At 40.9% G+C, this 144,179-nt stretch overlaps 3 protein-coding genes across 3 annotated transcripts; 2 read left to right on the forward strand and 1 right to left on the reverse strand.

Annotated features, from left to right (window-relative positions):
* Positions 1–31,129: 31,129 nt before the first annotated feature.
* Positions 31,130–49,638, forward strand: pcbp2 (poly(rC) binding protein 2). The gene is made up of 12 exons (XM_081369083.1): positions 31,130–31,371; positions 32,027–32,166; positions 35,680–35,712; positions 39,307–39,423; positions 39,495–39,626; positions 44,465–44,593; positions 45,251–45,325; positions 45,402–45,443; positions 45,522–45,594; positions 45,776–45,831; positions 46,581–46,750; positions 48,453–49,638. Exons 2-12 carry the CDS (start codon positions 32,074–32,076, stop codon positions 48,487–48,489), a joined length of 957 nt encoding a protein of 318 aa, XP_081225209.1. The 5' UTR covers positions 31,130–31,371; positions 32,027–32,073; the 3' UTR covers positions 48,490–49,638.
* Positions 49,639–66,203: 16,565 nt separating this feature from the next.
* Positions 66,204–86,913, forward strand: LOC308692749 (tripartite motif-containing protein 16-like; the record flags this gene model as incomplete). The annotated part of the gene is made up of 6 exons (XM_081369082.1): positions 66,204–66,794; positions 81,340–81,435; positions 81,523–81,756; positions 85,340–85,499; positions 85,650–85,697; positions 86,393–86,913. Exons 1-6 carry the CDS (start codon positions 66,216–66,218, stop codon positions 86,911–86,913), a joined length of 1,638 nt encoding a protein of 545 aa, XP_081225208.1. The 5' UTR covers positions 66,204–66,215.
* Positions 86,914–100,755: 13,842 nt separating this feature from the next.
* On the reverse strand, positions 100,756–120,876 carry map3k12 (mitogen-activated protein kinase kinase kinase 12; the record flags this gene model as incomplete). Its single annotated transcript, XM_081369041.1, has 13 exons — positions 100,756–101,934; positions 105,280–105,565; positions 108,006–108,073; positions 108,609–109,266; positions 110,328–110,447; positions 111,514–111,630; positions 112,969–113,078; positions 113,304–113,412; positions 114,409–114,567; positions 116,134–116,292; positions 116,371–116,562; positions 119,629–119,812; positions 120,459–120,876. 13 exons carry the CDS (start codon positions 120,874–120,876, stop codon positions 101,818–101,820), a joined length of 2,697 nt encoding a protein of 898 aa, XP_081225167.1. The 3' UTR covers positions 100,756–101,817.
* Between the last annotated feature and the right edge of the window lie 23,303 nt (positions 120,877–144,179).

A 144,179-nucleotide genomic window follows, 5' to 3' on the forward strand; every position in this document is an offset into this window, starting at 1 on the left:
TTGTGCCTGATGTCTGGGTCACGTGGTGTGCTGGCGGAATGAAAGTCTTTGTTTGAAGCTGGCTTTGCAGAAGAAACGGGGCTCGAAATCTTGTCGCAAACTTAACTTAGAACCGAGACTCACAACGGAAAAGAAAGTAAACTAAGAAAGAAAGGAAATTGAGAAGAGTAGATGATGGCTTGAATGAAGCTGTTTAACCCATGTTCTTCAGATCTTGATTTGGGTTATTTCGTCTGCGCGTTTACATGGTTACTGGTCTATCTTAGATCTTCATCTCCCGCTGCATTTTTGGTTCTGCACTGAAAACTCTAAACTTTGTTCTGGTGTTAAGATTTTAAACTCAAATGTCCGCCCAGCCTCCTGGATCAGTTCTAACCAATTAGACACTGTCTTTGTTTAGGAGGTGGCGTTCTCTTCACTTCTTATCATAAATCAAGCTTATCTGTGCTCTCCTTACTCTCTAAGCTCTAGCAAAGAGTACAGAGGCCACAGCTAAGACATTATTACTATTATAAGAATCCGAAACATTTTCCACAGATTTCAATCAAGCCATCCTTTGAATTAAGAACATACGATCATATCGATATGAAACACAACACATTTTCATTCAAAAATCTAACAATTATAACAATTACATGAATTGTATGGCATCTAAGCATATCAGATACACCCATCTATTGTAGGAACAATATAGAATCATGTCGTTGTATGATGCTTGATCTATAAGTCCATTGAAAATTGTTCTTGAATGATTTTATTTATGTTATAGGTAAAATCTCAGCTCTGTGGTTTGAAACGATTTTACACCCTGAGGTCTATCAGAGGGGGGAGTCTGGAATGTTGTGGGCTCGAGCAGCTTCTGCTGTTATCTTGATCGGGCTGAATTATGCTATCTCTGAGCCAATCATTCTTTTCCAAGCTATCTTACATTGACCAGTTCTTTCTTTAGTTGGGCTCATCTTCTTTGAAGCTTGCATGGCCATAAAGTTCTTAGCTGGGGGTTTTCGTTGGTCAACGGAGACTGGCTGGCTGGAGCCTTCTTTTATGGCTCTGGGGTTGGTGATTTGGTGTCTGGAATGTTCAGTTCTGTGAGAAATTATGTTTGAACAATTCACCTGGAAGATTCATTTGTGTTTGTTTCGCACTCAATCCTACATATCCCCTCTTCGTACGGCGATGTGTTAAGATGAAGACATCGGTGAATGCTGGAGAAACACGGGTAGAAGAAACAGACACATACAAAGCAAACAACAAGACAACACCTCCATGACTGGTCACTGTACTGGTGCAGGGCATTAGATTACTTAAGTATTAAAAGTTCAAGTTCATTCTCTCAATATGGTCTATTATATTGAGTAGAGTTTAAATTTTGGGATTGTTATTCTAATTTGTTTCGGTACGGTGATTCTTTGATCAAATTCTGTGATTACGTTTGTTTGTTATCTTCTCTTCTAAGTTGTTTTACGTTAAGACGTTTTACCTTTTATTTTCTGGTGACATAATTTGTGGTAACAATTATGTGACCCATCATGCATGGAGCTCTCTGGCTCACATTCGTTTTAAGGCGGCTTACAAGTGTCAGGCGTGGTGCGTCAATCCTACTACCATGACCTTGACCCTTAAGGGGGTAGACATGCATTTTACCTAATACAAGAAGAAGGAAAGTTAAGGAAGAGGTAAAACAAAACAATTGAGTGTTCCTAGTATGGCTTATAACTACTGTTGTGCAGCTAAGGTGTCAGGTATCACAGGGTAATGAGAGGTGTTCTACTTGTTGGATGGATAGCTAGTATGTTTCCTATGGTAAGTGTAGCTAAGTCGTTAAGCTAGTTTCTGAAGTTAGTTTTCTACCTGTGGAGAAAACATGTTTGTTGAATGTTTTCCATGGTAGATGTGGTTAACCTCTACGTGTTAGTGAGCATGTTAGTGGCGTAGGGTAATGCATGTATGTATGTATGTATGTATGGTCAGATCTGTCTCAGTCTGTTTGGCTCCCCCCTTTTCTTGAAGGCTTGCCCACGTGCTTCTTGGCTTAGCTTTGATGAGCTTAGATGAAGGTTGGCTTGTTGCATCATTGCCTTAGGAAAGGGATCTTCTATGATCTGCTGGGGGTCAGTCCAGTAAGGCAGGAAGTTCTCTGGCAGACATTGGGAGGCAGTTTGGCATGGATGCGTGAAGCTGTGGTGCAAAACTTTGTCTCCGTTGTTGCATTCCTCTTGTGATGCCTTCTGGTTGTGACAGACTTTCTGACCTTCTGTGCTTACTGTGGTTACTGTAGCACACACGTGGTTCTTGAGTTTGGAGCTTGTGTGATGGTTTCTTTGTGAGTAATGGGAAGCCAGTGTGGTGTTTTCTGGTACCTCTGGGTGTTTGTCAGTGGTTGGCTGTGAGAGACCCCTCTGTTCTGTGTTGTTGTAGAACAGGTGGTCGTCATCTTCATTATGAAGGTGTACCAGATGATCATTGGTCCTTCCATTCCATCGCTAGTCATAGCGAATTTGAGTCATCTTGTTGGTCATTCGTGTTCAGCTTGTTGTCTATGAACACTTTCATTTGCCTCATTAGTTGCTCCATGTCTTCTGAGGGTAAACTGTTTTGTTCTTGGGCACACTCAGTGTTGTGTTTGACTGAGTGGTGCCGAGGTGAGTTTTGTCGTCGATTACTCACATTGAATGCTTTTGGATGCGTTGGATGACAGCCTTTGGATGTCCAGCTAGGATTCCAGTTGTTTCCTTCTTGTGGGTTCATTGAGAAGCGTGGCTGGTCCCATGGCTTTTCCATGCGGTTGGTGTGGTAGCTGTCATTGGCCTGGGGGTCACGTTCTCTGTGCACCTTGCGAAAGACTGTGGTGTTGTCCTGCCACTGGGTGTCTTCCAGTGCAAGGCTTGTGTCTTGGCTGAAGGAGTTTGACACTGTGGATGTTTTCAAACCTTTCTTTGAGGACATCTTTTGTTTGATGTAGGCTTTGTGCGTCAGGTCACGTAGCTGTTGAATTGTCATTGTGTCTGGGCTGGCCATGAGATAAAGATGATGACTCAATCCAGGGTGCAGGTTTCTCAGGAAGAGGGTTTTGAAATTCACATCCTCTTCATGTTCAGGTGAGTTATGTGCACCAAAGAAGGCTTGTCGAAAACGGTGGTAGTAGGCTTGGGGAGTCTCGTGTCGACCTTGTTTGGTTTCCAAGGCGATTAACACACCATGTTCCGACTCTGGGCCTGTGAATTCCTTAATCAGTGTCTCACATAGTAGCTGGTAGTTTGACTTGACATGAGCAGGTTGTCGGTCTAGGAAGCTTCTTACCTCTGGACTGCAGGTGGATCGGAGGAGGTAGAACCTGTCTCTGTCAGTCACATGTGGTCTCACCTCTAGGTGGAAGTTGATATCTCGGATGTAGGCTTCAATGTCTTGGCCCTCCGTGGAGTTCGGGTTGAACTGAGTGATATTCTTAACCAGCTTGTTGAGATCTTTAAAGGTCATCGCCTGTGCAGCTTTGGAGTCTGCCTGGATGAGCTCTCGTTGCTTGTTGGCAGTGAACAGTTCTGTGGTGAAGGCTGGTGATGTTTTGGGTTGCGGCCATTCACCTTTTCTGTTGTATGGCAGTTCTTGGATGGAGGACTCTGTTCTGCTCAGCAGTGGTGATGCTGAGGGAGGTCTCTCCCTTCTTGGCTCTGGTTTCTGTTGGAAAATGTGCTGGAGTTCACCTCTGACCGCGTAGAGCTCGTCGTTGGCGTCATCTCGCTGTTGGGTCAGATGGTCAATGTCAGCACTGCACCTTTCCAGGTGGTCTTTCAGAGCATTCATTTTAGAGTTCTTGTCTTTAATGTCAGCTTTAGCTTTCTCTAGCTGATGTTCAGCAGCCTGGAGTTGGTTTACCAGGTGCATCTGGACAGTCTTTAATTCTTGTTTGTCACGTTCAGTGACTGCAAGGGCTTCTTGGAGCTTGTCAACTTGTTTCTTTGTTTCTTGCTCCACTACATCAGGCATGAGTTTGTCTTGAGCTTTCGTTTTGAGCTGGTCTGTGCAGCGCTGAGTGTGCATCAGCTCTCTCAAGAACTCAGTGGTCTGACGCTTGAAGTCGTCCTGGACTATCACTTCCAGCTTGTCTATGCGGCTCTGAGCACGTGTCAGCTCCTCCTGAAGGTGGGTGATGTGCTTGTCGCTTAGTGTCAGCTGGGCTGTAAAGGCATTGCTTAGGGAACAGATGATCTTGGTTAGTTCCACGTGGTTGTGGTTTTGGCTTGAATCATTTGTCAGGAATCTTCTCAGCGTTATGATTATTATTAAAAATAATAACAGTTCAATTGTCTTTGGTGTGAGGCAGTCTGTGATGCCTCTGAGCCAGACGTCCACGTCGTCAGTGGGGTTTGTCGTCCACGGCATGTTGGCACGCTGGAGTGAAGAGACTGACACAGATCTGTGAGGGGTGTGAGCTACAGTATATGTGGTTGAACACTAAGTGTCGTTTCAGTGACTGTACAACAATAGTGAAGTGTTGTAATGTCTAAGTGTTGGTCTCAGTGTAGACAGGTAGGTTAGTGATGTGGAAACTTTGTCACTCAACTAAGTGAGGGAAAAATAGAGAAAAAGGTTAAAACAAATCTCAATTGAAAAATTTTTTTTTTTCAATGGGAGAAATATTTCTGTAAATATTTTCTATCAATGAAAAGCTGATTTCAACTCGTGATGTGAGGACTTTGTCACTCAACTGAGTAAGGGAAAAAGAGAGAGAGGTTAAAACAATTTCAATAAAAAAAAAAAAGAAAGAAAGTTCTTAACTATGAGAAATATTTTTCTCGTAAACGTTTCCTATCAAAGAGAATCTGTTTCCAGAAAGGTAAACAATATAATTGTTTGTTTTCCAACGAAAAATAATACAATAATAATGCTGATACCTCTTTTCTAAGTTTGACAGGATTGACACACCTTCAGTTTGGACCGCTTACAGCTCTGCTGGGATGCTTTGAAGGCGACGGTTGCTCAACACTTGTCTCTGTTAATTGATCTTGGATAAGATGTCAAATTGTAAATTGCGTTTACAGATGCAGGGAGAGTATGGAGAACAGAGAGGGTTTGATCAAAAATCATATACCTGATAATTGTTTTCTTTGGAAAAATTATCTTTCTCTTTCTTTAGACTCGATTTATGGTTCTTCCAGGTTTGTTCCCTACAAATGTGAAGAATGGGAAAGCAGGACAGAACAGGAAGGATGTAAGAAGGAAAGGAGGGAAGGAGATTGGATCCACAAATGGCTCTGGAGCCTTTGTCGAACTACGAGTGCAGAATTGCTAGTTGCCAACAACTAAACATTCAAAAATAAAACTTTGTAGGAGAGGGTTATCTCTGATTTATTTGACACTTGTAGTGAGATACCAATGTCTCCTATTGAGGCTCAGGTGTGTTACTCCCAAGCTAGAGTAAAAAGAAAAGAAAAAGGTAATAAAAAGATGAAAGAAAGTAATAATGTAATGGACGAAATAAGCAAAAGGGAAATTAAAATAAAGAGGTAAATGAGTAAATCAGATAGAATAGTTAGGTTTACAACCGTAACAAAAAGAAAGGAGAAACGGAGGATACAACGCACTAACAATACATGAGCAAGTATGAGTCTAACAATATTTGTAATAGGGAAATGTTGGTTGAATAAGTTTACTTAACTTTCAAAGTTTAAGACTTATTCACCTGAAGTGATTAAATCTAAAAGATAAATTTAGAAATTATGAGAATTAAGAAATTAGATTTATTAAAAATAAATCCAGAAATCGTTAGAGATTACCTGTTTAGAAAAATAAAACTTCAATCTTGATTTAATATTTCCTTTTTTAAATCAAATTAGAATTTGGCAATTAATAATCATAAACCAGTCTTTTATTTTCAAGTAAAATGCAGGTAAATGAAATTAATAATTGTGAACCGAAGTTTCCTTTTCACAGAAAAATATGGGTAAAGTATGAGACAGGTAAAAGAGGAAAGAAGAAAAGAACCAACAGGTATAAAAGTCAAGGTGTTTAAATGGTTAAATCACTTTAACGTTGTTCAAACAGACACTGTATTTAACCACTGATTTTACTACTGATAACCGCTTAGCCTTAGCTTAGCCACAACTGGGTTTTGTTTCAGTTTGTTTACACTTTGGCGTTGGTCAGAGTTCACCCGGAAGCGTTGGTTAAGACTTCCGTGTCACGATTGTAACTATGGCGACAAAACAACGCTAGTGGGCAAACATGTGAATTGCAACAGTTTGTAAACAGTTACGCATGTTACATGAAATGTCGGCGCATTTCAACAATGTTCAAAGAATATACACGTCGATCATCTTACGTGAAATGTCGGCGCATTTCAAAAATACAAATAAAGGACACCACTCGTAGCTGTTTTTACGACGTGGGGCTTCACTCAGTTTTTTTTTTTTTTTTTTTAGAGTGAGTTTTAACTTTAAAGGAAGCAACAGCAGCTTTTCGCTGTATAATAGATGGAATAACGATCTCAGTGGATCGTCTCTGTGCAATGTTATCTGAGCACACAAAAACAACAGGGTTTTTTAACTGTTGGTTGGGTTTCAACGTCAAGCTTTACTTGAACACAACTTTAAATAACTCCTATTCAACTATACTCGGACATACGCAGTGTTTACACGAGAATTAATTGAACAGACACAGATAGGCTTATAGTTTATCACGGGATTGCCGTGGGACACGCACGGACAACCTGAGAAACAAAGACTAATCTGTGAGGAGAATATTCGTCCCAGTGGAACACGCACTGAGTGACGATCAGATAAATAAGGACTAACGTTCACGTTAGACGAGGGACACGCTCGTCCGTCCTTTACATGGTTATTTTAATTACTGCAGTTTTAATTTAATTCATCTCTCTGACTGATACAAACACACATAACGTTATAGCTATTTGAAAGACTCTGGAACACGCAGATATCTTAAGCTATAATTAAAGTATTTCAGAATCGAGGGACACGCTCAATTGTTACCTTATCGTTGCGTGGGATCTTATATCTTGGGTTATTTTACTGCAGTTTGAATAAAATAACAAATAAAAAGAATAAAATGGGGAGGCAGACTAGACTAGAGTAACAGCTCAAGCAGCAGGTCATTCATTCAAACAGAGCGCGCGGCGCGCGCTGCATACCTCATACACACAGACTCGGAGGTTCGGATCTCTCCGCATAGGCTACTATGAAAATATAATTACTTCGTATATGCTTACAATTTTAGGTTAAACTTCCCGCATTTGTCTCCACCAATAATGTAAGATATTATGTAATCTGTAGTGATTACAATTTAGCTCAAAGGAATTATTAATTAATTTATAGGGAATTCAAAAGAGTCACTTATTACAACCGAGCAAATGACTCGTTCGCGGTTCATTTGAACTGGCTGTAACTATCCACTCTGCAACGGATATAAATATCCGAACTATAGTGAAACACTATATAGTTAGCAAGGTAACTTAGATCAGAAGTTTGACATTAAATTTTGTAAGCACAATAACACAAGTAATATTTCTCTTTAAAATACAAACAAGACTTTATTGATTATTCTAACACATAAAACTAATATCTAACACAAACACACACATACACATTCATACGCGTTGCAGAAAGAAAAGAGTAAGGAAAGATTAAGTTTTAAGAGTGAGAGTAAGAGTGAGATGATGCAATCCCAGTTTTCTATGCACTTAGGCTATAAGACACAACCTGAATGAACCATCAATCATTAGTTTAACCCTTTTATCGTTTCCTAGGTTATTAAATCTGTATCAAATACACCAGTTTAGCTAAGAGTCTGGAGGCAGTACTTGCTTGTCTTTGCTTTTGGGGATTCCCTTTTTGTTGCGTGTAAAGGGGTTTTCCCGATCCGTTCAGTTGGCTTGTCTCCTTGTGCCTGATGTCTGGGTCACGTGGTGTGCTGGCGGAATGAAAGTCTTTGTTTGAAGCTGGCTTTGCAGAAGAAACGGGGCTCGAAATCTTGTCACAAACTTAACTTAGAACCGAGACTCACAACGGAAAAGAAAGTAAACTAAGAAAGAAAGGAAATTGAGAAGAGTAGATGATGGCTTGAATGAAGCTGTTTAACCCATGTTCTTCAGATCTTGATTTGGGTTATTTCGTCTGCGCGTTTACATGGTTACTGGTCTATCTTAGATCTTCATCTCCCGCTGCATTTTTGGTTCTGCACTGAAAACTCTAAACTTTGTTCTGGTGTTAAGATTTTAAACTCAAATGTCCGCCCAGCCTCCTGGATCAGTTCTAACCAATTAGACACTGTCTTTGTTTAGGAGGTGGCGTTCTCTTCACTTCTTATCATAAATCAAGCTTATCTGTGCTCTCCTTACTCTCTAAGCTCTAGCAAAGAGTACAGAGGCCACAGCTAAGACATTATTACTATTATAAGAATCCGAAACATTTTCCACAGATTTCAATCAAGCCATCCTTTGAATTAAGAACATACGATCATATCGATATGAAACACAACACATTTTCATTCAAAAATCTAACAATTATAACAATTACATGAATTGTATGGCATCTAAGCATATCAGATACACCCATCTATTGTAGGAACAATATAGAATCATGTCGTTGTATGATGCTTGATCTATAAGTCCATTGAAAATTGTTCTTGAATGATTTTATTTATGTTATAGGTAAAATCTCAGCTCTGTGGTTTGAAACGATTTTACACCCTGAGGTCTATCAGAGGGGGGAGTCTGGAATGTTGTGGGCTCGAGCAGCTTCTGCTGTTATCTTGATCGGGCTGAATTATGCTATCTCTGAGCCAATCATTCTTTTCCAAGCTATCTTACATTGACCAGTTCTTTCTTTAGTTGGGCTCATCTTCTTTGAAGCTTGCATGGCCATAAAGTTCTTAGCTGGGGGTTTTCGTTGGTCAACGGAGACTGGCTGGCTGGAGCCTTCTTTTATGGCTCTGGGGTTGGTGATTTGGTGTCTGGAATGTTCAGTTCTGTGAGAAATTATGTTTGAACAATTCACCTGGAAGATTCATTTGTGTTTGTTTCGCACTCAATCCTACAATTGAGCTCATTTTTTTGTACATTTGGAGTGCTGTCAATACAGAGAACAACGACAAAAATTGGTGTTGCCTACACCGAGTTATTCTATTTTTAAAATTTGCACCCTGTTGACTTCAATGGGGCAAGTACTAAACCTGCTTTTAGCCTCTTAACATCCTTGATGTGTCATTACAAGTGCACAGCCAATGTGAGTGATTCCTTCTGAGTGAACACGGGTGGATCTGACTGCAGTAGATGTGAAAGAAATGTATAAAAATGATGTTATTTAAGACAACGCAAATACCTGTGTTTACATCCTGTTTTCGGTCGAAGTCCAAAGTAGTCGATTGCCGAGTTCACGCACGTGATCATAGGTAACTAAACCTATGCGCGTGAACTCTGCAATCGATTACTTGAAGTCAACAGGGTGCAAATTTTAAAAAGAGGATAACACGGTGTAGGCAACACCGATTTTTGTCGTTGTTCTCTGTACTGAGCACTCCAAATGTACAAAAAAATGAGCTCAATGTTAAAATTGACCGGAGTTCTCCTTTAACTAATTCAAAAACTTCTTTTCACATTTTTCCAGCTTTATGCTATTGTTGACTACTGAAATTTGATATTGTGCTCTTTATCAACAATCACTTTTATTTTAATTATTATAATAGTCGTTGTTGGAAAAGGCAACTGCTAGATGAACCCATGTAAATGTAAAATAGCACGCTGTGGAATAAAGGCCATACCTGCTGCATTGCAGAGGTCAGTGTCACAGCACCAGGTGGACGCATTCCCTGAATATGGTGGTCCCTTTTCGATCCCTGGTTTACATGGATTTGCACACCCTTTAACTGTGACAGACCACCTAGTGGAACCTGCGAAAGAACCTAAAAAAGATTTACAAAAATCATGTTCCTCTTATACAAATCATTGTAATTATGTGATGAGATTAACAGATAGGAGCTGAACAGAATAGTCTACTTTAATGCTCTGCCATGACGCTTTAAACTTGACGTCGACAAGTTGCTGATCATTCATGGCCTTTAGAGGGCCATGATCAGGATAATACTTTTTTGAAATCCACTTTTACTGTTTCAGTAAAAATGACAAATAAATACATGATCAGAGAGCGCTCCACAAGATATGTGTGATTTTACCATCTGGAATCTGGATGCTCAAAATGGATTGCATGAATGCACGTTTACACAGCTTATTGTACAGGTAAATGAATCTTTCTAAAATGCATTACACACATATACACCTATACCTGCATACGAGTCTCGGTGTTCAGCCTTCTTTGTTCATCAATTATGTCTTCGGCGACTAGTAAGCTAAACGTCGACTCGACTTTCATCGCATAAATGTCGACTTTAAAAAAACCTGATGTCAATCAACCCCTACTACAACAGTCAATGACCTATTCTTCATGACATACCATAGATTGAATGATCCGTTGTAATGCTTGCACATTTAGAAAGTCCATCTGGACAGATCTCCACTTTTGCGTCACAGTAACCTGTCAAAAAAGATGTACACGCGTAACACTTGAGAGAATATCCTGAAAGACAGAGAGAAACAGTGAGTTACCACTCTACAGTATGTGTACCAAATAATACATTCAATACTTGCAGTTTTTTGTACCTCCAGTGAGAAAAAAGAAAAAAATAGCAACAGAGACTCGCAGATCCATCATGTCTCAGGAACAGAGTGAAACAACAATGTTTCCATTCCTCTTATGTCTGTTCAGAAAGGGGTGGACCCTACACACATCTGACAAACTCAGACACCCATGCTAAATGTCTCTCCTCCAGAGTAACTAATGTTCAGCTTTAATTAATAGATTATATTAATGTATGTTAATGATTTGAATTTGAATGATTCGAATGCTGCTCATAGCTGGTTGCCACTGAACTATGTTCTGACTTGTTGCTTGGCATTGTTCTTCGGGCTGGTAAATAGACATTTCGGTTTCTTGCTGGTTGATAGATGTGGACACTTAATAATGTACATAATTTTACATGTGTGGCTATTTCGGAAGTGGGGACTTATTTTAAAGGGATAGTTCACCCAAAAATGAAAGTTAGCCCATGATTTACTCACCCTCAAGTCATCCTAGGTGTATATGTCGAATACAATCTGAGTTAAATGAAAAAAATGTCCTGTCTCCTTTCTCAGCAGTTAACATGTCTAACAGTAATCTATTCTGTATAACAGCATCTCTGATTTTTTTATTTTATTTCAGCATTATTCATTGTCAAAGCATTCTCAGTTCTGTTTGCAGTTTCCAACACAGTCCATTTACACAAATACTCTTAAAACGTATTAATCCAGAGAGTAATTCAGATCAACATCATAAATGACAGAATTAGTCATAATTACCAGTAGCAGACAGAGCTGGATAACTAATCCATTTAAAGCTTGTCCCATGTTCTGCATCATCTTTTCATCAGATCGACTCTGAATTATCAGCTTCTTTAAAGTTTTGTCACTTCTCTTAACCCATCTGTAATGATAAAACACTCATTCCAGAGGTTAATGACACTATATCCACAACATCGGGAAATAATAGTATAGGCCTACCCCTAACTAACACATACAAGACATAAAGTGCCGTCACCATCACACACACTCATACTAGACACACATGACTATAAAATGCCCATAATCAAGTTTTTCGTTTTGTTTTCTTCTTCTTCTTCTTCTTCTTTTAGCAGTTGGCTCTAAAATGATTTACTTCACATTTTCTTTAGGTTTTACCTAGTTTTACATGGTCTCTTAACCAGTTCCAGATAATGTCTGTTCATTATTCATTTGTTTTTAGAATGTAATTTACAAGTCATCAGAGTTGCTTTGGTTCTAAAATCATTTCTTTGTTTTGTTCAATATTTAGCAGATCATAGTCAGACATAGCATCATCTATGACAAGCCGTTTTAACTTTTATTCATTTCCAGGATATGAAGTGTTGATATCTGTAATTATATTTTCACTAGTGAAATGTCACACACTAGGTGTTCAGATGATTGATGACAAGAAACACCTTGTTCAAATGCAACCTAACTAGCTTCATTTTCTTTGCAGTTATGAATACGGTTGGATGCGAGTTCCTGCAGATATTCCATTCTCTGCAAACTCAAAACATGAGATCAGACACATTGAATGAAACAAGAATGGGATAAAAACAGTTTCATCTACTAATTAAAATAAAACCATGTTAACATTTTTAGTATATAGTCAGTAGCAAGATGGAGAGTAGAACCAGAAGCAGAAATAGATTCTTACATTTGAGTCATTAAATGTCTCTAAGTGCAGGTGCCAGCACAGGTACTGTTAGTTTTTTCCTTTTATGCCCTAGCCTAGACAAACTTAATAATAATAAAGAATAGTGCAGAAAAAAATAAGCGAACAAAAAGAGATATTATCAGGATAAACAAAAAATAGAGGACAAAATAAAACATTGGAATGAGAAAAAACCTGTGGAAATGTAATATAAGCAGTCAAGGAACAACAGAAGGCAAATATGTGCAATCATAGGCAAATTTACAAAAACATTGCATGTTTAAGAGGAGCACATGTCTTGCTTGTTTGAAAGGGAAGTATTGTTATGACAAAAAAAAATGGACTTGCATGTCAAACACGGCTTTTCACCAGATATCATGTTCGTGACTTTCCATTAACACAATTTAATTTTTTGTTCTTAGTGTGGTGGACTTGAATAATAATAATAATAATAATAATAATAATAATAATTTCTGTGATCAGTCTTGCTGTCCCATTATTTTAATCATAAAATAATGTATAAAGTTTGGTCACACTTAGGGTCCAAATCTCACTATTAAAGGGATATTCACCATTCATCATTTACTCATCCTCAAGCTGTTCCAAACCTGAATGAGTTTCTTTCTTCTGCTGAACACAAGAGAAGATATCTTGAAGAATGTTGGTAACCAGACAGTCGATGGACCTCATTGACTTATATAGTATTTTTTCCGCACTATGGAAGTCAGTGGCTACCGTCAACTGTCTGGTTACCAACATTCTTCAAGATATCTTATTTTGTGTTCAGCAGAAGAAAGAAACTCATTCAGGTTTGGAACAGCTTGAGTAAATTACAATTTTCATTCTTGGGTGAATGATCCCTTTAACTAACTATTAATTACAACTTTTGCCTCAATAAATTCATAATTACTGCTTATGCCTAGTTCACACTGCACAACTTTAAACGTCGGCCGATCGCTGTGCTGTTTAGACTACATGACTTGCTCTGGAGTCTTGAAGTCGTTGTGGTGTTCACACTATGTGACACTACGTAAATGATCTGCAACAGGGGGTCACACACTACACGAGCTGACAACAACTCTATCACACAACGACTCCAAACCACGTTTTGTCACAAAAACACACACGAGAGGTGGAATGGGAACTATCGCGAAACAGGTGTTAATTACGTCTATTTGAAAATGGACACCGGGATAAAATTGGCGGTGCAAGTTGTTTGCGCAATGATCTGTTCAGAACCACGGGAAAAAAAGGAGAAAAAAAAGAATATGGGTGAAAGACTGGATAAGCGCACGTGGGCAGCAGGGATTGTCCGTGCTACAGAGAGAGTTGGAGGTGAGTAAAACATGTTTATGATGAAAAAGCTGCTGCCTGCTCGTGTTGTGGATTGGCAACAATGGTTACAAATACAAAAGGGTTGTGTATTGTGATAAGCTGATTTCTTTCTTTATTTCTCGTTTAAATAGATGAATGATAAGAGTGGGTTCAGGGAGATGCTGCGAATGTCCGCTGGGGAAAGTCGAACACCTCATAAAAAAGCAGGACACCAAGATGAGACTGGCAATACCACCTAGAGAGCGTCTGTCTTGGAGCCTGCGGTTCTTGGCAACAGGTTGGTGTGACTGCATATCAAAGTAATATGAAAATCGATGTAGTTAGTGTTAATGTTATTGTCTGTGTATGTTTTGTCATCATGCAGGTGAAACATTCAAGTCCCTCAGGTTCCAGTACAGGGTTGGGGCCAGCACCATCTCACAGATAGTTGTGGAGACCTGTGCCGCCCGGTACCAGGTCATGAAGGAAGACTTCCTGAAGGTAGGCTGTTATGGCAAGCTGTGATATGAACATACATTCTGGATATTTACAATATACAGTACAATTGCCTTGAAAATATTATTTTACTAGAAAGTATGACCAGAAACAATGACATTGTCAAATTCTGTGTATTTATTTATATTTGTCACGGTTTTGGTCTGGTTCTGTTTTTGTCATGTTTGCTTCCTTGTCTGTCATGTGATCCCTTGTAGTCATGTGTTCCTGCCATGTGTCTTGTCATGAGTTTATTGTCTGATTGTTTGGTCATTGTTCACAGGTGTCCCTTGTCTAGTCATTAGTCTTGTGTGTATTTAGCCCTCATGTTTGCCGTGTGTCAGTGTCTTGTATTGCTGATGTAACCACTTAGTAAGTTCATGTTCCTGAGTTTGTGTTTGCCATGCCTTGCCATGTTTTTTGTTTCTATGTCTGATTCTGATTTTCATTAAACTGCATATGGGTTCTACTTAAACTTGCTTCCAGTGGACCTCTTATTACATAATACAAGACCTCAAACTATGAACCCAGCAGTTGACCTCCTTCGTCTTCGTCAGGACAACCGGACCGTAGAGGATTATGTCAAGGACTTTTGCGAACTCTGTCACAAGGTAGATTTTAATGATGTAGCACTCAAGGACATTTTTAGACATGGTTTAGACGAACCTTTGCGCTGTGGACTGCCTGGGGGAAAAATTCATTTCTCACTTGAACAATACATAGATTATGCTCTATTATTGAGCGGTTCCTCATTTACTGTGGGTTTTGAGGAGAAGCCCCACAAATCTACAGTATCCGCCTTGCCTGAGTCTCTCCACGCCTTGCCTGAGTCTCTCCACGCCTTGCCTGAGTCTCTCCACGCCATGCCTGAGTCTCTCCACGCCATGCCTGAGTCTCTCCACGCCATGCCTGAGTCTCTCCACGCCATGCCTGAGTCTCTCCACGCCTTGCCTGAGTCTCTCCACGCCATGCCTGAGTCTCTCCACGCCATGCCTTCATGCCTCCTACAAAATGGCTGCCGCTACATCTGAGCCTTCTATGACAGCCACACTCACCATTTTTGCCACAGCCATTTGGTGTGTGTGGTCGGTTTATACTGTACCTGATCTCACCACGTCTGCCCAGCCAGCGCCTGATCTCGCCACGTCTGCCAAGCCAGCGCCTGATCTCGCCACGTCTGCCCAGCCAGCGCCTGATCTCGCCACGTCTGCCCAGCCAGCGCCTGATCTCGCCACGTCTGCCCAGCCAGCGCCTGATCTCGCCACGTCTGCCCAGCCAGCGCCTGATCTCGCCACGTCTGCCCAGCCAGCGCCTGATCTCGCCACGTCTGCCCAGCCAGCGCCTGATCTCGCCACGTCTGCCAAGCCAGCGCCTGATCTCGCCACGTCTGCCCAGCCAGCGCCTGATCTCGCCACGTCTGCCCAGCCAGCGCCTGATCTCGCCACGTCTGCCCAGTCTGAGCCAGTCCTATACCCCCTGGCTCTCCCCAAGAAAATTTTGGGAGGGGGTAATAGGATCATGGATAGGACCATGGAGGCGGCGATGCCATGGTCTCCCACACATCCAGATCCACCCTGGCCACCGGAGCTGTCTGGTCCACCCTGGCCACCGGAGATGTCTGGTCCACCCTGGCCACCGGAGATGTCTGGTCCACCCTGGCCACCGGAGATGTCTGGTCCACCCTGGCCACCGGAGATGTCTGGTCCACCCTGGCCACCGGAGATGTCTGGTCCACCCTGGCCACCTGAACTGTCAGGTCCGCCCTGGCCGCCGGAGCTGTTTGGTCCGCCCAAGCTTCGTCACGGCCCTGGTCCGCCCAAGCTTCGTCACGGCCCTGGTCCGCCCAAGCTTCGTCACGGCCCAGGCCCGCCCACGTCTCGTCACGACCCAGGTCCGTCCACGTCATGCCACGTCCCTAGCCCTGTCCCCCTGCACGGGCCTGGCCCACCATCCCTCCCCCAAGACCGCCTCCGCTCCACCACCCACCTGGACTTTTGTGTTGCTGGGCGTCGGGAGACGCCCTTAGAGGGGGAGATTCTGTCACGGTTTTGGTCTGGTTCTGTTTTTGTCATGTTTGCTTCCTTGTCTGTCATGTGATCCCTTGTAGTCATGTGTTCCTGCCATGTGTCTTGTCATGAGTTTATTGTCTGATTGTTTGATCATTGTTCACAGGTGTCCCTTGTCTAGTCATTAGTCTTGTGTGTATTTAGCCCTCATGTTTGCCGTGTGTCAGTGTCTTGTATTGCTGATGTAACCACTTAGTAAGTTCATGTTCCTGAGTTTGTGTTCGCCATGCCTTGCCATGTTTTTTGTTTCTATGTCTGATTCTGATTTTCATTAAACTGCATATGGGTTCTACATACGCTTGCTTCAGTGGACTAAGTTACAATATTATTATGTTTTTTTTATTTGTACTTGTATAGATAATTTTTTATTGCGTCTGTATATCTGTACTTTTTATATTTGTATGCAATGCTATTTTTATCTTTATTAGAAATGATTTTATCTACCTATTTTTATGTTGTATTTATATGCTGTGTGTTATTTTATACCTAGTTTATCTTTATACCTTTTTATGTTTTTTATTATTTAATTGTTCTTTGAACCACAAAAGGATGGCTATCCAGTTTTGTTGTACTTGTGACTATGATAATAAAGGCATTCTGATTCTTAAATAAACTCCCAACCACTGTTTTTTCCCCCATTGTTGTAGACACCATCAACAGAGGCAGAATGGCGGTCAATAGCGCAGGATTTAGCAAGGAATTGCCTTGGGGCACTCGATGGAAAGCATATTCACCTACAGCCTCCAACAAAAAGTGGCAGTCTTTACCACAACTACAAGGGCAAGTTCTCTATTCTAATGATGGCGGCAGTAGATGCAAACTACAAGTTCATCTATGCAAGTGTGGGTACCCAAGGTAGGGTGTCAGATGCTGGACTGTTTGCACACTCTGACCTGCGCAAAGCAATGGACCAGGGCCTGCTGAACTTTCCTCCACCTGAGCCTTTGCCCAGCTCTGACATACTGATGCCCTATATGTTTGTGGGTGATGACCTCATGAAGCCCTATCCATTCAGACAGATGGAGCACAGTCAAAGAGTACTGAACTACCGGCTCTCTAGGGCACGACGAGTGGTAGAGAATGTGTTTGGCATTCTTGCCAACAGGTTGAGTGTTTTCAGATCGACCATATGCTTGGAGCCAGACAAGGTGGTGAAGATAGCAATGGCCTCCCTGTGCATCCACAACTTCCCCTGCGAGCGGAGGTCCGAGGCATATACACCTCCAGCCTTTGCAGACTGGGAGAATGCTGACCATAACATGGTTGATGGAGTCTGGAGGAATCATGGGATGGGGGTTTTTCAGCCGGTGGAGCATAGAAGAGCACGCAATGCAGCAGTAACAGCAAAAATGCAGCGAAATCTTTTGCGGGACTATTTTGTCTCACCAGCAGGTAGCGTTTCTTGGCAGGAGCAACACATTTAGAAAAGTACAGATGTCGAGGTATCTTGTCAGCCTTTTTATTGTGTGTGTGTTCTGCATTGCCTTTTGTTGTTAAAAGTTCTAAATCTATAAAGATCTTTAATTTACCTGTTATAAATTTGACATCTTCAGTCTTTAAATGGATACTTCAAACAGTAGATTAACAGTATATATTTTGCACATAACTGCAGCTTCCAAACGTTTTTTTTTTTAATGTGTTTGTGTTTAAAAGGCCAACAGACAATTACACATAAATACTGTAAAAATGTAATGTATTGACAGGCTTTAAAGACACTATGACACTTGTGATGCAATGGCTTTCAAAAATGTACAGACATGCCGTTTTTGCAAATTGGTTTTCAAACATTTATTGAAAAAATAGTTTATTAAAGTAAAAAACACACACACAAAAAAAACACTGCATATTACTGTGCAAAACCCAACCAGTGCTTGTACTTAATGATGAGACTGTGCCGGTGGCGGAGCTGAAATGACAGGTTGTGCATGTGAAGACAAGGATCTGTTCCTTTCAGTCTCCTGAGCGTCATAGATCATTACCATTATGTTCATTTTCAGTCTTTCTAAATATCCAGGGTCTTGAATTTGCCTCATTTCCAGTACAACCTGGTTCCCAAATGCTGTTAATGCATCTGGAGTTGGTTGTACATCCACTTTAGCAGCCATCCTCTTTAGGACTTCAAGCTTCTGCAGCTCTACATCAGTTTCTGGCATCCTCTTGCGTTTCCTTCCCCTGGTGCTAAAAACATTTTGCGCCGCCATGCTATCAGTTGAGGCAGTCGAAGGAGTTTCCTCAACAGCTGTGGGTGAAGCTCCTTCATGTGATGATTCAGCTGAGGCTGTATATGATGCCTTGCTGCTAAAGCTGAGTCAGGTACTGATTCAGAAAGACACCCAGCTCGCTGAATGAAGCACCAAGCTGGAAGAGAGATGATTATGAAAGAGTTACTGGTAACACTTTATTTTACAGTGTCATTGTATATGTTAAATGTACTTACCATAGTAATAACAGTAAATTATGTCCAATTACATAACCCTTCACCAAAACCTAATCCTACCCTAACCCTATATTAAGTATACTAAGTACATGTGGTTAATATTACTTAAATATCTAATTACACAGTAACAATGACACCTTAAAATAAAGTGTAACCAAGTTACTTTAATAATCTGCACTTACATTTTGTGGAACTTTTTTCAGCACTGTGTAACTTACAGTGGTTTCACATGGACGGTGAACAATGTAGCTTTTAATGAAATCCATGACTCTGAGGAGCCCCCTTTGCCTTGGTGTCATGAGTTTGCTGCCACTCCCACTCGGTTTTGGTTTCAGCAACCTTCAGTACTGCGTTCGCAGGGATATATTTTGTAAATTTGGAGTGCTCTCAGATTCACTCGTATTCACTCTGAAGGAATCACTCACATTAGCTGTGCACTTGTAATGACACATCAAGGATGTTAAGAGCCTAAAAGCAGGTTTAGTACTTGCCCTATTGAAGTCAACAGGGTGCAAATTTTAAAAATAGAATAACTCGGTGTAGGCAACACCGATTTTTGTCGTTGTTCTCTGTATTGACAGCACTCCAAATTTACAAAAACATGAGCTCAATGTTAAAACTGACCGGAGTTCTCCTTTAACATCCTCAACTGAAGGAGGAAAAAAGAAATACATTTTATTGTTGTCAGTTGTGATGCAGTCCAGAAATTATTTGTCTGTATCAAACTGCTTTGAACAATGTGGCCACAAAAATCCAGCAATATGAATCAGGTACCATTAGGCCTAGATGCATATTTCTGGTTTCCATCAGAAGCTAATTTGTGTTTTATTTTAACATTTTAATTTTATTGAACCTATATTTATGTTACCATTACAGAGTACAACAGAGATGCAATAAAGGAATATATGAGATTTTCATCTTCGCCTGATATAAAATCTCAATTTCAAAGACAACATCACCATTACAACCACAATCTAATGAAAATGAATATCTTCTACTACACCTTGACTACAACTGTAACTGTACATTTGATGCAAATAAACTTAAAGGTATAGCGGAGGATTTTCCCGAATTTTAGAAAAGAACTGGCCTCTCCACTTTTTGAAAAAAATGCACATGCGCAACATTCTACCTGCTCCCGAGAGGGAACGCCTATTAAACGTGTGCACGAGAGAGCGTGCACGAGCCTAGTTCTCCTCGTGCAAGTTGCATGTTACACGTTACAAGTTGCTGTCGGCATGGCTCATACAAGCCTACTTTCCTTTACCTGTCGAGTAGAAACTTGGCGACTGAGGCATCAGTGGGAAGCCCAACCTGTGCTTTTAGCGCACGCCAGCGTGTGAAATATTCTCCCAAAAACACTCTGGTCTTGTTTCTTTCTTCAAACAAGGAGGATGTCCTCCTCAGCCTCGCTGCCGGCACAGCCACAGCAGCCAGTATACATGGAGAGGATGTCTTGCTGATTTTCACTTAATTCCTGCAATCTCTGAAGGACTTTTGTGCGACAGTCTATGGAGAAATAATAAACATGACAAATTTCGTTCCTTAAATGTCTATGCAGTGTTTGCCATTAATTATCTAGACATGGCCGCATGACTGTACACTTCCATTAATATCTAATCACCTCCACGTTGTGCCGGCTGGGCAAGGTCTTCTTGGACTGGACCTTGCCCCCAGACCCAGAGGGGTCCACTCCTCCTGCAGCAATTTTACACACACGCAAAATTGTGTAAAAATGCCGGTCATGGTTAGTATATTCATAAACAGTCGGTTATGTCTGAAATAAGCATAAAACGCGTGTGACAGTGAGTATCATGAAAACAGTAATGGATCCGGGCACTAGCTCTAAAAGTGACAGCAGCCATATGTGTCTGTCATTGTTGTCGTCAAAACAACAAAAGATAGCTTTCATTGTAAGGAATCAGAATTAGAATTAATATCCTATGCATTTAATTTAGTCAGGACTATCAGTGTTATTTTACATTTGATTACCTTATACAGTTTCTGTAGCATTTCTGTGTTAGACCTACCCAAAAACTTTTCTCTTTATTTGTATCTTTATTATTTTGTATACATTTTTTGCTACTTTTTTCAATTTAATTCAAAGATTGAAATCAAGCTTCCTTGTGTTGTGTAAAATCTTAAAAACAAAATTACCCAATTGTAAAAACACAATGAGTGAGCAAACATTTAGGTGAGATAAATGTAATAAAAAAAATTGTCAACTTTTTTTTCTATATCGTCATAAATATCATTATCGCAAATATTCTTGAAATATCGTGATATAATTTTGAGGCTATATCGCCCACCCCTACAAAGAATAATCTTCTTTTCATTTACATTTAACATTAACCAACAAGATCCCTGCAATATCTATCCAGAGTTCAAAAGGCATGCAGTTAATGCTGTAAAGTATAACATTTCCAAATGTTAAAAAGTATAATTACTTAATGCTATAAAATGTCCTTATGCTCCACTGGAGCACTCCTGTGACTTTCTGCAGACAGCCCTTACGATATAAATAAACTGAGCTTTCACATGCAGGGTTAGGTCAAACTGTAGAGTATATAGGGCTACTGAGCTGTGGTTGCTGGTAGAGCACAGAACTCAGGTGCTAGGTTTCTACAATCTACCTAAGTGATTAAAACACTGTAAATGTAAAAAAGAAAACAAAAAAGTCAAAAAATCATTTTGTTGTGTGATTTAAACATTTACCATCTGAGGAGATATTAGTTTCAGACTTTTTGTGCTGCCGGAGGTGTCCTCCGTTTCCAGATTGGACGTCTCTGCAACAAGCCGGCATTTCTGGGAGGCTTTTGTATATGAGTCTGGAAAATATAGATTGTTGCCAGAATATTACATTTCATAAAGTAATTTTAGAGATAAACCAAAAAATAATAATTAAACAACACTGTAAGGCTATTGTTTGGCAAATAGGTGGTCCTTACAACAACATATTCATGAGTTACAGTCAATACCGGTTTTAATCCTGTTTTACATGTTCTTAGCCAAATGTTTTTAATACGGAACCGTTTCCATTTTTGTTTGTCAGGTTTGGCACTTTTTTGAACCAGCTGCCGTCAGTTCAGGAATGTCCAGTAACAGAATATTCCCTGTAAAAAAAAAGAAAATGCTTTTTTTTTTTCATTTATTTATTAAGCACTTTTACACAACTGGTCATTGAACAAAGTGCTGTACAAAACACATAAAAACACACAACATTAACACCACAGTTAAATAACAGCGATATAAACCCCTCAGTTTAATAGCCTACAAGAACAACTACTATACCCCATTAAATGCGAATGCTAGGAGGTATTTTTTAAGCTTATGTTTAAAAACAGTTAATGTAGGTTCCAATCTGATAGAAAGGGGTAGATCTTCCCAGAGTTGTGGAGCTATTGCTACAAAAGCTCGATCTCCACTTCTCCGTTTTTTTCTGGGAGTCGTTAAAACCAGCTGGTTAGCTGACCTCAAAGACCGGTTCATGTTTCTTAATCAGATTTGCCAAATACAATGGAGCCATACCATGCAATGATTTATAAACAAAAAAATACGATCGGTAGCCATTTTAAAGAGCTCAAAACTGGGGTAATGTGGTCTCTCTTACGAGTATTTTATTAATCTGATTGTAATATTGTAAGTTAATGTTACTTTAAAGTTAACTGAATACAAAAGCATACTTCAGTGGTCTCCTCCATCTGTTAAGAGATTAAAATAATAATAATACAATTAAGCAATTAATAAAGGTGTACACATAACCAGCTCTGTGCAATTACAGTCATTCAACAGCTTGCAAATGCTTGAATTATATTATTTTCCTTTTTGGCCTACCTGTTTGCAATAGGTGATTCTGTGCGCTGTAAAATAACGGTAATCTACTGGCAGCAATGTACTGGTAATTCACAGCTCTCCTGTTTTACAGCATGGAGGTTACTTGTGTCATTTGGGAAACCGATTGCTTCAAACAGTTCGAGTTTAAAAACTAGGATTTATACTTATAGTGCTGTGAACTTAATTCGAGTCCAGTGAAAATTAATATCTCTTAATATAAAACTGCAAACACCTAATGTGTAATAGTGAATTAATTAAAAACATGACTTTAACTCAAATCAAAGAAAAACTAACATTAAAGTCAAGGGTCAAGAGCCCAACTAAAGCAAACACTAATCACCATCATGGTGACTTAAAGTGAAAATAAAATGACACATCATGTTTTAATAAGAACTTCTGTAGACGTCTGACAGAAGTAAAGTCAGTCTGGTTGGTCATAAGTAGAGCTGGTAATGCTGTTTGTGGAGGTGTTTAATACTCCTCTGCTGAGATCTTCACAGATTTAATGTCTATTATCTCCAGTTGATTTAAAAAAAAAATTATGTTCTTCATGTTCCTCTTTCCTTCAGTGATTCTGCTTGTTAACAGCAGGTGTTCATCAGTGTCTGAATTAACTTAGAAAATTAACTGAATCAACTATGTAATTATTTACCCAGTCAAGTGGACTCTATTAGTGCACTAGTGTAGGTTATAGTGAATGAGGGTATAGGGCAGGGGTGGGCAAACTTTTTGGCTCAAGGGCCACACTTGGTTTTAAAATTTGACAGAGGGCCGGCCCAGTAGCAGATTATGAAACACGATCTCATGAAAGTGCGTATCTATGCCACGAATTTTATTTCTCGTGCCATTTATACACCAAAAAAGTTTTTTTTTGCGTGCATATGCTACGCACTGTAAACCCCTTGGTTAGGATTAGGGGTGCGGAGTGCGTGCCTATTATACGCCATAAAGTGCGTATCATATGCACGCGAAAACTGCGTATCATAAGCACTACAAATAGCCTACAATTCGTGGTATTCGCATTTTAATTGAGATCGGGCTGAGCAAACACATTTACGTTGTGGCAACGTCTGCGCGAAATTCAACAACTAAACTAAAACGCAGTAGTGTGGACGGGCCTGAGAGACGACATTCTGACAATACATTTTTTATGCTAGACATCCCCCATTTAGCATGTTATGTTTTGAGGTTAATTTTTAATTACTCAGATGTTATTTAATTATAACCTATACTTTTTAAATATTGTTTATCCTTATTATTATTTAATGGGCCAAACAGTAGATTAGAAACAAAACACCTGCAAGTGTACACTTAGAAGAGTAAAAATGACAGAAGGTTACGTTAATTCAACTTTATTAAAACTGCATATGGCAATCAATTTGCACTTCCAAAAGTCATACATTTGTGGAAAAAAACGAAATAAACGAATATACAAATTTATTTTAAGAATAATAAAATAAAACATAAAAAGCAAAGGCAGATCAGAACATTAAATGAACAAAACCGGGTTCTGCAACGTTAACATGGCAGACAGGGGAGCGTAGTCGAAAGCCGGACGATAAAGGTCGGTAAACGGAATCAGTCAGGATACATCCACAAATCCAGAGGAGCAGAGAAACTATAGCAGACAAATCAAAGGAAAAACTAAACAGGTGTGCAAGCGGTTACTAAACATTTTTTTTTTCTCTGTGAGTTTCCAAAAAAGGAAAAAAAAATTAACTTGCAACAAGTCTATGCGCTTAAGTTGCTGTCTGTTTGGTTTCCATGGTGACGCGTCATTGCTTGTTACGTGACACACCGCAGCCACAACAGCGCTGAATGAATGATGATCTGCTTTTATGTCATTTTTCCTTTTTTACATTTGTTAGCTATGGCATGAAATATCTGATATTCCGATTGTCAAATATGCAACGCAATATATATATATATATATATATATATAAAACGCAAAGTATTGCAAGAAAAAGGCCAAATGAACGCGATCTTAAGACAATTTTTTAAATACTCGACGGGCCGGATTAAACAGCCTAACGGGCCGTATGTGGCCCGCGGGCCGTAGTTTGCCCACCCCTGGTATAGGGTGTATTTGGGAACACAGCCTCTGAGTGTCGACTTTGAGCGCTGTTAATTCACAGTATATTCCTGTAGGCTACTTTCTCGAAAACAACAGATATCACCCAGAATGCATCTTTTCTACGGTATATCATGTTTTAATGGAAAAAAGCATGTTACTGTCAAAATGTGGCCATTTTTTACAGCGATTTTTTACAGTGTAGGACAATACAGGATTTGTTGTTAGGCTGTGGGCTATGATAAATGTTTGTGTGTGTGTGTGTGTGTGTGTGTGTGTGTGTGTTAGAGAGGGTGAGGGTGAGAAAGAGAGTTAAAGTTCATGCAGGATGGCCAAAAACATTATTTTCTTTTTCTTTTCTTTTTTTTCACCATTATTGCAGTTCTTGTTCAGTTCTGGCACAAGTGTCATTGTGGATTGCCTTGACTGCACTTTGAAACAGCCAATCATTCGTGAGTCACACGGTTCCCTGAAAAGTGATTCCAATATTATTATTTTTTTCTCTTAAAATAGCCTTTTTTAGCGGCTGTTGAGACAAGCAGAGGTGAGAAAAAGAAGAAACATGACAGAATGTAAGCGAGGTATTGCAAGTGTCTGTACAAGTTAAAAATGCATTGAGTTTTCAGTGATCGTATTGACTGATCAGTATGGCAAATCAGAAATGCAGGATGATGACTGATAGATTGATCACTTACAAAAATCAGACGGAATAGACACTGAAAAAAAGAGAAGAGAAATATTTTCATGGTATCAATTCCCAAAGTTAAAAAAAGCTCTGATTAATGAATATGTGCAAAAATAGCCTATACAGAATAGAACAATGCTTTTGATGAGACCTACAACCCCCCTAACAACCAAGAAGCCTTTAAATCACAGTAAGATGTATTTTTATTATTGAAAATTATTATTGGTGTTGTATTATTTTATTATAAGATGACGGGCGAGTGTTTTCTGTCTTAAGTGCACGCGTCAGATGGGCCACTGTCAGGCTTGCAGAGGGGGCTTACTTCACTTTAATTTCCAAACAAAGACGTGAAGATATTATTGATAATTTTATTAATAATTAAGTTCAAGTTCAAGTCTTTATTTTGCCAGAACGACCCACATCGCCTGGAATTCATTTTGGTGAATTGGCTCACACAAGACAATGCAACATAACATATACAATAAAAACATGGAATCTAAACAGAGAACAGACAAATAAATAGCAATAAAACTGATCAGACAAAGTGCTAGTGCGTTTAGTGACCCTGAGAAGGAGGGCGTAGCTGTGTCTGTATAAGTAAAGTAGATAGAGATTGTTGTTGTGAGTTGAGAGCCCTCACAGTAAGTGCTATTAGAAAAGCGGATGGTTCAGGATCTTATGCTTCCTAACCTTCTGCCTGATGGTAGAGGGATGAAACGGGAATTAGCAGGGTGCGATGAATCCTTGAGTATTTTCAGACCAGTTTTGAGTAGACGGGTGTTATAAATGTCACAGATCTTAGGAAGGTCCAACCCAATTATTCTTGCCTCAGTGCTAACTACCCTGTTCAGTGCAGACTCATCCTCCGCCGAGCAGCTACCCCACCATACAGTGATATCTCTATCACAGCCCTGTAGAAGTGGAGCATTCCAGCCTTGGACACTTTACATTTCCTGAGTTGTCTCAAAAAGAAAAGTCACTGATGAGCTTTTTTAACGATCTGGCTGACATTGAGGTTCCATTTGAGACTGGAGGATATGATGGTCCCAAGGAACCTGAAACTTTCCACCCACTCTACAGTTTTGTCCTTGATGGCCAGGGGCTGGAGCAACTTCATATTTTTGCTCCTAAAATCAACAACCATCTCCTTGGTTTTGGGGATGTTAAGAGACAAGTTGTTAATTGTGCACCACTCAGCCAGCAAGGACACTTCTGTTCATCGTTAGTGATGAGGCCTACCACTGTAGTATCATCTGCAAATTTAAAAATCTTGACTGAGCCATGGTGAGAGAAACAGTCTAAAAGGGGAGACAGAACACACCCCTGGGGGGCGCCAATGCTGGTGGACTTTGATTTTGACAAAAGGTTACTAACCCTAACCACTTGAGATCTATCAGTTAAAAAGTCAAGGATCCACTTACATATGGACTCCTTAACCCCCAACCCCAGGAGTTTGTCACACAATCTCTTTGGTAAAATATTATTAAAAGCAGAACTAAAATCAATAAACAAAACCCGTGCATATGTAGCTGGCCCCTCCAAATGTTGAAGAATATTATGGGTGCAAAGAGAGACTGCATCTTCAACAGACCTGTTCTCCCTATATGCGAATTGGTGAGGATCAAGTGACGTAGCTGAGAGATGATTAGCCACTAATCGCTCAGAAACTTTCATGATAACAGAGGTTAGGGCCACTGGTCTGTAGTCATTCAAACAACTCACATCCGACTTCTTGGGCATGATTACAGCTGATTTAAAACATGCTGGGACTTTACATACTCTAAGGGACCAATTAAAAATGTCAGTGAAGACATACGACAGCTCATTGGCACACCATTTAATAGTGGCCGCAGAGACCTGGTCGGGGCCTGATGCCTTCCTGCAGTTTTGTTTCCTCAACAGAGATCTGACCTCTGTTTCTTCTATCAGAAAAGGTGGTTCGAGAGGAGCTATGCCATTGAGGAAATCAGAGATGACTGAACATTCAGAGTTGCATTCAAATCTACAGTAAAATTCATTTAGTTTATTAGGTAGCGAGGGATCATCATTAGAAACTGTGTGATTGTTTTTATAGTTAATAATCTGTTGAAGGCTTTGCCAAACACCCCTGTTGTCTTAGCTTCAAGCTTGGCCCTATAGTTAGCTTTAGCCTTTTTAACAGCCCCTTCAAATGCATATTTAGCCATAGAATACTGACAGATTCAAATACAATTTAAATCTATCTTTAAGTATTGTTAACATGACAGACATAACCCTAAAAAACAAAGGAGATTCTCTGAATAGGATTGATACTCCTTTAGCTCAAATGACGTCACACAGACATAACGGCGTTCAACAGTGCAGACGAGTGGTTAGTTAGCACAAAAAAGACGGAAAACTAGTCTGTGTGAGAAGTAAATGTGGTATATTAACTGGAAAAGGCAGTATGTCAGTTTTATGACCATTGATTGAGTTTGGTGTGAAAGCGGCCGTTTTTACCCTGAGAGAAACGAACTGATCCGCTCAGACGGTCCTTGTGGTTCAATTTCATTATTATCCTGTCATTTAATGTTATTTTGTTTCGTTGTGGGCTTATGTTTTAAATAACTGAATTGATATAAAACGGTTAAGTACAAAGACCTTTAACCTTAGCTAAAGAAACTGGCGGCAGGGGATGTCCTCTGCAGAAGCGAGTCAGTGTGCACGCGAGTGTCACACACCCCAGCTTTATGCTTGGCACGCGAGTAAGGAGTTATTACACAAATTAAAGTTTATATATTTTATTTTTGGAAAGTGTAATTTACATTTATATAATGATACCTAGTGTTATATTACTAATAATTGCGTTAAAAATAAACAAACAAACATATTTTACCCTGTGGTGCTCCTCATTTGTGTTCTTCGTGACCGGACACCTGAAGATGAAACTTAAGCAAAATCAGTGTAATATACTTTAGTTCAATAATAGATTTGTTTTGTATTTTGAGAGCATTTTATGATACCAATTCATATTTATGGTCCATCTTTACCATTGAAAATAATAATATATTTTTTTAAATCTAATTTAAAAAAAATTTTCAATTATTGCAGTATTTCAGATTAACATAGAGACTGGGCCTTTTAAATCCACTGTTTTTGAAGGCAGACTAGCGCCATCTGTTGAGAGAGAATAAAATAAAGCATGTAATTTCATTAGATCCCTGTGCATACCATTACTATGAAGCTAAGTTTATCAAAAGTGACCAAAGACCACCAGAGGGTTAATGTGGTCTTTCATTCACCGCTATACAAGTTTACAAGTATGACGTCCTGCTTTTCAGAAACCTGGAAATGTGAAGTCAAATATATATCAAACTTTGTTAGATTTACAAAGTTAATTCATTTTTGAGATTATCATTATTATGTATTGAATAAAACGGTTTTCTTTTTCTTAAAATTAAATATAACTCCTGCAAAATGGTTAATTATTTTAAATGTGAGATTGTAAATGTTTTGCCTGTTTCTTCATCTTGTTTTCTAGTAGATGTGCATACGAAACACACTTTGTGGCCACCACAGATTGAGTCCGTCAAGACTTTGAAATCTCCATCAACTTGAACAAGTGGCTGCTGTCCTGACCTTATGAGTCGCTTGAGCTTTGCAAGATAGTTCTCAAATTATTCCCAAAAAATAACCAAATGGGTTCTGTGTTTACTGGACCTCGGGTTGCTGAGGCTCATCGTGTGCACGGTGTCTTCACTGGCACTGCTTGATTCTTCAGCAGAGCTAACATTTGTGTTACCGTAGTGCTGCGAGCTTTCTGCTCATTCTCGGTGGCGGCGCCGGCGCGACTAAAGAGACTACATATTTGTGGATTTTTTTTGTAAAGTAGCTAAATGTATTCTTTCTTTGTCTTGTTTTAATTTTCGTTTGGCGCTGCCACTTAGTTGCTGCCGCTTCTCCATTATATCATTGTTTTTTGGCGCTTTTTGCTGTCTGCAGACGAATTCATGGTGTAACCAAGCGGCAACATTCTAATCTGAAAAATGAAGCCTACCCGGAAGTGCGAAAAACTGCAATACATCGAAAATCCGCTAGGGGCAGGTCCCAAAAGGGAGCAAATGTCCATAGACCCCCATGTTAAAATGTCCGTTTTCACAGCATAAGTTCATGTTTTTACAGGTTGGTCCCACGGACTTTTATTGTATTTTTCGATAGGCTCCGAGTGCCTGACAACTGTGAGGGGGTGAATTTTTTTCTAACTTGTTAGTTTAGATCGTATTCAGATATAAAATGTATGACAAATAAGGGCGTGGTTAACTTTGATTGACAGCTTGATTGACAGCTGATAAGGAGCATAGGCTGCGCCAAGTGGAATTCCTGAAATTTGAGTCTCAGCCATGATCTGACACATCACATCATACCACCTCTGTTGGTAGGATTTCCCAAGATTTTCCAAGATGGCGCCCCCCATAAACGGCCTCAAAACCGTTCTTCAGAAAGTCTATGGGTGACGTCACAGACGCTTTGTCCATATGTTTTTACAGTCTATGGGTGTAACCGTTGTGCGTGTCACGCCCACTCAGCGCAGATGCTTACGTAAAGTTATAGAATTGGAATTTTGGATTGCTTGTTAGTTGGTCAAGCATTTGATTTAATAATAATACAATTAATAAGAAGAAACGAAATATTCACCAGATGACAAAATAAAAAACGCTGGTTAGTTGGTGCCCCCAGTTGCCCATATGGTCATCAAATGCAAAAAAGATGCAACATTTTATTTGTGTATATTTAACTTTTTTAAATGGTCTATAGCTCAACAGATTCCTTTTGGATTCAACCCGCTTTATTTTCCTAATTTGTTTGAGATCAAATTATATTACATATTAACAAATTGTATTTATAAAGTGTCATATTTGTGCTTTTCATTCGTCAAGTAGCCAGCTTCTTACTATAAAATAATAGATTATTTATTTTTGACGAGCTGCAGAGATTTTCAAGGCCCTATATTTTCCTCAAACTTTACTCTATATTATGAAATATATTATTAATCAGCTACATCAGTAAACATTTTGATGCACTAAAGCTTTTTTGGATCTGGTTAATAAACCGGGAAGATCTGTGTGATAACAATCAAACTGACACAAAATTATAAAATAGCATGATTGATTTCCTCTACATTATGCCAAACCAGTTCCAGAGAATAACGCATAGTGGGATCTTAGAAGTGCACCAATTTCCTTGCATTTTTATTTTATGTGAAGCTATTGAACCATTTACATTGATGCCAAAACCATTAACGTTAGAATTACTGTCATTCTCTTTTAATGTGCTTATGAACATGTTATTTAGGGCACTGAATTATTCATTTTAATTCTGGCCATCAGTTAGCAAAAGCGCTTATAGTTCTGTAAAATTTCATGACAATCAGTCAATTACAATGCAGGTTAGCTGCTGAAATGTGATTGGCTTCTGGTGGACTTTTGTTTGTTTTGTACTGTTTTATAGGTTTAAAAAAAAAACTATGTTTTGCACTTGCCCTCAAGACCATACGCATATTGCATTTTCCTTGACCAAACAGTTGACAGTAGCAATTAACTTCCAGAGTATAAAAAAATAATACTATTGTCCCCATCAACTGTCTGGTTACCAACATTCTTCAAAATATCTTCTTTTGTGTTCAACAGAAGAAAGAAACTCGTACAGGTTTGGTACAACTTGAGGGCGAGTAAATGATGACACAATTTTCATTTGTGAGTGAACTGTCCCTTTAAGAAGCGCAACCCTTACATCTGAGGGGGAAAAGTATTTGTAGTGGTATCAGAAACCACAGTGATTTTGCGAGGTGTATGTAAACGTATGATCTCACCTGTAAGTCTACTTGGAAAACGAACAAGAACTGAGCAAAACTATTCCACATTTCACTAAAAAAACAACACGTCGGTGTGTGTTGTCGCAGTGTGTACTGCGCGCAGTGAGCAGTGCGCGTGCGCGAGGGGCGTGGCCGAGCGCGCTGACGTCAGAAAGGTCGTGGGTGAGAGGTTGATCGGGACACATCTTGTTGTCTTTGTAAGAGTGGAGCTCGATCACGCAGCCGTGTCTTCCCTCTTCCCCGAATCCTCTCAAAACTCCCCCCGAACCTCCCGAACCTTCCCCTCTCACCCTCCGGACCCTCGGACCCTCTCCCCATCCCGGAGCGCGCGCGTCAGGTGAGGCTTTACCGCGCTCCGTGCGCGCCACGGGCCTGCAGGCCGCGCGCTAGCCTTAGCACTCGAGCTAGCCAGCCTGCGCACTTCTCACGCGACGTCTGGTGGCATTCCCACACTGAGCACAGCAGTGTGTAGTGTAAATCTCCAAATAAACGCTGTGAATGCAGATGAAGCGGGTGTATTTCGCGTGAGGGGTCGTGTGGGGCTGTTCTCGCGCTGGTGCGCAGCTAGTAAACACACTCGAGCTAATGCTAACGCAGCTCCAGCACTGATTCATTACCACACGCCATACACGGCGTGTTTATAGCAATGATCCGCGGACTTACATCATTATTTACACGAATACTCGGAATATCTTCATGTTTTCACCAATAGTCATAGGGCTCAGTTGAGTTTTAACGTAAATACGAGTTCATGTTTCTCGGAATAAGCTTCATATGAAGATAAACCTGCAGATCAGCGCCTTATAATGGTGTGTTTACTCTCGAGTGTGTGTTTCCTCTGATCCACTGAGCCCTAGCCGGTGCTGTGGTGTTCTGGGAAGCTCAGTGTAGATGATCTGCAGTGTGAATATGCCTCCATACACTGACATTGAGCTGATGAGATGAAGTGTGTGTTTTAATGAGTGTGTGTGTGTGTGTGTGTTTTCCGACAGGTTTCTCATCCGTGACCAAAGACCCCGAGCTCGCCTCACAGATCATCATGGACTCTGGTGTGATCGAAGGAGGACTCAACGTCACGCTCACCATTAGACTGCTCATGCATGGCAAAGAAGTGGGCAGCATCATCGGCAAGGTGTGTTCTCTCTCACACACAGCACACCACAGCCCTGAGCACACACACCACAGCCCTGAGCACACACACTCAGCCTGGGTTCGGCGTTGAGCTCATCACGGCCTGTAGCTTCACACAGCTCGATCTCCGCACGCGTGTGTGTCTGAACTCGTCCTCCGCTGGCATCTCGTGTTCTCAGTGCTTCTGTGAGGCGTCAGGTGTGTGTGTCGTGTCTGATGCTTTATATTAGGGATGGGGGAATAATAGATTCACACATGAATACCGATTCACAAATTTTAAAAAATCTATTTTCTAAATGTTTAATAATGTGATGTTTCAGTGGCGGCGGCGGTGTAGAGACGCGCAGCGGAGGAGCTTTATGAGTAAAGCCGCTCATATCAATGTCTGAGCTAATAGAAATTAGCCTGAAGTGATGTTAGTTTGGTTAGTCGAGCACGTCAAGCTCTTCGAGTGGGCTTTCCGTGTACAGGTACTTTAGTTTTACACACAAGAAGCTCGTTCAACATGGACACACGCACACACACACACGGTTTTCTGTGTTAATGAACAAAGACCCGCCTATAAAGAGAATGAACATGTGCTGTGTCTGAGGATAAAGTAATGAATGTTGAGAATGCAGCGAGGTGTGTGTGTGTGTGTGTGTGTGTGTGTGTGTGTGTGTGTGTGTGTGTGTGTGTGTGTGTAACTCAGACTAATACCCCCACTGGATTGGGACTAACAGCTGATGTTCGATTCTCCATTTTAAATTAAATTTAGAATTTTTCGTTTTGATCACAGATTTTAAATCATTCAGATATGGTCTTGTAATGAGTGTAGTGTGTGTGTGCGGAGCAGAGCTTCAGCGGTCAGTGTGTGTGAGGCTGCTGATGAGCGCGTGAGTGTCGCACCGCAGACCCTCTCTCTCGTCACTGCTGCTCGTCTTCATCCTGATCTCTTTAATACGTCGAGTCAGAGCAGTCTCAATCTCCACTGAGGAACACTACTGACACTCTTCATTGCGGTCCTATAACACACACGTCATGTGTACGGTGGCCTGAGTGCCAACACGACCCAAGCGCTCCTCGTTGAAGCTGAGGACTGTATGCCGTCAGTGAGATCCACATTGTGGATGTTTACCGTTAGCCAATGCATTTATAAAGCTGTGTGAATGTACACAGTGTGGGTCAGTCAAGCGGTGTAAGATGAGTGATGCCGTCAGACCATTAGCTTCAGCATAAAGCCCAAACTTTAGCGTTTAAGCATCATTTATGTGGCTGTGAGAAACAGCGCTGTGAGATTAGTTCAACAGTAATATGTGCACAGGTCCATGAGAAACACTGGTGTGATAAAACTGTTAAAATAGCTTCATTAGTGTAATCCTGCGTGTGAACCGTAACGCGCGTGCTTCAGGACCGACTGATCGAGCAACACACGGCTCTATTAAGGGTTCATACAAATATATTGATGGCAAAATTTGGATTTAAATTGAATCCTTCGGCTCATTGAACTCTAACAGCGCTGGGTAAATACCCAGAATCACCGCTTCTATTAAAGAGGAGCTCCATAAGAAACGAATGAATGAATAAAAATGTGTGTTGTGCACTACTGGGCCACTATACATATGATGCTAGTTTAAAGGGGTCATATAATGCCATTTTTGTACAAGCTAATATGATTCTTTAGGGTCTAAATGAAAAGTTTGTTATATATGAGAATTTTTTATTAAAATTAGTATTGTAAGAAAACACTAATTTTACCAGGTCAAAAACAGCTCTGTTTTCAGCACGCCGTTTGAGTGCATGTGTCTTTAAATGATAATGAGCTTTGCTCACCCCGCCCCTCTGTTCTGTGCATACACCGTTTTAAACACAATAACACAATAACCATAACGTGTTGTTCATTATAAGCGTGGGATTATGAATTACATTGAGAACATCGTACATAGAAAACATGCCGTAATGTACCCTGAGTGTAAACCTTAGACGCATTCATCGTGAAGCGTGCAGCAAGCGATTTGCAAAGATTAATATAAAGATTAATATAAAGATTAATATAAAGGTTAATATAAAGGTTAATATAAAGGTTAATATAAAGGTTAATATAAAGATTAATATAAAGATTAATATAAAGATTAATATAAAGGTTAATATAAAGGTTAATATAAAGATTAATATAAAGATTAATATAAAGGTTAATAAAACGTTACACTCACTTCAGTTCTTCTGGAGGTGCAGCAGGAACACGAATAGTTGGTACTGATCCTTTTTTCAGGAGCAGCTTCTTAGCAAAACCAGCTTTACTGACCCTCCTTTGTAAAGCAGTCTGGTGTGTGAAATGATTCGCGCAAACATGAAAGCATTGACGTTGATCGTGGGGAATATTCCCTTCGAAAACAAACTCAGCCACTGCGTCTTCAGCGGTCCGGATTTAGTAACATCATCAACATGACTGCTGTGTTCGTTATTACACCCAAGAACAGAACGCCATTCTGCTCATAGACAGCGCTCCAGTGAGTATCAGCAATGACGCGCGGACTATGATTGACAGCTCGCTCACGAGCGAGGGCGGGACTTTGTTGAAACGCTGCTGTCAATCAACAATCGTGGGAGGGGCGTCGACCGTGTGACGTCACTAGGTCGAACGGCTTGATTTTAGAGATTGGAAAACGTATAAGGAGATTAAAAAAACACTGGATGGATTTGTATCATTTTATGATGGTTGTGTACAGGCACTGCCAACACACATTTCAGTACAATCAACTTGTAAAAGTGCATGCACCATGATCAAGAATCATGATAAAGAATCGGTTGACGAGCTTTAATGTAAAGAACACTCTTTCACACATGCACCTGCTCCGCTCCGTGCTCTGATGATGACATCTCTCCAGGACTATACTCTATTTTCATCATTGGCAAAAAATAATCTGTTAAATCTGATTCTGTTGCATAGTACTGAATAAAGAGTAATATACTGATATTAAATATTATTTTATTATGAGCTTATTTTTTGTCTGTCACTTTAAATAATAGTGTGGTTATTTTATTGGCTTGATTTTTTTTTTTTTTTTTTTTTTTTTTTTTTTCATTAACAAGCCTAATAATACAATTATACAAAAAATAATTTCAAATAAGATTAATAATTATAAAAAAAATAATAAAGTGATCAGTTTTTGGCCAAGTGCATGTCAGGATAGGCCGTCTGATGGGCTTTCATGATGAGCGTGTTCATCAGTCATAGACGTGTGGAGAACGATAACTATCCTGCATCTCAGGCTATGAGAAGAGGTTTAGATCGCGTGTGTGTGTGCTGTTGCTGTGATTACAGGTCACTTACACACACCACAGGAACACACACACTCATGTTTGCTGTCATGCCTAATATTTTGATGTTCAGTTAAACAATATAATTCCAAGTTTAGAATCAAACTGCCTTGCTTTATTGTGTTGGCACAGCGCCACCTAGTGGCCAACCAGAGCTAGTACTACTGTACTGGTTTAACCTGTTTATCATTGTGTGTGTGTGTGTGTGTTGCAGAAAGGTGAATCGGTGAAGAAGATGCGAGAGGAGGTGAGATCTGCTGCTGTGTGCTGATGTGCTGATAGAGCGGTCACCGTTCCTCCACTGAAGTCCACTTCTCCGTTAGAGCAACTCCTCGAGTGCAGAGCAACCGCTCCACAGACGCATTACTACACCCATTACTGAGACTACGCCACATACACAACACCATTTACAATCGTAATACAGCATAGTGCTATTGTGAAGGTAGTCTCGCGTAGCCAGACCTTCAGACTGACGGCTGAAGGTCTGGAATTCATAGCAGCTTTCTTTGGCCAAGCCCGCTCATAAGGCCGTTTGACCGACATGTCAAACAACCAATTACAGTTCGTTTCGTTCAGCGTCACGTTTCGGGGCGTGGAAATGTCCCCACAACAACAGACCGGCTAGCAACAAGTCAGTCAGCATAGAAAATCAAAGAAGGAGAAGAAAACAAGCAGTAAGTCATTGATCTGTTCGTGCACGTATAACAATAATGGCGTCTGCATTACCACATCTTTTAGCTGATCTTGATAAATGCTCATTGTCACTCATGTAAACATCTGCGCTTTGTTTCCCGGCGGACCGAAAATAAACGCGACACTCGCGCCCCCCGGAAATCCGATAAAATTCAACCAATCAGATGACGACTTCGACATTCCTGAAGTGTTTCCAGTTAAGTGTACCATATGCATCAGACGTTTAGCCAACGTTCCGTGGGCGTGACGTCTGAGGCTGAGACTATGGTGAAGGCACAAAGGCTGCGATACAGTTAAATAAATATATGCACTGTTTTGTGAATTACAGCGGCTGATGCATTTCTGTCGTACAGAAGTGACCGAATATTAAAGATTACGTGTACATTTGAATAAATGTAGTTTGGCCAATATTAAACAAGGATTTGATCATGCGGTAGTGTAACGACTAACACGTCTGCAGGCATTGGTTATTATATCCTTTATTTTACATGCTGTATTTTAACAGTGTTGTTCAGTAAAGCACGTGATTGTGTGGCGCCCTCTGCTGGTGTTCAGTAAAGCACATGATTGTGGCGCCCTCTGCTGGTGTTCAGTAAAGCACATGATTGTGTGGCGCCCTCTGCTGGTGTCCAGTAAAGCACATGATGGTGTGGCGCCCTCTGCTGGTGTCCAGTAAAGCACATGATTGTGTGGCGCCCTCTGCTGGTGTTCAGTAAAGCACATGATTGTGTGGCGCCCTCTGCTGGTGTTCAGTAAAGCACATGATTGTGTGGCGCCCTCTGCTGGTGTTCAGTAAAGCACATGATTGTGTGGCGCCCTCTGCTGGTGTTCAGTAAAGCACATGATTGTGGCGCCCTCTGCTGGTGTTCAGTAAAGCACATGATTGTGGCGCCCTCTGCTGGTGTTCAGTAAAGCACATGATTGTGTGGCGCCCTCTGCTGGTGTTCAGTAAAGCACATGATTGTGGCGCCCTCTGCTGGTGTTCAGTAAAGCACATGATTGTGGCGCCCTCTGCTGGTGTTCAGTAAAGCACATGATTGTGTGGCGCCCTCTGCTGGTGTTCAGTAAAGCACATGATTGTGGCGCCCTCTGCTGGTGTTCAGTAAAGCACATGATTGTGGCGCCCTCTGCTGGTGTTCAGTAAAGCACATGATTGTGGCACCCTCTGCTGGTGTTCAGTAAAGCACATGATTGTGTGGCGCCCTCTGCTGGTGTTCAGTAAAGCACATGATTGTGGCGCCCTCTGCTGGTGTTCAGTAAAGCACATGATTGTGGCGCCCTCTGCTGGTGTTCAGTAAAGCACATGATTGTGGCGCCCTCTGCTGGTGTTCAGTAAAGCACATGATTGTGGCGCCCTCTGCTGGTGTTCAGTAAAGCACATGATTGTGGCGCCCTCTGCTGGTGTTCAGTAAAGCACATGATTGTGGCGCCCTCTGCTGGTGTTCAGTAAAGCACATGATTGTGTGGCGCCCTCTGCTGGTGTTCAGTAAAGCACATGATTGTGGCGCCCTCTGCTGGTGTTCAGTAAAGCACATGATTGTGGCGCCCTCTGCTGGTGTTCAGTAAAGCACATGATTGTGGCGCCCTCTGCTGGTGTTCAGTAAAGCACATGATTGTGGCGCCCTCTGCTGGTGTTCAGTAAAGCACATGATTGTGGCGCCCTCTGCTGGTGTTCAGTAAAGCACATGATTGTGTGGCGCCCTCTGCTGGTGTTCAGTAAAGCACATGATTGTGGCGCCCTCTGCTGGTGTTCAGTAAAGCACATGATTGTGGCGCCCTCTGCTGGTGTTCAGTAAAGCACATGATTGTGGCGCCCTCTGCTGGTGTTCAGTAAAGCACATGATTGTGGCACCCTCTGCTGGTGTTCAGTAAAGCACATGATTGTGGCGCCCTCTGCTGGTGTTCAGTAAAGCACATGATTGTGGCGCCCTCTGCTGGTGTTCAGTAAAGCACATGATTGTGTGGCGCCCTCTGCTGGTGTTCAGTAAAGCACATGATTGTGTGGCGCCCTCTGCTGGTGTTCAGTAAAGCACATGATTGTGGCGCCCTCTGCTGGTGTTCAGTAAAGCACATGATTGTGGCGCCCTCTGCTGGTGTTCAGTAAAGCACATGATTGTGTGGCGCCCTCTGCTGGTGTTCAGTAAAGCACATGATTGTGTGGCGCCCTCTGCTGGTGTTCAGTAAAGCACATGATTGTGGCGCCCTCTGCTGGTGTTCAGTAAAGCACATGATTGTGGCGCCCTCTGCTGGTGTTCAGTAAAGCACATGATTGTGGCGCCCTCTGCTGGTGTTCAGTAAAGCACATGATTGTGGCGCCCTCTGCTGGTGTTCAGTAAAGCACATGATTGTGGCGCCCTCTGCTGGTGTTCAGTAAAGCACATGATTGTGGCACCCTCTGCTGGTGTTCAGTAAAGCACATGATTGTGGCGCCCTCTGCTGGTGTTCAGTAAAGCACATGATTGTGGCGCCCTCTGCTGGTGTTCAGTAAAGCACATGATTGTGGCGCCCTCTGCTGGTGTTCAGTAAAGCACATGATTGTGGCGCCCTCTGCTGGTGTTCAGTAAAGCACATGATTGTGGCGCCCTCTGCTGGTGTTCAGTAAAGCACATGATTGTGTGGCGCCCTCTGCTGGTGTTCAGTAAAGCACATGATTGTGGCACCCTCTGCTGGTGTTCAGTAAAGCACATGATTGTGTGGCGCCCTCTGCTGGTGTTCAGTAAAGCACATGATTGTGTGGCGCCCTCTGCTGGTGTTCAGTAAAGCACATGATTGTGTGGCGCCCTCTGCTGGACCCTGAATCTGCAGGTCCTCAGCCTTAGGGGTTATTCTTCACTGTGGCGTAAAGGGCTCTCGCAGAAGTGACGTAACGCATTACTTTTCTAAAAAAGTAACTAAGGAACACAATTAGTTACTTTTTAAGGGAGTAACGCAATCTTGTAATGCACTACTGTTTCTGTTACGCAGAACCCATATTACTTTATTTGAACCAATTGTTATTGCTTATTATATATTTGTATTTTAAGTCATTTTTACGGCTGTTGTTCACTTGGATCTATTTTTATTACCACTTTTTTTTAATCCGATTACTCAATCTCTAAAATGGCCGTTAGCGTTAGCCCTAGATCTTGATATGTGTGTGTGTGTGCAGAGCGGTGCGCGGATCAACATCTCTGAGGGGAACTGTCCCGAACGCATCATCACGCTCGCCGGTCCCACCACCGCCATCTTCAAGGCCTTCTCCATGATCATCGAGAAGCTGGAGGAGGTACGGCTCACTTCACACCTGTGTGTGTGTGTGAGAGAGAGTCTGTGCTGATGTGTGTGTGTGTGTTCCAGGACATCAGCAGCTCCATGTCCAACAGCACGGCCACCTCCAAGCCCCCGGTGACGCTGCGGATCGTGGTGCCGGCCAGCCAGTGCGGCTCGCTCATCGGCAAGGGCGGCTGCAAGATCAAGGAGATCAGGGAGGTGAGCAGACACCCCATAATATCATGATACCCATAATGCCCATAATGATCAAGGAGATCAGGGAGGTGAGCAGACACCCCATAATATCATGATACCCATAATGCCCATAATGATCAGGGAGGTGAGCAGACACCCCATAATACACATGATACCCACAATGCCCATAATGATCAAGTAGATCAGGGAGGTGAGCAGACACCCCATAAATTCATGATACCCATAATGCCCATAATGATCAAGGAGATCAGGGAGGTGAGCAGACACCCCATAATATCATGATACCCATAATGCCCATAATGATCAAGGAGATCAGGGAGGTGAGCAGACACCCCATAATATCATAATACCCATAATGATCAAGGAGATCAGGGAGGTGAGCAGACACCCCATAATATCATGATACCCATAATGCCCATAATGATCAAGGAGATCAGGGAGGTGAGCAGACACCCCATAATATCATAATACCCATAATGATCAAGGAGATCAGGGAGGTGAGCAGACACCCCATAATATCATAATACCCATAATGATCAAGGAGATCAGGGAGGTGAGCAGACACCCCATAATATCATGATACCCATAATGCCCATAATGATCAAGGAGATCAGGGAGGTGAGCAGACACCCCATAATATCATGATACCCATAATGCCCATAATGATCAGGGAGGTGAGCAGACACCCCATAATACACATGATACCCATAATGCCCATAATGATCAAGTAGATCAGGGAGGTGAGCTGACACCCCATAATATCATGATACCCATAATGCCCATAATGATCAAGTAGATCAGGGAGGTGAGCAGACACCCCATAATATCATGATACCCATAATGCCCATAATGATCAAGTAGATCAGGGAGGTGAGCAGACACCCCATAATATCATGATACCCATAATGCCCATAATGATCAAGGAGATCAGGGAGGTGAGCAGACACCCCATAATATCATGATACCCATAATGCCCATAATGATCAAGGAGATCAGGGAGGTGAGCAGACACCCCATAATATCATGATACCCATAATGCCCATAATGATCAAGGAGATCAGGGAGGTGAGCAGACACCCCATAATATCATGATACCCATAATGCCCATAATGATCAAGGAGATCAGGGAGGTGAGCAGACACCCCATAATATCATGATACCCATAATGCCCATAATGATCAAGGAGATCAGGGAGGTGAGCAGACACCCCGTAATACACATGATACCCATAATGCCCATAATGATCAAGGAGATCAGGGAGGTGAGCAGACACCCCATAATATCATGATACCCATAATGCCCATAATGATCAAGGAGATCAGGGAGGTGAGCAGACACCCCATAATATCATGATACCCATAATGCCCATAATGATCAAGGAGATCAGGGAGGTGAGCAGACACCCCATAATATCATGATACCCATAATGCCCATAATGATCAAGTAGATCAGGGAGGTGAGCAGACACCCCATAATATCATGATACCCATAATGCCCATAATGATCAAGGAGATCAGGGAGGTGAGCAGACACCCCATAATATCATGATACCCATAATGCCCATAATGATCAAGGAGATCAGGGAGGTGAGCAGACACCCCATAATATCATGATACCCATAATGCCCATAATGATCAAGGAGATCAGGGAGGTGAGCAGACACCCCATAATATCATGATACCCATAATGCCCATAATGATCAAGGAGATCAGGGAGGTGAGCAGACACCCCATAATATCATAATGCCCATAATGATCAAGGAGATCAGGGAGGTGAGCAGACACCCCATAATATCATAATGCCCATAATGATCAAGGAGATCAGGGAGGTGAGCAGACACCCCATAATATCATGATACCCATAATGCCCATAATGATCAAGGAGATCAGGGAGGTGAGCAGACACCCCATAATATCATGATACCCATAATGCCCATAATGATCAAGGAGATCAGGGAGGTGAGCAGACACCCCATAATATCATGATACCCATAATGCCCATAATGATCAAGGAGATCAGGGAGGTGAGCAGACACCCCATAATATCATGATACCCATAATGCCCATAATGATCAAGGAGATCAGGGAGGTGAGGAGACACCCCATAATATCATGATACCCATAATGCCCATAATGATCAAGGAGATCAGGGAGGTGAGCAGACACCCCATAATATCATGATACCCATAATGCCCATAATGATCAAGGAGATCAGGGAGGTGAGCAGACACCCCATAATATCATGATACCCATAATGCCCATAATGATCAAGGAGATCAGGGAGGTGAGGAGACACCCCATAATATCATGATACCCATAATGCCCATAATGATCAAGGAGATCAGGGAGGTGAGCAGACACCCCATAATATCATGATACCCATAATGCCCATAATGATCAAGGAGATCAGGGAGGTGAGGAGACACCCCATAATATCATGATACCCATAATGCCCATAATGATCAAGGAGATCAGGGAGGTGAGCAGACACCCCATAATATCATGATACCCATAATGCCCATAATGATCAAGGAGATCAGGGAGGTGAGGAGACACCCCATAATATCATAATGCCCATAATGATCAAGGAGATCAGGGAGGTGAGCAGACACCCCATAATATCATGATACCCATAATGCCCATAATGATCAAGGAGATCAGGGAGGTGAGGAGACACCCCATAATATCATGATACCCATAATGCCCATAATGATCAAGGAGATCAGGGAGGTGAGCAGACACCCCATAATATCATGATACCCATAATGCCCATAATGATCAAGGAGATCAGGGAGGTGAGGAGACACCCCATAATATCATAATGCCCATAATGATCAAGGAGATCAGGGAGGTGAGCAGACACCCCATAATATCATGATACCCATAATGCCCATAATGATCAGGGAGATCAGGGAGGTGAGGAGACACCCCATAATATCATGATACCCATAATGCCCATAATGATCAAGGAGATCAGGGAGGTGAGCAGACACCCCATAATATCATGATACCCATAATGCCCATAATGATCAAGGAGATCAGGGAGGTGAGGAGACACCCCATAATATCATGATACCCATAATGCCCATAATGATCAAGGAGATCAGGGAGGTGAGCAGACACCCCATAATATCATGATACCCATAATGCCCATAATGATCAAGGAGATCAGGGAGGTGAGGAGACACCCCATAATATCATAATGCCCATAATGATCAAGGAGATCAGGGAGGTGAGCAGACACCCCATAATATCATGATACCCATAATGCCCATAATGATCAGGGAGATCAGGGAGGTGAGGAGACACCCCATAATATCATGATACCCATAATGCCCATAATGATCAAGGAGATCAGGGAGGTGAGCAGACACCCCATAATATCATGATACCCATAATGCCCATAATGAGTGTGTTCTAACAGGGTTCACAGAAGCTGCTTAATGCGTGAGGAACTTGAATTGGACTCTTTGAAACCCTTGAGAACAGCCATATTTATGAAGAAGGACTTGAATTATTGATATCAATATATGGGAAATGTATTTTTTATTTTATTGATTAAAACAATCTCTTCATGTAAGATTAAAGCTGCAGTCCGTCTGATATAGATATAGAGCCGTTCTTCATGGCTATGAGTGTGATATTGCTCATAAATATGCAAGTATATGAGACAGCTTTCATTCCTCAGCTCAGTCACATGTTCATGGGGGAATCAGCTTGAATAAGGAGAGCGATATCTCTATCATAGAGTCCTTCAGTGGTTAGGGTTTACACAGCCATCGCTTTATCTGTACTGGTTTGTTTTTATCCATTTACCCTTTTTAGAGTTTGAAAGATAATAAAGATATGGTTTGGTAAGTGAGATCTCTGAAGTCCTTAAACCTAAAACAAGCTTTAAAGTCCTCGTAAAGTCTGTACGAACCCTGTTTTATGACTGTCCCTCACTTTACACACACACGTAGAGCACACACACACCACGTGATGTAGTCTAGTAAGTTAGACTAGTGCGCTTTCATTGCATGATTCAGTTTATTAAAATGCGTTTTCTAATGCCCTCAATATTCAAGAATTTAGGAAATACCTCTATTCATGTACTTTATTATAGTCAATCAATATCACACGAGTGTTTCTTTCTCCAGATATCAGCATGATTACAAACGTGACTTTGATTTTATACCACAGTTCAACAAGCAAGAAGTTAATATTCAGTGACTTACATTTTAGACACAATATCGGCTGTTTTTGCTCCACTTCGCCAACGGAAATAGTTCCAACAAAGAGACGGGACTATTGAGTCTCTGAACGACACATGACGGTGTCATTACTGAATGATCGAATCGGTTGAGGGAATGATTCAATGACTCGCTCATTAAGACAAACGTTTGAATGAATCGGTTGAACGAATGATTCAATGACTCGTTCATTAAGACAAAACGTTTGAATGAATCGGTTGAACGAATGATTCAATGACTCACTCATTAAGACAAACATTTGAATTAATCGGTTGAACGAATGATTCAATGACTTGCTCATTAAGACAAACGTTTGAATGAATCAGTTGAACGAATGATTCAATGACTTGCTCATTAAGACAAACGTTTGAATGAATCAGTTGAACGAATGATTCAATGACTTGCTCATTAAGACAAACGTTTGAATGAATCAGTTGAACGAATGATTCAATGACTTGCTCATTAAGACAAACGTTTACGCTAAACCTGCAACGACACCAACACAGTAAAAGCACTCAGCCAAATATCATCTAATTATCTTTATCAATAAAATCCCAGAAAATCTAGATCTGTGTATGTATACAGTGACGGTGTGTGTGTATGTGTTCAGTCGACAGGAGCTCAGGTACAGGTGGCTGGAGACATGCTGCCCAACTCCACCGAGAGAGCCATCACCATCGCCGGGACCCCGCTGTCCATCATCGAGTGTGTGAAGCAGATCTGTGTGGTCATGCTGGAGGTACATCTCTTTAGTGTGCATGCAAGGAACATTAGGTTACAGTAGTGCTTAAAACTGTGCATCAGTAACTGAGAAAACACACTTCAACACACAGCAGCAAACACTCACTACATCTAGATCATCATAAACACCAGACGCTGATCTGAGCGAGTGCTGAGCGCTCTCTGTGGACCGTGTTTCAGCTGATGCGCACACACACACACACACACACACACACACTCAGCTCTGGCCGATGTGCAGGTTTGGTCATGTGTGTCGTTGCACGATCATTGCCTCCGACTGAGAGTGTTCATCATTTCCCCACATTAGCAACACCGCCGCACGTGCTGCACTGGATCCGCTAGCAGAAACACACCGTGTCAGTGACGTCATGTCTCGCGCGCCTCTTCACACACCAAACATTTTAATGCATGTTGTTGTTTTTTTAATTTGACGAATATTCTAAATGTTAATTTTGCCAGCCCTAGTCCTTGTAATGTTTAATCAACGTGTCATAGCTGGGTCTTCCAGTGGCGTGTGGGTCTGTGGACTTCTCCAGTCATGTGTGTGTTTAAACCCCGCCCACATCTCAGCATCCAATCAACAGCCCATGCACAGAACCCACATGTTTTGATCGTTCTTTAACGTATTTTCCATCTCTGCTCCTTCTCATTGCAGTCGCCTCCCAAAGGCGTGACCATCCCGTACCGACCCAAACCCTCAGGATCGCCTGTCATCTTTGCAGGAGGACAGGTGAGCGTCGTGATGTCATTGCAGCATGTGTGTGTGTGTGTGTGTGTGTGTTTGATCTGAAACCCGTGTTTTGCAGGCATACGCGGTGCAGGGACAACATGCCATTCCTCAGCCTGATGTAAGAGGCGCTCTTTGCTTCCCCACAATCCTCTGCTCAGAGTTGGGCCTGTTGTGATGCTGTTCTCTGTGTTCACAGCTCACCAAACTCCACCAGTTGGCCATGCAGCAGAGCCCGTTCCCTCTGGCCCCCAGCAGCCAGGGCTTCACAGGTACACACACACACACACACACACACACACACACCTCCTCTGGCCCCCAGCAGCCAGGGCTTCACAGGTACACACACACACACACACACACCTCCTCTGGCCCCCAGCAGCCAGGGCTTCACAGGTACACACACACACACACGTGTAAGCCGGTCACTGAGTGTGTGTTTCTCTCCTGCAGCCGGTATGGACGCGTCTGCGCAGACAGGCTCTCATGAACTGACCATTCCAAACGATGTGAGTTCACTGACACTGTTGACACACACACACCTGAAAGATTAGACGAGATTACGCGACTAGGGTTGGGTATCGTTTGGAATGTAATGATTTCTATTCTGCTTATCGATTCTGATTCTTGTCGATTCCTGATTTCAGTCTGGATAAGGTGAATAAACCGCAGATATTCGCTGCTATTAAATGTTTTAAGCAGTAAGACACTGTGAATATGATGAACAGAAACCATCAGGCTAAAGAACACTTACAGAACGTTAGCCTGCGGTTTAAAGACACCACAGAAGAACAACTAGCCAAACTAATATAAACTTCAAGCATTATTAAAGACAAGTAAACGCTCAGTTATTAAACAACAACAAATAAAATATTTGCAATCGCAACAAATACACACAACTGAACAAAGATACGATTAAAACAGTGTTTTAATATTTTCAAGTTCAGAAACTAATCAAATGTAAAATAACACCGCACTTTATTAATAAAATATACATTATATTATAAGTTTGATTAGTGTTATAGAGACGGCAGGAATATCAGCGCTGTCACTTTGAGAGCTGACCCAATATACTGATACACGTGAACACAGTCTCTCGCGCTTCTATGGTTTAAAGTCATATTGAAATGCACACATTAATCGATAAGTATTCGATTCCCAACCCTAGACGCGACTCCAGTGGTGTAAGACATGAGCACGCATCATTAAGCACTGCTTTGTGAACGGTTAGTGTTAATGTCTTGGTTGATTGTGACAGTTGATTGGCTGCATCATCGGCCGTCAAGGTGCCAAGATCAACGAGATTCGCCAGATGTCCGGGGCACAGATCAAGATCGCCAACCCCGTGGAGGGTTCGACGGACCGTCAGGTGACCATCACCGGCTCGCCCGCCAGCATCAGCCTGGCCGAGTACCTGATCAACGCACGGTAACGCATCACCCTCACCTGTGTGCTCCACATCAGTAGCTTTACCGTACTCCACATCGCCAGCTTTACCGTACTCCACATCGCCAGCTCTACCGTACTCCACATCGCCAGCTCTACCGTACTCCACATCGCCAGCTCTACCGTACTCCACATCGCCAGCTCTACCGTACTCCCCGTCGCCAGCTTTACCGTACTCCACATCGCCAGCTCTACCGTACTCCCCATCGCCAGCTCTACCGTACTCCACATCGCCAGCTTTACCGTACTCCACATCGCCAGCTCTACCGTACTCCCCGTCGCCAGCTTTACCGTACTCCCCGTCGCCAGCTTTACCGTACTCCACATCAGCAGCTTTACCGTACTCCACATCAGCAGCTCTACCGTACTCCACGTCGCCAGCTTTACCGTACTCCACGTCGCCAGCTTTACCGTACTCCACGTCGCCAGCTTTACCGTACTCCACGTCGCCAGCTCTACCGTATTCCATGTCGCCAGCTCTACCGTACTCCACGTCGCCAGCTCTACCGTACTCCACGTCGCCAGCTCTACCGTACTCCACGTCGCCAGCTCTACCGTACTCCACATCGTCAGCTCTACCGTACTCCACATCGTCAGCTTTACCGTACTCCACATCGCCAGCTCTACCGTACTCCACGTCGCCAGCTCTACCGTACTCCACGTCGCCAGCTCTACCGTACTCCACGTCGCCAGCTCTACCGTACTCCACATCGCCAGCTTTACCGTACTCCACGTCGCCAGCTCTACCGTACTCCACGTCGCCAGCTCTACCGTACTCCACGTCGCCAGCTCTACCGTACTCCACATCGCCAGCTCTACCGTACTCCACATCGTCAGCTTTACCGTAGTCCACATCGCCAGCTCTACCGTACTCCACATCGCCAGCTCTACCGTACTCCACATCGCCAGCTCTACCGTACTCCACATCGTCAGCTTTACCGTACTCCACATCGCCAGCTCTACCGTACTCCACATCGCCAGCTTTACCGTACTCCACATTACCCTTCACACAGCGGGAACTGAAATTGCGAGTGTAAAATACGCCCAATGGAAACGCGTCAATTTCACAAAAACTCCCATTTATCGCAAAAAAGTTTAATCACACATGAGGAGGTTTTTCGGGCAATTCGAAAAAGTAATATTTCGCAAAACTGCAATGGAAACAGTTTTAGCGCACTTACAGTCAGCTGACGTAGATGACGCGGTGTGTTTGGACAGAATACGAGACAGAGTTCTTTATTAAACTCATAAAAGACAAAAGAATTACAGGAATACTGGATTCTGAACCACAAGGAAACGCCACAATCACGAGCTAGAAGCAGAAATGAGGAAGAAACACCCAGAAACTCCTCATATGAGCCGCTCCCAGTGTAAGAGTCTGTCCTGTCCATTGATGTGGAATCACACGCATGCGTCTCCTTCATCACTAGTAATGGCCAGTGCGGCGGCTGAGATATGTGCACCTGGCAGCATCTGTCGCCATGATGTTTGGAATGACTGAGTACGCAGAAAAACATTTACGTTTCAGTCGCGTAACATCGGCTAATGGAAACGCCGTCATTTCACAATAGTTTATCGACATTTAGAAAATATCGCTAAAGTTTAGCTCAAATCTGTAATGGAAACGCGGCTAGTGGTGTTCATCTGACAAGTGATTGACATCTGTGTTCTCTCGCTCTTGCAGACTCTCGTCCGAGGCGACAGGGATGGCTGCGAACTGATGTCTCTCTCTCTCTCTCTCTCTCTCTCTCTCTCTCTCTCTCTCTCTCTCTCTCTCTCTCTCTCTCTCTCTCTCTCTCTCTCTCTCTCTCTCTCTCTCTCTCTCTCTCTCTCTCTCTCTCTCTCTCTCTCTCTCTCTCTCTCTCTCTCTGACCCTTTTCTCCTCCTCCATCACATTTACGCTCTCTAAGTGCAAAAAGGAAACCAAGTATTTTCAACCCATCCTTTCCTTTCACCCACCCCAGCTATGCTTCATGGATATATACACACACACAAGTGTTTTATTTATTTATTTCATGAAAATGTTTTTAAAAATCCCTTTGCGTACAGTTTTTAATGTCTCTTTTCTTTGCGTATTTTTGTCAGTTGAACATTACCATACGGAAGCGACAGAGGAGAAAGTGGGAAAAATCTGAAAAACGCATTAATATGTTTTTGTTATCTCAGATTTTTCTTATAAAAACAGAAAAAATAAAAAAGAGAGCAACTACAAAATGATAGATTGACCGTTTTTCCCTGTATCGGACATTTATTTATTTTAATTTAACTCTAGGAAGTTACGGATTTTAAAGTCCTAGACGCGAGTGTCAGAGGATAAGCTCTGTTTTCTGCATCAGGTTTCAGGTGACTTCTGTTTTTCTTTTTTTTTTTCTTTTTTTTTGACATTGAATATTTGTCATTCCTCAATATTTGTGTTTTTTTTCTTCTTTATCCTGAAGTTGGAGGTTTTGTTCGAGGGAGGGTTGGGAGATGCTGCAGTTTCTGCACACATGACATTTACTGCTATAATAATGAGTTGAGAATATTTCTTTTAGAGAGAATATTTTTTTTAACCCTGTGGTTTGGAGCCCAGACTGGAGGATTCCCAATTGACCTTTATATGATGATGATGATGATGCGACTGAGTTACTGATCAATTACATGACTAGAAGGAACTTTCTAGATTTAACACTAGTTTCCTCTCTACTCTGCTTGAGTAATAGTTATGTTTTCTATTTTATTTTATTTTTTTCTATTTTATTTTATTTTCTCGCAGGAGGAAGGAAAACCTAAAACCTTTTTGTGCACGTTTTCTGAATATTGTAGATTTTGGAGTGCAGCTGGAATGAAGAATTAAACATGCAAAATTAAAACATGAAATGCTGAAACTATGTAATGGTGTCCTTTGGTTTTTACGTCTTGTATTGTGTTGTGATGCACATCTGAGTGTAATGAATGTTTGACTGAGAAGAACATGTAAGCTCAGTGTTTCTGAACTCCTGAAACGCCTCCATTGTAGTCTTGAGTTTCTTCCGGGAACGAACAAGTCACAATATTCCTCATAATAATTCATACGCAGCATAAAGGGGTGGGGCCTGGTTGAGTTAGTTGTGTGTTAAACTGGCGGTTATGGTAAGAGGGGGGACATTTCCCAAACACTCGAAGCGCTCGACCAATCACAACACACGAGCACTGTGTGCTTTTCAGAGGGAGGGGCTTCATAGAGACAGGAACTAAACAGAGCGTTACTGACAGACTGGGAAGAGAGGAGCCGCAACAATGGAGAACATGAGGAAAATCAACATTCAAGCAGGAAAACCTGTTCTAGTAGAGCACAAAAACAACATCAAGACTTTGTACAAGAGCATGATAGGTCGTCAAGCCGGTTTTAGGGCGTTTTCACAGCTGAGAGACAGCACCAAAGGTCTGAACCAAAGTTCACGTTTTGATACATTGTATACATTCGGTTAGTTTTGGTTTGGTTTCACATTGCAATTATGCAAGCGCATTAAAGAACTTTACATGACGTACTTCTGTCCTGTCGTCATCGTCTATGTGGGCTGCATTTTGACATTGGTTTGTAAACGGACGTGCGTCTGACGTCAGCGTGTTGTCAATTCTGTGGGTAACTTTGACAAGAATGAATGAACAGACGCAAATCGTTGCCACTAAACTGTTATTATTACGGCATTACTCCCTGCAGCACCAGCTATACTCAAGGCTAGTTCATATTCGCCAAATGAACGTCCTTGTGCAAACATTTTATCGTCGCTGGCAGGACGCAGGACAAATGTGTGTGTGTGTGTGTGTGTGTTTGAATCAGCTGGAAGAAACACTGTGGGCAGGACTGACAGATCTGCACATAAATATTCTTCTTCAGGCTACGCGGGAACCACCGGAACTTCCTGTAAATGGTCTGAAAGTCCGAACCATACAGAAAATGCTTTCACACTAGAAACGAACCAAACCTTTGTTCAGTCTGATCCGGGCCGAGACTACCTCTTTTCGTCGGACCAAATTTCATCTGTTTGGTCCAGACTCCGGACCGTTAACTCGAGTTGAAATGCAGAAATGCAAAGTAACATTTGTCATCCGTCACCGTGACATCAAGTGGACTTTTGAAGCTGAAATAATGAGTGGAGAGGAATAACATGGATAGAACTTTCTTGTCGGAGGATTGTAATGCATCACAGTCAGTCAGGTACAAGGAAGGGAGACGATGGCTATTAATTAAGTGAGACATAAAGTTTTATTTTTCGCAACTTGTGTGGAATATCTTCAAATAGCTTTCAAATAATAAACGGGTCCAGGCTGAGCCCGGGTAGCACATTTTTGGCATTTCTCGGCTCTACATGGGTCTGGGTCCAGCTTTTGAAATAATAGACGGGTGCGGGTGCATTACGGGTCTCTTCGGGTTCGGGCACAAATTTTTGGACCCATGTAGACCTCTAGCTTGGGGTCCATGGTGCATGACTTTCTGTTAATTTATTTAGATGATGTGGTTGTGCTTTCCCCTGACTTTGACAGCCATCTTCACCACTTGGAACAGGTGTTTCAGAAGTTGTTTGAGCATGGCCTGAAATTGCAACCAAGGAAGTGTAAGTTGTTTCAGCAACAGGTAACCCTAACCGGTAAATTACGTGGGGAATGGCCTGTCCCACAAACCATCAAACAGGTTAGGGTTAACCCACTTGTACATCTAGCCACTGCCAACCTGGGAGCTGTGGAGCAACGTTGGGTGAACCAGCTAAACCAACTACCAGTATACCATCAAGTTTCGCCCTGGTAGAACTAACAAAAATGCCTTTTCCGGGTTGCCAGGCGAGTGTGTTGACACTGTGGTAAGGGCGGTGGCTGAACCAGCTGATTCGGCCAATCCTGCAGAGGACATCTGTCAGACTCCGGACCGGTGGTATAACTACCAGTTTCAGAACCCAGGGCTACAGCTCCTGTGGACCTGGAAGGCTGCGGACATGCTTCCACCACCTCAGGAATGGAAAGGGGCTCCTAGACAGGTAAAGCGACTCCTGCTCGAGTGGGAACGTATTGTAATTTGTGGCAATCAACTGCAACGCCGATGCACCGACCCAAGGACTGGCGAGATAAACTGGCAAGTGTTGGTCCCGGAGCAGGAAGCGCGAGAGCTATGGCTACAGTATCACGAAAGCTTGGGTCATCAAGGAGCAGAGATGGTCTGGTCAGTTTTGAGGAGACAGTTCTTTTGGCCCACCATGTTGAAGAGCGTGGAGACCTGGACGGCGGCCTGTCCTTGTTGTCTTCCTGTCAGAAGTAATGGAACAACTGTGCCAGTTGTATGGATGCAAACAGTCCCAAACCACCCCTTACCACCCTCAAAGTAATGGTGCGTGCTAGAGGTTTAATCAAACCTTGCTGTCTCTCCAGAAGTTCTCTTTCAGAAGCTGATCAGAACCACTGGCCACAGAGTCTCCCTGCATTACTACAGCCTTATAATAACACCACACATGGTTCCACTGGTATGACCCCACATTTTCATTGTCTTCGGCCTTCCAGTGGACTGGGTCGTAACCTCATCCCCTCTCGTACTAAGATATTCCCTGTTGAGTTGGGTGAAGCAACACTATAGAACTCTGACACAAGCCTACACCATGGTAAAGGCAAATGCTCAGAGGCGGCAACAGAAGGACCAGCAAAGGTATGATCGATGGGCCAAGGTGGATTCGCTTCTGCCAGGGGAACGAGTCCTCCCAAGGAATTTTCGCAGACGTGCAAAAAGCAAGCTGGCACCGCGTTGGGGCCCGGATGTCTGGGTGGTGGTAGCCCGACCTCGAGCGGATCGACCGGTCTATGTAATTCGTCCAGAGGGCCATCAAGGCCCCACCAAGACCATCCACTGCAATAATCTGCGCTGTTGCCCCGTGAACGTATCAAGAGAGGAGCCTTTAGAAGGGGAACCATCTACAAACCAAACACAGGCCATGTCCTGGTATCGGTCATAGACACTCCACTCGTCCACCAGCACCAGCTCACTGGCCATACGCCCGCCAACACTTCAGTCGTACCAAACCCAGAGAGAGGTCTGCTGATTGCAGCCTTTGGAGTGGACCCAATGGCACAGACCCCAAGCCCGTTGACCGAAGAGCTGACAGGTGAACCGAAGCACAGAATACAGCCTGAAACCGTGCCCTCTCCGCCAAGCCACCCTATGATGAGTCCAACAGGTGAGACAGTAAGGCGGTCAGAAAGATCCACCAGGGGCCAGCCCCCAACCAGGTACGGGCAGATATAGACAGCGGTCGGCACGACCACTAGAAAAGTGGGGGGGAAATGTCACAGGTTGACCCCGTCCTCTTTTTTTTTTTTTTGCCTAATTAGCAGAGACATTAGGGCATTATGGTGTGCGGTGTATTATGTGTAATGGTCTTTACTGTGTGTGAACATATTTGCACTCTGAATTATAGTGGTTATAATTACCACTAACGATTGGCCTTGCCCTGGTTGAAGGATATGTAACACTGTAAAAGTTTTCAATATAACACCATAAGTGTTGTATCACTCTGAATATGTATACGTATAGGACTAGGTTCGACTCTTAGGAGGATAAAATTAAAGTTTAGGCCAAAGAGTGTGAATCAGCTAACAGCCAGCACATTTATTGTACATGGAACATTTAATAACCAAATGCTACAAGAGCTAAATATATTGATGTCTCGTTCCAACACAACCCTATCTGAAATGGAGAAAAGCAATATTTAGTCCAGGTTGTGCATGAAAGGTCCAAGAATCCCAAAAATTTAAATAAATAAAATAAAATGTCCAAAAGTCCTTGTTCCTTCGCAAGTTGATGTGTGTGTGTGTAGTGTAAAGTTAATGTATATGTAAGGCCTTTTTTCTACTACCTTGGTAGTGTGTGTATAAAGTAACAGCTTAGCTGCAATTGAAAAGAATCCCACGACGCAAACAAGTCCGGGTTGAACGTCAGTAGAACGCACAGTAGGCCCTTCACCAAATCACGGTCTGGCTCGCCATAGCTCACATAAGCTCACAGTTGATCATGTCAAAGGATGGAATCAGGCAAAACAATTAAAAATCTACACAGAACACAATTCACAGTTAACATCTCTCAAAATTCACATATGCTTTTCATTCAATAAACTCACAAGTAAATTAAATCGCAAAAGCATCACTCACATGTTCATACCAAGCGTGCCGCACAAGCCCTGAAAAGTGAAGCCAAAACGTCTCGATCGCCCCCCGGTGACTGGTCCTAGTATAGGTCATAAGCCCCGCCTCCCCATGTTATTCAACGGGACGTGAGACCAACTAAACAATTAAATTACACTTCAAATATCTTTTTTCCAAAGGTGGTTTCTTTCATTTGCTGTCGTTTTTATCACGCTGATGTAAATTCAAGTGTCTGTTTCAAAAATAAGTTGTTTTTTAGTTAGTTACGTGATGCGGTGGTGTAACGTCATGATTGACAGCTGTGATTCACAGGTTCTCTGAGCGAAGTAGTCACTGAAGCACCAACGGACATTTTTTCGGGATCTTCGGAGGACTGAGGAGATTGTATTTACTTTATTTTAACAAGCCTCTTGTCGTACTGCAATAAATTTTTTAAAAAGTGTGCAGAATCCACTCTCCCTGAGTGTGAGTTCTGCGAGAGTGAGGGCGGAGCGTTGATTTCGCGGCTTTACTTCCTGCTCACGACTGCGCAGGTCTGTACCCCAGATCGCTACTGCGCAGACTCAAGTTCCAATATGTCAGCGCCATATCTGGACACTGGCGGCTTCAGTTCTCATCAATGGAAGAGAGCGAAGGGGCGTCGTCCATCTTTTTTTTACAGTTTTTTTACTTTTATTTACAGGGAACATCAATAAAATAAATTTATCAAGAATTAAATCTATCAATTTCCCCGATCTCCATTTGTATAACGTGTATTGAAATACAAAAATACTTTCAATTAACATCATCTTTTAACTTTAACACGTTTTTTTCATTCAAAGCACATCGACTAAACATTTCTTTGAACACAGAAACTCACCAGAGTTCGCAGAAGTTTCTCAATAAACATCAAAGGGAATTCCTTTTTAAACCCATGAACGTACTTCAACAATTTTAAGTTTAAACAATTTGTCAAAAAAATCATGCAGTTGTAATACTTCAAAAGTAGCGCTTGATCACCTTGTGCGTATCAGCTATAAAGTCGTCTTCTCCCAATATCTACGTCTCAGTCAACCAGTTCATATAGGGGCCCATACAGGGAAACTATGGTACTGCATATAACTAACAAAAGTGTAGAACAGTGTTAAACTCTAGGGGGTTACAGATATAAAAGCCGTTTTTTTGGAGAAGAAGGGGTTGTTCGAGAGCACCCCTCGCCCTGCTGCCATCGTGTTCAACGCACTCCACTCCTCTGCAAAGGAATTCCAGGTTCCCAGACCACTTTGTCTGAATGCCGGTGTACTGCATCTGACTTTCCTCAACGCTCGCTATTGCTGTCTAAAGGGCCGTAACTATATTTTATTATAACACATTGTGAGTGTGTGTGCCCTCTGTTATCTGTGGTGCCGATGTTCATTTTGGTTGCTCTCTTTTAGCCTCTGCTATACCCATCCTGTGCTCCCAGTGTCTGGTGCTGTCCTGAAGACTGTGTAGCTACCCTCGAACCTTCCTCAATGCTCGCTATTGTTACCTGAAGGGCCGTAACTATATTTTATTGTATTACAGTGTGCGTGTGTCCTCTGTTATCTATGGTGCTAGTGGTTATTCTTGGTGCTCTTTTCTTGCCTCTGGCTTATCCATCTTGTGGTCCCTGAGCCCAGTGATGACACGAAGACTGCCTTGGTTCCACTTGACTCTCCCTCAACACTCACTGCTTGCTGCCTAGAGTGCCGTAACTATCTCCTGTGGGTCTGATGACTGTCGTGACACTCTGGACGTGTCCGCTTGACCGCTCTTGAGGGATGACAGTCGAAGCGAACTACCGAGAAGCCACGCAACCACTGAACCTTGGCCATTAGGTGACATTTGCTTAATTTTACCATGTTCATGTACAGAGATTTGTGTGAATTTTTAAGTCAGCAGGGCTCATCAGTGTCATCTGGTCTCTGTATAAATTTTTTTTTTTTAAAAAGACAACTGTGAACATGCTGATATCAGGAGAACCTATAGGGCTGCGCGATTTGGGAAAGAAAATCAAATTGTGATTTTTCTGGTTAAAATTGCAATTTAAAATTTTTTTGCAAATAATTTTTTTCAATGAAAATAAAGATGGCGGACAAGACGTTCAGCCAAATAAGGTAAACTTGGTATCTATGTTCTCTTCATCACCCAAGGAATGGTGTTTTGCTTTTCAAACGCACAGCACGAGTGACCCAAAATCAGCTCGGGCAGAGAAAATTTACTGAAGCGATTGAAAAATGATTGTTACCACATTATAAACATTTGAACAGATATCCACGAACACAGTGTTTAACAGGAAACACAGGTCTAAAAATTACAATATTCATCATTTTAGTGTAAACGCTCATACTACTTTTATATTATGCTGTGTTATACATTATAGAGTATAAAAACATTCTTGTGTTGGACGCGTATATTTATTTAGCATTGAAAGGTTGCCTACCTGTCTATAGTTCATATTTCGACGTTTCTGTCGATTTCATACATTTTAGTCTAGTTCAACTAGTACAATGTGAAGTTTATGCAACATTAACATGCTAACTTATATAAGTGGGAAATGTCTTACTTTAAAAATCTTTCTTATCTTCAAATCGTGAGGTAAATCCAAGGTAAACTCGCAGTGTGTCTTCCATACTCGATAAAAAGCGGTGGAATGATGAAGTTGTATGCTTTGTTTTGAGGTGATGAGGGCGTGTATAGGTTCGCATTCCTCGTGCACGTGTGGGTGTGGTCACATTAGAGGTAATGAGCAAGCGCTTGAGAAACTACCTCTTGTTGCTTTCATACGTATTACTTAAACAGAGAATATTTGTTTTTTATATGATTTACAAAATTTAAAAATAGACACATAAAGCTTTGTAAAGACTTATCTCATGTATGTGTAGCAAGTATTCGCTGAGTTACAGTTCATTTTCTGTTCAACTTCACACTGAGAGAGACAGCAGAACACGCATCATGTTTATGTCTATTCTTCATTTTGTGTACACAAATAAAAGTTGTCATTTAAGAGTTTTGAATGATGTATAACACTTGCCTGTATGACAAAAATTTACGGGGTTATTTGAGTCTCTTTCACACTGATATGAAAAAAAGCAAGGTGATCTCGCCGGCCCAATCGCCGACCCTAGAGGGTTAACTTTCGTGGCAAATCGAGTTTTCGAGAATCGAGAATTCATCACTGTACAACTCCTCAACAGTGGTGATACATTCCAACGGATGAAAATCCAGCTGACTATGCATCACGAGGTATGAGTGTTAATGATCTTGTCACTTCTAGCTGGTTCAGGGGACCGAACATCTTGTGGGAAAGGCAAATACCCCCCCCCCCCCTGTGGATGTTAACACATAACTTCCAATTGGAGACCCAGAGGTCAATAAGTCTCAGTCACTGAACACGCAAACGGTACAGTATTCCTGCTTATCCAACAATCTCACAAGGTCGTCCTCATGGTCCAGACTTATCCAAGGAGTTGCACGTCTACTTCGTCGATTCAGGAAGGATAAGTCAAGTGGCAGAATGTGAGGATGCTAAGTGCATCATCATCAAGGATTTACAGAGTCAGATGTATCAGAAGAGATAGCCTTACTCCATAAGGGCAAGCAACTCCCACGCAGCAAGCGTGGGCAAGGCTTTTAACGGGGGCAAGGCTTTTAACGGGGGTGCGAAAGAGAGAACATATTACTCCGGTACTGCAATCTCTACATTGGCTTCCGGTCAAATTTAGGATTGATTTTAAAATTCTCTTGTTTGTTTACAAGGCATTGTCAGGCCTTGCCCCCCAGTACATCAGTGATCTTATAGTTCCTTACTCTCCTTTTAGAGTTCTCAAGTCCTCCGGTCAACGACTTTTAAAGGTACCTCGTTGTAATTTAAAATCAAAAGGAGATCGTGCTTTTTCCGTGGTAGGTCCCAAACTCTGGAATAGTCTCCCATTCCATGTGAGGTCAGCTCCATCGATTACAACTTTTAAGTCTTATTTAAAAACGTATTTATTTTCTTTAGCTTTTGAATAAAGTACGCTTGTTTTGTTGTATTACTTTCTTGTTATTATTTTGTAAAGCACTTTTGGGCAACGTCTGTTGTTTAAAAAATGTGCTATATATATAAATAAATAAAGCTGCAGGCTATACAATCTATGCCTTTGTTGACCACGATGGATTGCTTAAGGTGGGAGGAAGGCTTTGAGATTATTCTGTCCCTAACCCCATTAAACATCCAGTGATAAAATCCAAAGGAACACCATCTTACAAAACTTCTGATCGCTGATTGTCATGAAAAAACTGAACATCAAGGAAAAGGCTTAATTATAAATGAGTTCAGATCAAGAGGATTTTGTATAACAGTACTAAATAGGAATGTAGCCTCCTTTTTACGAGAGTGTGTGAGGTATCGCAAGCTTCGCAGACCCACAGAATCGTCGTAAATCATGTGTTGAAACTGAAAAAGGGCACCCCTCTCCCTTTTTTTTATATATATATTTTTTTATATTAAGATTATTTAATAACCCTACATAAAAGGAAAAAATGGTCACATCTTCATGACAAATTCAATAACACAAAATAATAGTCTCAAAAGCTCACTATTCACTATTACGCTATTCACTAATAACCATAATAATAATAATTCAGGGCTTCAGGGCTAAAGCCCTAAAAAAACAAACATGTTTTACTACATTTATACATGTGAAGACAAGCGGAGAGTATAGAATACCATAGATTCAAAAATGAGCTTGATAGCGAATATGTGCATATTAACAGCCTTGAATTAATCATAATTTAATATTATTACCATAACATGATTAAATGTTAATAAATTAAGTATCAGCAATCATAAATAATTTCTTAAAAAAATATGTTACCTAGGTGACGAGGATCACTCAGTCACTTTGTGTAAGTTCCAGTACGAAAAGGCGAGGAGGCTCACGTGTGTTTATGATTTCCCGATGGTAAAAACAAATTATAGGTTATGTTGTTGTATTACTTATAACATTTTACAAAAGTCAAACTCAAATGCAGTTACGGGGTTTTTGACCAGCGAATGTGTGCAAATGTGCATTTTGTCCGTCATTAAAACGGTGCAAGCGGCATCACATTACATCAACAGGTTACGTTGTAGCTACATGGGCGCTCAGTTTTTCCTGTTGTAAAATGCATTTTGGCCAAAATCTCATTTTATAAAAGATGAAATGCTACTGTATGCACAGGCTATTTAAGTGTAGGCTATGTATTGGCTATGACTAGATGGCAAATGCTAGACCTCTCTCTCAGGTCCCACATGTCTCAGTCAGACATCAAATAAATAAAATATGAGCCTTTATAGACATAGTGTTTAGTACTCATTCAAACAACAAGATCTTTATTTACCCTTCGCAAAACTTCGTTCAGCTGCTGTCTGCTGTGCGGCTGGCTGCTATGGAAGTTCAGTTGATTCAGTCAAGATAGAGGGGGCGGAGTTGTCAGATAGAGGGGGCGGAGTTATCAGGTTTACTGACAGTTTGAGAATCGAACAAGATTTACACAAGCTCTTTTTAAGAACTTTCATTGGCTAAATATTTGTAAAACAGACAGACAGACGTAAAGGGTGACCAATAGCATTGATTTATTAAAAATATGCTACCTGTGAGCCCTACCTGTGCACGTGCCTGCATACAAGAGGTGTGGACTTCTCTTTATGCATTGTTTCATCACTATCAGAGGAGCAGTTTGTCAAACAAAGCGCGACCAAGGCAGTATTTTCATTGGAGCCAAGAATGAGTTTGCTAAGGCCATGAAAAGAGATTGACACCAATCGTCTGGTAACATTCATAGCAGAAAAACAATGTGACTTTGTCGTCAACGCACCCCATTCAAGTCACACATGTCTTCTACGAAGCTATGGCAATTGTAAATAGCTGACTGCTCACAATAGACAATCTGAATGATCCTAAAAAGCCCGGAACCCTTTACCTTAAATCACTTGCTCACTATGAAAACTACCCAAGCTCTACCACCCTCTGGCAAGATTGTCAGAGAAGATATATATATGCTCACAAGAGATGGCCCAATGTCCAATACTAAGAGGAGCAATTTTGGGGACGTTGACAGAAGGAGTATGTGTCTAACATTGCAACAAGACAATGCTGGCTTACACCAAGAAGGAACATGCAAGTTGGAGATATAGTCTTGGAGAATTAGTGGGACTTGGCAGAAGTTATTGAGACTGTGTTTGACAAGGATGGTTTGGTGAGGAGAGTGAAGATACGTTTTGGAGACAGAAAACTGGGTAGGATGGTAAACGTCTGAACAAACCTTCAATAGTTGAGCACCCTGATCCTGCTGGAGGCAGCCTGAACTTCCTGACATATCCTTTGATTTATGGAGTTCATAGTAGAATATGTTTTTCTTTTACATCTAGCCTTAAACATGGCAACAACAGCGTTTGATCATAATAATAACATACAAACACAAACATGTTCATGATCATATTAATAACTCCTCACTTTATACCGTTTTAGAGCACATGTTCTGGCCGGCGCAAAATAAGTTTGTTGCATGTATGAATTAGATTATGAAGAATGTTGAAGATCATGCTTTTCCTTTAATGCATCCTTTCCGCAAGTTATTTTAATTACTTTAAATATCGACCCTGGCAAATATATTCCACCCGCAAGCCTCTGTACCTTAGTAGTAAATTTACATTTTATGTAAAAATTAAGAAATGCCAAAAACAAAGAAATTATGCATTATGTACATCCGTACAAACGTGCGTATTTATTTTAGAACTTCCGTCAATGAAACAACACAATACAGCCTATAAATAATATAGGCTAGTTAAATAAGCCTTTTAAATAATACATTTTACTGCTTGTTACAGTATAATAACTAGATGTACCGCATCGCGGTACAAAATATGACTGCCGCTCAGGCCTGCACTGGCTTTCCACAAAAATAAATGACGTGGAGTAATTTGGCTGTATTGCGTGTTTATGTATATACCTAAAAAAAGTAATAGTATGTGCATGTCTGTCTGTGTGTCTGTGTGTGTGTGTGTGTGTGTGTGTGTATGTGTGTGTGTTTGTGTATGTGTGTGTGTGTGTGTGTGTGTGTGTGTGTGTGTGTGTGTGTGTGTGTGTGTGTGTGTGTGTGTCTGTGCGTGTATGTATGTGTGCGTACATGTGTGCGCGTGTGTGTGTTTGTGTGTGTGTCTGTGCATGTGGATTTGTATGTGTGTGTATGGGTGTGTGTCTGTGCGTGTGGATGTCAGTGTGTGTGCATGCTTGCGTTTGTTTGTATTCCTGCATGTGTGTGTGTGTGACAGTATCATCCTAAACCAGCAACCCTTCGCTCAACAGCACCATCTACAGGCCGATGAGTGTACAGTCACTAAATGTGCACATAAATGAATTTATTTTATACCCCCCCATGGATGAAATTCTACAAAACTTAGCAGAGGATACCCCCAGAGGATATCAAGTTAATCATACACATGAAATATGGTGCAGTTCTGAACATCTCCACTGAAGATAGGGGCGATTAAAGCAGAATAATATTGCATTTTCATTTTTTATGGGAGGGGCGCAAATCACAAATGAGTGATTATGGGCTAGGTTGATGTGGGCCCTTAAGAGCAACATACCATAAAAATTTCTTCATCCTCGGTGCCACGGTTCAGGTAGTTATTTAGGAAAAACTGCATTTTTTTGGGTTTGGGGGGGCCCAGCGCGGGGGGGGGAGTGGCCCCCGGGGACCAAACAAAATTTTTCCGTAGAAGTCTAGTGGGGCTACATGCCCACCAAATTTCATGTTCCCCGGTGTTTTGGTGTCCCTGGTATCGTTGACGGAAAATTTACGGGGGCCCCAGCGCAGGGGGGGGAAGTGGCCCCCGGGGGCCAAACGAAATTTTTCCGTAAAAGTCTAGTAGACCAACATACCATAAAAATTTCTTCATCCTCGGTGCCACGGTTCAGGTAGTTATTTAGGAAAAACTGCATTTTTTTGGGTTTGGGGGGGCCCAGCGCGGGGGGGGGGGAGTGGCCCCCGGGGACCAAACGAAATTTTTCCGTAGAAGTGTAGTGGGGCTACATGCCCAGTTGCCCACCAAATTTCATGTTCCCCGGTGCTTCGGTGTCCCTGGTATCGTTGACGAAAAATTTACGGGGGCCCCAGCGCGGGGGGGGGGAAGTGGCCCCCGGGGACCAAACGAAATTTTTCCGTAAAAGTCTAGTAGACCAACATACCATAAAAATTTCTTCATCCTCGGTGCCACGGTTCAGGTAGTTATTTAGGAAAAACTGCATTTTTTTGGGTTTGGGGGGGCCCAGCGCGGGGGGGGAGTGGCCCCCGGGGACCAAACGAAATTTTTCCGTAGAAGTCTAGTGGGGCTACATGCCCACCAAATTTCATGTTCCCCGGTGCTTCGGTGTCCCTGGTATCGTTGACGAAAAATTCAGTAAGGTGACAAAAAAAAAAAAAAAAAAAGCGGCGGTCATAATAATTAAACGTTAAATATTGAAGAACTTCACAAATTGTAACAGTGGGCCTAAGTCACATGCTGTATGTACAAAGGCTGCAACCTTTAAATAATAAACATTAAAGAACTTTACTAATCAGTAGCCTAGGCAATATAGCTAAGAAGAACAACTAATAATAATACTAGCAACAATATAACTATTAAAGGTTTAAGTCCACCTTGGTTTTCTATTCTGATTTTAAATTCTTTGCCAGAAAAACTAGCATGTTGACGTTGTCCGGTTTAAGCGGGGTCATCGCTGGTATCGATTGTCTCTTCTTGCAAATAGCGCGTTAACTCCTCACCAGCATGCGGTGAGGAGTTACAATTCTTCTCTTGGGAAGAATTGTGACCTTCGCTTTTCTTTTACAGAGTAGCTGTGCGAGATTCGTTTTCTTTAAAGCAGGTGTTGCGCTGCTTCCTTCCCCTGCATCCAGTGACTCCTCAGTTTGAGTGTTTTCTGGTTGATCTTTAGTAATGTGCATTATTTCTTAGATGAATTTGTCTCTAATATCTTCCTCTTCAATATTATTCCTGTATCGAGGATCCAATGTAGTTGCTTTTGATAGCATTTTTTGCCCTTCTAAATCTTTGTATTTCTCCTCCAAGACAGTGATCATCTTTGCTTTGATGTTTTTTGTTAACTCGCTGTCTGGTGAAGGTGAAGGGTCGAGGAGTGAAGGTTCTGGTGAAGGGTCGAGGAGATCATTGGTCAGCAGTCTCAGCACAGGTCTAACCGATGATGCAGTAACAACCTTCTCGTTCGATAAAACATCGGTAAATTCTGCAACTGGTTTAAGTGCTGCGTTTATCGACTCAAGCACTGCAATGTCCTGCCATGTCAGGTTCAGGTGTTGATGCTTTCGGTCATCCAGCGCTCTTTTATTTGCGTGGGCTTGCTCCAATACTCTCTCTATCATTTTTTGTTTGCTTCCACCTCATGTGGGACAATCCTGTTGGCATAGCGAAAGAACAAGATAATACAAAATTATTATATAAATTGTTCTTAGATGTTATTTCGGTAATTTTTCCTTACAGACAATCGACGCTTGTTAATCCTTAATTTCAAAATCAGAATGTTAAATTACATTGGATAAGTGTGTGTGAATGTGACCCCTTTAAAAATAGGCCCTACCACAATTGTTTTCTATATTTTTTCAGTGGTTTAATTTTACATTAATTATCATAAAATGAATAAAATAAATAGGCCGACAGAAAATACATTTTACTTAATAATTGACATATTAACAAAACCAAAGAAAAAAATGAGGGACAAGTATTTTCATTCTTGTGACCATAAAAATGATGGATCATTTACATGTTTTTTTTCGTATAAACAATTTAAAATTTAAAATAATTTAAAATAAGAACAAAATGTTATATTGTTATTTGTTATATATATATATATATATATATATATATATATATATATATATATACACACACAGTGGGGAGAACAAGTATTTGATACACTGCTGATTTTGCAGGTTTTCCCACTTACAAAGCATGTAGAAGTCTGTAATTTTTATCATAGGTACTCTTCAGCTGTGAGAGATGGAATCTAAAACAAAAATCCATAAAATGATTTTTAAATAATTAATTAGCATTTTATTGCATGACATAAGTATTTGATCACCAACCAACCAGTAAGAATTCCGGCTCTCACAGACCTGTTAGTTTTTCTTTAAGAAGCCCTCCTGTTCTCCACTCATTACCTGTATTAACTGCACCTGTTTGAACTCGTTACCTGAAAAAAGACACCTGTCCACACACTCAATCAAACAGACTCCAACCTCTCCACAATGGCCAAGACCAGAGAGCTGCGTAAGGACATCAGGGATAAAATTGTAGACCTGCACAAGGCTGGGATGGGCTACAGGACAATAGGCACGCAGCTTGGTGAGAAGGCAACAACTGTTGGGGCAATTATTAGAAAATGGAAGAAGTTCAAGATGACGGTCAATCTCCCTCGGTCTGGGGCACCATGCAAGATCTCACCTCGTGGGGCATCAATGATCATGAGGAAGATGAGGGATCAGCCCAGAACTACACGGCTGGACCTGGTCAATGACCTGAAGAGAGCTGCGACCACAGTCTCAAAGAAAACCATTAGTAGCACACTATGCCGTCATGGATTAAAATCCTGCAGCGCACACAAGGTCCCCCTGCTCAAGCCAGCACATGTCCAGGCCCGTCCGAAGTTTGCCAATGACCATCTGGATGATCCAGAGGAGGAATGGGAGAAGGTCATGTGGTCTGATGAGACAAAAATAGAGCTTTTTGGTCTAAACTCCACTCGCCGTGTTTGGAGGAAGAAGAAGGATGAGTACAACCCCAAGAACACCATCCCAACCGTGAAGCATGGAGGTGGAAACATCATTCTTTGGGCATGCTTTTCCACAAAGGGTACAGGATGACTGCACCGTATTGAGGGGAGGGTGGATGTGGACCTCCTTCCCTCAGTAAGAGCATTGAAGATGTGTCTTGACTGGGTCTTCCAGACTTCTGCATGCTTTGTAAGAGGGAAAACCAGCAAAATCGGCAGTATATCAAATACTTGTTCTCCCCACTGTATATATATATATATATATATATATATATATATATATATATATATATCCTAACAAGAAATTAAATATAACTACTTTAATTATTGCAACTCACCAGTATCAAACTGTGCGTTGGAAGGTTTAAGGCCTCTTGCTCTTCACGAAGTTTCTTATTTCTCAACCAGCTGTGGGCGAATGCAGTCACCATATTTCGGCACAACCCCATGGCCCTGGATGTCCTCTCCTTCTCGGCTGACATTGAGTTTGTGACTGCCAGGTTAGGATTGTGGCCGAAACATTTCAACCATGGCCATTCTAATTTCCTAACAGCAGCCATGATGTTGGCCCCATTATCTGTCGTGATGCATGCAAGATTTTTTTCATTTAACCCCCACTCTTTGAATGCGCTGCAGAGAGATTCTGCTAAATTATCCGCCGTATGACTTTCTGATGTGAACACAGTCTGCAAGCACCTGCTCTTCAGCTCCCAATTTTTGTTGATGAAATGTACAGTCAGACTCATAAACGGAGTCATATTAAAGGAGAACTCCAATTTTAACATTGAGCTCATTTTTTTGTACATTTGGAGTGCTGTCAATACAGAGAACAACGACAAAAATCGGTGTTGCCTACACCGAGTTATTCTATTTTTAAAATTTGCACCCTGTTGACTTCAATGGGGCAATGTTTAAACCGGCTTTTAGCCTCTTAACATCCTTGATGTGTCATTAAAAGTGCACAGAAAATGTGAGTGATTCCTTCAGAGTGAACACGAGTGAATCTGACTGCAGTAGATGTGAAAGAAATGTATAAAAATGATGTTATTTCAGCCAGCGCAAATACCTGTGTTTACATCCTGTTTTCGGGTGAAGACCAAAGTAGTCGATTGCCGAGTTCACGCGCATAGGTTTAGTACCTATGATCACCAATTGAACGCCAAAGTGTGGTTTGAACACCCCACCCCCAGCTACTCCTGGAGAGACACAACAGAGTTTTGTTCCAGCTGTTACTGAACACAACTGAATCCATTAAGAAAGGTTTTTGCATTTAAAATAACATCCAGGTGTGTGGGAGTACGGTTGAAACTGAACTCTTCAGGAATAAGGCTGTCCAGGACCAGGAATGAGGAACCTGCATTACAGACTTGCTGATAAACCTGTTTTGCACACGTCATTCAAACACAGAACCAGGGAACAGGAATCACATGAGTTCAGAAAAACTCAAGTGCAGTTGAGCTGTTGTGTGTTTGTGTGTCTCATGCAGTAAAATGGCAGAAGCCAGAATTTCCGTGGATCAGGATGAGTTCCTGTGTCCAGTGTGTCTGGATCTCCTGAAGGATCCAGTGGCCATTCCCTGTGGACACAGTTACTGTAAGATCTGTATTACAGGCTGCTGGGATCAGGAGGATCAGATGAGAGTCTACAGCTGCCCTCAGTGCAGACAGACCTTCAGGCCAAGACCTGCTTTAGCTAAAAACACCATGCTGGCTGAACCGGTGGAGAAACTGAAGAAGACTAAACTTCCTGCTGACTGTTACGCTGGAGCTGGAGATGTGCAGTGTGACGTCTGTACTGGAAGAAAACACAAAGCCGTCAAGTCCTGTCTGGTGTGTCTGGAGTCTTACTGTCAAACTCATTTTGACCGTCATGAGGATTTTCACTCCCGTAAGCCACATAAAGTGACTGATGCCACTGGACGACTGCAGGAGATGATCTGCCAAACACATGATAAACTCCTTGAGGTTTTCTGTCGCACTGACCAGAAGTTTATATGTGTGCTGTGTACGATGGACGAACATAAAAACCACGACACTGTATCAGCTGCAGCACAGAGGACAGAGAAACAGGTATGAAACTACACACTGATGAAATAATGTTGACACTATTTATATTGGCACCATATGATCAGGAAACATCATTCACACTGCAGACGTCACAGAAGTGAACAGCAGCTGTAAGTGGACTTTCACTGCTGAGCGTATTTGTGCTTCACATTTAACTTAATAGAAAATATGGTGAAAATACACTGTAAGCATTTATCAACTAAAATTTTTGTTAAACAGGCTTTAAAGGGGTCATGAACTGAGAAATAAAATTTTCACCTATAAGACGTCATCAGAATGTCCTGTAAGTTTTAGAACTGAAAACGTGTTAGTCTAAAAACAGCTTTTATTGTAACCAACAGCTGGTTGTGAAATGTGCCTCTTTACGTAATACTGCAACTAAAGCCTCTGCCGCCCTGCAGAATAAAATCAAAGCCTACTTCATCATGGCAACGTTGGCCCCACTGGCATGTTAGTGAGATTAGGGCCCATATTTATCATCTTTGTCAGTGCTGGTTAATGTTGGTCTGAACCTTTTATAACATGTTTCCGCTGTTCGACTAATTCAACAAGTAGTAGCACTTTTTCCCGCCAGTTCGGTTTTCTTTCGGAATCCATGGTGGCTGAATATATCATAAAATCTAGTCTGCATATACAGTGGGGGGAACACTGCCGATTTTACAGGTTTTCCCACTCACAAAGCATGTAGAGGTCTGTAATGTTTATCATAGGTACTCTTCAACTGTGAGTGACGGTATCTAAAACAAAAATCCAGAAAATCACATTGTATGATTTTTAAGTAATTAATTTGCATTTTATTGCATGACATAAGTATTTGATACATCAGAAAAGCAGAACTTAATATTTGGTACAGAAACCTTTGTTTGCAATTACAGAGATCATACGTTTCCTGTAGTTCTTGACTAGGTTTGCACAGGGATTTTGGCCCACTCCTCCATACAGACCTTCTCCAGATCCTTCAGGTTTCGGGGCTGTCGCTGGGCAATATGGACTTTCAGCTCCCTCCAAAGATTTTCTATCGGGTTCAGGTCTGGAGACTGGCTAGGCCACTCCAGGACCTTGAGATGCTTCTTATAGAGCTACTCCTTAGTTGCCCTGGCTGTGTGTTTCAGGTCATTGTCATGCTGGAAGACCCAGCCACGACCCATCTTCAATGCTCTTACTGAGGGAAGGAGGTTGTTGGCCAAGATCTCGCGATACATGGCCCCATCCTTCCTCCTCTCAATACGGTGCAGTCGTCCTGTCCCCTTTACAGAAGAGCATCCCCAAAGAATGATGTTTCCACCTCCATGCTTCATGGTTGGGATGGTGTTCTTGGGGTTGTACTCATCCTTCTTCTTCCTCCAAACACGGCGAGTGGAGTTTAGACCAAAAAGCTCTATTTTTGTCTCATCAGACCACATGACCTTCTCCCATTCCTCCTCTGGATCATCCAGATGGTCATTGGCAAACTTCAGACGGGCCTTGACAAGCGCTGGCTTGAGCAGGGGGACCTTGCGTGCACTGCAGGATTTTAATCCATGACGACGTAGTGTGTTACTAATGGTTTTCTTTGAGACTGTGGTTCCAGCTCTCTTCAGGTCATTGACCAGGTCCTGCCGTGTAGTTCTGGGCTGATCCCTCATCTTCCTCATGATCATTGATGCCCCACAAGGTGAGATCTTGCATGGTGCCCCAGACTGAGGGAGATTGGCCGTCATCTTGAACGTCTTCCATTTTCTAATAATTGCGCCAACAGTTGTTGCCTTCTCACACTGCAAAAAATGCTTTTCTTACTTAGTATTTTTGTCTTGTTTCCAGTCCAAATATCAAAAAAAATCTTAAATCAAGATGCATTTACTAAAGTAGTAGAATACCATAAGATATTTTGGTAACACTTTACTTGAAGGGGTGTGCATAAGACTGACATGACACCTTCATAATCATGACATGACACATGCCATGAATATGAAGGAGGTTTTATGCATGTTAATGACAACTGTCATTAAGTGTCATTCTCTCAATCATGACGTTTTTTATGCAAATATGACATTGTTTCAGATATCTTTGTTATGACAACTTGACATTACCAAGACAGCATAACCTGTTATAAATATGTCATAAACAAGCAGATTAGTCATCAAACTTAAGAAACTACTTAGTTTTATGGGTTTATATACAGATATATAACAGCTACAAGTCGGAAGTGTATGCACTACCTGCTTTATGCAAGCATATAGGATAAATCACTATACAGGATTTACCCTATTATACTTTATCGACCCGAATTGATAGGTCAAACAGCAAACATCCACCAACAAATAGTCTATAAATAGGCCGTCTTTGAGTTGAACAACGGTTAAATTATTCGTCGGGCTACAGAAGAATACCATAATTCCTCCGTTCAATTAGGCCTAAGACATCGAGAGTCACGCAAACCTATAACAACCCAGCCACAACACATTTTGGGAATAACATGCCTTACCTTAACACAGAATGGATTTCAAGGACTTCGCGCGCAGATCAATGGGCTCGTTTATATTTTTATTGACGAATCTGTGAGTTAACATGAGTGGAATTTGCCCCATAGCGCCACCACACCTTGATGCTCATGACAAGAATAGCATGCATAGTTATCTTTATTGAAGTGAATTACCGGTAGGTTTAAATCGCCGTCCTGCATGAATGAATGATATTTTTGCTATTTTACAAATAATAATTCACGATGATCACAAATTGCATGTCAAAATAACACATTGTCATATTTTTTGAGACCCCCCAAAATTTCACAAATCACATTTTCAGGGGAGCCCATGTCTTATTAAGGGGAGCCGAGCTCCCCCTAGCTCCCCCGTAGTTCGCACCCTGATGATACTGTCCGCTCTTGTGTGTCTAAGGCTGTAGGGTTTGTGTCTGGGCCTCAGTAGTGAGTGAGCTGGGTGATGAATGTCACTAAGTATGGACTGAGCTTTCTTCTTACAGTGCTCTATGTACAGTGTGGTCATTGCTGGGAGGTTAGTCCCAACGATTCTCTCTGCAGTCTTTATAACTCTTTGGAGAGACTTCTTCTCTGCCTGTGTTACATTTCCAAACCACACAGTGATGCCATTTTGTCAAGACACTCTCTATGAGTCCTCTATAGGCATGAGTAAGAGGGCACATCCCAAGCCCAGCCTTCTTTAGAAGCCTGATAAAAATACAGGCGTTTTTGAGCTTTCTTCACTGTGGTAACAGTGTTTGTAGTCCAGCTCAAGTTAGATGTGCAATGCAGGCTAAGGAATTTGTGGCTTTTGGCCCTTTCCACCACAGTGCCCTAGATGGTGAGAGGCTGCAGAGGAGGGCTTTTCTTCCTGAAGTCTATGAAGAGCTCACTGGTCTTATCTACATTGAGGACCAGGTAATTTTCCTCTCCATAGACAATGATGTCTTTGACCAGCTCCCTGTACCCTGTCTCAACCCCACCCTTAATAAGGCCCAAGATGGTCGTATCATCTGCATATTTGATGATGAGTGAGCTGTCCTGAGTGGAGATGCAGTCATGTGCGTACAGTGTATTGAGCTGTGGGCTGAGGCAAAAGCCTTGGGGGGGTGCCTGTGCTAACTGTAAGATTTTCTGATATTATCCCTCCCATCTTTACCACCTGCGCTCTGTTTAGAAGACAGTCCAAAATCCAATTGCAGGTAGTGGCTGGCAGTCCGAGGTCTGTTAACTTTACAATGAGTTTTGCAGGGCGGATGGTATTAATGGCGGAGCTATAGTCTAAAAATAGCATCCTAACATATATTTTGTTATAATCCAGATGTTGAAGTGTGTGGTGTAAAATAAAGGCTACTGCATCGTCCACTGATCCGTTCGGGCGATAGGCAAACTGAAATGAATCTGCAGTGTCTGGAATGTATTCGCATATTTAGGGACCGTCTCAAAATTACATGCGACATCGGTATAAACGTTTCTAACTTCAATAGATTTTGAAGACAATGACTTACAGTCATAAAACACACTGTACACTGTTCACCCAGGTCTCATGTATGATGCACACCTTTTAGATTTTTGATATTTATGACAATAAACGGCTAAATCATATGAAAATATTGTTATGTATTTCATTACTGTATGGCATCATATACAAAATATGACAATATTTAAAGCTCAATAGCTTTTGAAGACAATGACTTACAGTCATACAACACACTGTACACTGTTCATATAGGTGTCAGGTATGATGCACACCTTTTAGATTTTTGATATTTATGACAATAAACGGCTAAATCATATGCAAATATTGTTATGTATTTCACTACTGTATGGGGTCATATACAAAATATGACAATATTTAAAGCTCAATAGCTTTTGAAGACAATGACTTACAGTCATACAACCAACTGTACACTGTTCATATAGGTGTCAGGTATGATGCACACCTTTTAGATTTTTGATATTTATGACAATAAACGGCTAAATCATATGCAAATATCGCTATGTATTTCACTACTGTATGGGGTCATATACAAAATATGACAATATTTAAAGCTCAATAGCTTTTGAAGACAATGACTTACAGTCATACAACCAACTGTACACTGTTCATATAGGTGTCAGGTATGATGCACACCTTTTAGATTTTTGATATTTATGACAATAAACGGCTAAATCATATGCAAATATTGTTATGTATTTCACTACTGTATGGGGTCATATACAAAATATGACAATATTTAAAGCTCAATAGCTTTTGAAGACAATGACTTACAGTCATACAACACACTGTACACTGTTCATATAGGTGTCAGGTATGATGCACACCTTTTAGATTTTTGATATTTATGACAATAAACGGCTAAATCATATGCAAATATTGTTATGTATTTCACTACTGTATGGGGTCATATACAAAATATGACAATATTTAAAGCTCAATAGCTTTTGAAGACAATGACTTACAGTCATACAACCAACTGTACACTGTTCATATAGGTGTCAGGTATGATGCACACCTTTTAGATTTTTGATATTTATGACAATAAACGGCTAAATCATATGCAAATATTGTTATGTATTTCACTACTGTATGGGGTCATATACAAAATATGACAATATTTAAAGCTCAATAGCTTTTGAAGACAATGACTTACAGTCATACAACCAACTGTACACTGTTCATATAGGTGTCAGGTATGATGCACACCTTTTAGATTTTTGATATTTATGACAATAAACGGCTAAATCATATGCAAATATCACTATGTATTTCATTACTGTATGGGGTCATGTACAAAATATGACAATATTTAAAGCTCAATAGCTTTTGAAGACAATGACTTACAGTCATACAACCAACTGTACACTGTTCATATAGGTGTCAGGTATGATGCACACCTTTTAGATTTTTGATATTTATGACAATAAACGGCTAAATCATATGCAAATATTGTTATGTATTTCACTACTGTATGGGGTCATATACAAAATATGACAATATTTAAAGCTCAATAGCTTTTGAAGACAATGACTTACAGTCATACAACCAACTGTACACTGTTCATATAGGTGTCAGGTATGATGCACACCTTTTAGATTTTTGATATTTATGACAATAAACGGCTAAATCATATGCAAATATTGTTATGTATTTCACTACTGTATGGGGTCATATACAAAATATGACAATATTTAAAGCTCAATAGCTTTTGAAGACAATGACTTACAGTCATACAACACACTGTACACTGTTCATATAGGTGTCAGGTATGATGCACACCTTTTAGATTTTTGATATGTATGACAATAAACGGCTAAATCATATGCAAATATCACTATGTATTTCACTACTGTATGGGATCATGTACAAAATATGACAATATTTAAAGCTCAATAGCTTTTGAAGACAATGACTTACAGTCATACAACACACTGTACACTGTTCATATAGGTGTCATGTATGATGCACACCTTTTAGATTTTTGATATTTATGACAATAAACGGCTAAATCATATGCAAATATTGTTATGTATTTCACTACTGTATGGGGTCATATACAAAATATGACAATATTTAAAGCTCAATAGCTTTTGAAGACAATGACTTACAGTCATACAACCAACTGTACACTGTTCATATAGGTGTCAGGTATGATGCACACCTTTTCGATTTTTGATATGTATGACAATAAACGGCTAAATCATATGCAAATATCACTATGTATTTCATTACTGTATGGGATCATGTACAAAATATGACAATATTTAAAGCTCAATAGCTTTTGAAGACAATGACTTACAGTCATACAACACACTGTACACTGTTCATATAGGTGTCAGGTATGATGCACACCTTTTAGATTTTTGATATTTATGACAATAAACGGCTAAATCATATGCAAATATTGTTATGTATTTCACTACTGTATGGGGTCATATACAAAATATGACAATATTTAAAGCTCAATAGCTTTTGAAGACAATGACTTACAGTCATACAACCAACTGTACACTGTTCATATAGGTGTCAGGTATGATGCACACCTTTTCGATTTTTGATATTTATGACAATAAACGGCTAAATCATATGCAAATATTGTTATGTATTTTACTACTGTATGGGATCATATACAAAATATGACAATATTTAAAGCTCAATAGCTTTTGAAGACAATGACTTACAGTCATACAACCAACTGTACACTGTTCATATAGGTGTCAGGTATGATGCACACCTTTTAGATTTTTGATATTTATGACAATAAACGGCTAAATCATATGCAAATATTGTTATGTATTTCACTACTGTATGGCATCATATACAAAATATGACAATATTTAAAGCTCAATAGCTTTTGAAGACAATGACTTACAGTCATACAACCAACTGTACACTGTTCATATAGGTGTCAGGTATGATGCACACCTTTTAGATTTTTGATATTTATGACAATAAACGGCTAAATCATATGCAAATATCACTATGTATTTCACTACTGTATGGGGTCATGTACAAAATATGACAATATTTAAAGCTCAATAGCTTTTGAAGACAATGACTTACAGTCATACAACACACTGTACACTGTTCATATAGGTGTCAGGTATGATGCACACCTTTTAGATTTTTGATATTTATGACAATAAACGGCTAAATCATATGAAAATATTGTTATGTATTTCATGTCATTGTCTTCAAAAGCTATTGAGCTTTAAATATTGTCATATTATCATACCTGACACCTATATGAACAGTGTACAGTGTGTTGTATGACTGTAAGTCATTGTCTTAAAAAGCTATTGAGCTTTAAATATTGTCATATTTTGTACATGATCCCATACAGTAATGAAATACATAGTGATATTTGCATATGATTTAGCCGTTTATTGTCATAAATATCAAAAATCTAAAAGGTGTGCATCATACCTGACACCTATATGAACAGTGTACAGTTGGTTGTATGACTGTAAGTCATTGTCTTCAAAAGCTATTGAGCTTTAAATATTGTCATATTTTGTATATGACCCCATACAGTAGTGAAATACATAACAATATTTGCATATGATTTAGCCGTTTATTGTCATAAATATCAAAAATCTAAAAGGTGTGCATCATACCTGACACCTATATGAACAGTGTACAGTTGGTTGTATGACTGTAAGTCATTGTCTTCAAAAGCTATTGAGCTTTAAATATTGTCATATTTTGTATATGATCCCATACAGTAGTAAAATACATAACAATATTTGCATATGATTTAGCCGTTTATTGTCATAAATATCAAAAATCTAAAAGGTGTGCATCATACCTGACACCTATATGAACAGTGTACAGTTGGTTGTATGACTGTAAGTCATTGTCTTCAAAAGCTATTGAGCTTTAAATATTGTCATATTTTGTATATGACCCCATACAGTAGTGAAATACATAACAATATTTGCATATGATTTAGCCGTTTATTGTCATAAATATCAAAAATCTAAAAGGTGTGCATCATACCTGACACCTATATGAACAGTGTACAGTGTGTTGTATGACTGTAAGTCATTGTCTTCAAAAGCTATTGAGCTTTAAATATTGTCATATTTTGTATATGATCCCATACAGTAGTAAAATACATAACAATATTTGCATATGATTTAGCCGTTTATTGTCATAAATATCAAAAATCTAAAAGGTGTGCATCATACCTGACACCTATATGAACAGTGTACAGTTGGTTGTATGACTGTAAGTCATTGTCTTCAAAAGCTATTGAGCTTTAAATATTGTCATATTTTGTACATGACCCCATACAGTAGTGAAATACATAGCGATATTTGCATATGATTTAGCCGTTTATTGTCATAAATATCAAAAATCTAAAAGGTGTGCATCATACCTGACACCTATATGAACAGTGTACAGTTGGTTGTATGACTGTAAGTCATTGTCTTCAAAAGCTATTGAGCTTTAAATATTGTCATATTTTGTATATGACCCCATACAGTAGTGAAATACATAACAATATTTGCATATGATTTAGCCGTTTATTGTCATACATATCAAAAATCTAAAAGGTGTGCATCATACCTGACACCTATATGAACAGTGTACAGTTGGTTGTATGACTGTAAGTCATTGTCTTCAAAAGCTATTGAGCTTTAAATATTGTCATATTTTGTATATGATCCCATACAGTAGTAAAATACATAACAATATTTGCATATGATTTAGCCGTTTATTGTCATAAATATCAAAAATCTAAAAGGTGTGCATCATACCTGACACCTATATGAACAGTGTACAGTTGGTTGTATGACTGTAAGTCATTGTCTTCAAAAGCTATTGAGCTTTAAATATTGTCATATTTTGTATATGACCCCATACAGTAGTGAAATACATAACAATATTTGCATATGATTTAGCCGTTTATTGTCATACATATCAAAAATCTAAAAGGTGTGCATCATACCTGACACCTATATGAACAGTGTACAGTTGGTTGTATGACTGTAAGTCATTGTCTTCAAAAGCTATTGAGCTTTAAATATTGTCATATTTTGTATATGACCCCATACAGTAGTGAAATACATAACAATATTTGCATATGATTTAGCCGTTTATTGTCATACATATCAAAAATCTAAAAGGTGTGCATCATACCTGACACCTATATGAACAGTGTACAGTGTGTTGTATGACTGTAAGTCATTGTCTTCAAAAGCTATTGAGCTTTAAATATTGTCATATTTTGTATATGACCCCATACAGTAGTGAAATACATAACAATATTTGCATATGATTTAGCCGTTTATTGTCATAAATATCAAAAATCTAAAAGGTGTGCATCATACCTGACACCTATATGAACAGTGTACAGTTGGTTGTATGACTGTAAGTCATTGTCTTCAAAAGCTATTGAGCTTTAAATATTGTCATATTTTGTATATGACCCCATACAGTAGTGAAATACATAGTGATATTTGCATATGATTTAGCCGTTTATTGTCATAAATATCAAAAATCTAAAAGGTGTGCATCATACCTGACACCTATATGAACAGTGTACAGTTGGTTGTATGACTGTAAGTCATTGTCTTCAAAAGCTATTGAGCTTTAAATATTGTCATATTTTGTACATGATCCCATACAGTAATGAAATACATAGTGATATTTGCATATGATTTAGCCGTTTATTGTCATAAATATCAAAAATCTAAAAGGTGTGCATCATACCTGACACCTATATGAACAGTGTACAGTGTGTTGTATGACTGTAAGTCATTGTCTTCAAAAGCTATTGAGCTTTAAATATTGTCATATTTTGTATATGATCCCATACAGTAGTAAAATACATAACAATATTTGCATATGATTTAGCCGTTTATTGTCATAAATATCAAAAATCTAAAAGGTGTGCATCATACCTGACACCTATATGAACAGTGTACAGTTGGTTGTATGACTGTAAGTCATTGTCTTCAAAAGCTATTGAGCTTTAAATATTGTCATATTTTGTATATGACCCCATACAGTAGTGAAATACATAACAATATTTGCATATGATTTAGCCGTTTATTGTCATAAATATCAAAAATCTAAAAGGTGTGCATCATACCTGACACCTATATGAACAGTGTACAGTTGGTTGTATGACTGTAAGTCATTGTCTTCAAAAGCTATTGAGCTTTAAATATTGTCATATTTTGTATATGATCCCATACAGTAGTAAAATACATAACAATATTTGCATATGATTTAGCCGTTTATTGTCATAAATATCAAAAATCTAAAAGGTGTGCATCATACCTGACACCTATATGAACAGTGTACAGTTGGTTGTATGACTGTAAGTCACTGTCTTCAAAAGCTATTGAGCTTTAAATATTGTCATATTTTGTACATGATCCCATACAGTAATGAAATACATAGTGATATTTGCATATGATTTAGCCGTTTATTGTCATAAATATCAAAAATCTAAAAGGTGTGCATCATACCTGACACCTATATGAACAGTGTACAGTGTGTTGTATGACTGTAAGTCATTGTCTTCAAAAGCTATTGAGCTTTAAATATTGTCATATTTTGTATATGACCCCATACAGTAGTGAAATACATAACAATATTTGCATATGATTTAGCCGTTTATTGTCATAAATATCAAAAATCTAAAAGGTGTGCATCATACCTGACACCTATATGAACAGTGTACAGTGTGTTGTATGACTGTAAGTCATTGTCTTCAAAAGCTATTGAGCTTTAAATATTGTCATATTTTGTACATGATCCCATACAGTAATGAAATACATAGTGATATTTGCATATGATTTAGCCGTTTATTGTCATACATATCAAAAATCTAAAAGGTGTGCATCATACCTGACACCTATATGAACAGTGTACAGTTGGTTGTATGACTGTAAGTCATTGTCTTCAAAAGCTATTGAGCTTTAAATATTGTCATATTTTGTATATGACCCCATACAGTAGTGAAATACATAACAATATTTGCATATGATTTAGCAGTTTATTGTCATAAATATCAAAAATCTAAAAGGTGTGCATCATACATGAGACCTGGGTGAACAGTGTACAGTGTGTTTTATGACTGTAAGTCATTGTCTTCAAAATCTATTGAAGTTAGAAACGTTTATACCGATGTCGCATGTAATTTTGAGACGGTCCCTAAATATGCGAATATCGAACGTCCAACGTCAAACCAACTTCATGCCAGTAGAATACTTGTGTGTTAAAACGAATCTGCAGTAGAAGTTTGTCACGGTTTAGAGAGAGAGAACCCAGGCGCAGAATGAACGGTGAGCAAACAGTTAATTATGGACAATTCGTACAGATGAGGATACTCAGAACACCACATTTAGCAGGCGGGCGACCAGGACATCAAACAACGGAGAGGATGAGTGATGTGAATAATGTTGAGTGGAAGCCAAACGGGAACCAGAATGAAGATAACTCCAAACGATCTCAGAGGTTGTCAATTTCTGTGGAAACTTAATGCACACATGTAACACAGACAACACACCAAAACAAACCAGCAAAGACAAGAGGAAAAGCACAATATAAAGGGACTACAACACATAAGGATCAGGTGAGCACAATTAATGAAAGGGACCAAAGCACATGAGGATCAGGTGAGCACAATTAGTGAAATGAGGGCAAGACGAGAACTAAACAATGGGGCGTGGTAACAGAAAACAAGGAGGCAGGACAAGAGGAGCACATGGCAAACACAAACAAAGACAGAGCCATGTGCTCAGACACAAAACCAACAAGGAAACATTAAACAATGACAAAACAGACAAGACAGTAAGAGCAGAATCCTGACAAAGTTAAGGCAGTCCGGCAGGGTGCCCTCTGCGATTTTGGTGCTCCTATTGTAGTTTGTAATAGATTGGATTTCCTTCCACATGATGTGTGTGTTGTTCTGTAGATGGAGGCTTTCAAGTTTTTGGGAGCATGCCCTTTTTGCTGCTTTGATGGACTTTCACAGTTCGTGTTTGGCACTTTTATACTCCTCTTTCCTTCCAGACTTGTAAGCCTCACGTCTTTCCTTGATCTTTTTTTCATATATCAGCATTAAACCAAGGCTTTTGGTTTGGAAAACCATGGACAGTACGTACTGGAACACGTATGGAGGTACACCAGCTGATATAGTCACTGACTGTCTCTGTATAATCATGAATATTGTATTCAGCCTCCTTGAAGATGTTCATATCCATGGCTTCCAGACAACCCTGAAGGCTGGCCATAGAACTGTCAGTCCAAACATTAACAGTGCGAGTGGTGGCAGGGGTAGCCTTTAACCTGTTTATGTATATGGAAGTAGAATAGCAACGTGATCAGACTTCCCAAAATTCACATTTTTTTAGGTTACAGTAGCAGTGATCCAGTGTTTTATTATCTCTAGTAGGAAAAGTCACATATTGATACGGTTTGGGAATGTCTTTACGGAGACTGCAATGATTAAAATCTCTTAAAATTATAAAAGCAGAAGTTATAACACACTTCCTGTGTCCCATTATTCAACACAGTTGATTCTAAGGGCGACGTCGCACACAGGGGCGCGCCATCTAATGACATTCCCAGCTCAAGTCAATCTAAAAAAAACAACATTACCTTCCAAAGGATCCTAATGCTAGGAATATGTTTATTTATTTTGAACAATGTGAATGTCTCAGTTGAGCATTATTTATTTGTATTTGCTACATTTTACTGTGGATTCTTTAGTAAATTATTTGCAATTTCGGCACAGGCTTTGCAAACAGACTTCTAAGATATGGACTCGATAGTAATGCCACAACATGTGAGTAACTGTTAATTCTAATGCCTGATCTGTGACCAGTGATTTCTGATGTAATGATTCATGTACAGTCAGATGTTCTTTGTCTATGTGTCAGTCAATCAAACCAGTGACAAAACGATCAACTTCACATAGTTTCTCTTAGTTGGATTAAAATATTCCGTTATTTAAACTGTGATTAAATTATATATAGAAAGTGATCAAAGTACGCTCCCTTCAATCGCTGGAACTGTCAATCAAACAGCGCGAGTTCATCAAGTGCTATTGGAATTAACGTATACTAGTTTCCTAATTAAAAACTTAGACATGAATGCCCTCTCAAGTCAAAATGTTAATGCGATGAGCTCGTAATCATGACTTCAAAAGTGGGAAGTAGGAAATTTCCGATAGCATGTGAAGGCAGCGTGAGTTTTGGACTCTTCCCAAAACTCCCTTTATAATAAACTAATCTCTTACTTACATTATGTTTGCACTGTTAGTAATGATGAAAGCATTTGTTAGTGTGCAGAAATCGAGTTACAATGATGAGATGCATGCTACGATGCTCATCATTGCAACCTCTCATGCCATGATCTAAATATAATGCTATTATCAACACATTTCTAGATTAGTTAACATTGAGAGCTGTAATAGTAAAAATGTGCTAAAAGTTTTTGAGAGAGTTCCACATGTAATTGTAATCTAGCCATTTCATATGCAAAAAATGTTAGTCAATCACAGCAGTGGGCATTTACACTGAAGTCTCACAGCAGCCAATCACAGCAGTGGGCGTTTACACTGAAGTTTCACAGCAGCCAATCACAGCAGTGGGCGTTTACACTGAAGTCTCACAGCAGGCAATCACAGCAGTGGGCGTTTACACTGAAGTCTCACAGCAGCCAATCACAGCAGTGGGCGTTTACATGGAAGTCTCACAACAGCCAATCACAGCAGTGGGTGTTTACACTGAAGTCTCACAACAGCCGATTACAGCAGTGGGCGTTTACATTGAAGTCTCACAGCAGCCAATCACAGCAGTGGGTGTTTACATTGAAGTCTCACAGCAGCCAATCACAGCAGTGGGCGTTTACACTGAAGTCTCACAACAGCCAATCACAGCAGTGGGTGTTTACATTGAAGTCTAAGAGCAGCCAATCACAGCAGTGGGCGTTTACGCTGAAGTCTCACAGCAGCCAATCACAGCAGTGGGCGTTTACACCGAAGTCTCAGAGCAGACATGCCCCTTCAAACAGAAGTCAAATCAGAGGCTAAAATCAGGGTAGCAAAAATGCATTTTATTTCTAAATTATGACAATTTTTTTATGTCAAATTCATACTAACATTATAAGTGCACACCCCAGGAAACATTATAAAACAATAAAACAATGCAGTTCATGACCCCTTTAATAAAGCAACATAAAATAATGGAAAATATTCACCCATTGTTTGACAAAATATATCTCTATCAAGAATAATGCGAGTTAAATGCAGCGACAGACGCAAAGAGTTTCTGAGTCCATTTAAACTATATAGAGCCGCAGGTCTGTTATTCAGCAGAAACACTGTCATTGTGAAGCTTTACATCTGAGTCAGTTTCACTTTTATGATACTTATGCTTGCTGTGTTAATCAGGCCTTATGCTTCATGTAAATTTGTGTACAATGGTGGTAAAACTGATCAATCATCCCTTCAGGAGTTTGAATCTCCAGCCATTGGTTATTATTTCTACTGTTACTGGATTCAACTCTTCACATGCTGATATAGTGACAGTATAAAGTGCCATCTGTGTTACTGGTTTGTGCTGCAGAAGCAGCTGAAGGAGACGCAGAGGTCGTTCCAGCAGAGGATCCAGCAGAGAGAGAAAGATCTTCAGCAGCTGAGAGAGGCTGTAGAGTCTCATAAGGTGAGTCTGGAGAAGAAGAGAAGTTTGAGAAGTCTCAGTCAGGACTCACTGAAGCTCACTGTGTGATTGTGATGTGTGTCCTAACAGCGCTCTGCACACACAGCAGTGGAGGACAGTGAGCGGATCTTCACTGAGCTCATCCGCTCCATTGAGAGAAGCCGCTCTGAGGCGACACAGCGGATCAGAGATCAGGAAAAGACTGCAGTGAGTCGAGCTGAAGAACGACTGGAGCGACTGGAGCAGGAGATCAATGATCTGAGGAGGAGAGACGCTGAGCTGGAGCAGCTTTCACACACACAGGATCACATACATTTCCTGCAGGTAACAGAGATCCAGAAGAACAGGATCATAGTGGACTTGAGCAAGAGACTCTCAGAGAAACATTTCATGAGAGCAGAATGAGCCGCTGACTGAAGTGTTGATCTGTGTGTTCGGTTATTATATAATCATCAGTCAGACTCTCATCTGATCATCTTCACTCACAGTTCAACTTTTTTACCTCATTTTCCTTCTGATTTCTTATAGAATGGTGAAATCCGTGAACTTGATGGTAGCAATTTGAGTAATGTTCATCAAAGTTGGATCAGATGATCTTCAAACTTGACAGAATTGACAGTATTTTCATAATTGTTTGCCTTTAAAGGAGAACTCCGGTCAGTTTTAACATTGAGCTCATTTTTTTGTACATTTGGAGTGCTGTCAATACAGAGAACAACGACAAAAATCGGTGTTGCCTACACCGAGTTATTCTATTTTTAATATTTGCACCCTGTTCACTTCAATGGGGCAAGTACTAAACCTGCTTTTAGCCTCTTAACATCCTTGATGTGTCATTACAAGTGCACAGAAAATGTGAGTGATTCCTTCAGAGTGAACACGAGTGGATCTGACTGCAGTAGATGTGAAAGAAATGTATAAAAATGATGTTATTTAAGCCAGCGCAAATACCTGTTTACATCCTGTTTTTTGGTTGAAGTCCAAAGTAATCGATTGCCGAGTTCACGCGCGTGATCATAGGTAACTAAACCTATGCGCGTGAACTCGGCAATCGACTACTTTGGACTTCAACCGAAAAACAGGATGTAAACAGGTATTTGCGCTGGCTTAAATAACATCATTTTTATACATTTCTTTCACATCTACTGCAGTCAGATCCACTCGTGTTCACTCTGAAGGAATCACTCACATTTTCTGTGCACTTGTAATGACACATCAAGGATGTTAAGAGGCTAAAAGCAGGTTTAGTACTTGCCCCATTGAAGTCAACAGGGTGCAAATATTAAAAATAGAATAACTCGGTGTAGGCAACACCGATTTTTGTCGTTGTTCTCTGTATTGACAGCACTCCAAATGTACAAAAAAATGAGCTCAATGTTAAAATTGACCGGAGTTCTCCTTTAACCACTCCCCTCAAACCATTAGTCTGCTATGAGCAGAGATGGAGAGGAGGAGCGCTAGAGTAAAACCCTGCCCTCTGTTCAATATTCCTTCTCACTGGGAAATACGTCACAACACTGGAGAAAAGTCGTTTGCAACTTCCGGTACACGAAGACTTTAAAAGTTAAATTACCCCAAATCCAAGCATTTATAAAATAATTGTTAAGTACCTCACATTTCATAGAAAATTAAATTAACGGAAAAAAAAATCACATACAGTGGGGAGAACAAGTATTTGATACACTGCCGATTTTGCAGGTTTTCCCACTTACAAAGCATGTGGAAGTCTGTAATTTTTATCATAGGTACTCTTCAGCTGTGAGAGACGGAATCTAAAACAAAAATCCATAAAATCACATTGTATGATTTTTAAATAATTAATTTGCATTTTATTGCATGACATTAGTATTTGATCACCTACCAACCAGTAAGAATTCCGGCTCTCACAGACCTGTTAGTTTTTCTTTAAGAAGCCCTCCTGTTCTCCACTCATTACCTGTATTAACTGCACCTGTTTGAACTCGTTACCTGTATAAAAGACACCTGTCCACACACTCTATCAAACAGACTCCAACCTCTCCACAATGGCCAAGACCAGAGAGCTGCGTAAGGACATCAGGGATAAAATTGTAGACCTGCACAAGGCTGGGATGGGCTACAGGACAATAGGCAAGCAGCTTGGTGAGAAGGCAACAACTGTTGGGGCAATTATTAGAAAATGGAAGAAGTTCAAGATGACGGTCAATCTCCCTCGGTCTGGGGCACCATGCAAGATCTCACCTCGTGGGGCATCAATGATCATGAGGAAGATGAGGGATCAGCCCAGAACTACACGGCAGGACCTCGTCAATGACCTGAAGAGAGCTGGGACCACAGTCTCAAAGAGAACCATTAGTAACACACTACGTCGTCATGGATTAAAATCCTGCAGCGCACGCAAGGTCCCCCTGCTCAAGCCAGCGCATGTCCAGGCCCGTCCGAAGTTTGCCAATGACCATCTGTATGATCCAGAGGAGGAATGGGAGAAGGTCATGTGGTCTGATGAGACAAAAATAGAGCTTTTTGGTCTAAACTCCACTCGCCGTGTTTGGAGGAAGAAGAAGGATGAGTACAACCCCAAGAACACCATCCCAACCGTGAAGCATGGAGGTGGAAACATCATTCTTTGGGCATGCTTTTCTGCAAAGGGGACATGACGACTGCACCGTATTGAGGGGAGGAAGGATGGGGCCATGTATCCTCGAGAACTTGGCCAACAACCTCCTTCCCTCAGTAAGAGCATTGAAGATGGGTCGTGGCTGGGTCTTCCAGCATGACAATGACCTGAAACACACAGCCAGGGCAACTAAGGAGTAGCTCTGTAAGAAGCATCTCAAGGTCCTGGAGTGGCCTAGCCAGTCTCCAGACCTGAACCCAATAGAAAATATTTGGAGGGAGCTGAAAGTCCATATTGCCCAGCGACAGCCCCGAAACCTGAAGGATCTGGAGAAGGTCTGTATGGAGGAGTCGGCCAGAATCCCTGTGCAAACCTAGTCAAGAACTACAGGAAACGTATGATCTCTGTAATTGCAAACAAAGGTTTCTGTACCAAATATTAAGTTTTGCTTTTCTGATGTATCAAATACTTATGTCATGCAATAAAATGCAAATTAATTACTTAAAAATCATGCAATGTGATTTTCTGGATTTTTGTTTTAGATTCCGTCACTCACAGTTGAAGAGTACCTATGATAAACATTACAGACTTCTACATGCTTTGTGAGTGGGAAAACCTGTAAAATCGGCAGTGTATCAAATACTTGTTCTCCCCACTGTATTAATGCCTTTTCATCACACAAATATGAATTTAGTAAACTTTGTCCTTTAATTCTGTGAATTAAACAAATGCTTTAATTCCCAGTGTATTAAAGTTGTTTAGAGTTACATTTACACAATATAATACAGCTAAGTTGGAGATTGATGCATTTGATAAGGATAATGATCTTGATCTTGTTGATTTTATTTAAAATATTTAATGTGAGAGAGATGTTAGTATATTACTGACCTCTAGATTTTATTTCCACATGTGAATGAATCACTTTCATGTTTCCTGGAGAAATGTTTTTGTTTTGTTGTGGTTGTTGTTGCTTTATTTCACTGCTGCTGTCATTATTTTTTTTTAAATATATAATTTCAAAACACACTAAATATTTGGATTTTGCAGTATTTCTAATAAAATCATGCATTTCTTAAACTAAAATTAGCTCAAACTGATCCCTTAGGAAGGTCACATATAGTGTAAATGACAAACGCTAGAACTTGCATCTCTAATGTCACATAATGAATATGAGAAGAATGAAGCTGATGCTGTGAAAGTGCTGGATTGAGGAGAGTTACTAAAGATCAACAAGAGCCGCACAAATCTGACAGTAGAGCAGGTTATTGATGAAGTGTGGAGGTGATGAGCTTTGATTTCTGTTTTCTCTAGAGTTTCCAGTCTCTCTCAGCTCCTCCTGAATCTACAGACGTAAATGACAATCCCTTCAGTTCTCTCTCCTCTTTTGATGGCGTGAGAGAATCTGTCCGTCAGCTGAGAGACAAACTGGAGGATTTCTGCAAAGAGGAGCTGAAGAAGATCTATGACAGAGGTAAAGTCCTGGAGATTCTGTTCTCAGAAATGATCCTCCATCATCTCAGATCATGTAGAAGATCATATTAGAAATGTCTTAGGAACGGATGCAGGGATCATTTTCTCTTGACATGATAATCACACTCTTCATGTCTGTTGATTTCCACAGTCACTTTCTCCAACATTGTTCCCAGGACCAGGAACGACTTCCTACAATGTAAGTCACTGAGAAAACAAGCAGAAAAACTCACTGAGTGTGTTCATGTTCTTCCTGGAGAAGTGAAAGAAAACATGACAGAAGAGTTTTAGAGTTGATCATGTAAATGATGTTCAGTCAGGACCACTACCGTCAAATATGATTAACAATTAGCATACCGTTTGGATTGGCGGCATGGTTCCGTTCTGGGCGAGAACTCCCTGCGCATCCATGCAGCCTAGCATGAATAAGAGCCTGGAGAGCAGCAATAACCCCCCTTGTGGTAAACAGACCAGAACCAACATGAATGTTTGCAAATATATTTAATTCAAGATTTTTTAAAGTACAACATAATTCAACAATTTATTCTAATTCAAGGGGAATCAGAATGCCAAATCCTGACTGGGCGAGAGGAGGAGCTGGGGAGGGAGGAGGGTAATTAGCTCCTGAGAAACACGATAGCTGCTGATAATACTGAATGAGCTTATATATGTATACGGTGATAGGCGTCGTATTCCTATAGGTAGATGTGGATCAGCTGATGCGAGCTTGACTAACGTAACCTGCCAGAACTGACGCTACGCTTGATATTTGCACAGCATATCTGGTAAACTGCACTGAGACACTGATGATATATTGAACATGAAGAGTTCAGATACATTAAAAGATCAGACAGATTCATAATTCCTGATTCTGATGTGTTTTATCTCCATCAGATTCCCATCAGCTCAATCTGGATCTGAACACAGTGAATAAATACGTCCGTCTGTCTGAGAGGAACAGAGTGATTGCTTACACTCAAACAGTCCAGTCATATCCTAATCATCCAGATAGATTTGATGATGTGTGTCAGGTGTTGTGTAGAGAGAGTGTGTGTGGACGCTGTTACTGGGAGATTGAGTGGAGTGGGTATAATGTGTTTATATCAGTGTCATACAAGAGCATCAGCAGGAAGGGATCGGGTAAAGAGTGTGTGTTTGGACGTAATGATCAGTCCTGGAGTTTGATCTGCTCTTCCTCCAGTTACTCATTCAGACACAATAACATAGAGACTAAACTCCCTGTAAAGTCCATCAGGCGTAGAATAGGAGTGTATGTGGATCACAGTGCAGGAACGCTGTCCTTCTACAGCGTCTCTGACATGATGAGCCTCATCCACACAGTCCAGACCACATTCACTCAACCGCTCTATCCTGGGTTTTGGGTTGGTATCGAATCATCAGTGAAACTGTGTTGATGAATCAGAATAGACTGTAGAGAGTTTCTACCCATAATGCTTTGAGCTGCATGATAAATCAGTGACTGTCACACTGGCTTGACTAGATAATCCAAGATAAGAGGCTTGACGCAGAAAGACGACAAACACTTACATTTAATAAACAATACATTTCAATTTCAATTTATTTATAAAGCACAATTAAAAACAACTGCCGTTGACCAATTTGCTATACAAAATGAATAACCATTCAATAAAATACAAACAAAGACAAAAGTAAACAACAAAGCATAGAAAGTAGTGATGTGTCGTTCGCGAACGAGCCGGCTCTAAGAGCCGATTCTTTGTAGTGAACACAGATCAATGGGGGAGACGGATTTAAGACTTTTGCCTTTAGTTATTTGATTTGTTTGCTGTGGTTCTGTGTTCAGTTGTTAAATTAAAGTTTTTTTTTATGTTAAATAATAGTAACTGTATTTTTTTTGTAACGAAAACATGCATACAAAAAATGAGACTTTTATGGAAACACTGAATATAAAATTGCTCACCAAAACAAATCATTCACATCTGCTAAATTGGGATAAAATAGCTCATAGTATCTCCGAGTGATTCGAACGGAGCCAAGCCAAAAGAGCCGAATCTTTGAAAAGTCCGGACTTCCCATCTCTAATAAAAAGACAACTCATGAATTACAAGACAGATCAAATAAAAAAGATTTTAACTTATATTTAAAAATAGATATTGTGGGAGCAGTTCTGATTTGAACAGGACATGAATATCAGATGACTGAGGGTTTAAATACACAAGATAACAATGGACTAAATGAAGGACAGGTGATGGTGATAAGTTGTTATGGAATAATAATACTACAGCTGGCCAGGTTCTCTCACCAGCCAATCACAGCGCACTCCCTCACCTGAGTTCTGATCACAAACACCTCATTATCACCCTCATCACAGCCACTACATAAACACACACTTCACCACAGTTCACTGTCCGGTCTCGTTCGTATGAAGAGGACTACTTACCTTTCAACGACCTACCTGACTTCTCCAGCGTTCTTTCTTCAATCTAGTGTCTTTCTCCAGCATCTTGTCTCCATTCTCCTCGGTGTGATTCCCTCCCTTTCTCTAAAGTCTACATCAATCCTGCATTCCACCCATCCACGTCTCCATTGATCCATCAACATTCCTGTGAGAAGATACATTCCATTCACTGCCAGCATCTCACTCTCCAATCCTTCATTGCACTCCCCACTCACCTGCTACTAGTTCACCAGCTCAGTTGTTGTCTCAATAAACTTCCTATTTGCTTCATTCCTGTCTTTTGAGTCTGATTCCGTAACAGGAAACCGAACCGATTACCAACAGACAACATCATGAGCTCGCCAGATCCAACGAATTGCAATGGATTTCTCCTGCAATGTTCATTGACCCTGGAGATGCAGCCGCATCTCTTTTCCAGCGACCGGGCTAAGATCGCATTCATCATTTCCCTGCTGCGGGGGCGAGAGCTCCAATCAGCTGATACCCTCTGGACACAATCCAACCCTGTAACTCAATCACTAAATGATTTTGGCAACCCTGTTGAAGATTCATCAATAGGTGAGCAACTTTATAATCTCTGTCAAGGGAATATGTCAATTAATGATTATGCTCTCAAGTTCAGAACCCTCGCAGCCACCAACGGTTGGAATGAGCGCTCGCTCCTCACCACCTACCGGCAGGGATTGGATCCCCGAGTGCAGCTGCATCTTGCTGCATATGACGATGCCATCGGCTTAGAATGTTTCATCCAACTGTCCATCCAGTTGGTGACTGGACAACCACTGAGCCGCAAGTATGTCCAATATAGTGCCAGTCCCATCAAGATACTAGCCGGTCAGCTCCATGTAGAGTCCCTCCATCTCCTGTTTCTGGAGAATTCCACCGCTGATGTGATCCTAGGGCACCCGTGGCTAGTGCAGCATGACCCCATCATCTCGTGGAAGCCCGGCGAAGTCCTGAAGTGGGGCAGTTTCCATCTAAAGCCCTGTCGAAAAACAGTCGGACGACATCCCAGCCTGTAATGCCTCCTTCAGCGACGTTTTCTGCCCACATCGAGCCTCTCAGCTGCCTCCTCACCGGCCATGGGACTGCACCATCGACCTGATTTCGGGTGAGCCAGTGCCCCACAAGAAGATCTATTCCCTCTCACTTCCTGAGCAGAAGGCCATGGAGGAGTATGTAGAAGAGGCCCTCCAACAAGGCTACATCCGCCCTTTTACATCCCCTGCTGCTTCAAACTACTTCTTCATGGCCAAGAAGGACGGAGGCTTGCGACCTTGTATTGACTACCGTGCCCTCAACAAAATCAAATTCCGATATCCTCTTCCGCTCATACCAGCGGTGCTCGAACACCTCCGCAGAGCCACGGTGTTTACCAAGTTGGACCTCTGCAGCGCGTATATCCTCACCCGGATACTTGAGGGGGACGAATGGAAGACCGCCTTTGTGACCCCTACTGGACACTATGAGTACTTGGTCATGCCATATGGTCTAGTAAACGCCCCCTCCGTATTCCAGGACTTCCTGCATGTCTACATAGATGACATCCTCATTTACTCCCGGAGCCTGGCCGACCATTGCCATCACGTTGCGGAGGTCCTGAAACTCCTGAGGGAATTTAATCTCTTCCTTAAAGCCGAGAAGTGTTCCTTCCACAAACCCTCAGTGCAGTTCCTTGGCTATTCATCATCAGTGACAAAGGTATCCAGATAGACGAAGGGAAGGTGGAAGCCATCCAGAACTAGCCCACACCATCCACCATTAAAGAACTCCAACATTTCCTTGGCTTCTCAAATTTTACAGACGATTCATCTTCAGCTACAGCTCCTTCACCAGTCCACTCACCAGCCTCCTGCAGAAAAAAAGCCCATGTCTCTGTCCTGGCCACCAGCTGCCGACGATCCCTTCCAACGTCTAAAGAAGACCTTCACCAGCGCACCGCCCCTCATCCATCCAGACCCCGAGCAACCGTTTGTCGCGGAAGTTGATGCATCCACTACTGGGGTAGGAGTGGTGCTGTCTCAGTCAAGTCAAGTCACCTTCATTTATATAGCGATTTTAACAATAAGGACTGTTTCAAAGCAGTATTACAGTGATAATAGGAAATTAAAGTAACAGAGATTGTTTTGGCTTTACAGCAGCTCTAGAATAAAGTTATTGTCCATCTAAAGTTAGTTTTGATCAATTCACTTCCGTTGCAAAGATTAGTTATTAACTCAGGGGCTGCTAACACGACACAGTTCTTACAGAAAAGCCTTAACACGATCCGGCCCGCTCATTCGCACAACAACAGTGCCTGGTGGCTCGAGAACGCAAACCTTGAAATAGGTTCCAAGGTACAAGCCTTGAAAAAAACAACATATATATATATATATATATATATTTTTTTTTTTTTTTTTATGTCTGCGCAACCTTTAAAAACGCAAACCTGTGAAAACACTGATGCCGTGCACATGTGTATTATGTGTTTAGTCTATAGGTATGCACGTTTGAATATATATGTGCACAGGAGGCCTGTAGTATTTCTTTACACATTGACCTCAACAAATTACTTGTCTGGCCTTAAAAATAATAAATGTATTATAATACAGAATTATTTATCGCTTCCGAGTAGCCATGTGAACCGGAATTATTTTGACAACGTTTTATCTGTACAGAGGTAAAGGGAAGGAGATGGGGGCCTTCACAGGGGAGAGTCTAGTTGACACTTCAAGACTGCGTTGTTGTTGTGTCCAGGTGCAGGTCCTTCATCAGATCTGGATACGGCCTGGATCCGGCGGACTGCGGTAAACCACGAGATAAACAGAGAGACTAATATTAGCGTAGACACCATTCTTCTTATGATGTAACGAGTACATCAGGATTTATGGGGAGTGTTCCCAGTTCCGGCTGACCTAATCTATGCAGCCTAACATTGAATTATAAAAGTTTATTATGTGTTAAGTGTATGCTAGGTCAAAGAGATGTGTTTTTAGTCTAGATTTTAACTGACAAAGTGTGTCTGCTTCCTGGAAAATGTTAGGAAGATTGTTCCAGAGTTTTGGTGCTAAATAGGAGAGGGATCTACCGCCAGCAGGTGATTTTGATATTCTAGGTATTATCAACTGGTCGGAATTTTGAGATGGCAATAGACGTGAAGGACTATAATGCGTTAAGAGCTCGCTCAAGTACTGGGGTGCTAAACCATTTAGTTCTTTGTAAGTAATCAGCAATATTTTCAAATTTATACAATGTTTAATAGGGAGCCAATGCAGTGTTGATAGAACCAGGCTAATGTGGTCATACTTCCTGGTTCTAGTAAGAACTCGAGCAGCTGCATTTTGGACCAGCTGTAGTTTATTTACTCCGCAGCAGGGGACTCCAGCCAAACTCCATCCATGAGTCTTGTACTCCAAAAAACTCAGCCCGGCAGAGAGGAACTACAATGTCGGCAACCGAGAGCTCCTCGCCATCAAACTAGCTTTAGAGGAGTGGAGGCATTGGTTGGAGGATGCTCAACACCCCTTCACAGTCATCACTGATCATAAGATCCTCCAGTATTTGAAAAAAGCCAAAAGACTCAATCCCCATCAGGCCCATTGGGCCTTGTTCTTTCCCCGATTTAATTTATCCATTTCCTATCGTCCAGGTTCAAAGAATGTGAAGGCTGACGCTCTTTCCCGTCTGTACGCTCCAGAAGAGGTCAGCAAAGAACCCGAGCCTATCCTGCCACTCAAACTGATTGTGAGTCCCATCCAGTGGTCCCCAGACTCCATCACCTCCTCCGATGCCTCTAACGCCACTCCGCCGGGCTGTCCCCCCGGACACTATTATGCCACCAGAGCACAACGCACACCCCTGATTCATTCTGCACATACATCCTTGGGCACTGGCCACCCTGTGACGGGGCGCATAGCTACCGTCACGGCAGCGATGCACTACCTATTCCAGTTCACAAAGACTGAGTGCAAATGTTGCCTGTATTTGTTTGTCTAGCGTGTCAGTGTGTTTTGTTAATCCTCATACTGTTTCAAATCATCGGTTAACCTAGCCTTTCATCAAAACCCCCACAGTAATCCCGTAGCTTTCGTGTGCACACTTTTAACATCCAATACTACGGTGATTTATATGCTATAGCTACAACCATCAATACATATCTTACTGTTTAAAACCATGCCATTTACTTCACAATCATAACCGGTTACAATAAGCATGCAACACATGTCTTCGTTAATTATGTATCTGTTTATTTAGTTTAAAAGGAACATAGTTTTGACATACCATCTTTGTGTCTTACTGGCGTCTCCTGTTTGTTCTCCTGTAGTTTGTTGTTCCATCCGCGATGTCGCAGAAAACTAGAAACCGTTTCTAAAATAGAATCGTCACGTGTAAGGATGAGTGAGAGAAACAAGGTGAAGAGCAAGAGAAACGGAGAAAAAACAGGCCAGGATACTAAGAGAGAAGAGAGAGGAAATATGATACAGAAGAAGATGGAGACACAAAGAGACTCACTACAAACATGTCTGGATGATACAAGCAAATCCAAGACTTTCAACTCAAAACTGAATTTAGGACATTCAAAGATGATCTCAAAAGACAAAGACGTTAATATAGAAGCAAGAAGGAAAGAAATACAGGAACAGAATATCAAAGTTGAGGGAATTAAGACGCAGATTCAAGAGAATGAATCAGTCACAGTTTGTTGATCAATTCCTGTTTAATTGAAGGATCTGAGGATCTCAAACCTGTGTGTGTGTGTGTGTGTGTGTGTGTGTGTGTGCGTGTTACTTCAACCATACATCTGTGTTGTGCTTTAGTTTCTTTGATTTTGATTTGAAAATTATTTATAATCATTAGCCATGTATGTAGATGTCATTTGATTTACACGCTTTATCATTTATTCATTTTCTTATTATTCATGTCATTTTATGTTTTTTATATGTAATATTACTTATTGTTTCCTGAATCTTCTGATTGTGGGGTGTCACATGTTTGTCTTCATGAATAAGAGATCAGAGTCTGAAACACACACTTCACCACAAAATGGTGAAATCTCAGTTTCAGGGTTTTATGGGATGTTGTTGTGAATCAGTCTGGAATAAACACACTTGTTGTATTTGTGCTGGTCAGATAGTGATGGAGAGTCGACTACAAAAGAGTGAAACAAGCACCACTTTAATTTACAGCCCGCACTGACCCTGTAACTACATGAACAAGAGTGTATTTCCCCAGTAGTATTTAAGCAAAAGTTGCAATAAGTTTAGTTTTACTTGCCTTGAAACAGAAGCCCAAACTTAATCAGTGCACTTTTGCTATAAAAAAAAGAATTACTATATAAATGCACTGATATGTACCCCGTATTTTTACATAAGCCTTTAATTATTGGTACACTATTATAACAAATTGCTCCCAAATGTAAGAGTGTTGTATCATAATAGAAGAATAAGTGCCCCTTTATTTCAAAAATACTTACAGTATAAATAATTTGTTAATTTTCCTGGTTGTTACCCCTTTATTCCCCAAACTTTACATATTATTCCTACACATACATAATGTACATTACTCTCCGGGCTGTAATCTAAAGCGTTTCTCTTTTGTCTACTACTCAGTGTTTTGATTATATCCTTACGTAACTTTTAGTAGATGATTACATGTATAACATTCTGATTAATCTTAAGTAATAAATTGGTTGTGGTTACATAATTTACTAAATTATTTAATTTGTTGGATCAATGACTGCTAAAGTATACATACTATTAACTGTAATTAATATACTGATAATATACTGTATATTAATATCAGTGATACTGGCCTTCATTCATAAAAAGATGCCATTAAACAATTATTTAAAATATACTGTATTTATGTTGTTTCTACATTACAGTGGAAATTGAGACTCACATTATTTAAATCACTGATAAAAACTATTTACTGTAAGTTTACATCTAATAAAAAAATGTTTTGGTGCTCTGGTCCCTGAAAGCACCCTCTCCTTGACCATCATAATCCAGGACGATTACACTTCTCTTCTCACGGTCAAACCTGTTCATAACCCAGTTCATAACATCAGACCTGCAGATGTTCATCATGTTGACGGTCAGCGTTGATTCAAAGTCACAGTGGGACACGAGTTCTTGAAGAAGAAGTGAGACCTCTGCCCTGTAGCGAAGTTCAGGAAAACTTGATTGTTTTTTATATACAGTATATATTTAAAATGTATAATTTTAAAGTAATGATCTTAAAAGCTTTCATAAAATCAACAGTAGCAAGACTGACACTGTTCTAATGAACCCAAGCATTAAATTTACTACTGTAGGTTATTTGAAGTGCTTCAGTTTTCTCGTTGCTCCTCATTCATATCAATAGCAGAACAAACTACAAATAATGAAAATGATTCAAGAAAAAATCATAACAGAAGCTATCAAAACAGAAGACATCATAGTAATTAAGCCTATTCAGACATTTTTAATTGGACGATTCGTAGCTCACATTCGTAGCCCACCTAAACTAATGAGATGGGTCAGCCTCTCTCTCACAACACTTTTTGTTTATTTGTGGAGTGTTGGACGCGAGACAGACTCTCAGATCATTCTCCACATTCAAACGAACCCTGAACTTTATTGCAGCCAAAGTGGAGAATGAGGACTCCCAGAGATAAGTGGTAGGAAATGGGAGCAATATTGTCATGGGCTTGGCAGTGAGTTCAGGACACTCATGTGAGAGGGAGGTCTAAAAGCCTGCATGAGGCCTTCTGTGTCCCATCACAGGATAAGTCCAACAGCTCTTCTTCTGTGTTACCAGCAAGGCCACTTGTTGCAGCTGGGACAAAAGGATCCCGCACCCATTCCCAGATACCCATGTTCACATCCCAGAAGTATGAGCTGAAACTGCCTCTCTCACTATAGCCACAGACAGACTGTTTGTGTGGAGAAACTCTGTCAGTTGGGGAACATGTCTATAACTCTATCTTGTAACCTCCTTCTCCATACAGTAGCTCTGTTTTCTCCATGAAAGCAGTGGTTTTGTCACAAAATGAACAGCACTGTGTTCAAAAGAACAGAAAGTCCTCCAAAATCTTCCCTTCCCAAGGATAGTGGACCACAACAACGAATTGAGCCACACTGGCGATTGTCTGAGCCCGTGTCTTTCCCTCGACAGAGTCCGCTCTGTCGTCTCTGCTGGTGTTCTTTCCCCCCTAGAACTAGGCTGGACCCACCCCAGAGATGGCCATATGTTGCACTACCCTGCTTGGCTAGTCCATATGTGTATATGGACATATATGGACATCCTACCCAGAGGGTCCCCTTCTCCAGGGCACACTTTCCCAGTGTAATCCAATACGTCACACTGAGTGGGTCTTGTGGAACAGCAGTGACTAACCTTCTCTGCTCAGAGCTCCTACTTTCTGCCCAACACTGCGGGCGCGCCAGGGGACTCAGCGGAGCGCTGGAAGGGCCAGCAGCAGTGGCGTGTTGGTAGATATCCCCGTTCAGTCGGATCATCTCTGACGTACATAGAGAGTGAGCGACTGAAGGGAAATGTCTTGGTTACGTATGGTAACCCTCGGGAATGGAGACGTACATCCTGTCGCTATGGTTGCTGAACCTCCGCTGTACGGCCGAGTCACATGGTCGAGTCACTGTTGCAAATTATCGCATGCCAATGTGCATTTGCTCATTTAGTTAACACTCGAAGTGGATTGGTCTCTCAAGCAAGATCCCCGTTCTGTTGGATCATCTCTGACGTACGTCTCCGTTCTCTCCTTCGGGGAACGAGGGATACCAACCGTAACCGAGACGTTTTTTTTACAATTGCTATTGTTGCGAAACACGGAGGGATTAAAGATTGACAAGTAGCGACTACACCACCCTGGTATCTCGCCAGGGACAATACTAAATGAATTTCCTCTTAAGGCCACCCAGGTTAGCTCACAGTAAGTTGGCAGGAGACATGGATATAAAAGAAAAATATAAATTTTATTAAAGGGGACATATCATGAAAATCTGACTTTTTCCGTGTTTAGGTGCTATAATCGGGTTGCCGGTGCTTCTACCAACCCAGAAAATGTGAACAATTACAACCCAGTAACTTTGTGTGGTGAGCCTTTCTCTGCAAGCATGTAAAAAAATAAGTCGATCAGATTTCGCTCTCCTTCTGATGTAGGAAGGGGATCTTATTATAATATTACCGGCCCTTAATCTGCACGTTTACACACACCAGCCGCCATTTGGTTTTCGTAAAAGACAACAGAGACCAGTTCTAACACAATCGCAAAAGTTCGAGCAAAGCATGAAACTGTTCTGTTGTTGAACACAGACGAGCACTGAACACTATTGACCAAAACATTTCCCAGCTATCTTATAAAGGAACTGTTAATTTATGTAAAAGTTAAACATTACGGTACATGCAAGTCGATGAGATAAATCAATGCAACTCCACAACAACTAGGCTAAATGTATCCACTAACCATTCAGAAACGTCCAGGTGTGTCTAAAAGTTGTGGCCTCTTCCTGAGTCTCTCCGTAAGGCTGCACTCGCTACTGGTTATTTCTGAGAATTTAGATAACTGAGATTTGCATGTTTGTTATTGCCGGAGTATCCGAAGCTCGTGTAAAGGATCAGCCCTCTTCTGAACAGAGGCGAGGAGCCGATCTCCGGGAACTAATTCAGTCAAGCAGACAACATGCATACTTGGAAGCTGAGGGATCGTCCCGTCTATCATACTGTAATGCAAACACCCGCACTGGCCGTGCCTGAATCAGTCTCACCCAAACTTTTGACTATACACAAACAAAGATGGCGCTACAATACGAGTGGATACTTGGACAAAAACACAATCATGGATGACTTCCACCTGCCAGAAGAGGGGCAATCTTGACCAAATGTCAGCCACAGGACTTCATCCACCGTGCCGCTCTGAAAATAAGCTAACAATAGCTTCAGTATGCCATTGACAACCCAGCCAACATCACCCAACATACCTGAAAGAACACCGATCTGAAAAAACACACACCGATATATACTGTATATTTATTACATGTTTTTTGACTCGAGTAGGGTGCCTTGTCTTCAAATGTCTGTATTTTTCCAGGCTTCATTCTGCCATGGACAAGCACTTCTGAACAGATTACACACTGAGGATGGTCCACGTCGCTGGCAGCACAGCAGGGGAATCCATACTTTATGAGTTCTTCTTGATATTTCCCAGGTTTCCTACAGTGGTCAACGGGGTCTGGTTCTTGTGTTTAGGAGAGGAACACAGGGGACTCAGGAAGACTGTTCACAATATCCTCAACATTTTTAGACTTGCGAATTACAAATGCATCCATGTTTGCAGTTGCGGTTTCCACGCACAAATGCGTGCTGTAGTGATAACTAGCAAGCAGTCAAAAAACCCAGTCGGGCTTGGTGTGTCCCCGGCTGAAACGTTGCTTTAAGTGCAAACTTCAACTAGGAACATCTTCTCAGATGAGCCATTAGCTACAGTTCGGTCATGTTTATGAGTCAGTTTAGTGTGTAAAACCTGCCATTCATGACTAGTAACTAAGCAGTTTTTTTTAAAATAATTGAATTAAAAATATGTAAATGAACTGTTCAATATTAAAATGCATTTACTGTGAATAGTAAATGAATGTTCTATATTATTCACTTTTGTTACGGGCTGTGTAGAGTAGCACTGGTAAACCAAAACACATTATTGTGCCCGTGAATGCTGTTTTACAAGGATATCAGTGCAACGCTTTATTCACTAAAGAAAAGATAGGTTAGCAACCAAATGTTACATCACGACCATGGAAACATTTGGATTTGTGCCGAATGAGAGAGGTATGTGTGAGCCCAAAAATTATAACTGAGCCATATGTCGGTTGCGATTTTCCACAAATTTACCAATACCCTATTCCATGAATTAGCCTGTTCCTCTGGACTTGGAATCTCTTATTTCTTTTCCCAAATCCTCACTTACACATTAAAAGCTAAATTTATAAACAGTGTTCATTGCTTTGGACCATTGGGAGAAAACACACAGCTATTAGACAAGAGAGAGTCCTCTCAACGCACAGAGCGGGATATACGACCAAACATTTGTCTCTGTGGGGAAATATAATTAAACTTAGCTTACTTCCAAAATGTAGTGTAATTTCTATTGCTTTCCATGTTCAAGAACTTTACTTACTGCTTTTATTTTTGATGCACTCTAAAAGTTTGAATCACATTAAAAGCATAATTTCGGCATTGCTCATTTCTGCATATACACTCACCTAAAGGATTATTAGGAACACCTGTTCAATTTCTCCAAACTCCAAACTGAATGTCAGAATGGGAAAGAAAGGTGATTTAAGCAATTTTGAGCGTGGCATGGTTGTTGGTGCCAGACGGGCCGGTCTGAGAATTTCACAATCTGCTCAGTTACTGGGATTTTCATGCACAGCCATTTCTAGGGTTTACAAAGAATGGTGTGAAAAGGGAAAAACATCCAGTATGCAGCAGTCCTGTGGGCGAAAATGCCATGTTGATGCTAGAGGTCAGAGGAGAATGGGCCGACTGATTCAAGCTGATAGAAGAGCAACTTTGACTGAAATAACCACTCGTTACAACCGAGGTATGCAGCAAAGCATTTGTGAAGCCACAACACGCACAACCTTGAGGCGGATGGGCTACAACAGCAGAAGACCCCACCGGGTACCACTCATCTCCACTACAAATAGGAAAAAGAGGCTACAATTTGCACGAGCTCACCAAAATTGGACAGTTGAAGACTGGAAAAATGTTGCCTGGTCTGATGAGTCTCGATTTCTGTTGAGACATTCAGATGGTAGAGTCAGAATCGTAAACAGAATGAGAACATGGATCCATCATGCCTTGTTACCACTGTGCAGGCTGGTGGTGGTGGTGTAATGGTGTGGGGGATGTTTTCTTGGCACACTTTAGGCCCCTTAGTGCCAATTGGGCATCGTTTAAATGCCACGGCCTACCTGAGCATTGTTTCTGACCATGTCCATCCCTTTATGACCACCATGTACCCATCCTCTGATGGCTGCTTCCAGCAGGATAATGCACCATGTCACAAAGCTCGAATCATTTCAAATTGGTAAACATGACAATGAGTTCACTGTACTAAAATGGCCCCCACAGTCACCAGATCTCAACCCAATAGAGCATCTTTGGGATGTGTTGGAACGGGGGCTTCGTGCCCTGGATGTGCATCCCACAAATCTCCATCAACTGCAAGATGCTATCCTATCAATATGGGCCAACATTTCTAAAGAATGCTTTCAGCACCTTGTTGAATCAATGCCACGTAGAATTAAGGCAGTTCTGAAGGCGAACGGGGGTCAAACACAGTATTAGTATGGTGTTCCTAATAATCCTTTAGGTGAGTGTATATTGCCGTCGTTTTGTTGCACTTTTCCAATACTAAAATTTCTGAAACACTCAGTTTCAACGCAATACCATTTCGAACTATCAAAACAGTTTCATGAATAATTGTTCTATTTTATGAACTATAATTTATCATAGATTGTGAAATCAAACATCAGAGAAATAAGTCTACCAACCAACAGAATCATTATTCCAGCATTATATAATTGAATTGCTTTGATTAAAATTGTAAGTTTGAGGCTGTTTTGTGTCATGAATTTCCTTTGGGGGCCCAAAGTGATGCACCTTCACAAAGAGCCTCGCGCTGAAAACGTTTGAGAACCACTGACCCAGACTAAACCAACTACCTTAACAAGTTTGGATATGAATCTTCAGTCTGCATTTAAGCCTGGGAAACACCAACTCGGGCAATGTTGGGTCGTTTTTGAGCGTCGCCGACGTAGTCTTTCAGTGTGTTTCGTTTTTTTGCCCCGTCGCAGGCGACAACACAGTTGGCTTTCATCAGCGCTAGTTCTTTGGCGTCGGTGTGGTGTGTCCCTGCCCTTACTTGTAGTTCTTGATACTAGGGGCTTCATGTCTGGCATTAGTCACATGTATATGGAAGGCAATAGTCTGGTTCAGATTTTCTGTCTCCTCACAAGACAATAATACCATGAGCTGTTTTGATTCAGATTTTAGATACTTGATTCTTGTTTCTAGAGCCTGGTTACTAACCGAAGTTTGCTCAACAGTGGAAAACATTATATCTGAGGCTATTTTGTAGCTTAGCAGTTATTTAATAATTATATATTTTTATTTTTACAAGTTCACAAACATAAAACGTGTCATCAGATGGTTTGCTGTAGGATGATGGATTGAGGTGTTTACATGACTTCAGTAATCTCAGTTCATTCATGCTTTTAGCAAATATGCCAGAAAAATGCATTTTTTCTTTACATAGAAATTTCTTATTCATAGTCAGATTATTGCTGTCTATGTAAATGTAACCAATTTGAGGACTTTTGAGTTTCAGTCAGAGTACAGCTGCCAATGTTCAATTGTCCAATTTCCATTCCTCATCAGAAAAAAAAAAAAAAAAAAGATGTGGTTCGAGGTGGTTATCTTCAAGAACCTTTTAAAAGGTTGTCTTTACATACAGACTCTTGTTACTGGAGGTTTGCATCTATGGAACCATCATTAAATACATTTTCAGTGCAACATGAGAAAGTGATCATGTACTGTATATAAACATCCTACTGTAAAGTGCCTACAAGCAACACAACATTACACATTCAAGGTAAAAAAGGTGCAAACATTTCTTTAGATGTATAAAAACAATCGATTTAAAAATTAAAATACATAAAAATGTATATCATGCATTTTGTTCTTCAGGACGTTACCCTTCTCAGACCTACATCTGGCAAGCTAAAATTCATATTCATTTTTTTTATTGTCATTTATTTGTTTTACTTTATTTTTTACAGTGCAGAAAATAAAAGTGCTTTCTTCAGATTAGTTGAAATGTACATATTGCATGTCCCTACGAAAGAAAAAAGTATTGAAAGATAATCCGAGAGGTCAGAGGAGAGCGGACAGTCGGAACGGATATCTCCGTGTCGTAGATCGTGTACGTTTATATGTGCCGTTCAGTCAGTGTTCATGTATACTTGCATCAAAGGTCCTGCACCTGACTATATAACTGTACATTGACACAGCGATCTGCTGATCTCCAGACCAGTCTGAGCTGCCGTGGTCGAGTGGCACAAGCACAGGAGAGAATAGTCGAAACTGGACCGTCTTCGGGTTAAATTACGTTAACAAATAGTTTTCTTTTTGTATTCTTAGACTTAGATTACTAAATATATATTTACATAAACTCCGGGCATTATAGTCGTAATAGATCACATTTGTATATGCACCTTGTAAATGCTTTGGAAAGGAAGCATCTGTACATAGTAGTGAAGTCAGTCCCAATCCGAGAGCAACACACTTCATTTACGTCACGTCTGAACGGATTATTGGCGAAACTACTTTATCCAGGCCGAAGGAGGAAGATTCCTGCAATCAGGAGTTTCATTCGGCTCTACACATTCAAAATCGCTCAACACTCTTCGTCCTGCTGACCACAAGCCTTCCACACACTAACGGAGATGATCTGGCGCTCTCGTGGTCAATAGCACAAACCTAACGAAAGCATCACTGCTGCTTATTGGGAATGCCCTGAAGTTTTTAATTGCATTGATCTTTTCACATAGTTCGTCTCGTCTAGTTAACTGCACTACTTGTCTTCCTATGTTTTCCGTGGCTATGTCCTGGACATGAGGCAGTTTGTGATCCCAAATTTGTTATGACCAGTGTCAGTGTATTTGTTCTTTGTGTGGCTAGACGTTTTGTGTTTGTATCGTTGCCTTTCTTAGATGATGTGTACACACACGTGTTTCACGAAAATCAGTTTTGCTTTGGTGCAACCTAAAGTGAAAGTGTGTGCTGGTGTGATGCCTGTGTTTGCTTGATTGCACGGGTGTGTGTGTGTGTGTGTGTTTCAGTTTTGTGGCCCCTGGCCCCAGCCTCCTGCACTCGGGGGACGGCTCGGCTCTCCGCTCCCTGATTGGTCAAGCTCAGCGCTGTCACAGTCCGAGTCCTCACATAATGCGCGAGTCTGCGAACAGAAATAGAGAGCATGATTAAAGTCTTGAACACATTATATATGATGCTCGTAAGATTGACTACTCAGCGGTGGACTGAACAAACACAGCCATTGAGAAAGGTTTTTCAGGTCTGGTCCTGGAGGTTCACCGTCCAGGGGTGTGTTTCACCATCCAGGGGTGTGTTTCACCGCCCAGGGGTGTGTTTCACCATCCAGGGGTGTGTTTCACCGTTCAGGGGTGTGTTTCACCGTCCAGGGGTGTGTTTCACCGTCCAGGGGTGTGTTTCACCGTCCAGGGGTGTGTTTCACCGTCCAGGGGTGTGTTTCACCATCCAGGGGTGTGTTTCACCGTCCAGGGGTGTGTTTCACCGTCCAGGGGTGTGTTTCACCGTCCAGGGGTGTGTTTCACCGTCCAGGGGTGTGTTTCACCATCCAGGGGTGTGTTTCACCATCCAGGGGTGTGTTTCACCGTCCAGGGGTGTGTTTCACCATCCAGGGGTGTGTTTCACCATCCAGGGGTGTGTTTCACCGCCCAGGGGTGTGTTTCACCATCCAGGGGTGTGTTTCACCGTTCAGGGGTGTGTTTCACCGTCCAGGGGTGTGTTTCACCGTCCAGGGGTGTGTTTCACCATCCAGGGGTGTGTTTCACCGTCCAGGGGTGTGTTTCACCGTCCAGGGGTGTGTTTCACCATCCAGGGGTGTGTTTCACCGTCCAGGGGTGTGTTTCACCGTCCAGGGGTGTGTTTCACCGTCCAGGGGTGTGTTTCACCGTCCAGGGGTGTGTTTCACCATCCAGGGGTGTGTTTCACCGTCCAGGGGTGTGTTTCACCATCCAGGGGTGTGTTTCACCATCCAGGGGTGTGTTTCACCGTCCAGGGGTGTGTTTCACCATCCAGGGGTGTGTTTCACCGTCCAGGGGTGTGTTTCACCGTCCAGGGGTGTGTTTCCCGTACAATGCCGTAACTCGCTGCTTAACTACTATAGTACGATGCATCGATGAAGAATCCAACTATAGTGTCCATAGTGTCGCAAATTGGTGGTTCAACCATGTTGGTTAATGATGTCACGCACGTGGTGGAGTAATAACTACTGTTAATGAATCTGTTTGAGATCTAATTAATGCTAGGGGCCCTATCTCTCGCACCAAGAGCAATTGACTTTGTACACCGACGCATGTATCATTCCTATTTTGCACCCGACACACAGCGGTCGGTAAATTAGGGAATGAACTTGCGCTCCCGGGGGCGGTTCAGTGAAAAGAGGAGGCGTGTTCCGGCACAAACGTTCCCTGGTGCTATTTTGCAGTTTCAGAAAACAATTCCGCCACTGACCAGGAGAAACCTCATCTAAAGTCAGTGGAGCGTTGCACATGTTATTCATATTCTTTTTTAAGGGCGCATGCTTGGCCATAATCAATGTAGCGTGTGCACAACGCACACACACTTTGCTTCTCTCATCTACACACAGAAGCAGCAGTTTTCATTTTTAGAAAACCATACATTATTACAAGGAAAAATGTTACCACACGAGGGAAATCATTGTTGTGTCCATGAAGATGTGAAAAATAGTCTTAAATCTAGTTTACACATTTACCCAGATTATCATACGCCTGTTTAACCGAAGCTAATCTGGGTGTGTTTCTCCATCCCCAATGTCACTTCTCTGTGTTTTACGGCCCTGACGAGAACGTCGGTCTCCTCGGCTGTGAACCGCTCCTGGCAAATCCGCCATTATAATAGCAACCCGCCATGGAACAAGTGCGCCTGCTCTTAAAGGGAATGTGAGATGACGCTCTGATTGGTTTATATCATGTTATGCCCAAACCACACCTATGAGTAATGAAGCGACTTCAGACCAACACATTTTAGATTTGCGTCGGCGCAAGAGTCATTTATCCCGCCGGTATAATAGCAACAGCGCCCAAGACCACAAAGTTACTTGTGTTTCACGCTTGATACTGGCGTTTCAGATCGTTAAAATAGAGCCCTTGATGTTTTGCTATAAATTACAGACATGGCATCTGAGGACTTTCTCATATTTTTCTCAGTTATTTCACTTTATTTCCAGATTCAATCATAGTCTCGTTCTTACACTAGAGCTTGTTCACATATGCGCACTCTTCAGAAACAACGCTTTAAATCTCTTGACAAACTAAAAGACATAAATGACATTTGAATGTATTCTAAATAAAAGACACAGGTTGTAATGAATGTCAGCTTGCTTATTTTGCTCAAGATGAGGATTTATTGAGTCTACATGTCATGCAAACTAGAAACTGTGCTTCTAACCACAGGTCGAGATCTGTCAGTCCAAACACACAACTCTGTGATGCTGTTGTTCTGCGAATGTTCGGTTTCGCGAAACACAGACTCGTTGAACTATGCTGATAATGACGGAACTTGCGATCATAGTTGGCAAACAATGTTTTCGGGAAACACACCCCTGATCAAACTCACCTACCTGTAGTTTTCCAGTCATCCTGAAGACCTTGATCAGGAGTGTTTAATCAGCTAAACTGCAGGACAGTGGACGTCCAGAGCCAGATCTGAAAAACCCTGCAATAAAGCAGCATTTGTTTTTCTCACAGCGATGTTATTAGCTGCGTCTACATGGACCCTAATATTTGCAATTGAACTAGTAGCCCAGTTCCAATAAAAAGTCACATGTAACCATGTTAATTGGAATGAATTGGCCCAATCCTGTTCTAACCCATTCGATAGGATATGTAAACACTTGATCGGATAGAAAAGTTGAAAAATCGTGTAGAAATGGCGAAATGACACATGGAACGAGCTGCTGTTGTGTCCAAGCAGTCCTTGCTTTGGATTCTCATCCACAGATGGCTTGTTTTGGGCAGGTACTGCTTGATAAATATACGCAGCGCAGCACAAAGCTTCATGTGCTCGCCATCTCCTAATTAGGACCCAAAATAGATAAATATTAAAAAAATAAGCAATGGTAGGAGGATGGCTAGTATGTGCATTTCTAAACAATGGGAAACTCTGTATATTGGTACACTGTGCACATGTCAAAACATCATACATATAATAGCACACATTAAACCAATCACTTTATTTAGAGTTGATCTAACCCAAGTCTGGCCCTTGAGATCCACCGTCCTCCAGAGTTCATCTCCATCCCTGGTCAGACTCACCTTCTTTCTAGTAATCCAGAAGATCTTGATTAGCTTGTTCAGTTGTTTAATTGAGGTTAGAGCTAAACTCTACAGGAAAGTGGATCTCAAGGGCAAGAGTTAGCCACGCCACGTTCAGATTCATTCATTTCATTCCGATTGAAGCAAAAGGGATCCATGTAAACGTGGCTAGCATGTTAAATGGTTTTACACAATACTAGTACCTCCAGGATATTTTGTTCCAGGTCAAAATTGGCTCTCTCCTGTTCGAGGGCAGCTGCCTCTCTTTCAGACAGAGTGGGGTCTGTAATATCCACAGGGATCTCAGACCCTTGGGAGATGAGGTCATCGCTGCGGTCGTCCAGACGCTCGTCGGTGTTGGTGCTGACCACGTCTGGTGTGCCGCTGTGGGAGTGGTCGGTGGTGTGGCCCTCCTCTCCCTCTGAAACCGACAGGTTCTCTGAGCTGAAAGTGGATACTGATTGGCACTTGGTTATACTGGTTGGCCGTCTGTAAATTGGACATTAGAGAACATACAAACAATTAAACAAGGATATATTCAAATAAAAATTTGGTAACACTTTATTTTGTGGTCCACTTTAGTCATTCTACTAACTATAAGTAACTTATAATGGGTTCCATGTCGGCCCTATGGGTCGTATCTGAATTAGCCCCAGTATGGGCCCTAAATTGGTTTGTCACATGGAATCGATGCTGATGGCGTTGAAATTCTGCAGCAGAGCGATGACATCTCAGATCATTATCTAGTCTCATGTATACAAATATGGTAGAACTATCACATCTACCACTAAAGAATTCTATAGAAATATTCTTCCTGATTAGTTTCAAGTCCTCAGCATACCAGAAGGACTCAATGTTGCAACAGAAACTATTGAGTCTCTTTTCCAGCACTTTAGACACAGTTGCTCCTTTGCACTTCAAAAAGATTAAAGAAAATAGTCCAACGCCGTGGTATAATGAGCACACTCAGGCCCTCAGGAGAGCAGCCAGAAAAACAGAGCGCAGCCGGAAGAAAACAAAACTAGAGGTATTTCGCATTTCGTGGAAGGACAGTGTTACTGCATACACAAAGGCCTTAAAAACTAAATTACCGTGAAATAAAGCTTCAACTTAGGACATTTCCAAACAGCACAGTAGTAATGACTTTATGAATTTATTTAAGATTGATACTATTACAGAAAGAACTATAACTATGCAACCATCCACTATAGTATCCAGTCAGACGTCATAACAATTGCATTCATTGCTATAAGAAAGAAATAATTGTCTAAATTTCTTAAATCATCAAAATCAACAACATGTTAGACCCTATACCGACTAAGCTACTGAAAGAGATGCTTCCAGAAGTCATAGATCCTCTTCTTAATATTATTTATTCATCATTGTCATTAGGATATGTACCAAAACCTTTTAAGCTGGCAATTATTAAACCTCTCATTCAAAAAGAAAACTTGATCCTAAAGAATGTTAATTACAGACCGATCTCGAATCTACCTTTTCTGTCAAAGATACTAGAAAAGACAGTATCCTTACAATCCTATTATTCAAATCCGTTAAAGGACTGTTGGAAATTAGGTTAAAGGATGCTTAAATTAGGTTAACCGGAATACGGGAACACTTCCCATAACACCAGATGTACTTGTTACATCTTAAGAGGAATGGCATCTATGTTAATATTAGTCTGTCTGTCTGTCTCATTCTTATCCTGAGGTTACCGTAGTCAGCCGTATCCGGGCCGTATGCAGATCAGAAGGTGGACCTGCACCTAGACACGACCTCTTTGCAGCCCTGAATGTCAGCAGAGACTGTGTCTACTAGACAATCCCCTGTGAAGACCTCGTTGACATGGCACAGATCCTCAGCAAAGACCACAAGAACCAGACAAGTCTTCTGCACAGACCTATGGTCAGCTTCATCTCCATACCAGCGTGATGAATCTGATCTTCAAGCAGAAGGAACTGGATAAAATATTTTGAATGCTATGATCTGACTTCTGACTTGTGATGCAGCTCGAACCATAATCACACCGTGTTCATTCGTTGGCCAGAGGAGAACTGGCCCCCCGACTGAGCCTGGATTCTCCCAAGGGTTTATTCTCCATTTCTCTCTAATGGAGTTTGGGTTCCTTGCCACTGTCGCCTCTGGCTTGCTTAGTTGGGGACACTTAATATTCAGCAATATTACTGATTTGACTACACTGACACTATTGGATGAGGATCAACTGAGCTGGACGATGTTTTCTGCAGAGCTGCTTTATAGCTGAATTTAAGTCATTTCATAATTGACGTACTTTACACAGTTATCAAACCTGGTCACCTGGTCATGTCGGCCCTATCTGAATTAGCTCCAGTATGGGCCCTACATGAGTTTGTCCATGGGTTCCTTGTTTGCTCTATGTGGATTAGCCCCAGTAAGGGCCCTAAATGGGTTTGTGCGTGGGTTCCATGTTGGCCCTATCTGAATCCTCAAGCCCATATCGTGCCTACACTGGCCCCACCATCAGTTCTCAGGATCAGAATATCTCATTTGAGTCAGGCAAGCAAGCAGCCTTTAAATATCATCAGCTAGCAACATAGCTAATGATCAATACCAGTTATCTTCCATCAGAGTTTACCATCATAGTGCAAATGCTATATTGCACTGTAGTGTCTGTACTCATATTATAAATATAACCATTTTGATATAACTCAAAATACACAACACTCAATCAGCCTATTTTCATGTGCATTTGCTAATGCAAGAAGACATTATTTAATTATGGATTTGGAAAGACAGCTTTACAAATAAAGCAACTTCCAACTATCATAATTCACAAGAAAATCTTAATTTATATAGCGCTTTTAACAATGTAGATTGTTTCAAAGCGGCTTTACAGTAACAAACGGATAATTTTCATTATTCCAGAAAGAATAAATAATGATGTTCTTACCGTCTTCTTGGTAACTCCACCTCACTGTCCACTTCACCCTCTTCTTCTTCAGAGGAAACACCACGTCGCTGGGGGAATTCAACACACTTCGTTCAAAAAATGTTCACATGATTGAATAAATATCCATTACATGCAGGGTTTCTCAAGCTTGGTCCTGGAGGGCCACTGTCCTGCAGAGTTTAGCTCCAACCCTGATCAAACACACCTGAGCAAGCTAATCAATGTCTTCAGGATCACTAGAAACTCACAGCTAGGTGTGTTTGATTTCATGTAACTTGCTTTATGTGGTAACATCTAAATTGATTGGTTTTACTCAAGTAAAATAAAGCTGAATATCAATTGAATTAGCTGTAACAGTTTACATTCTAGTTAACTTGTGCAATTCTGAGACAAATAGATAAAAAAAAAAAACTGGCATTACACTCTTAAAATTGTTGACCAACCCCTGAATGTAAATCCTGCAGATTTTTCAGCACAAGAGGAAATAGAAAAGGTGACGAGAAATGGTGACCCGTCATGGGACCTTTTCTTGTAGATCTATTGAAATCTGAGCTGAAAGCATGAATATGCAATCTTTTGACGAAGGAATAGAGAGATGTGTACCTGTTTGCGTGTGATAGCGGCTCGATACAGTATGGCTGATGGAGTCAGATGACTTCCGCTGGATCCTCTGGGCAGTCGCACGGCGCCGGTGCCCTCCTCTCTCTCCTCGGCGTGGGTTCTGCCCACCGCTCCGCTTCTGCCACAGCAGGGGGAATCAGGGCTGCTGGAGAACGGCAGGGAAGCGGCGTCCTCACTGGCCGTGTCACTTCTGGGTGGAGTCTCGTCCAGACCGGCGCCCGCTTCAGCCCCGCCGCTGGTCTCTCTGACCAGGGCTTCAGTCGTGGCGGCACCACTGACTCCATCTTCAGCGTGGCGGGTGGAGCACAGCAGATCCGGGCTGGACGAGGACAGCTTCAGCGGGGGTGGCTCCAGCTGGCCCTCCCTCATGGCGCCCACTGAAGCCGTTTCAGCGAGGGGCGCGGCGGGCGCCGTCGTGTTGGACAGAGGGGGCTTTCTTTCTTGGCTAGCAGGGGCAGACGGGTGCTTAGGCCCGGACAGATCCCCACTGCTTCCTCTGCCACCCCTCCGATGACGTGTTTTCACCCTGCGGTTCCGGCTAGGTGAGGTAGGTCCTCGGTTCGCACACGGCGGGACGGTCACCTGCATCACACCGGCGTCCATCTTGGGGAGAATGATCTCTGACCTCAGGAGGTCAGGTCTGGATACGGCAGTTAAAGAGGAAGTCATCAGTTACTCAACATTCTTTTTGGTGGCACTTTACATATTACACTGTCCATGTTAAGGCAAATTCACATTGCACTGACAGGCACTGTGTAGTGTAGTGTAGTGTAGTGTAGTGTAGTGCAGTGGTTCCCAAACCTGTCCTGGAGGACCACCAACACTGCATGTTTTCTTTTTCTCCCTAGTCAAACACACCTGATTCAACTCATCAGCTCATTATCACATGGGTTAATGAGCTGATGAGTTGAATCAGGTGTGTGTGACTAGGGAGAAAAAGAAAACGTGCAGTGTTGGTGGTCCTCCAGGACAGGTTTGGGAACCACTGGTGTAGTGTAGGCTACCTGGGTGTTTAAAACATACAGCGCTAACAGAAATGTTGCAAATACAGTTGTAGTCTAAATTATTCAACCCCCATTGCAAGGTTTATTGGCAAAATGTACAGACTTTCAGCTGTTTGCAATGAACAAATCAAACAAAAGTAATTGAAATTTACTCAACACAACTAATTTTTCAAGTGGACTTGGTCGCCAGAAGTCCTTGAAGATTTACAGTGGCATCACAGTCACATGACTTGAGCTCCATAGAAAATCTCTGGTGGGCTTTGAAGAAGGCGGTTGCAGCAGCAAAGCCAAGAATAATACTGAACTGGAGGCCATTGCTCATGAGGAACGAGCTCAGATTCCTCAGAAACGGGGGTGAACAATTTCGATTACAACGTTAGATGCAAAACGCATCAGTAATGTCCTTTTTTTCAGAAAAGTGTGTCTTTCATAATTCTGCATGTCCGTGTTTGAAGAAAATGTTGAAGATCATTTAACCATGTACATATTCTTTGTATCTTGGAACTTCTCTACAGCTTGCGGTGAAGCAGACTGTTGCAGCGCTGTTTGTTTTATACACAGACACGTTCATACAGTCACATATAAGACAAAGCCTTCCTACCCTACATAACACTGTGTGTAAGACAGACTCTAGCCCTGACCCTGATATATGTCCATGTCATATGTTGTAGATATGACTGAAGGAGACTCCTCTTACCTCTTGCCGTGAGACGGCAGTTTCTGAGGGACGCTTCTCTTCTTGATGAGTTTGTCCACCGTGGTCGAGGGGTGATGTTTGAACAGACCGGGATATTTCTTATCCAGACACTGTTCCCTCCTTAATAAATAACACCATAGCATTAGCACTTATAAATAAAGATAAATGTATCTAATTTGGATGCATTTCAGTTATCTGGAGTGAATGATGGGAGCCCTTTCAGACCGGTCAAGAACACCGGAAAAGAACAAGCATCTTGAATACACACTGCCCATCGCTACAGTAAACACAGTGTCTTTGTTCAACGGTATAGTCTTTAGATCAGTCAATAGGCGTGTTTCCATTACAGATTTGCACAAAACTTTTGCCATTTTTTTTTCTAAATGTCGACAAAAAACTATTGCTAAATGATGGCGTTTCGTTATGCGACTAAAACTTCATTTTTTCCTCTCGCGATCAGTAAAATCATTCCAAAAACATGGCAATGGATGTTGGTAGGATAATGTATATCCCAGCCACTGCACTGGCCATCATTATTAATGGAAGGAGACGGATATGTGTTGTCCAAGCATTAATGGTAAGAAACGACCCTTATTATACTTGTGAGCGGCACATGAGGAGTTTCTGGGTGTTTCTCCCTCATTTCTGCTTCCAGGTCTTGATTGTGGCATTTATTTGAGGTTTAGAATCCATTATTCCTGTCATTCTTTTGTCTTATATGAGTTTAATAAAGAACTCTGTCTCATATTCTGTCCAAAACACACTGCGTCATCTACGTCAGGTGACCTGTAAATGCGCAAAAACTGTTTCCATTGCAGTTTTGCAAAATATTTCTTTTTCGAATTGCCTGAAAAACCCCCTCATGCGATAAATGGGAGTTTTTGCCAAATTGACGTGTTTCCATTGGGTGTATTTTCAATTCGCAATTTCAATTTGTGCAATTTGAAGGGTAATGGAAATGCAGCTAATATCTTTTCACTATCAGTTCACAGGATATGAGGTGTAATTAAATTATTATGGTATAGTAATATTGAAAGGGTGAAAAACAGTGTGAATGTCACGTTTGAGAAGCTCTAATATTATCTTTATTTGCTATGAATCTTCACTCCCCTGCATCTAGAGCTATCAGAACATCTGGTGGACGCTGTCATGCTGTAAAGGTGATGTTAGAGGAACAGGGAATCACCTGAGCAGCTCTTTCTCTTTGAGCTCCAGCTGCAGCATGACGGCGTTGAGCTCCATGTAGAGGTTATTGGCTCTCTCCAGCTTTCTCTCGTAGTGTTCTCTGATGTCCAGCGCGTGCCTGTGGACATGAGGCGTGCTCAGCAATGTCAATCACTGCTCTTTCCTCTCGCTCTTATGACTCAGTTCAGGCTCAGCCCTCAACACCTGCGCTAACTCTACTGTATAACCTCACTCTATAGAGACGCTTCATATATAGACCCTTTTCCATCATGGGATCATTTTATCGATTTAGTTTTAATTCATTCATTTTGTTTTGATTGATTTTTTCATTACAATTAAATTTTATGAATTTAACCGCTTGTAAACATACCTTATCACTATAAAAATTTAAAACCTGTAAAACATTAGAGTATTATGCAATCATTCAAGATGTTTCTTCTCATATAGAACCTTTTTGGTTAGGAATACACCGATATGAAAACTTTGGCCAATACGATAATTCTTTATATTTGAAAGCTGATAACCGATATATTGGCCAAAAAGTCTAAATCCAAATTTTTATATAATTTTTGAGAGCCAGATTACAAAAACAAAAGCCTCAGCATTAAAAGCCACGTCCCAAACACACAATTATAATGATGTTCTCATTATAATTTTATGTAGCCGATATTACAGACTTGCAATGCACTTTACTGTATTTTCCTTTTTTGAAGTGATTTCAGTCATATTTCAAGCAATTCAGATCCATCATGTTGAACAGTGCGCATCTGAAGTGTCTCAGCTGAAGGAAATACATTATTTATCGGCTTTAATATATCGGTCCAATTTTCTTATCAAACCAATAACGATAACATCAAAAACTAGATAAAAAAGTTTATAGACAAACTTTAAGTTGGCATGAAAAAGCCTTGCCAGAAAGTTTGAAGAAGTTTTAAAAGCTTGAAGTTTGAAGGTTTTCAGTTTTAATTAGTTTAAGTTTTAGTTTAGTAGTTTTAAAAGTTTAAATGTTTTCAGTTTAGAAATATTAGATAGAATGGAAGCTTAAATGAGTCTAATGTGCCTCTCCACCTGTCAAAATCTGAATCTAGACAGTTGGAGTTTGGAGTTAGAAAGAAAGAAAGAACATTTTCCAAGCCAACGTAATGAACATATATCGGCCGATACCGATATGATTGCCGATACATCAAGCATCCTTATTTCTGGTATGAAGTTTGAGTTCTTTAAAACTGAATCAAGAACCCTAGAGTTCTAAATAGAACCTTTTTTTCTAAGACTGAAACACATCGGAAAAAAAACATGCCAATTGAAAAAAAAACATTATTAAAATGTTTAATCCTAGAAATATTTACACACTGAAACCCTAATTACTGTAGAATCAAAAAAAGCAGTCATCTACTCTCCTCTGTTCATGTTTCCCTCCTGATTGGCTGTTTAGGGTCATGTGATCGTTGCTGACCTGAGTTCCTCCCGTCGCCGGTTAATCAGCTCTTCATCCAGACGGTGCAGACACGTGCCCTCCGACTTAATCTTCTCAAAGTGCTGCTTCACCTCCTCACGCCACTCCGCCTAAACACACACACACACACACACACACACACACACACACACAAATTATCATCATTAAATCACTGATCATCTCTTGCTTTAGCTGCACCGTTACAAGGACCAATGACGCGGAACTCATCTTTTGTCCTTTCTATTAATGCAGCGACTTCTATGATGAGGATGTTTTTAATTTCTGGAGAATCGTTTTTAATATTAGGGGCGATACTTGTCTGCCGCACGTCTCACCTGTGATTTGAAGTAGGTCTCCTGTGGCGTGGACAGCACGTCTGCTGAGGCGATGTCCAAGTGCAGCAGAATCTGCCTGAACGACGGCCGGTTCCTGGGTTTGCAGTTCCTGCACACACACACACACACACACACACACACACACACACACACACACACACACACACACACACACACACACACACACACACACACACACACACATTAGTTTATCATGTGAGTCCGTTAATCATATTATTCTCTACACCATCTTTTCCTTGTCTTCTATTTCCACATGGTTCTCTCCTGTCTTCTTTCTTGTGACAGAAAGTACACTTTAGCAAACTCATAGGTGCAGTGTGTGATGTTTAGCAGCATCTAGTGGTGAGGTTGTGAATCGCACCCAACAGAAGGTGGCCGACAGGAAGTGATGTCGTCTCTGAGACAGCAGAGAGGTGCCAGTTAATCAATGGGCTTTCTTTACAAAGATAAATCAAGAAATTATGTTTACTTTATTATTCAGTAAAACGATATGTTATTGCAAATATTATTGTTACTTGTTCATAATTGTGTCAGTGTTTTATCCGCTGACTTTAGCTCACTTCGCTGCACGAAGATCAACAGAGTGACGAAACGCATTTTGTCCGTTTAGGGCCACCGTAGAAACATGTCGATGTAAGCTGACCCGCGGTGTGTGTAGAGAGAAATGCTCATTCTAACGTAATAAAAACAACGGTTCATTATGTAAGGTCTTTATACGCCACTGAAAACACAGTTATGTGTATGATATTGCATTTGTCAACAGATCCTCCTAAATATTACACACTGCACCTTTAAAAAGAGTCCTTATTACACTTCAAAGCAATAAACTCTCTTTCTCTCTCTCAGTCTCTCTTTCTCTCTCTCTCTCTCTCTCTCTCTCTCTCTCTCTCTCGGTCTCTCTCTCTCTCGGTATCTCTTTCTCTCTCTCTCTCTCTCTCGGTCTCTCTCTCTCTCTCTCGGTCTCTCTCTCTCTCTCTCGGTCTCTCTCTCTCTCGGCCTCTCTTTCTCTCTCTCTCTCTCTCTCGGTCTCTCTCTCTTTCTCTCTCTCGGTCTCTCTCTCTCTCTCGGTCTCTCTCTCTCTCACCAGCACTGTCGGAGCAGGATTTTGAAGCCGTCCGGGCAGCTGTCAGGAAGAGGGAGCTGAAGACTGTTGTTTCCCACACCCCATATGATGGCGGAGGAGTCCACGTCTTTATACGGGATCTCACCGGTCAGCATCTCCCACAGGACCACACCAAACGACCTGCCGACACCAGATATGATGCATTCATCACCTCATTCTCTGCTGGATTCAACACTTTTATGTATGATATAAAAAAAAATTCTATGCATGCCTATTTTCTTTGTAAATTAGGTTCATTATAAGGGGCTTTTGCACCGGGTAGTCCCTTAGGAAAATTTTCCTGGTCGCATCCTGGTTTTCCTGGTTGCGCCAGTAGGAACTCTGACGTAAGCCGCGCTTGTTGTTGGGACTTTTATTTTGGCAGAGCTGAGAATGACTGAGCCTGAGCTCACAGCGCTCGCATTCTCCATCTTCATTAGTTTACGATCTGTCTAACGGTCCTGTCTAATATACGTTATTAGATAGAACTGTCATACATAGAAAGTAGCCAGTAATGAAGAGTTATTAGCATATGGCTTGTGGTTGATGTCCAGTGTTGCTGAGCAGAAATACATAATCATGTTTCTCATGTCTCCTCAAAGTTGTGTTGGATTTTCTCCTCAGCGTAAAGGTTTAGAGGCTCATCTATCACTGTTTTCCATATTCGTAGAGTTAGTTTGTGGAGTAAATATACAGGCTATAATCTTTTTAAAAATGGCGTGTGCTGGTGTTTCGCGTGCGTTCGGCCAATCAGCGAACACTAATGTCACGGATAGTTCCTATAGCGCTGGTTTAGACCCGACTCTGGAGTAAGAGTAAATAAGTTCCTCCAAAAGGAGTTCCTAGAACTAAAATCGTTCCCAGTTCCTGCGGTGCGAAAAACGGGAACTTCCGCCAATAGTTGTAGGAACTATGAGAAGGTTCCTCCGGTGTGAAAGCCCCTATAGAGAGCACTGCTTTCACAGAACAGGAGCTCTGTGGGAGGCTTGTGCAATAACACAGAGCAGCCGAGGAGAAACGCTAACATCTGTGATCTTAGGAGACGAAGAATGAGCACCTGTGGACAACACACTCCCAGTGTTTCCTTCAGCAGAGCCTCAAAGAGACAATGCTGTACCTCATCTACTTTAATATCCATGTAGTCAATGAATAAAAGACACATTGGGATTGGCATTTGGAGACTCTACTGGAGTTAGACAGAGCATAGGAATGCGCTGGAGGAGGAATATGAACCATTCTGTAATCCACTTGAGTGTTCATTTACCAAATCTGATGTGCGTTCACTGTTCAATGTTTATGTGTGAATAAAAGTTTTTGAAGCGTCAGAGTTTTGGTTGAACAGGTTGTCTATGGTGGGACTTGAAATATCTTCATTTGTGTTTCTTACGGTCTGGAACGACATGAGGGCGAGTAATACATGACAGAATTAAAAATTTTGGGTGAATTAACCCATTTAGGTACTACTAAAATTAGATTTTAAAACAATTTCTTCTAGTGTTGATTGATGGTCAGCTGGTCTGGTTCTCTTAAATTAGGTTTATCTGCTTTAAATTATTGTTTGTATATGCCAACTATAATGTTTTAAATGCCTGTGTGAGCTTGCTGCAAACTACTGTCCCTACGGGGATGAATAAACACTACTACTACTACTACTTTTCTTGAACTGCATTAAATCCTCCCAGACCCCATCACTACTAATGATCGTACCAGATGTCCACTTTCTCAGACACGGGCTCGTTGCGGATGACCTCCGGCGCCATCCAGGCCACGGTGCCGGCGAACGACATCTTGGTGCTCTTGTCCCTGAGCTCCTTAGACGTGCCGAAGTCTGAGATCTTCACCAGGTCGTCGTGTGTGATCAGCATACTGCCGGGAGAGAGGGTGTGTTATCAGGCGTGCGGGAGGAGGGGACAAACAAGACTACAGCTAGTCAGGCGGTCATACTTGGGGGATTTGAGATCTCTGTGGATGATCTTGTGCAGGTGGAGGTAGTTCATGCCGCCGGCGATGCCCATGGCCCAGTCCACCAGCAGGGAGGGCGTGATCTTCCGTCCGGCCCTCAGGACCTCGTAGAGCTGGCCCTGCGCACAGTACTCCATGAGGATGCAGTAACACGGGGCCTGCGTGCACACGCCCCTGAAACACACACACACACACACGCTTTCAACACGCGTCTGCAGAAACGGACTGTGCTGAGAGTGTTTGCTGAGTATCATCAGCTGCTGAGGAGGACTTCAGCTGACCTGTGCTAAGCCCCGCCCCCTTATGTCCTTAATAATGAGTTCAACCAATCATCTCTTCCTTCAATTAATTCATTCAATAAACATCAATGAACATCAGAAGGAATGCTGTTTCAACTGTGGAAAAACATCAATACACACACCATTTTTCAAGTTCAAGTCCACCGACGTGAATCTACTAACTCTACTGTCTGGTTTGTTTGTCAGACAAACATAATATTGGCATTATGATTGGTCAGATTGCCTGTCAAACCCTCTTTAAAAAATTACTGTCAGGATTTACTAAAGACACACAGTTAAAAATTTGCGATAAACGCAAAGACAGTTATTTTCACGTATGCGTTTGTAGTTTTCCTCTCAAGACCGCTAAATTTATTATATTGTAGTTTATATCATGAAAAAAAGTGATTTACTAAGGTTTGCGCTAGTCTATTTACTGGTATTTGCGCCGTTAGAAAAGCATGTCTGAACCCAGTTTGCCATTAACATGCTGCGATAGTTGCTGTAGGAGGAGGAGCCGCAGAGAATCTTCTCCACTCGCGCTCATTTAACTGTAATGCCAGAGGATGAAGATATCGTTTGCCAAGCTGTGTTATTGTTAATTTGCAGCGTCGGTGTTATTAGTAGATCACACTAATTACCATCAGCTCTGTTTGTGACCTAATTTGCGCCACCAACTGTGCACTGACGTTTATGCTAATAACTTTTGAAAATTCTGATTTCTTGGAATAACATAATTCATTTTACGCCATGCAATTTTTTCGAATTCATCCAATTGTCAATTGTCATCAAAATTGGTTCAAAGAATCTTTAGAGTTCAGACCATGATGGCAAAAAAGTTCTTAAAGCTTTTTCATAACATGAATACGTGAATAATACAAATTTAACGAAGAGCATGTGAAATAGATGTGAGGCTATATCTCCACAACGTTTAGCGCATCAAGATTAGTCTGAGGCATTACATGTAGCGTTTTGGCACAGCGCCACCTACTGGTCAGGAGAAATGAAAAATAGCTATTTTTGTTTAGAACTATTTTTGGTTAGCCCAAAAATCATAAAATTTGTCTCTTTTTTATTCAGTGCAGCATAGTGGCGAATGATACCCAATTTTCCCTTGTCTGCCATTTTGTGCTTCAGCTATTTTGAATTTCATCGTAAAATTCAGCATTATCGTATCATTACGAAACTTATTTGTCAAGGAACATGTTTGTATGTGTAAGGAACTCAAGAGTTTCGGAACAGTGCCACCTTGAGGTCCAAATTTATAATGAAATAATAAATAATTAAATGTTAATGAATTTTTTTACTTTTGCCTATTTCAATGAAACTAGTCTTAATAGACTGACATTGAACAATAAACAATTACAGATTATCGAAACTGCTGTCTGCAATTTTTAACCTAACTCCTAGGCCATTGGTCCGATTTTCATCTCAGATCATCTTCAGACCATGCCGACATAATGTTATAAAAAGCTTTTTGATTGATCAAACCACTGTGTTTTGAATAACACATTAGCAAAGTTGTTGTCACTCTTGAGGCTGTATCTCTGCAATGCTTTGGCATATTGACACCAAATTTTGTGTCATCATCTCCTCACACTGACCACACCACATCAATTTGGTAACAGTGCCTCCTATTGGTCAAAAGTGATCAGCAATTAAATCATATCACTAGTGAGTTTTCAGCCATTTTGCTTAAAATCATCTAAAAATGTCTTTAATTACTAATTTGGGGCTTGGCCCCATTATTTGCTGCTTGCAGCTATATATATATATATATATATATATATATATATATATATATATATATATATATATATATATATAAAACATGTTGTGCTGTGTGTTTCAAAGCGAAGTGCGCACTTTGCACACATGATCAGACTGTTTTGATACCTCACCTGTGTTGTGTTTGATGCACGTCATCTCTTATAATGATCTGTGAATCCCGCCTCTAAGCTGATTCGACAGATTTCATTGGTCATTTTATTTACAGTGCTGATTGCTTACACACTTCTGAAATAAATACTAATCCCTAACCTAAACCCTGACCCTAGCCATAGTATAGCATTGGTAGCACATCATGATAGATAGCATTACTGTTTGTTGTGATTGGATCCATCCATGATTGTTCTGAACTGAATCCATGAACTCTCTTGACAGTGATTGAGTTGACCAATGAAATCAGCTATGGGTGAGATTTACACGTAAAAAACACACAGATCATTCACTGATCAACCGAATCAGGTTGCACTCTGTCTTCCGGAGTGCTAAGTCCAGTTGCATAAAGTACATGCTGGACAAAGACATAGTCACGTTACCCATGTCTGTTAGTCTGATTTCTCAAAAACCGGACTAACTTGAAGCTTGCACATGTCATTTTAAAAGTTAAAGGGGACCTATCATTCTCTTGTACAAAGTCTTGATGTTGTGTCTGGTCTCTACTAGAACAGGTTTTCCTGCTTGAATGTTGATTATTCTCCTCATATTCTCCATTGTTGCGGCTCCTCTCTTCCCAGTCTGTCAGTAACGCTCTGTTTAGTTCCTGTCTCTATGAAGCCCCTCCTTCAAAAATGCACACTGTGCTCTGATTGGTCGGCTGGATCAGTGTGTTGTGATTGGTCAAGCACTTCAAGTGTGTGTGGGAAATGTCCCGCCCCTTACCATAACCGCCAGTTTAACACACTACTAACTAACTCAACCAGGCCCCGCCCCTTTATTCTGCGTATTAATTATTATAATGAAGAATATTGTGGCGTGTTCGTTCCCGGAAGAAACTCAAAACTACAATAGAGGCGTTTCTGGGAGTTCAGAAACACTGACACTGACATAGAGAGGAACTGGAGCTTTTTCATGCTCAAACAGCAACAGCACACACTAAGACAGATGTAGATGGGAAAACACTTTAAATGATCGATTCTAATTGAGGGTGATGGTGCTGTGCATGTTTCTGTTCACTCACTTGAAAGTAATGATGTTGGGGTGTTTGAGCTTGCGCAGATGTTTGATCTCAGTCTCCTTAATGTCCCTTACTTTCTTCACAGCCACGTCCTCACCATGAAACTTGCCCAGGAAAACGGCCCCCTGCGCCCCGCTGCCAACCCACTGCAGCTCGGAGATCTCCTCGAACGGCACCTCCCAGGAATCTGGAAGAGACATTTCATTATCCCCGCCTGAAATGACTCTGGGCCCTATCATACACCTGGCGCAAAGCAGCGCTAGTGTTTTTTGCTAGTTTTAGCCTGACAAATTTTCACGTCCTGCGCCACATTGTTTAAATAGCAAATGCATTTGCGCCCATCTGTGCGCTCATGGGTTGCTGGTCTGAGAACGAGGTGTGTTCAGGTGCATTGTTCGTGCGTTGCTATTTGGATGGTCTGCTTGGAAACTTTAACCTTGCACAAGAGCTTATCCGTTTCCTCTCTGGAGACGCGTTCAGTCTTTCCGCTTGTAGAATCCTCAATGCTAATAGCGAATCCGCAATGTTAATAGCGATTCTGCCATGGTGCGAATGCAACTGGCTTTTAAAGGGAATGGGAGATGAGACCCTGATTGTTTTTTTGCACGTTACGCCCCAAAACACACCCTTTACTCTTTAAAAGAATAGGAACAACCCTTTTAGACCATGGGCCGGGACCGCCAACCATTTTTGCCATTGTTAAACTAACAAAAGTGGATTCGGACACACCCTAAGTGCACTTGCGCTGTGCGCTTTAGACCAAGCGCTTAGATGATTAAAATAGGGCCCTCTAACTCTGGTTGCTGCTTGCTGTCTCCGATTGTGGTACTCACCCTCATGGCTCTGCTTGTGCTCTGTCGAGTAGGCTTTCCCGATCATCGTCCACACTGGCTTCAGGCATCCGAACAAGCCTTCCAGAAATCCCCCTCCGCCCGCCTGCAGCCGGAAGCTGTCTGACTGGTTGCGCACGGCTCCGCCCTCGGCTCCACCCTCCTGCAGCTTCAGCACACTGTTGGAGAAGTTGGTGGGCTCGTCGCTCAGGGTGGGGCTGTTGCTGTGGGTGCCGCTGCCGCCCCCGACGGGGTCGATGGAGAGCACGTTACGGAGGACGCATTGGGTCGGGGTGAGTTCGGTGTCTGGGGTGCTCGCCGGCACCTCCGAATCCGGCCGGCAGAAGGGCGGATCAGAGAGCGGGGTGCTGAACCCGGAGAGGGAGGGGGAAGGGGCATGTTGCTCATGGACACAAGCCATGGGGGCAGAGGGGGCAGAAGGGGCAGAAGGGGCAGAAGGGGCGAGGGTGGCCCGCGAGTTACCCACCCTTCAGGAAAGTGGCCCTCACCACTCACTCCGGAGTACCGCTGCTCGTCAACACACCTGGAGAGGGGAATCACAAAGCAAGCCATAAGATTCGAGAAAGACCTTACTTATTACTTATTACTTACTAGGAAAGGCAATCAAATACAATCGTGTATTAGAGATGTGTATTATGGTGGATTAAATCACTATCATAGTGTAGCAATGCCAACAACACGAGGACTATGTGTATTTAGTACACAACTACTACTCGTGTATTTAGGAACTGGGGCTGTCAAAATGGCTTAAAAATTTAATTAGAATTTCTTTCTTAAATATTAGCAAATTTTGCATTATATTCGAATACTGAAGGCAATACTTAAAAGTTAGAGGGAAAAAAGTACTGTATTGTCTCTTATGCCCACAAGAGGGTGCAAGCGAGCTCAATCTTTTATTGAAATGAAATGAGATTCACTTTTTAAAGTGCATTAACTTTTGAAACAATTGTACTTAAATAAAATAGAATTTCCTTAACCCCCTGAGGTCGGCGGTATCGCCGGCGATACCAGCTCGCTTTTTTTTTAGCAGTGTAAAAGAAACTCATGAATACTCTGTTGACTTTGATTTTTCATTGTAGTTTCATACATCAATAGATTCTGTTAAATGTGTATTATTTTTGTGTATGCTCACAATAAAAACAAAGTGTTGTGCTTTTTGCCAAATAACGAAAAATAAAAACAAAGCGAGTTCTGCCTCCTCTCTTTCAGTTTAGTCCATTCTGAAACGCGTCCGAAAATGAACAATAACTCAGCGAATACTCAGTCAAACAGGCAAACAGGCATGAAGCTTGAATTCTCTACTTTAAAATGAAGTAATTTTTATAAAAAACAAATATTCACAGTTTATGTAATATGTATGCAAAGAGAGAGATGTCAGTCGTTCTCATCTCAGCTAATTACGTTATAATGTGCTCCGCCCACGGAGAGCGCGCGCTATTCAAACGCAAATGTAAGCCGATCAATACAAACCTGTGAAACGCCCACATCAGCTGGATAACACACACCGCGAGTTCACTTTCAGACGTATGTACTTTACGATGCTGTGAGGAATAATACTATCTTGATAATAATCCTGCAAAAATGTACCTCAGAAGTTCTGGAAGTATCATTTCGAGGAGCAAACGGATCCCGCTGAGGAATTAGGTCAGTTCTGTTTGCTTTGTTCTAATCGGAATGAATGAACGCACAGATGCGTGCTGTTGTGGAGCTACTACAGCTGGCAAAAATACTGTTTAAATATGAATCGCGAATACAAAGAAAGATTACACTGGAAATACTGTTACAATTTTAAATGTTGTTGTAATTGTATAACCTTAATATATATATATATATATATATATATATATATATATATATATATAAAAAAAAATATATATATATATATAAATATATATATATATAAATATATATATATATATATATATATATATATATATATATATATATATATATATATATATATATATATAAGGATAGATGTAAACAAAATCTTAAAAGGTCATTATAAGCCTTCTCTTTAAATAATTTTATTATGCTTTATTAGTGACACATTTGGGAAGAGAATATATTCCAAATCTGACAGTATGAGAACAATTAACTGCACAATTACTAGAAATGTTTACCTTGGATATTGTACAATTTGCAAGCAAAATTTGTGGACAAAAAACAACAAACCAGTTATATATTGTCCTTGCATTCTTGTGGCTCAGTCACACACCTGAATGAAAGGCTCATTACGTATGCAGCCTCATTATGCGGGCCCCATTGACTCCTCAGGTGTGAATCACGCCCACCCGCATATTGCCTTTCCAAACAAAAAGTGTTTTACAAGATTTAAATCAATGTATTGTGTTATGTGAATGATTAGGCAGGATGATTTTCACATAATTTTGAAGAAAAAACAGTAGGCAATGACATCCATTAGTCAAAAGTCTTATTTACATATATTTAGAATGTGTTTTATGGCCTTATTTCAGAAACTTTAGTTTTTTGTTTTTTAAAAAACCATGCATAAACATTATTCTCTCAAAAATACAAACATGTACATTCACGTGGCTCACATATTATGGTAGCCCTGTTTGTGCTAAATAGAGTGAATTTACACCTTTGCCATTAATATGTTTATAAGCAACTGAAAAAAGCACAAATGTCAGGGCATGTCAGAACATCTCAAGGACCCCAAAAACCTCTCAGACCCCAGAGGGTTAATGTGCATGTAAGTGCATCAGTAACCTGAGAAAACACGCTTCAACAGAGACAGCATAATGTACTGCATGAACACAAAATAGCAAACTCATTTGACTGGATCAGTCAACAAACACAGTGAGTAATGTCTTCTCCTGTTATTGTCACTTGCACTTCGTGTCGCATGTATAGTATAGCATTCTCTGTCAGCAGTGAGGACTTAACATGTGATAAATGCAGGGAGATAGACAGGCTGACAGAGAAGATTTCAGAACTAGAGACACACATCCAAACTTTAATCGAGGTTAATTGTAAGAGTACAAGGGCTTTAGATACTGCTTTGGATGTGCCTAGCTTAGTGAACTCTTCCGCAAAATAATATAGAATTCATAGACAATTGGAAAAGTTTTTGGGGCAGACCTGACCTGTGGAAAAGAGATGGTATTCATCCCTCCTGGGATGGTGCTGCTCTTCTCTCTAGTAATATGGCTCATAGTCTTAGAGCTCAAACATGACAATCTGGGGCTCAGGTCAGGAAGCAGACAGACTGGCTAAACCGACCGTCTGCTAGCGGCCTCGCGTCACCAAGGCCAGATAAATCCTATCACATAGAGCCTCTTTCACCTAGATATCATCATATAGAGACTGTGTCTGTTCCCCGAATTAGGACATACAAAAAACTTCCAAACCCATTTAAAGGTAAACATTTTATTGATGTTCAACAAATAAAAAAAACAGATGAACAAATGATAAAGGTCGGGTTGCTTGTAGTCGATCCCTTACTTCAAAAGCACTTATTGTTAATGATATGATTACAGACTATAATCTAGATGTGCTGTGTTTGACAGAAACCTGGCTAAAACCAGACAATTATATTACTTTGAATGAGTCCACTCCGCAAGATTACTGTTATAAACATGAGCCTCGTCTGAAAGGCAAAGGGGGAGGTGTTGCTGTAATTTATAGTAATATCTTCAGAATTACTGAGAAGTCTTGTTTTAAATATAATTCTTTTGAAGTGTTGTTGCTAAATGTAGCAATATATAGTGTAAATGATAAATCAGGTTTAACATTTGTGCTGGCTACTGTATACAGGCCACCAGGGCACCATACAGACTTTATCAAAGAATTTGCTAATTTTCTGTCAGAGTTAGTTCTGGCTGCAGATAAAGTCATGATTGTTGGTGATTATAATATACACATCAATAATGAAAAAGATGCATTGGATTGGCATTTAAAGACATTCTTAACTCTATTGGAGTTAGACAACACGTGTCAGGACCTACTCATCGTCGTAATCATAGTCTAGATCTAATATTATCACACGGAATAAATGTTGATGCCGTTGAAATTCTGCAGCAGAGCGATGACATCTCAGATCATTATCTAGTCTCGTGTAAACTTCATTTAGCCAAGGCTGCAAAGCCGACTCCGTGTTACAAATATGTTAGACCTATCACTTCTGCCACTAAAGATTGCTTTATTAATAATCTTCCTGATCAGTTTCATCATCTCAGCATCCCGGATAGCTTAGAAGAACTCGATTTTGCGACAGAAACTTTTAACTCTCTCTTTTCCAGCACTTTAGACACAGTTGCTCTTTTGCGCTTAAAGAAGATTAAAGAAAATAGTCCAACGCCGTGGTACAACGAGCACACTCGGGCCCTTAAGAGAGCAGCCAGAGAGATGGAGCGTTGCTGGAAGAAAACAAAACTAGAGGTATTTTGCATTTCATGGAAAGAGAGTTCGATTGCATACAGAAAGGCCTTAAAAGCTGCTAGATCTGAAATAAACAAAATAAACAAAACCATAGGTATTTATTTGAAACAGTGGCAAAATCAACACATAATAAAGCTTCCACCCCAAACATTTCCAAGCAGCACAGCAGTAATGACTTTATAAACAAGATTGATAATATCAGGGAGGAAATTACAACTATGTAACCGTCTACTACAGTATCGCATCTGGCAGTGCATTGTAGTCTCCCTGACGAAAAATTAAATTCATTCATTGCTATAGGAGAGGAAGAATTATCTAAACTTGTTAAATCATCTAAATTGACAATATATATGTTAGAGCCTATACCGACTAAGCTACTGTAAGAGATGCTTTAGTATGGAGTACCACAAGGCTCAGTACTAGGACCGCTGCTGTTCACTCTGTACATGCTACCCTTAGGAGATATCATTAGGAAACATGGCATTAGCTTTCACTGTTATGCCGATGATACTCAGCTCTATATTTCTTCACGCCCGGACGAAACTTACCAATTCACAAAATTAATGTAATGCATAGCTGATATAAAAACTGAATGACTAGTAATTTCCTGCAACTTAATTCTGAAAAAACAGAGACTCTAATTATTGGACAAAAAACTTCCTCACGTAATAACCTAGAATACTGTCTAACACTTGATGGCTGCTCTGTCAGGTCTTCGTCGTCGGTTAGGAACCTGGGTGTGCTCTTTGATACCAATCTTTCATTTGAAAGCCACGTTTCTAGTATTGACAAAAAGGAATCATATCATGTGACGTCCATCAATCCATCAGCTGTTCTTCAACAACAGTCTTGGTTACACTTTATTTCGATAGTCCTCTTTAAAAATGTTACTAACTATAAGTTACTCTTATAAGTTAGAGAAGTAGTAGACTCAGACTGAATAAGCTGACATGTAGTTGTCTGTTGGGAGTAGTGGTTCAACGGATCACAAATCCCCTGGGTTCACTATATACATTGAATATAGATTAATCTTTGTAAAACCTTGGTTTTGTTGTTTGATTAACATGACAGACAACAGCAGGTATTTTGTTTCTGACTTGTGGATACTGATATATATATATTCCATTTTATTTATCTATGAGAATGTATTTGTAATTATAATTGTTTTTTGATGTTGTTGTTGTTTTCTAAAATATAGTTTTGTCATCATTTTGAGAATGCAAGACACACACAAACACATGCCTATCTTTATAATTCTAGGTTTGACTTCTAAAGTTTTTTGAATTCGACCCAAATCCAAAATTTCACTTGCTCTGCACTGCAATATACAGTGAAAGTCCAAAGTTTCAATACTGCTCAACAACATTTTTTAGTCATGATTAATATTGCATTGCATATAATGTGTGCTGGTCAACTAGTCTAAAATTAAGAAATCCCTAGAAAACAGTAAAAAACAAAAACAGGAACATTGTGTGTACATGTGATTTAATTTAAATTGGCTACTTAATTTATTATTCCAATATCCACATATGAAACTAAATCCTGCACCGAAAAGTGGATTTTCTATTTGTGACGTGCTGTTTTTGCATTTGAACATTGCACATCTTAAACAGGACACGCATTAGCTAAATAAACGTTAGCCAATACAAATTAAAATTTATAGAAATTTACAGAAAACAGGTGATAATGAATAGACAGGAGTCCTGCCACAGGACCAATAATAGCAAAACGAATCACTTATTCTAAAAAGAATATCAAGTATAAGTTAGACGAATCCAACATATAATGAGGGCTGGGGATATTTTGGGATATTTAATTTTAATTTTATCAATCAATAAATTCCATTAGAAACAAACCTTGTTGTATTATTTTAATTTAATACTGTGAAGCTGCTTTGATACAATCTGTATTGTGAAAAGCGCTATACAAATACACTTGACTTGACTTGACTTGGCTGTGTTAACAGTGAAGCGTCCGTCATTTAACGAATTTTAAAAATACGGATGGATAATACAAAATGTTTTCTGACATTTTGACAGAAAAAAAAACAAGCAAGAACAAAATTTAAACTTAGCCCGTCAATTTTCATTTTATAATTATCTTCTCTCTCTGTGTGCGCGCGTCCTTGTTCACAAGTTCACACTTACAGACAATTAGTGGGAGTAAAGTTTAATGCGTATTTGATCATTTGTGTGCGCTCGACACAAAGTTTAATGCGTATTTTGGCATTCCGGGGTGAGTTTGGCCGAACCCAGAGTACCACGATTTTCAGTCTCTTTTTAATGATAGGCTTTACGCATCTGTCAATCATCCCCGCTAGCTATTTGGGGAATGAGCCCAGCGCTCTGATTGGTCGAATTCTTCTTCTTTTGCTGTTGTTGATTCGAGGACTGCGCGTGCACAGAGGCGTCACCAGGTTTTTGCATAGTTTCGAGTGGCAAATCGTGCCTGCGTACTTTGAGGTCAAAATGATTTTCATTTTTAAGGCGTTTTGGTTCCTTTTCACACCACACTGATCGCTCTGGTCCGAATCAGTTTATGAGTTGGTAAAACGAACCAAAATACAGTCACGTGACAACATCCACATCACTCGGTGGCCAGATGTGTCTTGAACGCATTTCCATAACTGCACTTCATTTGGTCAGAGTTAACGTGTGGGAAAACTCCAACAGATCTCCTGAAAGTAAACAAAGAGGAGGAAAATCCGTCAGACAACACGCCGCTGTTCACTATGGAGAGACGACTGTGTGGGCTGATTGTATTCTTGGTCATATTTTATTATATAGTTTGTCTACACCACTTTAGACAGACAATAATATTTGAGAATGAACCGAGGATGCGGCTCGAAAATAATGTTAATAATTTCTATCAGGCTCCGCACCTCCTCATAAGTTTGTCCGCGAACTTCCATGCTTAAAGTGCAAACTGTCAACAAACATTTCTCCTCATCCCATAATGCGCAGTTCTTTGGCCGTTGGTTCTGTTCGGGGTCCGATTACGTTCTCACCACAAACGAACCGCTCCAGAGTTTGTTTGAAAGCGTACCGAGATCACCTCTTCCAGGAGGTCTCGGTACGCTTGTTTGGTCCGCTGTTGGTGCGCACCCGAGTGCGATCGCCGCATTCACACCTGCCCAAACGAACCGCACCAATGGGGAAAACGAACTCTAGTGCGATTCAACCGAACTAAATGAGGCAGGTGTGAAAGCACCCTTATCTAGACAAACCAGCGCACATTTATAACAAAATAAACATTTATATACTTTTAACCACAAATGCTGGTCTTGCGCTAGTGATGCGTTACACACATTACATAATCAGGGTGAAAGGTCAAGCGTGACGTAGGCGGAAGAACCGACCCAGTGTTTACAAAGAGAATGAGCAAAGACTCAAAGTCAAATGCCATTTACAAAAAAATAAATAAATAAAAGGTAAAACAACAATGTCGGATGATTTTGAAGTTGGAGGAGAATAAGAGATGGAGTTTTACGCCCTACTCTACATTTTACGCCTACGTCACTCGTGACCTTGCCAACGTGATTACGTAATGTGTGAAGTCGTGGATGTGCAAGACAAGCATTAGTGGTTAAAGTATATAAATGTTTATTTTGTTGTAAAATGTCCGCTGGTTTGTCTAGATAAGACTCTTATTCCTCGGCTGGATCGAGTCGAGCGCTGATTCTCAGAGTATGGTGCTCTCCCTCTAGTGGTACGCAGAGGAATCACACCGGTGTGACGAGAGCGATCAGTGCATCACGTGATCAACTGCTAAATTTGGTCTAAACTCATCCTGCTAAAAACAGACACGCTCAGCGCTTGTCATATATTTATATTAACTGTTCAGGGTTTTCAACCACATAATGTTTATTTTAGGTTTTAGACATTTAAATTCACATCAGTAATAAAAAATAAACAATACATTTAGAGTTACACACTGATATCTATGGAAGCGGCAATAATAATCCTTTCCATTATAATTAGACGACGTAGATGTTTTATTTATATCAGATACACATTGTGTAAGTAACTTTAAAGTTAACTCTGGTTAATTAGGTCCACTGTCTGTCCTTTTCTCCTGCAGCTGCACAGCCTGTGTTAAAGTTTTTTTATCGAGTACAGTACTTTTTTTTTTTTACTTAATATTTAAGTACAGTACAGTTTCTATTTCACTTTTAGGTGCAATTCATTTTCATTTACTCATTATTTAAGTTTTGTATTTACCTGTATGTAAGCAGCACAGTGCTGTTCAAACTGGGGTTTTGCACTGTATAAAAAGGGGCTGACAATAATAAATATTCTTGCCTCAGTTTGAGCTGTGCATAGCTATAGCTGAACAGTTAGGCCCACTACACTACTGTATTTTAATATTGGTCATTATGGTGGTACTTGGAGTAAAAAGTTTGAGAACCACTGGCGTAGAGACTTTGAAGCTGCACTGAAACTCACATCTGGACCTTCGACCCGTTGGACCCCATTGAAGACACTATATGGAGAAACATCCTGGAGTGTTTTCCTCAAAAACCTTCATTTCTTTTCCACTGAAGAGAGAAAGACATGGACATCTTGGATGATGTGGGGGAGAGTAAATTATCAGGAAATGTTAATTCTGAAGTGAACTCCTCCTTTAAAGGAGCAAGAGCTTGTTGTTTATGTAGTTAACCGGTGAACTCTGAACTCTGAGGATCCTCGTGAACATCTGAGCAAGAGTTCAAGCATACAGGAACATGATTCATCTGCACATCCACACACTAGCACAGCCTTTGATCATATTGTCTGTTTCGGTCATTTTGTTGTGTTTTGTCATCTTTATTCAATTTTTTTTTTTTTAAATATGGCTATATATTTTTTTAAATCTAGAACTTAAAAATGAGAAATGTTTCACTGGCATCCAGCTGAAGTAAAATAATTAGAAGTTTTATTTATTTCAGCAATGATTATATTTCAAGTACTGCATTTTTATGTTTTTAGTTTTAGTTAACAATAATAAACCTGATAAGAGGTGTGTATATATTAATCGCATCCAAAATAAAAGTTTGTGTGACACACTCATATTATGTAAACACAAACTTTTATTTTGGATGCAACAATAAATATATTATCTATATTTATGTTATTTATATTTATAATATACATGATAAGGTATACATTATATAATGTACTGTATTTAATTATTTTGTATATATAAATTCACACACATGCATGTATATATTTAAGAAAAATGTTTTATTTATATATAAAATATTTAGATCTATATTTAATATAAATTATATATAAATACATATACAGTGTATATATGCAAATATGTATTAAATATATACATGCATGTGTGTGAGTTTATATATAAATAATTACACACAGTACACACACATATATTATACACACATGCGTAAATATACATTTTTATTTTGGATGTTATTGATCGTAGAACAGCCCTAGTTTGTTTCATATATTGTTGAGGTCTTGTGTTTCTAGCAGATTTTATTACATTTACAATATTTTATTGTGTTTACATGGACTAAATGTTTCTACATATTTATGTTGGTATCTGACAGTTTCAAATATTAAGCTAAAACAATTTTAAACCCCATGCATTTCTCCAATTGTACAATAAGATTGTTATGGACTCATATTAATCACTTGCTAATCCTGTCACACTTCTAATTATAGGAACTGCTGAACAAATGAATGGTGAGCATCATAGCCCCTAAATATACACTTATCCCTTAAGTATTAATACACAATCATGATATTACTCAGCTATAAACATCCGCGAATCTACACACGCATCTGCATGAGATATATAATGAATATTGACGTGCCGTACAGAAATCACGGCGCTTCTGCTCGACGCTCGCGCGCGCGTCACGCCGCTCTCTGCACAATATGGCAAAATTGCATAACAAACGCACGCTTGCGCTCCTGAACGACGCGATTCCTCGCGCGTGTCGTGTAATTACACCATTGCGCGTGTCCAGGCAAAAACAGAGCACAAACGCACGCGACGAGAACGCGCGGATGAAAGGCAGTAAATGGACGCGTTTGTTGAGATGTGATGTCATTGGCGTCAATGGCGCGCGCGAACGCGTCCAGCCGCGCGAAGTACCGCAATGAGTGAGGAAAGGATGCACACGCGCACACACACACACACACACACACACACACACACACTGCACGAACACACACTGATCTGATCTGATCTGATCTCTCCCGCTGGCGTGTACAGGCTGTGCCGCGCGGAGAGGCTCGCGTCGCGTCGCGTGTGTGTGTGTAGAGCAGTACCGTGTCTCTGGAGGATGGATGCTGTTGTCAGTGGCGGGCGGTTGATCCGATGTTCCGCGGTAAACGCGTCTCTGTCCTCGATCCCCGCGCGCGCGTGCTGTTCTCTAGGCTCGGCGAGGTGTGTGTGCCGTGTGTGGTGTTTTGGCCCGGTCCGGTTCGAGCTCCATCGGCTGGTGTGCGCTATCACGGATTCGGGTCCATTAGTCGAGCGGAAGGAGCTGTTCTCCTCTACGGTGCTGAAGTGACGTCACGGGGCGCGATGACGCCCGCTAGAGGGCGCGCGCGCGCGTTACCGTGAGAGCGAGCATGACGTCAAAGCCACAAGCGCTGAATGTGTGTAAATACGGCCTGACCTTCAGTTTATATTTTAAAGCGTTTAAAGGAAAACCTCCTGTTTTTATTGTCGGTGCACGCGATAAATATGACGCACGTCACGCGTGGCGTCGAGAACGCTTGGAGAATCTGTTCCAGTGTGAAAATAATGGGTTTCTCATACATACACAGCTTTACTATTCAAAGAGGTTTCTGATAAAAAAAAGCATTTGTCCATAACCTGCGTTTGATTCTGCTTCATATCACGGTGTTATATTAAGTGTTTAACTCTTGAATAATAGTATTAATAGTATTGAATAATGTGTGTTTAATAAGGTTTGCTTCTGGGTCATCTCATGGCAGATCTCCTCTGTGTGTGTTTTACTAGTGAAAGAAATAATGAAAGCTGACCTGTATTTACTAAGAAATTATAAAGAAAATAGTTTAATGATGTTAAAAATGACATCTTTTGTTGGAGCAAATCTAGAGTAGAGGACTAAAACTAAACGGCTGTATCTTCATTCATCATTTATTTGTAGGCCTAATGAAGTAGCTGGGGGTCAAAATCAGTAAAACACATTTTCTAGTGTTTATAATATGTATATTCCGGTTCAGAACAAACCTTTCTGTTGCTGAATATATATCTGCGACTCTATGCATGGATTGGTATTTTACACAGTCTCAATGATTGAGGAAAGGTCGTCCTACAAAACAAAGATCATACACTGCAGATCTTTGAGGATGTAGTATTTATTAATGGTGTATTTGCTGGAATCATAAAAGTAGAATGCTAATAATAATGATAATCGTGATGAAACATTGGCTTGTGTGTAAAGTTACTATACAAAAACACAATTTGTAGAAGAGTTAAAATAGTTTTGAATGAAGTGTTTGCTTTAGAGATGTGTGTGTGTGTGTGTGTGTGTGTGTGTGTGTGTGTGTGTGTGTGTGTGTGTGTGTGTGTGGCTGTGTGTGTGTGTGTGTGTGTGTGTGTGTGTGTGTGTGTGTGTGTGTGTGTGTGTGTGTGTGTGTGTGTGTGTGTCTCAGCAATCTCAGAAATCTCAGCAATTTTAAAAAACTGTAATATATCTGTTCTCTATGTGAATATACAGTAAAGTGTAATTTGTTCCTGTGATCAAAGCTGAATGTTCAGCATCATTACTCCAGTCTTCAGTGTCACATGATCCTTCACAAATCACTCTAATATGAGGATCTGATGCTCAAGAAACATTTATGATTATTATCAGTGTTGAAAATGGTTAATACTTTTGTGGAAACTGTCATACATTTTATTTCTCAGGATTGTTTGATGAATGGAAAGTCCAGTGAAAAGTATTTATTTGCATTCGTTAAATTTATATATTAAAGACTGTCACTTTTGATCAATTTAAAGTATCCTTGCTGAATAAAAGTATTAATTTCTCTCTCCTTTTTTTAATCTTACCTTTAATGAATGGTAACATTGTTGAAGTCGTTCACTTTCTGCTTCCCGCAGCGACTCTTACTCAGGGCTTTCTGTCTTCACTGCAGATCAAGATGGTTATAGATGTATTTGTCAGCATGTGTCAAATAAACAGATGTTTAAATAAACAGGAAGACTTTCATTCAGTTTATTTACTGCTTAATTCACAACTAGATGTACAATGTATAAAGGCCAACATAAGCGTATTCTTCTTGTTTACCAATAAACTCTATATTTTTTCAGATTTATTTTTTAAAAAAAAATTTTTTTTTATCACATTTTTAAGATACCATAGCACATAACGAACATAAAATATGATCAGTCATGACATAATCACTAATAATCACAAATAAAGAAGAGGTCATACATGTATTAAATTTAAAGCTAGTGATTCAAGTAATTGTAGATGTCCGTAGTTCTTGCAATGTTTCAAAATAAAGCTGGATAATATTAAGTTTCCTTTCAGACCACTTGCATTAATGGATGTGAAATTTGCCATGTAACATGAGAATATTTAATTTCACGAGTTTCTTTGCCCATATAATCTTTAAGCTAATAAGGTTAAGCGTATTTGTCTTGCTGTCTGCAGTGGAGGGGCTCGAGGAAGCAGCTTCAGCTCAAGCTGAGATAAACCCCCCAAAAAGTGCAAATTTAGGACAGCAAGCTGGAAAAGAAAGTCGAAACTGGTCGCGGTAGTTCCAAATGAAGGTTCGGTTTAGTACGTTAGAACCTCCGAACCCCTCCAAAAGAGTAAGGAAAATAAGTGACAAAGATACGAGGAGAGGGATAATAGTAGATGGACTCTAGCGGAAGTTTAATGGGGAGTTGTATGTGTCTCGCTGCTGCATTTATCAACCTAGGTCATGAGCAAGCACAGTGACGCTCAGAGTTGCTCCTGCAGGAGGGAGAAGCGTGGTAGAGATCACAAAAACAGGGGGCTCTTGATGTCATGAGTGAGGAGGGAGGTCCTTGAGCCAATAGAAGCGGGCCGAACAGCATCCAAAGCGATAACACCTCCCTCGGCCACAGAAAGAGGGAGCCTACGATATGTGTAAGATGCAGTGCTTCCCTCCCTCTAAGGCGAGGGCCTGGATCGCATGAGAACATGGGGCCCGCTCCTGCCGGGGACGAACTCCCGGTTCCTCCAGTCCGCTGTTCGGATAGGAGGGCCCACACTGCGATACAAACGGGAGAGCCTCCATGATATATAACATGAAGGATCACACTGCGATTCGGAAAAGGAGAGCCCCCACTGCGCCCGAACAAAGGGCTCACGCTGCGATTCGAATGGGGAGCCCACGAAAACATAGGACATGAAAGCTCTCGTCTGAGACGAAACTGTGATCCGGACGGGAGAGCCCTGCGGGGCTTGGTAAGCAGCGAGATTCATGAGGATGAGAGCGTTTGGTGGGCTTGTCTGATGTGGAAGAGGTTTGCTGTGTGGGGCAGAAAGGTCGATTATTAAAGCGTTTTTTGCCTGAGAATTTCCTGGTGGCTATTCCTATAAGATTTATCCTGAAAAGTTTGAAGGGTGGGGAATCGAAAGGACCGCTCATGAAGCCGGAATCGACTTCTTTTTAACGAGGGCCTCTGCTGAGTCTGGTTGGGCTGAGCCTGACTGTAGATTGTCACAGATTAAACTGGACTTTGGTTGGCTTACCAAGCCTGTATCGAAACCTTCTTTCAAACCTGAAACAAGCTAATGTGTAAAGTTTCTGTCCGGATGGTTTTTGTAGGAAATGATGATAGGGGAAGAGAGATACTTTTTGAGATTTTGATTTGCTGAATTTGATGGGCATGAGCTCCGCCACAATAACTGCAAATGTGAAGAAAGCGGCAACGTTGTTAAATTATTAATAATAATTAATAAATAATAATATTAATTGTTAATTAAAGTTGTAACAAACTTGATTCCCTGAGTTGAGACTGATGGGCTGAATGCTGCGTTCGCTCCTGGAACGGGGGACGTATGATGTGGACTTGGGCGCTTGCGGTTCTGGAAGGGTTGGGGAATCCGGTGTTACTTGGGGACAAGATGAAGTTGTGTGAGTAGTCGATCTGCAAACGGCGCAGGAGAGACTTCGACAGCCCAGGAACATTTTGGTGTAAAGTTCGAGGTCGAGTGATGCGAGTGTATGGTTAAGGGACCAAATTCGTAAGAGCGATGGGATTCATTGGTAGGAACTGGTGTAAGGAGAGATGGTAGATGGATGTCTGCACCTGCTAGGATTAGAGAGCGAAGTTGAGAAGATACTGGTGGAGGTTCCTGGGCTACTGTACGTCTGGGCTAGAATGAGTTACAGGTGGAAAAGAGTTGGAAATAGGAGGAGAAGAAAAATCTGGGACAGATTGCGGTGGCATCCTCACGCTACGATCTGCACCTGAAAAAAGTAGGGGAACGGAATATTCAGCGGAGGCAGCCTCACGCCGGATTTTACCCCTTTGTGGGAATTAAGATGAACAGTGGAAATAGAAGGAAAAGAAATTGATTGAAAAGGGATTACCTGGAGGATCTGGAGCCTTGACGAGGAGCGTGAGAATTATTCGGAGCGGGATTCACTGCGGGACTATGCCGAACCTCTGTTGCTGCCCGAGCCACTTTATTTCTTTTCTTTCTTCTTTACTTTATTTTATTAATTCACTTTATTTTGGTGTCTCTCATTCTTCCTCTCCCGTCTACAGCTGGTGCAGAACGCAGCTGCTAGACTCCTCACTGGGACCCGATCACCCCATTCTATCCACACTGCACTGGCTACCTGTCAAATTTAGAATTGATTTTAAAATTGTATTATTTGTTTATAAAGCCCTGAACAAATTGGCCCCTCAGTACCTGACTGATCTACTTTGTCCGTACACTCCTTCTAGAACCCTGACATCCAGTGATAATGGTCGACTCATGATGCCTAAATCCAGACTTAAAAATCGAGGCGATCGCGCTTTTGCGACTGCAGGCCCAAAACTTTGTTTCAACAGTCTACCTCTCTACATTAGATCAGCTCCCTCTGTTTCCACCTTCAAATCTTCTTTACAGACTTATTTATTTTCTTTGGTTTTTAATACTCCATGATTCAGATACGATTATTGATTATTTATTTTTTGTGTTACTTTATTATTATTATTTTTCTTCTGTTCTGTACAGCACTTTGGTCAGCCATGGTTGTTTTTAAATGTGCTTCATAAATAAATATTGTATTGTATTGTTGTATTGTATTGAGCCGAGACGGGAGCGGACGTGGAAGTACGAGCGGTCGCTATGGGAATTGGAAGCTATTCTGGTGAGGTGTGTAGGAATGAAGGGCTGAGGAGCGTTGAGTAGGGTTTTTGGTGAAGGTATAGGAGGGCTGGGGGAGTGCTTGACAGAGGCTGTTTATGGTCCATTTTAAATGATCCGAGGTGAACGACCTGGTCTGGGTTGAGGATGAAAAGCTGGCGTCTCTGTGACGCTGGAGAGTTCGTCATCTGACGGGAATAGCTGGAGCTCCGGAAGATCCGACATGTTTCGGTAATGGAAACTTCCGGAAAGATTAGATGGGTTCACTCCTCCCGAAATTACATTGTGAACTTCACATAAAATATGACTAATGTCCTTGCCATTTTTCATTTTTATTTTTCCCATAGTAAAAAAAAAAATATATATATATATATATATATATATATATATATATATATATCACATCATTGTTTGCAGGATTTACACAGTATACTCACTGTTCCATTCATAACAGCGTCAAATAATTTTTATTTTTTTATCAGCAATTATCAGCGTTTTAAGACCTTTATGGCATCTGTGCTGTTGGGGTTTATGTCGACCTGAAATGTAGGGCTGACACCTTAAAATATGCATGAAGAAGAATACGCTAAAACACACACAGGCTTGATAATACTTGATACACACTAAGCTTGCTTACACACACGCACACACATTTTATTGTAGATACAGATATTTGATCTAAATGATGGGTAACAAAATGTGTACAGCAAATCTCCTCTGATAACACCATTTCCAGGTTTCACATTAATCATAATGAGGCACGATTGTTGCTCAGTAGCTCAGTACAAATAACGTGATAAACTTTGACAAAATGTGAATGTGTTATAATAGTGATTTTATAATGCTTAAAAGTATGATATACCTGTACTGTGAAAAGTATATCAGTTGATTGATATGGCAACTATATCAATGAGTAGAATGAGTATAATTATGATTGTAACAGCAGATGGCAGCAGAGGATCCCTTTCATTTTAAATGGTTTTTTCTAACAGTAATCTCCACTAAAGCAACACACACACACACACACACACACACACACACACACACACACACACACACACACAGTCAAATGTTTTCAATGTTATTGGGGATATATTGTGAAATATCTTTTAATCTTTCATTGTTAATTTCATGTGTTTCTTTCTTATATTGGTACTACTGATTGTTATTTGCATCTTTGTTCTTATTTTTAAGAGCAAGTGAAGATTCACAACTCTAGTGATGAAAAGTGTGTAGAAAGTTTGAGACTGACCTGTTAACTTGGGGCTTTTTTTTCCTTTTCTTTTTTTGCATCATCCCGGTTTTACTTCAAATCACTCAATAGCCCAGAAAGAGATGAATGAGATCTTCTACTGTCATGTTCATTTACATTTTTATGCATTTGGCAGATGCTTTTATCCAAAGCGACTTACATTACATTTCAAGGCACACATTTACATTCTTATCAGTTCTTATAAGTCATTTTCAGTTACATAGAAGACAAAATAAATCTCCAAAAGGGTCAAATGAAAAAAAAAAATCACACAGGTTAATAAAATAACATTATACACATTAATTGGAGTGAAAATATAGATATAAAAGCAATAATTACTAAAAAGATTAAATAAGATTATCAGAAGTTAAAGGAAACCTAACTCTCCCATTCAGTTCCAATGGAAAAGGGAAGAGGAGGAGTCAGAACAGGAAGTTCATTCATGACATCACACTGATCAGAGGTGGAGTGTCCGACTTCTGGACACTAGTGTTATATTTCTCCTGTAGAAGGGCTCATTTCCCTGTGATTTCACTAGTTTCTCTATTATAAAGTGAAATGACAAAAAGCTACTTTGATCTTTGAAAGTACAGAATGATTTGATTGTATTTCTATCGGTTCATTAGCAGACACTTAAGTGAACTAGCATGTACACAAGTTTTAAAAATAATCCATAATTAATTGTTTAGTAAAATTCCTTTTCTTATTAAATTACTGAAACAAACCCTTAAACATTTAATTAGCATATAGGCCTATCTTAGAATGACTATTTGCTCTGATAGTGCCAGACCAAAAGCTTAATCTGCAGACATATTAATAGAAACCATTCACTGCATAGTTTCATATCAGATACGTGTGAGCTTGTCTAATCACTCTTCTCTAGGCTGTTGAATGTCTCTGTAGTTCAGAGTCAGGCTCACGGGGGAATGATTAGGCTGAACTGTTATTAATTGACCATACAGATCTTTATAAGACAGATCTATATCACTGAGTATTTCACAACTTTCGACACATCTCACCTCATCCTCCAACATGAAAATATAGTCTAATCTGGACTTTGTTCCAGTTTGATGCTTGCGTGTGTATTTTTGCTCTATAGGATGCAGTTCTCTTCAGACATTAGACATATCATGTCATCCAAGAACTCTTTCACTTTTTCTCTCTGTGGTTTAGCTGTGTTCACATCCAGTTCAGGGTCAAGTGTAGTGTTAAAGTGTTGTCTTCCACCAATCACAGGCCTGCCTTTAAAATCCTCTATCCCTTCTGTTGAGAAGCTGTAGATAATCTTCAACACAAGATTACCCATTAGATTACCAGAACCACGATAGTACACACTGACAAACGTGTACTTCTGCCCATCAATCTCAACATGAACCCAAGCATATTCTCCACCCTCACTAGACGATTCCAGAAGTTTGTGTGGTTTATTGACAATAATGGCGACTCCTTTGCTGCTTGAGCTGAAGCACGTCATGTACATCGTCGCACCCCTCATCTCCTTCTCTTCCTTCTCCTTCTTCTTCTTCTTCTTCTCCTCCTCCTTCTTCTTCTCCTTCTCCTCCTTTTTCTTCTCCTTCTCCTCCTTTTTCTTCTTCTCCTCCTCCTTCTTCTTCTTCTCCTCCTCCTTCCTCTTCTCCTCATCCTCATCCTCCTCCTCAATCTCCACCTTAATCTTCTCCCCCCCTCCTCCCCCTCTTCCTCCTCCCCCTCTTCCTCCTCCCCCTCTTCCTCCTCCCCCTCTTCCTCCTCCCCCTCTTCCTCCTTCTCCTCCTCCTCTTCCCCCTTCTCCTCTTCCTCGTCCTCCTCTTCTTCTCTCCTCCTCCTCCTCTTCCTCCTCCTTCTTCTTCTCCTTCTCTTCCTCCTCCTCCTTCTTCTTCTTCTTCTCCTCCTCCTTCTTCTTCTCCTTCTCCTCCTTTTTCTTCTTCTCCTCCTCCTTCTTCTTCTTCTCCTCCTCCTTCCTCTTCTCCTCATCCTCATCCTCCTCCTCAATCTCCACCTTAATCTTCTCCCCCCCTCCTCCCCCTCTTCCTCCTCCCCCTCTTCCTCCTCCCCCTCTTCCTCCTTCTCCTCCTCCTCTTCCTCCTTCTCCTCTTCCTCGTCCTCCTCTTCTTCTCTCCTCCTCCTCTTCCTCCTCTTCCTCCTCCTCTTCCTCCTCCTCCTCTTCCTCCTCCTCCTCCTCTTTATCCTCCTCTTCCTCCTCCTCTTTATCCTCCTCCTCTTCCTCCTCTTTATCCTCCTCCTCCTTCTCCTCCTCTTCCTCCTTCTCCTCCTCCTCCTCTTCATCCTCCTTCTCCTTCTCCTCCTCTTCCTCCTTCTCCTCCTCCTCCTCCTCTTCATCCTCCTTCTCCTCCTCTTCCTCCTTCTCCTCCTCCTCCTCCTCTTCATCCTCCTTCTCCTTCTCCTCCTCTTCTCCTTCTTCTCCTCCTCCTCCTCCTCTTCTTCCTCCTCCTTCTCGTTTTTCTTGATTGTCTTTCAGTTTTACTAGGTCATATTTCTTTGATAAGAACTTATTGATTTGTCCACCTTTCTTATAGTCCTTTTTACCAATGTTAGTCTTTTGCAGAAGCACAATATCATATTGGTCAAAGTTCTCCAGTAGTGCAGTTTTACGCTTATCCTTAAGTTTTGCTTTCAGGCCATTAATATTCCAGGAGAGAACTCTGATTCCAGCACTTTCTGGTACAGACGCCATTATGAGGAAGATGTTTTTATGTTGTTTGTGAAGTTTACTGTAAACACACACACACACACAAATTGTATATATATTTTGGTAACACTTTACAATAAGGTTCATTAGTCAACATTACTTAATGTATTTAGGTTACTATCATGAACTAACAATGATCAATACATTTGTTTCTGTATTTATTAATCTTTGTTAATGTTAGTTAATAAAAATACAGCTGTTGATTATTAGTTCATGTTAGTTCACAGTGCATCAACTATCGTTAATAAATACAACCTTTGATTTTAATAATGAATAAGTAAATGTTCAAATTAATAATAACTAAGATTAATAAATGCTGAAGAATTCGGTAACACTTTATAATAACTGCATGCTATGAATCATTAGTAAATTGTTAATTCATCATTTAACAACCCTAACCTTCTTTGAAGGATTCGACAAAGGCAAAACTGATAAAAAAGTATCTCTAACAAATTCAACTAAATGCTGAACCAAAGAAACTTCTTTCAAAAAGACAACAAATGCCTTGTTCATCCTTGATGTAGACACAATATTACAAGCCCCAACTTCACTGCTGATCGCAACTAGACAATCCTCAACTGTAATGGACTCATCAGGTAAACATTTGCAGGTTAAAAGAGCACAACCATCTGAATTTGTCCCCATTTTCCACCCTTAGGTGAAGAAAACGGCGACAAACAATATATACTAAACAAAACAAAAAAAGAAAAAGGAAAGGGAAAAAAAAGTACCAACTCACTCACACACGCTGCAACTCGCTCAGACGCTCACACACTCCTCAGACACACCCGCACATGCGCACACGCACACACAGAGAGAGAGAGAGAGAGAAAGAGAGAGAGTCTATGTGTGTTTGGTTTTTACAGTAGACTGTAAGAGTCTTTGAAATAATAAAAGTAGTCTAGTAGTTTAGTAGTTTAGTAGTAGTTTAGTGAACTGATGTGGTAATGTGCTCAAGACCTGGAACAGCTTCATTTCTATGCAGTTACTCAATAAGTAATATTCTATTATGAAAATAATTAAAAATACAACAGCACAACCATGTTAAAATCTATAACAATAACAAACACTTATCTAAATGTTTCTTTATATCACTGTAGACCTCATGACAGCTGACCATATGAAGTTCACTAACTCAAAGTCATTAAAGACACACATACCTTGATGTTTTTCCTGGCGTGAGAACAGTGTGATGAGCATGAATACACACACATCTGAACACAACACAGGTTATATATGATGTTCTGGGTGTGGCGAGCCTGTCGTGTTATTCATGCCACGGTTACAAATATGCTCTTCACAATTCTTTCATTACTGCTGATGGGCCCCATTGCTGATCAGGTTGAGCCGGGTCAGGCACCTGATCATCTGATCTGTTGCTTTCTTTGTTTCCTCATGATTCACACGTAACCATAACATCTATAATCTATGATCTTCAGTCAGTAGCAGATGAATGTAGATTTGTTGTCTCTAATATGTTGTCATTGAATGAAAGGACGGATGAGTTTCATTCAAACTGGCTAAAACTGCTTTCTCAACCAAATAGTCCAAATCGTCTTTTAAATCATTTTTTGAAAATCATGACTTTTCGTGTTGTTCAGTGCATCTTTAGTCATTTCTCATGTAATAGAACAGAACTTCTACAATTTTCTAACTTTTTTCTAACATTTTATTTACAAATTGCAATTTAATGTAATTACAAGCCATTTAAATTTAGTGTAACTATTTCAATTACTTTATTAAAGTAACATAAGTGATTAGATTTGATTACTTCTCTAATTTCCAGCACTGGTACATGTTTGTGTCACTCTCAGACAGATTGTGGAATAAAGAGCCGATCAAAAGCATCAGACTCCTCAACACTGTGTGAATATGACCATGAAGAGGTGGATTTACCTCTTATTGTTTTCTATAATGAATTGGAAATCATAGTTTTGTAAATCAGTGTGTGTATTCTGTTATTTCAGTTGCAGGCGATGTCAAGTCAAGTCACCTTTATTTATATAGCGCTTTTTACAATACAGATTGTATCAAAGCAGCTTCACATTGATAACATGAAAATAATACAACAAAGTTTGTTTCTAGAAGAAAATTGCATCATTGTCCACCCATAATAAGGCAGATCAATAATATCGTTGAATATTAAATGTCCCCAACTAAGCAAGCCAAAGCTCAGTCGGGGGCCAGTTCTCCTCTGGCCAACAAGCAAACAGTGTATAATTATGATCCAGGCAGCATTACAGGTCAGAAGTCAGATTGGTCGTGTCGATGAGGCCTTCACAGGGCTGATGAGGCTGGCACTTCAGGATGTGTCATGGTGAGGTCCAGGTGCAGATCCACCATCTGATCTGGATACGGCCGGGGTCCACCTCACTTCAGGAAACAAGGAGAGACTAGTTGACACTTCAGCACTGCGGTGTCGTCGCATCCAGGCGCAGGTCCTTCATCAGATCTGGATACGGCCGGGGTCCACCTCACTTCAGTAAGTGAGGTGTGTGTGTGTTTATGTGTGTGTTTAGTTTCTGAAAGGCGACCACTGGCGGAGGTAGGACTCTTGGTCTAAGCTTGTCCACCCCTCTCACAACTGCTGTTTCTGTCTCTTTTTTTATTGACAAAAAATTGGTTTTTTAAAACGCTGAACTGTCTCTTTAAGACCACAAAAAACGTGAGACTCTTCAGACGCACACTCCGACTTCACCTCAGCACCAGCGCAAGTCAAACGAGTGCCGAATGAGCTTCAGCAGAACATCTGACAGTGATGTGCACACAGTAAATATAGAGTCAATCTTTCTCAACTGGCGGGTTGCAAGACCGTTTTGAGTAAGTCGAATAGTGTGCAGTCAACAACAGATGTAATTCTCCTTTTTTCTGATGGTACTTTTATTTAAGAAAATGTGTGTGAAAGCGTGTGACACGTCAATTAACTCATGTAAGAATCAAAAAGGCGATTAAAGCTGTCAAAACTGCATGTATTTGCTATACAGTACTGTGCAAAAGTCTTAGGTATGTTAATACTCTCCCCCCCCCCAAAAAAATGGTTTTAAGTCAGTTATTTATATCTTTTGCTGTAGTGTGTCAGTAGGAAATATCAGTTTACATTTCCAAACATTCTTTTTGCCATTAATTGTAATAATGACAGCAGCCGGTCTGATCTGATCTCACCATCATCTAGTCCGTCTGTGATTACATGAAGAAACAGAAGAAACTGAGACAGACTAAATCCAGAAGAACTGCGGGAACGTCTCCGAGACGCCTGAGGAACCCTTCCTGCAAAGCTACTGTGAAAAGCACTGGCACTTGTGTTAAAATTCTGTAAAGTGAGAATGCTTTCAAAAATAAAATCACAAATTGAATTTATTTATGTATTTATTTATTTTATTAACTAATTCAAATCAATATATGTGTAACGACCCTTTGCGTTTAAAACGGCTTTTGTCCAGGTACACATAGTTTCTCAGGGAGCTTTGCAGGAAGGTTTCTTCAAGCGTCTCTGAGACGTTCCCGCAGTTCTTCTGGATTTAGTCTGTCTCAGTTTCTTCTGTTTCTTCTGTTTTTGACCCCAGTCAGGAACGCAGTAACAGTGTGAACACATCGAAGCTAGCTTACAGAGAATGAACAAGTACTTGTTTTGTAATGAATTAATTACTAACACTTTACAATAAGGTTCATTAGTTAACATTAATGTATTAACTAACCATGAGCAATACATTTGTCAGATTATTTATTAATCTTTGTTAATGTTAGTTAACTTAAAGTAACAACATGTAGCTTTTCAACCTTCATAATATATTTCCAAGACCCTTGTGATAGTACATCGACTTACAATAGGTTGAATGAGACGTCTGCCAGAGCCTGACGGGGTCTGTATCGCTTTTACTGGCACTATGTAACTTCGCGGTGCGGGTAGTAACCAGCGCTCAAAAAGAACTACAAAATTCGACTGCTTTACGGCATACGTCACTTCGCCCACCACTTCCTCAAATGTGGCCAACCAGCGCGTTTGTTTTCGTGCGTCTG

Source organism: Scardinius erythrophthalmus, assembly GCF_964197995.2.
Source record: "Scardinius erythrophthalmus genome assembly, chromosome: 6".
Taxonomy (NCBI): Eukaryota; Metazoa; Chordata; class Actinopteri; order Cypriniformes; family Leuciscidae; genus Scardinius; species Scardinius erythrophthalmus.

Bases quoted from the DNA above. Each gene is read 5' to 3' on its own strand.
- pcbp2 (XM_081369083.1), top strand. From the start codon at position 32,074: ATGGACTCTGGTGTGATCGAAGGAGGACTCAACGTCACGCTCACCATT. The intron at 39,424-39,494 runs GTACGGCTCACT...TGTGTGTTCCAG, and splicing joins TCATCGAGAAGCTGGAGGAG to GACATCAGCAGCTCCATGTC. The intron at 45,595-45,775 runs GTACACACACAC...TCTCTCCTGCAG, and splicing joins CAGCAGCCAGGGCTTCACAG to CCGGTATGGACGCGTCTGCG.